Genomic DNA, 128834 nt, shown 5'->3' with positions numbered 1-128834 from the left:
CTTAAATTATGAGAAACAAGTTGTATTTTATGACAACTCTTAAAAGAAGCCCTTTCTTCCCTAAAATGAGGAATGTGGAGCATCATGTGAAGTTATACTTTAGCATCGGTTTGACAATTACAGAAATCTTTTAGCAGCAGCATCAAACTGGGCAGGATGTCAAAGTGGACTCTGGTTGCTGATTGGTGGAGCTGGTTGGACTTAATCTGCTGGTCGGAGATCGAAGCTTTCTTTCTGAAACGGGTTGTTGTATGATGACTTCATTCTGATAATATTAAGACTTTATTTTCATAATAAAAGGGAAACAAACTCTAGCCTGGCCCTAATACTCCGTAATTTTCAGGTGATTGGGGAAAAAAAGGGTTAGAAGGGTTAAAATCTGTCGTTAAAAATGCTTTTCAAATTTCAATTTGCACGATTTAGATTTTAAAAATGAAAAGGCTGGTTTTCTTTTTCAGTGACTCTTCTGGTCCTCCATACTAAGAGTTTTTTTTTTTTATTATTAGTATTTAAAAGATGTTACTTTGAGCTTAGAGGTCATCCAAGTTTCAAAAAAACTAATCTGTGACCGCTATCCCAGCTGCTCCACAGAACCCATTAGCTGTTCCCAGTTGGCTTAACTTGGTTAAAGTTCAGTTCATAGAAATATCTTATCTCAAAGCAAGATAATCTTTGAATTGCTGACAGCTCAGGTTGGAATTGCAACAGTATTTCTAGGCTTGTGAAAATGCGAGGATTGTTGAGACTCGTAGTGAATCTAAAAAGCCTGCATCTTCACAAGGTTTGGTGCTTTGTTCATGAATTTGAGACTGAAAATGATCTTATCTGTGAATTATAGTGTCCTGAATTTACACACCTTTCTATAGTCTGTGTTGATGATAATATTCAAGATAACAGATTTATGGCCTGTCCAGGATCTACGTCATCCATGTCCCTTGCCCAATGACCTTTTGAGATGGGCACCAGCCAACAATGGATGCATAAATTGATAAATTGTACATAGTACTGATTAACAAGAGGGCAAAATTTAAATGCTTTTATTCAATGCCAAGTTTATTTCTAACAACTCTGATTCTCCATAAAACATCAAACAATCTTATTAATTATTATTAATTAAACACAGAATCAAGCTAAAATGATCATGTCTCATATTTTCTAATAACAATACTACTCAATATAAACAGTGTATATACAGTTTATTTATATTACATCAAAAGAGAACAAATATTTCCCCTCCAGGATTCTTAGTTAAGAAAAATGCACCTCATTAGGAATCATTCTGTCATCCAAACTACTATGATTTAACAGTATATCTTCCGAGTTAATCTATTATATTGTCATTAACAAAAGTATATTTCATAACCAAACCTAAAGAAAACACAAAGCACTTAATAGTAAACATAAATTAGATATATGTTGACTTAAGTTCAGAATACAGATAAACTTATATCACACCTCCAGTCATTAGCACTCTCTTGGACTTTGACACAATTCTCAATGTTGGCACAGTCAGTTTTGGATCAGCTCCCCTGTAAAACAGGAGGCTAAGCTAAGCATTTCTCTATGGATTTAATCATAAAAGCTGCAATGGAAGCCAATCCACCAGAAAAGACAGCAGTAACACCTGAAATAACTGGACCAAACAACACCAGGAGCAGCAAACTCCAACCTAAACAACCAAGCAAACTCTATTCCTGGCTACATACATACATATGTAGCTACATAGTACATATTTTATTAACAGATCTTGTAAGCTTTTCATTATGCAGCAGACTATCTTCATTTTAATAATAATAATTGAACTTTATTGATCTCACATTGGAGATATCTACTTCTGCATTCAACCCATCCACTTGGGGAGCAGTGGGCTGCCATCATAGGGCACCCAGGAGTCAGGGGTCTCGCTCAGAAACCCAGAGTGGCAGTCTGTGGGAGTGGGTTTTCAACACAGAACCCCAGGGTTCCAAGCTCTATGCCCTAACCACTAGGCCACCACTTCCTGTACCTCTGAGTTTAACCCATCCACTTGAGGAGCAGTGGGCTGCCATTGTTGGGCGCCCGGGAGCAATCTGGGGTCTCGCTCAGAAACCCAGAGTGGCAGTCTGTGGGAGTGGGTTTTAAACTTACAACCCCTGGATTCCAAGCTTGCATAAGTATTATTGCTGTTGCTAGGAATTGACATGGGCATTATCAGTTTTTGACTGCCATCAACCAAAAACAAAGCCACAGCCATTTTTAACCACGTTGGTTCATCAACACCCTCAACAATCTTGACCAGTACCAAATACCTACCTGAATATCGCTTAGTATTTTATTTACACGCGCGATCTACATCTTAACTCCTTGTTTTGATATGCTTCAGCTTTCAAATGTATAACATGCTTTCTCAGTTTTTCAGCAAATGCTCCATTATGCTTCCACTACATTTCCGTCTAAATCTACGTCCACAAACCACAACTGATAAACAGCAGGTTCCTTCTGCGCACATCCTCAGCCTTGGTTTCTCTCTGCTCTAGCTATTATTGCTAGTCTTTTTGTGTAAGTTTGACAATTAAAACTTTGTCCATGCTTAGTAAGTGAAAAAGGATCTAAACAAATTTCATGATTCAATTTTTTTTCAGGATTCTCTAGCTGCCTAGTGTACAATCAAGAAAGATTAGCCCCATTTCCACTACCCTCTGAAAACCGACCTGTGCCAAGCTTCGATCAGTTAACAGTGCTGATCTCTGTTCCTTAAGACCATTTACACACAGCGCTAACATGGCTCCTCGCCTCCTAGTGGCGGTCTGAGGTACTACTGCTCTCAAGAGTTAAACAAGCAAACCAACATGGCGGCACCCGTAACATTCAGGAAGTTTGCGGAGGGTCAGGCGAAGAAGGCAGCCTTTGTTGAATTTAGTTGACAATGTCAGCGTTTGGTAGTGGATATTAAAAAACGACAGTCCAATTGGGACTTACAGACGCAGGAAACAACAACAGACGTTGAGATTCATCACACTGCTAAGCAGAATCATCACTGGAAATCATGTGGCACAGGAGAAAAGCTAGTATTTTTATGAATGTCTGAAGTTTCATGAATACGGAGGCTAACTGTCAGAAGATGACACGGTCTGCTCATGCACTCTTTGTTATCTGAGAACCGAACCTGAACTGAACTGCGCCGAGTCCTACTGATGAACTAGTACCATGTTAGAGCGGTTCGGTTGTGTCTGGCATGCTCCCGTTCAGTTCTGCATACCATTTACACTCAACAGTTATCTCTGTTTTATCCTCCATATCTTCTGCCTCCATGCTAACTTTTAAATAAATGAAACCCAATTGATATAGGTTTCTTGATCTGTTCCTACGGTGCCTAGCATACTGTTGCAATGGTCATTATGGCCTCAGAGTTAGATGCTCAGAAGAAGTTTATGTTCTTTACCTACCAACTCATAAAATTGACTCTGGTCAAATTATCAAACTTGACCTTCTTCAATTCTTTGATGAGATAAAAGTGATGAAAGTTTGAGTCATCTTAAATACTTGTGGTATTATTTAAAGTGAATTTAGAAATGGAAAAATTTTGAAGAGTTGTTTGCTGGGGTATATTCAGACTCTTTGGAGGAGGCAGGCAACATCGGTAAGCCTGACGCTGGGTCTTTCTTACAATGACTCAGAGCTTCCTTGTAGTTGATCTTATCCTTTGTGATAGGGTCTATGATGTCCTTTTTGTAGCCTTCCTCATTTTGCAGATACTTCATTGTTGTGCCGTCAATCATTTCTGATCCAATGGCATCACAAACGTCAACTCTGCGACCAGTAGCGGGATCTACTAGCCCCCCCGTCAGGTGCTGGGCCTCCATGTATCGAATTGCTGAATCTTTTGGCATCCAGCCCTTCTGAACGGCTTCTCCGACAGACAGACGTTCTTTGGTCATGGGGTCTTCAACTCCAGTGAAAGCTTTCTCTGCATTAAGCAGCCTTTGGACTTGGCTACCCTCAATGAGACCTCTTTGTGCCGCCTTGTGAACCTTATATCTCTCACTATTACTGATGTCGATGATGCCCCCTGTTGCCGCTTGAGCCTCCAACAGCCTTTGGGCAGTGATAGGGTCAATCAACTTTTGCAAAGTGGCGTTGTGGATGGTAAAGCAGGTGTCTGTATATGTGTCCAATATTCCTGCAATCGGCTGCAGTTCAATGGCAGAGGTAATGTCTAAAGATGGAGATTTCACTGATGGATTTGGCTTTTGGGTGTCTGAGTTGAATTTGGATTGCTTGTTCTTATCACCTGCAACAAGAAGGGCAAACTCTGAGATAGGAAGCTTGCCTTGTTTGTATAATTGTAAATCATACTCTGTTAGTCTTCCTTCCTTAATAGCATCTCTGACAGGATACTGCTTTCCACTCTTACGATCCTGTAGGACAGATGTTTCTCCATCAGGGCCCACGGAGGTTACATCTTCCCAATCACATTCTAGCTCCTCCAGTTGAATATACTGCTGGCGATCAACCAGCCCCCCGATGTAGGCATCATAAGGAGACATGTCTTTGCCAGTTTCTGGATCCAAAATTGTGATTTTGGTAGAGACATTGGTTTCTTTGGTCATGGTCTCCCCTTGTTCCTCTTTCTGTAGGTGCATCAGAATCTCATGGATTGTACTGTCCCGTTGATGAATCTTATCTTTCTCTTCCAAGATCTGCCTCTCCAACTGCTGGACATCCGATTCCATCTTCAGACTTCTCTTTTTGCTCATGTGTGTTCTTTCACTCATCAGTCGACTGCGTTGCTGGAAAGAGAGATGTATGTCGTGTTTCTTTGCTTCAAGAGTCCTGAGTTCTCTGGTCAAACTGTTATTTTCCCTTAATAGGGCCTCTTTGTTTAGATTAAGAGTTACCTCATCTCTTGAATTATTAGATTTCTTGCTCATCAAAATGTTGACTTTGTTATTAAGACGTCTAATTTCGTCCTCCTTGTCTTGTCTGGCAAATTTGTTCTGTGACACCTGCTCCCTCAGACGACGTCTCTCAGCTTCAAGAGCTTGATCTTTCTCCACACGAACAACCTCTTTGTACACTGTCTTTTCATTAGACTTCTCTTTCTGCAGAATCTGAAGCTTTAAATTGACATTACGGATTTCCCTCTGTAGGCGCAAAATATTGTGAGTTTCCTTCTCCATATCAAAACGCAAACCATTTGTCATTCTCTCCAGCTTTGGATCTCTTTCAATCTTCAGTACTTCCTCAACTACTACACTCTCCTCAACCGAATGTGGGGTATTTTCCAGTTGTGTGATGCGTAGTCGGATCTCTTTAAGCTTTGATTCAGCTTGAATCCTTTTTTTGCGCTCATCACTCTCCCTTAAAGTACACTCTTTGTCTTCCAACTTGGTCCTTAGTTGCTGTACCTCTAGATCCAACTGACGACGACTCTTTACTTCTTCATCCAGCCTCCTGCTGAGCCTATCATATTCCTCTACTTGCCTTGAGTCCCTCTTAAGGCGTACAACCTCCTGAACAACCAGTTTCTCTTCTGGTTTCTGTCTCTCCAACAGAATGTATTTGTGTTGTAGGTCAAAAACCATCTCCTCAATATTTCGCCTTATTTGTGCTTCCTCTCGCACGGCCCTGCGCAAACGGTCAGCTTCCTTCTCTAGCAGTGGATCTGGCTCATACTTGATTACATCTCTGGAGACAATTTGGGTCTCTATTTTTGACTTTTCCTCCTTCCATTCGTCTCTCTCTTTATGCAGTTGTCTAACTTGGTCCTGGAGGGATGTACACTGGCTGCTCAGGCGGTTCTCCTGATCATTAAGCCTTTGGATCTCTCGCTTGTTTTCAGGGCTTGTTTCCTCTTTCACCACCTCTTGGAGAACTTCTTTGAGCTCTACTCTTGGTTTCTCTGAATAAAGCCTGTTCAAATCAACAGTTACCGCTGCAATCTCATTTTTAAGATCAGCAAATTGTACATCTGAATACTCGATTTTTTTTCGAAGACGAGTAATCTCCATCTCTGTATTAGGGTCGGTTACATAGATCTCGTTTACAACTTCTTTCACCTCGAAACCTGCCGTCCTGTCTTGAACCTCTCTGTAGCGTTTCTGTAGCTCCAATATTTCCTTGGACAAAAAGCTGTTTTCAGACTTCTCTTCCTCCAAGCTTGTTTGGAGCTTGCTGAATTCTGCGAGAAGTTCAGGGTCTTGCTCAACCCTTCTTACCTCCCTAGAAAGGGCTTTTGACTGAATGTTCGGAATAAGCTTTTCAAGTGTGTTTATCTGATTTCTTATCTGAAAGATTTCATCATGGAGAAGCCTGCATTTATTTTTCTCCTCAGAAATGTCAGCCTCAAATGTTCTTAATACATTGAATGTTTGGCCATTCTGTCCTTCACTACCAAATAATCTCTCTTTGATTGGTGATCCATTCTGCTGCAAAGCTGTGACTTCCTTCTTCATTTGGACTTCCTCTCTTTCTTTCATTCGGATTTCATGTCTAGTTTTTGCTATCTCGTGTCGCATCTTGGCGGCCTCTTCCTCCAGCTGAGGATCTACTTCAAGCTCTATTACCTCTCTAGTCACCAGTCTGGGGGACATGTGTTTAAGGGCGTCCTGGAGCTCACTTATTTTCTTGTTTATTGCTTCAATCTCTGACTGGGTTGAGCTCCGCCTCAGGACTTCATTGTTAAGTTTGTTCTTTAAATGAGCCAGATCACCTTCCAGTTTAGGATCACGGTAGTACTGCAGTACTTCTGTCTCCTCAAAGCTCCCCTGACTCTTGATGGACATCATTTTGTTTTTTAAAGTTTTTAGCTCCATGTGGGCACGGACCGTCCTCTCCTTCTCTTCCTCTAGTTCTTTTAGCAAGCCATCTACTTCAAAGCCACTTTTTTGATGGTTTTCAAGCTCCACCTGCTGCTGTGACACCATCTGAACAACTTCTTCATTCTGTAGTAGAAGGAATAAATTTAAAAATCATGTTTTGTTATTTTTCAGTGTGGCTTAACTTTTTAAAATTTACATATTTTAAATGTAATCTTTTACAAAAGCAAGGTTGATGAACTTGTGACCTTTAGCCTTACTTGATAAATGAGATTCCTAGCCAAGCCCATGTGTCTTTGGCGTTGAGTGTTTTCTGCTGTTGCTTCTGCAAAACGGTTCACCAATTTTTTCTCCTGTAATGAACATATCTATAATAAAAATCGTATCTTAAAAAACAAAATAATTTAGAAATATAAAAAGTGTCTGAATGTTACCTCGTTCTCAATGGCATCAACCAGTGTGAGCATTTGAACCCTTTTTGGAAGAGTCATTCCAATATCTTCAAGGGTACCGTTGTATTTATTAGCATTCGCCTCATAATCCTACAAAGATACCTGTGTTAGTTTTACATACTCCATTTGTTTATCTACCTTATGGTATGTGAAGTTTATTTTCCACAGCAGTATAATATTTAAAGAAAACATTTTTTTACTGGTATTGAAATAGATATTAAAATCCTCCTTCTCACATATAAAGCCTTAAATGGCCAAGCTCCATCTTATATCAGAGATCTGATTGTTCCTTATGTTCCTAACAGAGCACTTCGCTCTCAATCTGCAGGTTTACTAGTGGTTCCTAGAATTTCTAAAAGTAGAATGGGAGGCAGATCTTTTAGTTATCAGGCTCCTCTCCTGTGGAACCAACTACCAGTTTTAGTCCGTGAGGCAGACACCCTGTCTACTTTTAAGGCTAGGCTTAAAACTTTCCTTTCTGATAAAGCTTCTAGTTAGGTTGGCTCAGGTTATCCTGAGCTATCTCTATAGTTCTGCTGCTATAGGCTTAGACTGCTGGAGGACATAGGGACCCCTTTTTCATCATTCTGCTTCATTCTATCTCTATTCTCCCACTCTGCAGAATCTGTTAGTTCAATCTCTAACGTTCTGCTCTCTCTGCTTTTTCTCATAGTAGCTTCATCTGGTCTGTTCCTGTTTGGCTGTGACTCCATCCTGGAGAGAAATATCAGCTGTGCTGCTGCCATCAACACCCTTGTTTATAGATGCTGGAGATCGGCCTGTTTTCCAGTGTAGTCCTGTTTCTCTGACTGTGTCTAACTGGATGTTTTCTCTTCATCCTCTGACATGGGAGCTGGCTCAGAGCTCATCTGCCTGGCTGTGTGTTTCCTGGACGGGGCCGCCTTTTACAGCTGCTTTTTGCATCTCTCCTTTTGTCTCCTTGAACCCCAGTGGGCCTCAGCAGATGGCCGCTCACACTGAGCCTGGTTCTGCTGGAGGTTTCTTCCTGTTAAAAGTGAGTTTTTCCTCTCCACTGTCGCTACAAGCATGCTTAGTGTGAGGGATTGTATTTGAGTCAATGAGTCGATGCAATCAACTGGTTTTCCTTAGATAGAAAACTTTGAATCAATTTGACTGGATGATCTGGTTGAACTGTAAAGTGCCTTGAGATGACATGTGTTGTGAATTTGGCGCTATATAAATAAACCGAATTGAATTGAAGTCAAACATGCTTGTTATTTATAGTATTATTGTGCCATAAGCCATGATGTTATTTTTAACATTGGTGGAGGAAGATGTCCTTTTACTCCTCTTCACCACCACCTCATGTAAAAACTCCCAAAAACACATTAAAGAGGCATTAAAACCCAAGCAATGAGTAAAAAATGTACCTGCAAGTTTGCACGCTTTGTATATAACAGCTTTTGTGCGTGTGTAAATTACAGACGTCACAGATTCATCCTTCATCCTCTAACTGCCTCACTCCTCCTACTCTAGCGTGCACTTTCTCAAGCTCACTATTGAGGGCTTTATTTGTGAGTATTTACATGCAGGAGCACTAAAATGGCACTAAAGATGGACTCGCAAAAAGCGCCACTTGAGCTTCTGTCTGCAGGCTGCTACACAGTAAAGTTCTTAAAGCTTAAACTACTACAAGTAAAACATCAGGTTACTGTAGTTGTACAACTATGCACGGGTCAGTTTTTAGAATGAAGAAAGTTTATTTGTGGTTATTCTATGGTATAGGCAATTATCACATCAAATAGACGGTGAATCATTAATAATGTCAAATTTAGGACTTGTGGGTAAGAGATGAATTATTAGGGAAAACAACCCTGTCCTTGATTTTGTGATACAGAAGCAAAATTATTTATATGATATTTAATTCCAGATTCTTATTTAATTTCTTATTTTTGAACCATTGACATTTGTTTTAATGTAATATTTTGTATTATTTTAGGTATAATAAGCCTTTTTAATCACTTTTGTGAAGTCTATACAGAGATTTTAATTGGCATGTCCTGGAGGAACTACAGCAGGGGTGGAAAGTAATGAATTACATTTACTCAATTTACTGTAATTGAGTACTTTTTATGAGTAATTTGTAATTTTCTGAGTAGTTTTTGAAATATGTAATTTTTACTTTTACGCAAGTAAATTTTAACCTAAGTAGTTTTACTTTGCTACATTTAAAACCCCCTCACGTTACTGAGTAAAAAAAATAAAATAAATAAATAAAATACTGATGGTGAAAAGATTAAATGTGGCCCTGCCTTGCATTTACCCTTTGCATTGTCTCATAATCCAGTGCTGCGCTTCGGAAAATGGCAGTTGCTAATCACAACTTAGGGAGTATGGATGAGGAAAGGCCTGAAGAGGAAACATATTCTGGAGACGAAAGCCAGAAAAACCCTCGGCCATATTTGGAAGGATTATTTGTTTTCAAATGCACAAAAGGGAACAATGTGATAATACAGTGCAACATGTGCCTGCCCAGCAAAACGGAGCTTTCGGCTTTTAAAACATCAACAATTTATGAAAAAATGTGCCGGTAAGTTATTTATATGGTGTTTTCTGTTGGACAGTAGGATTGAAAATTGTTTGCACTTTATGGTTCAGGTTGTGACTGTCCTTGTGCTGTGAGGAAGTATGATCTTTTGCAAGTGTGGATTTCCACTGAAATACGCCTGAAATCGATTAAAACACCTTGTGCTCAATTCAATTACTGACTCATCCTTTTTTTTGCATTAAATAACTCAAAGTAACTAAGTAACTTTTACTCAAATTACATTTTAAATGAGGTAATTTTGTACTTTTACTTAAATAAATTTTGAGATGGGTAATTTTACTTTTACTGTGAGTAGAATCTAGGCAAAGTAAAGATACTTTTACTCAATTACAATTTTTTAGTACTCTTTCCACCTCTGAACTACAGTGCCTTAAAAAGTATTCCACCCCCTCAAACTTTTCGACCTTTCGCCAGATTTCAGGCTTCAAACGTAAAGGTATAAAACTGTAATTCCTTGTGAAGGATCCATAAGTGGAACACAATCATGAAGTGGAAGGGCTTTCAATGGAGTTACCATTATTATTTTTCACGTCATCAATACCAAATTCAATCTAATTGGATGGGAATCTACGTTGCATTTGACGCACCACTACAAGATGAATCGACAGATTCGGCGGTATTCATTGGCGGCAAATCATTGCAGCTTGGTGGCGGCGTCGTTAGCATAGTAGCATGGACGACGAGATGATTGAAAATGAACACAACGGAGATCTAGTCCTATTGGCAGACATCCATTTAAAATGTAGGCAACGGGATGAAAAAAGTGGTTTCTACTTTTACTTTTATACTTTAAGTAAATTTACAAGCCTGTACTTTGTTACTTTTACTTGAGTAAAGAAGTTTAATCAGTACTTCCACTTTTACCAGAGTATTTTTTAACACAAGTATCTGTACTTTTACTCAAGTACGGAAAGTGAGTACCTTTGCCATCTCTGCCTGTCATAGCAATACTAGTTTTTAAGGGAACATCAACAGCAAAATCACCAAGTCGGAAAGAAAAGGTTTTCTACAAACAAACATGTCATGATACCGCTCATGATAAAAGTTGATAGATTCTATATTCTAGAGGGAACAAAATGTACAATTCTTTAAAATATGTTACGACACAGTTTTATCTTCTCTGCTCTTACATTGAGTAGATTCTGCAGATCTTGAGAGATGGCGGTAACTCTGTCCACATCCTCCTCCTTTTGTTTCAGGTACTTCATCACTTTCTAAATGCAGAAATATTGGATTAATCTTTGAGATACTAATTAATGTGAATAATCTGTAAACAGATGGATAATTAATTAAAATAAAGAAGTTCTTGACAACCAATCAGATAACTTTCATACCTCTTGGGAGCTCTGCTTTGCCGTCACCTGCGACACTCCATCACTGGTGTTTATATTATTTGTTGGCAGGTTGTCCAGGGAAGAGTGGAGGTATTTGCACAAGCTCTGGAACTCCTGGTACTTTGATGAAGCCTCTTGTAAAATGTTCTCTCTAAGGGGAGTATCACAGGACCGTATTGTGCCGATTTTTCTTTTTGGACTTTTTCCTTTTATGTTATTTCTTCTTAAAATATCAAGTTAGAAAATCCCAGTTTTCCTTTTTCTTAAAGGATATTTTGATAAATATACTCTCAAAGGTTTTAAATAATAGCAACAATATTTATATAATCTGCTTTTTCTAGTCCTTATTTATCAAATTCATGATTGACTCTATGCCATTTAGCAATACACTGGGACTGACCTGAAGTAGCCTCAGTTTGACTCACCTTTCCTTTAGCTGGTTGGTAACATTTGCGTAGCGACTCTGCAGCTGCTTGACGTCCCTCGTCTGGCGTTGGATGTCTGGACAGAACTCCTGGTAGCCTTGCTGCAGAGAGCTGCAAAAGTTCTCAGTGGCCTCCAGATCCTCATCCAGTTTTATCATATCGTCCTGGATCCTTGCAGCAAACCTCTGCTGGCTCTAAGTACAACAACAGAGATTTATAAGCTAGAATGTACCCTACATTGCCGAAAAGTATTCCATCACCTTGCAAATCTCTGAATTTAGTTTTTCTAGCTTATGCTGTAGTCACAGCTGTATAAAATTAAACAGGTCATCCAGAATGCTTCTATAAACAATTGTGAACGATTTAGTCACTCTCAGGAGCTTGGTGAACTCCTGCATTATGCAGTGATAGGATGACAGCTGATCAATAACTCCAGGCCATAGATTCCCTTGCTACCAAATATTTCATGTTCCATCGTTAATGGCCTTATGACAAGGTGGAAGTAACAGCTTACCCAGAGTTTGTTTGTACCATAAACTCTTGGTTTGTTTTTGCTCAGCAGTCCGTTTCATGAGGCAGGTTTAATGAACACTCTACATTGTCTAAACCTGAAAACAGGGAAACTCTGACTTTTCCATTTCACAAAGGGAGTTTCCTCAACCTCTGTTTCAGTAACATTCTCCGCATAGCTAACCTGGTCAGCAAAAGATTTTCTTCAGAGAGTCTCTGCTCTCCTTACAGCCAATAACACTCATTCATTTGCTGATATAGTGAGATTTAAATCAACTTTGCATGATCCCGCAATACATTTGCGAAATTTCGCAAAACGTTTTGCCATGTCAGCGAACTGAAAGTAAAACAAACACACAACAGTGGAGGTGCAAAGTGTACTGCTATGGGAGGATAATACGCCCATGTGTCAGCTACAACCATGGAGGATGATTTGGAAAGGTTCTTAATAGATAGAGAAGTCCCAGAACACGACATTACACGAATGAAGAGAGACAAGGTCAGTATGCAATTCTACGGAGCCCCTAAAGGGACATGGAGGGAAAAAAATAAACTTTTGTGAGAACTATTGCGGGATCTAACAAAAGTTTATTTTTTCCCCTCCATGTCCCTTTAGACAGTGTTGGGAAAGTTCTCTTTCTACGTGAACTAGTTCAAAGTTCAGTTCACACATTTTAAAATGAACTAGTTCAGTTCATAGTTCATAATTCAAAATTTTGAACAAAGTTCACAGTTCCAAAAAATGAACTAGTTCATAATTCTTTTTTTTTTTTTCATGTATTGCTCAATTACACCATAGCCTACTGTAGAACCACAGACAGCAATTATTATATCAGTTGTAACTCTGAAACTGTGCGTCAGATTTCATCTTCATATCCAGTTTTGAATCCTTATCCAAGGATCCAAGGGTCGTGGGAAGACAGAAATCATGATTTGGACACAGGTTTGACTCAGGAAACATAAAGATTGTGACAAAGTCCAAAGGAACGGGTTGGCAGAGGCAAACAGTAACTTGGTTTACTGTTGTGGGGAAAAGCAGGTTATTTTATCTTTACAAAGAGAGAACAGTTCATCCTATGGCCCTTATTGCATGATGATCAGCCCTGTTCTGATCTGGGCAATGTTCGTTCTCCGTTACTTTTGTACTCTCTCTTTTGTAGCTTTAGCGCTGTTTCTCTGTCTTTTAAACACATCCTCCTTTTTTTATTTAATTTTTTTGCATTTCTGCATTAAAATGTCTAGTTCCTGTAGGGTGAAATAGGCACTTCCTGTTGCCTGTTGTCATGGTTACTCGTGGAGTCGGTGCTCCACTGATAATGGCTTTACATACTTGTTGCCAATGCGCTTAACTCTGAGTGGACCTACTTAGAGTTGATGAACAGCAGCCGTTGTGAAACTGAGCACTCAGAGTTCCAGACTTTAGGTCAGATCAGTTTAGAGTTGCGGATATAAATCTGAATTTGTTAAACCTGCTTCATGAAACGGACCCCAGCTGTTTGGTCAACTTTTGTTTGGAAAGGTCTTTGGTTTATAGCTCTGATTTCAAGATGTCAATTTTGTTTTTATTTCGATTTGAAAGACTGTTTGAAATTGGATTTGGTTTTGCTTTTTCAAAAAGTGAACAAAAACACTAAACTGTCAGACCTTTAAAATCTGAGTTTTAATTTTACTTCTCCTTTACCCTGACTGAGCCAGACCGTAAAACAGTGTATGCATTTGTTGTATATTTCCTCACCTGAATGTCCTCCTCGTGGGTTTGAATTGCATTTGCTATGTCTGGAATCAGACCGTCTTCACTGAGTTTTCTTTCAAGTCCAGAAACAAGGCCATCCACCCTTTGAATTTGACTCTCCAGGCTAAGAGACGCATTTGCTCTGAGAGAAACACATAAATACAGAAAGTTACAATAAAAAAGACACCAAAACATTTTAATGCATCAGCTGAATCAAATTATGTATCATTTTTTAAACCCAGCAGAACAGTCAAAACTTTCCCACCACTACCAATACTTCTATTAATAATACACCTGCTACAAAAATAAAGATAAGACAAGCTTACTTTTGATCGTAGAGGTCCGCCAGCGCAGTTAAGCTGTCATACTTGTTGATAGCAGCACTGAGTTGAAGCGACAGTCCAGACAAGGTGTTGTTAGGATCCTCAGACAGCAATGGCTGTAGGTCAGCCTCTGCTGACTGGATCTGCTGTTCCACATCCTTGAGTTCCTCGGCAGCTTGCTGCATAAGAAACAAATTATTTAAAACAGCTCTTAATTGTTCGCTCAATTGCAAACAGAAGTATATGCAGCATTCATATTATAGGTGTATCTTAATCAATCAGAATGTACTGTAATATAATTGATTAAGGTATCGAGGTATTCTGTAATAAAAGGGCAGCAGGTCTTTGAGGACAGCATCCCTGGAAGGGGTTTACCGGATCTGAAATTTCACCCTACTGGATGCTGCTCCAGCCTGGCTGACAAAGAAACTCTCTTGAATCTCTTGATTTTAGTATAGATGCCAGAAACTGACATATGCAGATTAATTCCAACCCCAGTGATGCATTTCCCACATTTTCTATAAATTTATTTATATTAAATAATGGATTACTGCTAAAAATTCTGACTCTTCTGGTATGTTCATGTACTGCTTGTCCTCGGGTCCTTTTGCATTATTGACTGCCTCATTTTGGTGTGACATAGATATCAAAATGTTAAGAAAGCTGTGAGGCAGACAACATGTCTACTCTTAAGGTTAGGCTTGAAACTTTCCTTTTCAATAAAACGTATAGTTACAGTGGCTCTGGTTATCCTGAGATAGATCTATAGTTATGCTGCTATAGGCTTAGACTGCTGGAGGACATAGGGAACCCTTTCATCATTCTATCTCTATTCTCTCACTTTGCATAATTCTTTATCCTCTCTCTGTTTTTTCTCATAGTAGCTTCATCTGGTCTGTTCCTGTTTGGCTGTGACTCCATCCTGGAGAGAAATATCAGCTGTGCTGCTGCCATCAACACCTTTGTTTATAGATGTTGGAGATCGGCCTGTTTTTCAGTGCAGTCCTCTTTCTCTGAATAGAATGAAGCAGAATAATGAAATGGGGGCCCCTATGTCCTCCAGCAGTCTAAGCCTATAGCAGCATAACTATAGAGATAGCTCAGGATAACCTGAGCCACTCTAACTAGAAGCTTTATCAAAAAGGAAAGTTTTAAGCCTAGCCTTAAAAGTAGACAGGGTGTCTTCCTCACGGACTAAAACTGGTAGTTGGTTCCACAGGAGAGGAGCCTGAGAACTAAAAGATGTGCCTCCCATTCTACTTTTAGAAATTCTAGGAACCACTAGTAAACCTGCAGATTGAGAGCGAAGTGCTCTGTTAGGAACATAAGGAACAATCAGATCTCTGATATCAGATGGAGCTTGGCCATTTAAGGCTTTATATGTGAGAAGGAGGATTTTAAATTCTATTCTGGATTTAACAGGAAGCCAATGAAGAGAAGCCAGGATAGGAGAGATATGATCTCTCTTTTTCATTTTCATCAGAACTCTGGCTGCAGCATTTTGGATCAGCTGAAGGCTTTTAACTACAGTTTGTGGACTTCCTGATAGTAAAGAATTACAATAGTCCGGCCTTGAAGTAACAAATGCCTGGACTAGTTTCTCAGCATCACCCCTGGACAGGAGATTTCTAATTTTTGCAATATTCCACAGATGAAAGAAGGAAATTCTAGAAACCTCTTTGATATGGGATTTAAATGACAGGTCCTGATCAAATATATCACCAAGATTTTTTACTTTATTTTCTGAGATCAGTTTAATCCCATCCAAATGAAGTGACTGGCTAATCAGCTTCTTTTTCAAAGACTCTGGTCCAAAGACTATAACTTCTGTTTCGCCTGCATTCAGGAGCGGAAAGTTTACTTTCATCTGAATACAGGACTTAAGACCATCCATCCATTATCTGACACGCTTGTCCCAATTGGTGTCTATCTCCAGCAGTCAACGGGCGAGAGGCAGGGTCCACCCTGGACAGGTTGCCAGTCCATCGCAGGGCAACACGTAGACAAACAGGACAAACAACCATTCCCGCACACACTCACACCTAAGGAGAATCTAGAGAAGCTAATTAACCTAACATTCATGTTTTTGGACTGTGGGAGGAAGCCAGAGTACCTGGAGAGAACCCACACATGCCCGGGGAGAACATGCAAACTCCTGGTTTTTCTGGTTTTGGTGGTTTTTCTCCCTGCACTTATCTAAAATCTAAACAGGGTGCCTTCAGAAAGTGCCTTCCTCAATGAAACCGTCAGCGTTTGAGTCAGCTCACCTCCTGCTCCCTCAGCCTCTGTGCCAGATCTCCAGCCGGATCGTTTCGGCTCAGTGGCGTTCTCAGACGGCTCAGCATGCTCTCCTCTATGCTGGCCAGGTCTGCGTCCAGCTGGTCCAGCTGCTGGCCCAGAGCGGCTAATCTTGGGTCTGGGGAGTCTGAGGAAATCAGAGGGGATTGGGGAAAAGGGGATTGATGCGAGTGTTTGTATCTGTGGAACCTGAGACATTGATGACTGAGTCTAAATCTCAATATGATGGTAAAGAAGTGAAAGACAAATACCTGACTGTTGAGCTCCGGAGAAATTTGATCTGTGGTTATCCAGGGACGCTACCAGAGCTTCTCTCCTTTTCTTGATATCTTCCAGGTCATTGCACAAACTGATAAGACACACAAACGGAGCGGAGGCGTGAGTAGGATACATTTTCAACTATCAAAACTGTTCTTTAAATAAAAATGCAGCCTTGCAGTGCTTACAGGCCAACTTTATCAATGGCATCTGGGTCAGGAGGTAAGATCTGGAAGCAAACTCCTGGGAAAGTTTTAGTTTCTCCATCAGCGGAGATAACATCCCAGTTGAGATCACCAGAGAGGGATTTCAGAGTAAACGTTTCCCCTCTTGATGTTGAAGCCTAAAGACAAAAAAATATAAAGTAAATCAGACTAAAAAGATACAGAAAGAGTCTGATGGATGCAGCCTTCAGCCCAGTGAAATGGAGGATCCACCTGGTCTGTTTCCCAGTCACAAACAGACTCCACTGTTAAGGGTTCCGGGGAGGAGATTCGACGCAGTTTCAGAGGAGAGATGGTTGAACTTCGTATCTTCAGGTCACTCAGCTGTTCTTCACAGTCCTGCACAATTGCTTCCTCTCCCTGGTGGGAAGCAAAACCAGTGAAGTTGGTAAAGATTGGGATTAGCCACTGAAGTTGCTATGGAAATATGAGGAAAGGAGGAGTTTAGCTCTCCATCTCCTCAGCAAACAAAGCATTATGGATTTTCATCATAGGTCTATGGATGACAGTTTTTTTTTTCTAAAGCCTCATAAAGGGTTAATCATTTTTTCATTTGTAGACATTTTCAGAAAATATAAAGATAAGTAATTTGTCAACAGGAAATAAATGGGTGTTTTTAGAGTTCCTTGGTGTATCTGATTACCTGATCCTGACCTGTTCTGCCTCTGAACCACCAAGCCTGCCTGTTCCCATTCTGATCTGTTTGCCTGACCTAGCTTAGGACTCCTGGATGACTGAGCCTGCCTGTTCCCATTCTGATCTGTTTGCCTGACCTGGCTTAGGACTCCTGGATGACTGAGCCTGCCTGTTCCCATTCGGATCTGTTTGCCTGACCTGGCTTAGGACTCCTGGATGACTGAGCCTGCCTGTTCCCATTCTGATCTGTTTGCCTGACCTGGCTTAGGACTCCTGGATGACTGAGCCTGCCTGTTCCCATTCTGATCTGTTTGCCTGACCTGGCTTAGGACTCCTGGATGACTGAGCCTGCCTGTTCCCATTCTGATCTGTTTGCCTGACCTGGCTTAGGACTCCTGGACGACTGAGCCTGCCTGTTCCCATTCTGATCTGTTTGCCTGACCTGGCTTAGGACTCCTGGATGACTGAGCCTGCCTGTTCCTGTTCTGATCTGTTTGCCTGACCTGGCTTAGGACTCCTGGATGACTGAGCCTGCCTGTTCCTGTTCTGATCTGTTTGCCTGACCTGGCTTAGGACTCCTGGATGACTGAGCCTGCCTGTTCCTGTTCTGATCTGTTTGCCTGACCTGGCTTAGGACTCCTGGATGACTGAGCCTGCCTGTTCCCATTCTGATCTGTTTGCCTGACCTGGCTTAGGACTCCTGGATGACTGAGCCTGCCTGTTCCTGTTCTGATCTGTTTGCCTGACCTGGCTTAGGACTCCTGGATGACTGAGCCTGCCTGTTCCCATTCTGATCTGTTTGCCTGACCTGGCTTAGGACTCCTGGATGACTGAGCCTGCCTGTTCCCATTCTGATCTGTTTGCCTGACCTGGCTTGGATACCCTAGCCGCTGCTACTCCAACCTGTTTTTAAATAAACCTTTTTGAGTAATCCCACTGTCTGTCTAGCCTGAATACTGGGTCCTCTATTCTGATATCCTGTCTTACTGTGAGCTTTTATAACTCCTTACACTCCCAGGCTGAACACTAGACCGATGCTTAAATATTTCTTGCTAAGTTACTGGATTTCTTCTAGTACCTTGTTTTTTATCTCACCTCCAGCTGCAGAAGCGTCCTTGACTGACTGTTCTTACTGACCGACTTTGGGTCCAGGGTTCTTCTGAGTTGAGTCAGTGTCTCTGACAGCTGCTCTGTGTCTGTTTTGAACTGAAAAAAGGTTGAGACATGTTCATGTTATTGTTTGAAATCATCTAAGCATGTTTTACTACTAGATCATGCCAGTAGCATCACATCTTCCAGTTGTTTCACTAACTACCTTTTTGAATTCATCGACATTGTCCAGATGGGTTTCCTGACAAATGCAGAGATTAAGGAACTTCTGCCACTCGTTCCTTACAGCCTCAGAATGGGTCTAAAAGTAAAGACACATTATTATTATGATTATTATTATTACCCATTCAGCATTGGGCTGGATGAAATCTGAAGGCTGATTTAAGTACCTGTATTATTTCACTGGCTGGGTGGTTCAGTTCGATGAGTCGGTTACCTTCGTCCTGGAGTCTGATCACTTCACTCTCATGGATCAAAAGACCATCGTTTTTAAAATTCTGATTGCGAGGAAATCAAGCACTCGTTATAATCAAATGTAAATGTAGTTTTCAAACCCACAGCTCCCCATGGTGATGTATAACACACATCCCTTGTCATGTCATAAACATAATCTCCAGCTTGTTTTTTAAGACTTCAGCTATTATCTGATTTCTTATATATCGAAAAGCCACGTAAAACAGAATAAAGTGAGATTAAAATCAATATTGTTGCTCCACATCCCATCAGTTCTGACCTCATACTGCCTACGAAGATGCGGTGGATCCACCATATGGTCGCTCCAGTCCTGCTTTGTGATCTTGTCCTGCTCTTCTTTAAAGAAGTTCAGTTCCTTCATGCAGCCCTGCATGTACTCGTAGAGGCTGTTCAGGTAGTGGCGGCGCCACTTGGAGTTGTCCTTGGAGACAAAGTCAAGATAACAAGAGTGAAAACTAAAATGTGTAAACATTTTCTTTCCTATTTCCCCTTTTAATAATAAAAAATAAATAAAAAAGCAGACCAGAATGTTTAAAGAAAAATGTATCACCTCAACGTAAAATATATAAAAAAAAAGGAAAACAAACTTACAAGCAGGTTGCTATATTGTTTCTTAAAGATGGCATATTTCTCCTGAAAGACAAGGCAGTGACATATCCTGTTGGTTAAATATATTCACACTCTTTGAACTTTTTTCACATTTTTTCCCAATGGAAAGTTATGGAGAAGCTTGAGCTGAGGTTATGCGCAGAGACAAGGTGAGGAGTCTATGGTAACTCTGGAGAAACAGCAGAGATCCACAGTTCAAGTGGGAAATTGTCGTAATGCATGTCACAAATCTGTTGTTAAAGACAATCTTAAGAATTCTATTCTGCAGGTTTTCACACACTATGTAGGGAATATTCCGGTGCTAAATTGGTCCAGTCCAAGACCTAAATCCACTGGAGAAACTGTTGAAAGACTTGACCATTTTCTCTATACTCTCGCTGTAATCTAACTGATTTTAGTTTAACAAAAAATATATTATTCTGAATACTTTAGCCTCTATTTCTATTTCAATAATATCATGATGAGTAGTACGTTGCGTTGGTATCACACAGATTTTGCGGCCTTTATGCTGCAAAATTTGAAAAGATTTCGGAATTGCAGATGTTAAGTTGTGAGTTATGAAGGCTAAGATGCTTAAGTGACTATTTTACAATCTGAAACCAGGGCTGACATATGGGAGTCAGATGTCAGAAGTTAGACGTGTATTCCTCAACAGCCGCTAAATGGATTGCCTGGGAATTTTGTTCAGGATAATCCACAGCAGACTTAGCCCCTAAACCCCAGAGGAACTTAGGAGCAAATTCCGCCTGATATTACATATATGAATTAAAGCAAGTACAGCTCCCAAACTATTAATTGGAAATACAATTGTTTGTATTTTTATAACAGAAAGGCTTTGAGGAATATTTTTCTGGTGGAACCACTATTTTTAATTTCACCATGTCTGATTTATAGGTGATTAAACAAAGAAAAAATGAAAAGTAAATCTAGCCTCACCATTTTTTTCCCCCAAAACAAACACTGCAAAACACCATGAAAGCCCATTTGAAACTCTGGATGAACCTCAGACTTTATAGATCCACATCTTAACTATAACTCAAGCAAAATTGGACTGAATAATTTGAAGCCTGTTTTTTCCACAAATGTTTTAGTGGGCAGTGAGCAAGGCGGAAATGTGATTTTGCACAATGCCAAAAATGCATTTTTCTCACTCATAGAAGGGAATCTGGTCAGACAAATATGCTGATTTACTTTATCGGAGACCTTCTACATGAGGCAAAGCCTTTGCTCCAAACATTTAGCCGTTGTTTCATTGAAATTTACCAAAAATATCACCTAACTGAATAGAAAAGAAGAATAAAAGAGTAAGTTTATGTAACGCATGCCTGACACATCACCTGAAATGGGCGCACAATTACCTCTGACCCCTCCTTGGGCCATTATGGGCTGAAAATTAATACCTGTTGTTGCATTACCTGTTGTTGCATTACTCCCGCAGAGTCACACATGTCAGGTGGAATTTTAAATGACATTTTATTTGTTTACAGAGCAATAAAACAAAAAGTACTTGTGAAAACATAAGTTTGATACACATTTTAAACATTGTAAAGCCTCATTTGAAAGATGTGTGGATGAAACACCATGTGACTGTGTTATGGCCATTTCTATAAATAAATTAATATGATCAGGTGTGAGTTGGGCCCTGTAACGGGCCCGCAGGGTTTAAAGGATTAAAAATCTTGGACCTGTTAAACGGGGCCAAGGAGTTAAAGGGGCGGGACTTAGCTCACTTGATAACAGCAAAATCCATGCATTTCAAAATCTTGCCAAACCTTTTGTTTTGAGTAGAAGGATTTCTGACCTTGCTGCCAGATGAGCTGACACAAAGCTGGGAGCTGTAAGCTTTGATCTCTTTATGAAAGATGTTGTGAGCGCCGATCTGCTTCTCCAGTTCCACCATGGTTGGACCATAGTCCTCCGCATCCAACTGTTTCTGAAAGCAAAGGCAATAGAACACCTCAGCTGCTAAAACTTTGTCCAAACGATCTGTTATCGTGATGCCAGCTTCTTTAAACCATCAAGCTCTGGTGTTTGAGGGGATTCCCTTGTAATCTGCTCAGACTGTGTTTCTGCACTTACTTGCTTCTGATTCAAAATGGGCCCCCAGTTAATTCTGGGCAGCAATGACACATCGTCTATCTGGTCATAGACGTCTCTGTAGAAGGAACAGTCCTTCAACCATCGCTCGTGAAGGTGGATGATGCTGGGAATTTATTGAAACAGGAAACTGTCAATTAGACTATGGAAGTTAACCTTATTTTTGCTATAAATGCTTTGTTATAAGCTTGTAAATCTCTATAACTGCCAGGAAGCAAGAAAAATAAGCAACATATTTCTCATAATTAAATGGTGAGTGACCATGCTTTTTGTGTGTTTTTTCTTTGGCCTCACTCTCTCTTAATCTCTTTGGCCTGCGGGTGTTTGAGCTTCTTGGCCTTATCAACGTCAAGAAAAAGGTCTTTGAGCAGGTTCTCTGCCTGGGACAGTTTGGTCGATATCTGACTTTGATGCTGGAAGGGGAGATCTCTCTTTTCATTTTCAGCATCCTGGTAAAAGAACATAACAGAAAACAAGATGGTTTATATTTGGGCATTTCATTCATAGATCATGGTATCAACAATGGCATGCCTAGAAAAGTTCTCAGATTTTATGATCAAACAGAGGTCATGGGTCAAAATCCCTACATGTTGGGCTTCACTAACATTTATACTGTTCATCAAAGGGTTGGACTGATGCATTTTCTTGGGTGAGGAGTTTAAACTCAGGAGGGTTAAATCAGTTGTATTCTACTTTGTTTCTTGGATTCCATAAAGACAGAAAACACTTTGGACAATGGCCATTAAGGACCACGTCTGGGAACTCTGAGTAAGACCCGTTGGAAGGAGAATTGTGTGTGGTTTTCTGGGAATTGTGCACTTACTTGTTCACTTACAAACGTACTGTAGGCATTAAATGAACAAGTTTGCTGAGCTTTTTCTATATAATAATCATGTTTTCATAAATTCTATTTAATACAGCTCAACAGGCAGAAGTCCAGACCCAATGATAAGTCAGAGTCAAAACCAAACAGAAAATGTAAAACATTTCCAGCAAATGTTGAATCTTTAATGAATATCTGCTCATAGTTTTACAGCCTTTATTGGTAAATCTGCCGGATGACATCATGCATGTCTTTCTGCTGATCTCCAATGATCTCGTGATGGGCTGTGTTAAGTCTAAACATCAGATCTCTAAATATTTCTATTTGAAACAAAGGGAGGGCTAGAAAACAAAATCTTAACATCATAGATGGAGCAACCAGATTGATGATATGCATCGATACAGGGAAATGGATATGTGGTAGTGCATGCTCTTATTCTCACCACAGCCAGCATCTCTTCTGACTTCAGGATGTCCTTCTCTACCTGGTCGGCATTGGTTTGCATCTTGGCGATCAGCAGAGCCAAGTTGCTGGCCTGGGACCTGCAGGGAGGAGGTCACAGGTTCAGATGAAAACTATAATTTAGATGGTTCAGTCTTGGTCCATTTTAAAACTCCAGAATCATCTGTCTGATAAACAGTCCATCAAGTCAAACTAACAAGGTATTCTTAAAAGGCCATGATTGTGGCAAATCATGATTTGCCAAAAATCGTGGCAAATTACAGACTTACATTCATGCAGATGAAAGGAGGTTCATTCAGTATCTTTGAGGCAACAGTAGAGTCGGACTACCCATGCAAGATGCCATGGGTAGTCTTCAAAAACCCTAAAATGGCATCAAGGGACCTAAACTAAGCTCATATCAGACGATGGGTGTTAACCTGCTGCAAAACAAAGCAGAGACAGGACTCCCACAATTTACTTATGTAGGAGTCCTACCAGTGACTCTGCCAAAAACATAACCAAGGTGGAGACATTCACTACCAGGATAGAATTAAGAGTCCATGAATGCAGTCTAGAGAGAAGTAGAATCAATCAAAGACATTACTTCAAAGCTAGGACAAGGTAGTGATTCCGTACAACTAATCCATTCCATGTGACTCTCCTTCCATCAACCATCTTTGAGGTAAAACCCCTGTCTCACCAATTGTTGTTGGTGTCCCAGCCCTTATTTTCAGGGGTAAAGAGTTCGGAAGCCTTGCAGCTGCAATTCAGGACCCTTGAGGCCTGAGGGAGAGGCTCTTGGACTATCTTGATCCCTTAGATGGAGACCTCATGTACTGGAGTACTGGGCAGGTAATTACTGGAAGCTAAGATGTAAGCCAGGAAGCAAGCTTGGGATGTACTGGAGCAGATTCTCACTCACTCTGGTGGAATAGGTGCAAGGCATTGGCTCAGAGGGTGCTTGCATGATATGGTTTTGATTTTAGTAACCTTGACATGGTGGTCAGCTCCGGGGATATGAAGAGGAACTGTTGTGCCTTGGGTGACGTTTCGAAGACGAAACCTCTCCTTGGGTTTAATGCAGCCACAACTTTCTGGACTCTAGCACCACAGCTTGTTCCTATTTACACGGTGTATGTTTTATACCCTCATATTCATCTGCTCATGTTGCCACCGTAAAATGTTAGCAGGTATGGAGACCAGCCAGAAGGCCTCTACTGAGAACCTCTGCAGTGTATTCAGATTGCGTGCTCAAATCAATGAATAACTTCTCCATCTACACACCAGTAGGGGCAAAGATTATGGCTGTCTACCATTGACTCCCCTCTTTGTGTTGAGAGCCAAAAGTTGTCTTCAATTTCATCTGTCCTGAACTCTAAGATGGTAAATGTGGTTGGAAAATTTAAATTTCTCTTATTTAATAAATTGATGCAAAGTGTCTGTAATTTGTTTCTGACTACTTTCCATTATTGTAAGTAAGGAGGAACGAACACCGCCCAGATCAGAACAGGGCTGATTACCGTGCAATAAGGGCCATAGGATGAACTGTTCTCTCTTTGCAAAGAAAAAAATAAAGTGCCGACTGAGTGAAACCCATCAATCTCAATTTATTTAGCTGGAGTGGATAGTTTAATACTTGCTTTTCTCCACAACAGTAAACCAAGTGACTGTTTGCTTCTGCCAACCTGTACCTTTGGACTTTGTCACAATCTTTATGTTTCCTGGGTCAAAACTCTGTCCACATCATGATTTTTGTCTTCCCAAGACTTCATCCACCCATTGATGGGGGCCTTGCCAATAAAGTCAGATGCCTGTATGATTCTAGAAGCTGGGGTCAAGGTTTTCACCTCCTGATTAACTAGGGGGATACAGACCAAGGTAGAGCTCATGCACTAGCTTGGTACATCATGCACAGACCTTTCATCAAGGAGTTTTATTGTTCTCATCTGAAACAACTTGGGGGTCCTTCAGTAGCTTAACAAAAGGAAGGGCACTTTAAATGTGCACTTTTTAAGCATGTAATGGCTGTGATTTAACTAGGATTTCATGTCTCCCTGTTATTCCTGCCACATTTCTTTGCTTCAATCAACCCTATTCAGCTAACCTGTCCTATGTCTTATTGTCTTTCATTATGCAGCACTTTATAAAATCTTTGTCTCTCTGTCTCTCTGTGCCAGTAGAAAACTAGCCTTCCTTCCCTGCTCTTTTTTTTCTCCTAAAGATTGTCTTGATTAAGGCCCGTAGATCAGGTATAACCAAAATCGGTCCTCAAGGGACCGCTGTCCTGCAGGTTTGTGGAACTTTCCCGCTACTCCACCGCCGATTCTTATTGATTGTTGATTAACAGGCCTCGAGGACCGACTTTGGGCATGCCTTCCTTAGATTATTTCCTACTTGCTGAATTTCTCTTGATACCTGGACACCAACACCCACTTGAATTTCTGACAGTAGTTCTCTACCTGATCTCTCTGCTAAGTATATTTAAATTTGTCTCCTTATGAAGACCATTGCCAATTTATTGACAAAGAAATAGAAGTTTGAATTAAGATTTGAATTGTTACAATTTATTTTGACTGTGATGCCTTTGGTGTAACGTTGTATAGACTTAAGAGGATTGCTAAAAGGGTTTGTCTGCTTTGACACCCTCTCTCCAAACCTTCAGGCTGTTTTCCTTTGTTCCTTTCATTATCACTTCTTTGCATTGCTTTTAGACGATACCTCACCTGTACATCCACTAATATTTTCTATGACGTCAAATTAGGGAAACAGGAGTCTATAGCAATTCCCCAGGAGTGCTTTAGTCTTTTATAGTTAATTATATCTACTTGGTTTAATTCCCCTTCTCACTCATAGTGTTGCATTCAGGAAAATATTATGAAAGCATATGAACATTGTTTTCAGGTGGACCTGTAAGTGTTGCATGTAAAGGAAAGCTTTTTTGCATATGGCAAAAGATAAGCATTTAGATTCACGTCTATGACGCTGTGTTGAGCAGAAACATCAAAGGCTAAAGTTAGAGAAAAGAAACACACCCATATTTCTTATTTACTCTCACTTATATCACCACAATTTGCCCCCTGACCCACCCTGTGGGAGGTTTCTTTTGTCGATGTTGCATTATAATGATTGAGTTTATATCCGCTCAGGCTTTTTTATCTTTGTCTAAAACAGTCTGCTCTGCTTTAAATATTTGAATTGTTGGATTAACCAGCAACATAAGAACACTTTCTAAAATGCTTACATTGGTGTTTAATTGTGCGTGAGATTGGCAGAAAGTTATAGGTCTGTGGGTGTGTTCTTGTAGTTGTTATGGAGGGGGCTGCTTTTAAAAATCAAATTTCACCTCAACTCAACAATGTTTTCCAATAAACTACCTGTCCTAGATGGAGTGATATAAGAGCAGCTAAAGGTAATGATCCAGAGACCAGCTCCACCTCGCCTCCTACCTGCTCACCCTTACAGTAATCTTAGCTGAAGTCTTTGTACCAGAACACTTGTTCATCATGTAGGGAGTTTCCTGAGAGCAAAAACAGTATATGCAGTGACTCACACCATGTCCAAATAACATTAGCACACACAACACACAGAACTCCCCTCCACTTGATACGTATGATAATGATACGTAAAATAAGCAGCAAGAAGCACATAACAAGCAATAAAAACACTAACAGTGTTGACAGTTAACGCGATTATATAATGAGTCGTATGATGGAACCTTGGATGAGTCAAGTGATCAGTTACAGACGCTTCATCCCGTATAGAACAGCAGACAGTAGATGCAGGTAAGAGACACAGGGGAAGGAAATCATACAGGTTTTTTTTTTCTTTTTTCAAATCAGACAAGAACAATGTTTTCTTCAAAATAACCCCATCTATTTTGGTATTTAATGCAAACCACAAGCAAAATCATTACAATTTATTGTGGAGACAGTTCAGGCTCTCACTAGCGGACTACAGAGTCAACACACTTTTGCATTTGAGATCTATCTATCTATCTATATATATATATATATATATATATATATATATATATATATATATATATATATATATATATATATATATATATATATATATATATATATATATATATATATATGTTTTTATTGGTTATAGTTTTAGATGTTAAATTATTTCTGCTTTGAAATGACATTAGCAACCCAAAAGACAAAACGCCAAGGGGACCAATTAATAAAATAGGAAATCAAATCTTACTACCCATTAAGATAAATAAAGTCTTTGAGAAGACAGAATTTTAACCCCAACTATCATAGCTGACCAGATACTTTACAATTTTCAATTTCCATTGGTGTTGTTGGGGAGCATTATTCAGAGACTGAAGTTTAAAGATCTCTGCACCATCACCCTAATCTTTTGGTCACTGCACAGATTTTCAATCAGATGTAAGCAGGGACTCCTGCTTTGCTGATCTAAAACATTAATATTATTGTTAAAGGACACAAATTGGACAAAAAAAGCCATTTTAAATTTAAATTCCCCAAAGAAAACCTTGGACTTATAATAAAACATGCTCTCTCTGACTCACTTTAAGGATCTGCAAAGTCAGATAAGAAACATAATGATTTAAAAAATGTTCTACTTATTAATAACATTTTTCGTACCGCTTGATCTCCTAATATATACACACAGGCACTAAAGTAACTTCACACTAAATTCATTGTTGCAGGCTTTTTTAACCTTCTTTATTCAGCTGGAGATGAGGCATGGTTTGAACAGTTTAGAACCAGCTGCACATTCAGGAAACATGAAACACATTCCGATTCTGGAAAAGCAGTCGGAAACCAGGATACATGTATATCAGACATTTCTGCATGGATAAATAATTATTTAGAAGAAAAACTCACTTGCTGATCTTGCTTGAGCTCTTTGGGGAGCCGTCTTTGGTCTCCTTCAGCTTTGACATTGTGGAAATCCCACATTAACGTCTCCCTCTCAGTTGCAAACTTCCTTTGTCTCCGTCTTTTTCACTGAGTCCTTCTTTATCGCTCCTCTCTCTGTGGTCCTTCTTAAACAGACACAAACACTCTGACATATGAGCCAGTATGGCTCCAAACACTGCTGACTCCTCCCAGACAGGGTAACAGGTGTGTTAACACCCAGATATCCTCCTTGTGGAGGAAGACCAGACTGACCTGTTCTCCGCACTGTCCTTCTGTTTCTCCTGCTCTTTGTTTACCCTTCATAGGGGTCCATGCTAACCGTAGACTACTTACCAACCTTTACCTTTTTAGGAAACAAAGAAATGAATTAAGTCAAATTCTTTGACACTTCTCTACTGTAAGCCTTACTTACTGTGCAGCTCTGGAACTACAGATAGGTTGTTAATATTACTAGCAATACTACAACACATCTCAGTAGAAGCAGTCACTTTATAAAAAGGCTATCCCTGATCTGAGGGGCGGCCTAATTCTGATAAAAATAAATAAAAATGTTTCTATTGTTTTAAATTCAATTCAGTTCATTTATATAGCGCCAATTGAATGCAAATGAAGGCACTTTACGTTTCACACTTAGCATGCTTGTGGCGACGGTGGAGAGAAAAAAAACTCTTTTAACAGGAAGAAACCTCCAGCAGAATCAGGCTGAGTGTGAGCGGCCATCTGCTGAGGCCCACTGGGGTTCAAGGAGACAGAAGCAGAGATACAGAAATAAGCAGAGATACAAAAGGCAACTATAAACCAGTTCCAAAGGCAGCCAGTCAGATGACCTCTGAGCCAGCTCCCATGTCAGAGGATGAAGAGACCACATCTAGCCTGTCAGTCACAGAAACAGGACTACACTGGAAAACAAGGGGAGCTTGAACATCTATAAACAAAGTTGGTGGCAGCAGCACAGCTGATATTTCTCTCCAGGATGGAGTCACAGCCAAACAGGAACAGACCAGATGAAGCTACTATGAGAAAAAGCAGAGAGAGCAGAACGTTAGAGATTGAACTAACAGATTCTGCAGAGTGGGAGAATAGAGATAGAATGAAGCAGAATGATGAAAAAGGGGTCCCTATGTCCTCCAGCAGTCTAAGCCTATAGCAGCAGAACTATAGAGATAGCTCTGGATAACCTGAGCAATTTTTTTGATAAACTGTAAGCTTTATCAAAAAATAGATAGGATGGACCAATTTTGTTGTTTCAAGAGATAGGCTTCTCCTTTGCTTCCCAAAGCACATAAGTGATTATCGCTTATATGCTTTGGGTTTTGTGCAACTTAGAGCTTTTCCATTGCCTCTCAAAATCCTGGGAATATGAAGTCAGTATTCTGCCAAAGGGGCACAAGCCAACAAATACTCATTTGATCTCAGAAGATCTCCTCGGAACCCTGTTCACCCTCCTCCCTAATGCCAATCCACTTTACCCTTCCTCCTCTTTACCAAACCTGGATCGGTCTGTGACTCCTGAGGCACAGACCAGATATTTCCCCCCTGGCGGTTCACCTCAGCCGCACCAGTAAGTAAACCAACAATAACTCCTGCACCACCTTCAGGGCACCAGCACTAACCTGTTCTGTCTTTTGCATACAGTGGATGTCAAACCCCAGTTTCCAGTTCCTGTTTACCTGTTAATATTTTATATTAAACCTTTAAAACTTTATCTGCCTCCTGTGAATGTTCTGCATGTGGGTTATAGTAATCCTTAGAAACAAGACTGTTTTCATACTTTAATTTGTCACAGAAAAAAGTTTTAAGATTGTTGCAGTTATCAGTTCATGAATAATAAGCCTACTTTTTAATCTGTCTCTGAACTTCCAGAGCGGTAGATTTGCGTGCTGTCGCGCTGCTCATTCAGCCATGTTCTGGAGTGAGATCGGTCCTCTGAACGCTGCAGTAATGTTGAACAGTCAGTCCATCAATTCCTGATGATTACTTTGTCACTAAAAGTATTTTTAAGTTTTCTTTCAGCAACAAAGTACACCTTTGTGCTTTACAGGGCAACAAAGCTGAGCTCCTCCAACTGGTGTTTGCTCAACTTTAGGTGAGACAAAAGTGTGAAAAAAGTAAACAACATTAAAGTAAAGAGAGATATTTGAACAACTGAATCATTGATTGTCTTTAGTGGACCATTTTCAATCATTTCTTTTTTCTTAAGGCGACTTCGGGTTCATAAAATGTAGGTTGTTGCTTAAGAAGAACTGAAATACACAATTTATGGATACAATTTCTGCAGAAAGGAGAGACAGTTGAACCCCAGACTGAACAGAACATGACACATGGTTACAAGCAGAGTATTGTTCTGACAGAACAATTGATCAGTTCATGAAGACAGAATGCTCCATCAGAATGACGAGGCAGGATGATCTCCTGACTGAATCATGGCACAGGAGTGGAGCATCCCCTCGCACAAATGTTTCATAAACACACATTAATTTTATAATCACATAAAATAAACCTAACAGCAACGTAGATACCAGTGAATGCTAGCACAATTTGTTTTTTGTTTCACTGTCATCTCTGAAGAACATCTAGAAGTTTCTCTCTTACAGCATCCCCAACTACCCCCCCATCCCCCACTCCCACTCCGCCGATGTTTCCTTTTTAGGCTGGTATGGTGATACGAGCCCGTATGTTTAACTGTGTTTATAATGTATACATTGTGCATTTGCAGTTAGCAATCAGTCACCTATGAAACAGGGCGTCACGTAATCTGAACAACAATCAAGGTCTTCAAGCATTATGTTCCTGTCGTTAACGTGCAAGGGCAATGCTTCTTTATTCTTGTGGTATTTGGATACTACTTGGTCAACCTCAGCTTTATTCTAATACCAGGCTGCCTAGATGTCCCACACCTCTAATATTTTGAGTTTTTGATACTTTTCACTAGGTACGCTGTTATGTAATAAGATCAATGTCAGTTACTTCGCATTGCTCTCACTGCTGTGTGTGTAAGGATAGCTGATAAAGATTGTTCCACAGTGGAAAAAAAGTGGGTGTGACTGTGGAAAAAAAATAAGTAGACAGAAAACAGAAGACACACATGACACTAAACAATATGTAAAGAACAGGTGATCTAAGGAAATGGAAGCATAGATGGTATTTAATCATAAATATATTTAAACAATATACATCTTGTCTGACCCTTCAACATGTTCCCATTCACCAAGTTTCTTCAAAATAACAGAAATGTGTTTGTAGACGGTTGAGGTCACTCAGATCATTTACTTCTAGGAACACTCTCGCTTAGATCCGGGGTATCCCGCAGTATTTTCAGCTAATGTGGTCTATTTAATTTAATTCTATTCTATTTTTATTGCGCCAATTCTCAACAAATGTCATCTCAGGGAACTTTAAGGTTTACCACATAATCCAGTCAGATTGATTCAGTTTTCTATCTAAGGAAAACCAATTGATTGCATCGACTCATTGACTCGAAGGCAATCCCTCACACTAAGCATACATGTAGTGACAGTGGAGAGGAAAAACTCCCTTTGAACAGGAAGAAACCTCCAGCAGAACCAGGCTCAGTGTGAGCGGCCATCTGCTGAGGCCGTCTGGGGTTCAAGAAGACAGAATCAGACATAGAAAAAGCAGCTGTAAAAGGCGACCCCGTCCAGGAAACACACTGACAGGCTGACGAGCTCCGAGCCAGCTCCCATGTCAGAGGATGAAGAGAGCACATCCAGTTAGTCACAGTCAGAGAAACAGGACTACACTGGAAAACAGGCCAATGTCGAACATGTATAAACAAAGTCTATATAAAATACTCTCAGAAATGTAGGTGTATTTAGCTTTTAGAATAACAACAGCACCTAAAATGCAGACTAACCTTTGCAGGTGAACTTATTTTGACCTTCTTCAAACCTTGAAATGCATGTTTTGAATGCAACTGGATGAGTCTAAACTTTCGGCTTCTGAATGCACCCAAAACAGAAGTTATAGTCTTTTGAACCGGAGTAACGGATTAGTCAGTCAATGCATCTGAAGACTGTTCTATCTGCCCAGAGAATTTATCATGGTTAGCATCACTGCTGTTTATATCCTTCTCAGTGCTAATACAAAGAGGCCAAGAAGATTCTTTACCAGGTTATCTCTGAGCTTCAGTCTGCTCACACAGAGGGCATTTTCATTATTGCTGGGGATTTTAATCAGGCTAATTTAAAGCCATGAAATCTCATTGAGATGATGTTTTGTGAATTGTAGCTATTTAACAAACTGAATTAAATTTAAATTTTCTGAAACACTTATCTATTCATCAATGCGTTCTATATTATTTGGTTAAACCCTGTAAATAGGTGAAGGAATTATGTATCTCTAATTACAAAGGAGCTTCTTAGATTATTCTCACTTATACATCCTTCTGTTCTCCCCAATGATACATACTAACTAGCTCTAAAAAGAGCGGGAATTTTGTATTTTCCATCTTAAATCTTAGTTTATTGTAATGAATCATATATGGTTCATATATTAATAACTAAAATGTTACTTTAGGACATTCCACTTTAGAGTATGACTGCTGCCACCTTCTGGTTTAGATGGGAACTGCTTCCCATGGGAAAAGCCAATCACCTGGTAGGGGTGGCCACAGCTCTTCCCCTGCTGTTAAGTGTGTATAGTCAATATAAAACTGCTCTATCAATTGTGCTGTGAAAAAAAAAACAATATCTCCTGAATAATGTTATTAATTCAGTTCACTGAACCACTGCAGAACCAAAGCAGCTTTGTTGGATTTGCATGGACGACAATGCAAATGCAAAAACTCTTGGACGGGTTGACTATGAATGATTGTAGTTGAATATTAATCAAAGTTCCATCAGTCTCACTAGCTACAGTAGGTACTATCTATATCAAGTTTATCAAGAATCAGCCTGAAATTACACTTAGAATGACATTTACAGTCTTCATTTCTGTTTATTGTAATGATATTCTGCTAAAAGCCACATTGATTTATAGTTATTAATAGAAAAGTTGGTTTCTTTCTCCAACCCCAGCTTGTCCGAATTCTTCCTTCTCAGATTTGTTTTGATGTCTCTAGTGGCAGACATGGATTTCTTAAACACACTGATAAAGTTACTTATTTTTGTAGGTTGAAGGAGATTTAGTAGTAAATGGTACAATGTGAACACATCATATTTGATTTTGTACTAAGGATTCCATATGCAGACTTCTCAGAATACAATAAGCACAGGAGCTTGTGGACAAGTGCCAGTTCCTAATCTACCACCAGCTCCTTGGTTGCTGATTTTCACAGATGCAGACTCACTTCACAGACGCCTTAAAAAAATCTATGAACTGATGCTGAGATCTTGGTCTTTTACTAAGAAATAACCTCGACTGGAGTCACAACTATATGCTCTTTACATGAAGGGGGTCAAGAGACTCTACCTTTTGAGGAGACTGAGATTTTTTTCCTTTATGGTTAAAATGTCAGACAAGAGACGTATTAATTCCTGATACTCAAGTGGTTAACTAAACTTGTTCATATTTATAGCCATTAAGTAGTCTATTCTAAAAAATAAACTGAAATGAATTCGGTTTCCTTGAACCCCAGTCGGCCTCAGCAGATGGCCACTCACACCGAGCCTCGTTCTGCTGGAGGTTTCTTCCTGTTAATATGGAGTTTTTCCTCTCCACTGTCACTACAAGCATGCTTAGTGTGAGGGATTGCTGAAGAGTCAATGAGTCGATGCAATCAGCTGGTCTTCCTTAGATAGAAAACTTTGAATCAACATTCATCTTTACCAAACTGAGCTTATTTACTCAGTAAGGAAGTTGAAATGTTAAAATATATGGTACAGAAAATAAAGTCGTTGTGCTCCTGAACCATCATAACTTAATTTTATTGTTGTTTAATTCATCACAAAGTATCAAACAGTCAAAAATGGTTCAAAGTCAGCAATGAGTTACATAAATTCGTTGTATCTTAGCAGATGGTATTGCACCATTTCCCAAAATCCCAAGCAAATGCAATATCAAAAAAGCTAAAATTTATGTTTTTCAATTAAATCATACAGAAGTAACCAAAAACAAATATACCCACACAATACATTTAGTAAACAAAGGTAACTCAGCAGCAATTATTTTGGTATGGCAAAATATGCGGACTGTAAAATTCATCCTGTTGTAAAAATAGATGAATTCCCTGAGCCCTTGTGATATTTCACAGAAAAAAACTTTTGTGCAGCATGTCACGTAGCATAAACTTCAAAGAGAAAAGCTCTCTAGAAACGTGCATATTTGGAAGAGTTGTATTCAGACACTTTGGAGGAGGCAGGAAGCATAGGTAAACCTGTTGCAGGGTCATTCTTACAGCGATCCAAAGCTTGTTTGTAGTTGATCTTCTCCTTTGTGATAGGGTCTACAATATCTTTGACATAGGCCGACTCGTTTTGGAGATCCCTTGCGATTGCATTGTCAATCATTCCTGATCCAATGGCATCCATAAGGCTCACTCTACCTCCAGTGGCGGGATCCACGAGTCCCCCGGTAAGGTGCTGGGCCTCCAAGTGTCGAATTGCCGTATCTTTTGGCGTCCAGCCCCTCTGAACGGCATTTCCCACAGACAAACACTCTTTGGTCAGGGGGTCTTGGACCCCAGTGAAAGCTTTCTCTGCATTAAGAAGCCTTTGGACTTGGCTGTCCTCAATGAGACCTCTTTGTAAGGCTTTGTTAACTTTGTATCTCTCACCGTTGCTAATGTCAGTGATGCCGCCTGTTGCTGCTTGAGCCTCCAGGAGCCTCTGGGCACTCATGGGTTCAATCAGTTTGCGCCAGGTGGCATTACGGATTGTACAGCAGGTATTTGTTTGCGTATCCATTATTCCAGCAATCGGTTGTGTTTCGTTAGCGGAGTTAATATCTAAGGGTAGTGATTTGACGGATGAATTTGGCTTTTTGGAGACTGAATTTGATTTGGATTGCTTGTTCTTATCACCTGCAACAAGAAGGGCAAACTCTGAGATAGGAAGCTCCCCTTTTCTGTATTGTTGTAAATCATATTCTGTTAGTCTTCCTTCCTTAATAGCATCTTTGATAGGGTACTGCTTTCCACTCGTACGATCCTGTAGGACAGATGTTTCTCCATCAGGACCAGTGGAAGTTACTTCTTCCCAATCACATTCTAGCTCCTGTAAGTGAATGTACTGCTGGCGATCAATCATGCCCCCAAGGTAGGCATCATAAGGAGAAATTTCTTTGCCAGTGTCTGGATCCAAAACAGTGACTTTTGTAGAGACATTGGTTTCTTTGGTCCTTGTCTCTGTGTCATCCTCTCTCTGTATGTACATCAACAAATCACGGATTATACTGTCTCGTTGATGAATGTTATCTTTCTCTTCCAAGATCTCCCTCTCAAACCGCTGGACGTCTGATTCCATCTTAACGCTTCTCTGCCTACTCTTCTGTGTTTTTTCACTCATCAGTCGGCTCTGTTGCTGGAAAGACATGCTGGTGTCGCGTTTCTTTGCTTCAAGAGTTCTGAATTCCCTGGTGAGGTCATCGTTGTCTCTTAATAGAGCCTCTTTTTTCATACGCATGCTTGTCTCATCTCTTGAAACGTTAGATTGGGAGCTCATCAAAGCATTAATTTTGTCATTGAGACGTCTGATTTCATCTTCCATGTCTTGTCGGGCAAACTTGTTCTGAGACACCTGCTCCCTAAGATGATCCCTTTCAGCTTCAACAGCCTGATCTTTCTCCACACGAACCACCTCTTTGTACACTGTCTTTTCACCTGACTTCTCTTTCTGCAGGATTTCTAGCTTCATTGTGATTTTCCGGATTTCCCTCTGGAGACGCAGGATCTCTCTGCTTTCCTGGTCCATGTCGGACCGTACACCACCCGTCATTCTCTCCAGTTTTGGATCTCTTTCAACCTTCAATACTTCCTCAACTACTATACTTTCTTCAACTGGGGGTGGGGCATTTTCCAGTTGAGTGATGCGTAGTCGGATCTCTTTTAGTTCAGATTCAGCTTGAATCCTTTTTTGGTGCTCATCACTCTCCCTTAAAATGCGCTCTTTGTCTTCCAACCTTGTTCTCAGTTGCTGTAACTCCAGATCCAGCTGACGTCGACTCATTACTTCATCATCCAGGTTTCTACTAAGCCTGTCATGCTCCATTGCAAGCTTTGGGTCCTTCTGGAGGCGCACAACCTCTTGCACCACAACCTTCTCTTCTGGTTTCTGTCTCTCCAACATTAGGTATTTGTTTTGAAGGTCAAAAACCATCTCCTCTGTGTCTCTCCTCAACTGTGCTTCTTCCCTCAGTTTTTTTCTCAAACGCTCCGCTTCCTTCTCCTGCAGTGGATCGGGCTCATATTTGATCACCTCTTTGTTCACCAGCTGGGTCTCTATCTTTGACTTTTCGGCCTTCCATTCATCTCTCTCTCGCCGCAGTTGTCTGACTTGATCTTCAAGGGAGGTACACTGGCTGTCTAGGCGGTTCACCTGATCATTAAGCCTTGCGATCTCTCGCTCGTTTTCAGGGCTTCTTTCTTCCTTCACCACCTCTTGGAGAACTTCTTTGACCTCTACTTTAGGTTTCTCTGAATAAAGTGCATTTAGATCAGTGTTGACTTGTCTGGTCTCTTTTTCTATATCTGCACGTTGTTTATTTGTATCCTGTATTTCTTTGCGAAGGCGCATAATCTCTACCTCTGTGTTTGGGTCGATCCGGTAAAGCTCATTTATGATTTCTTTGATCTCAACTCTTGGCTTCAAGGCTTGAACTTCTCTGTAGCGTCTTTGCAGGTCCATCACTTCCTGAGACAAAGAACTGTTTTCTATTCTTTCTTCCTCTAAGGTTGTTCGCAGCTTGGTTGATTCTGTAATGAGGTCGGGGTCTTGTTCAATCTTTTTCACTTCTTTTGTGATGACTTTAGGCTGAATGTTGGGGATCATTCTTTCAAGAGCATTAATTTGACTTCTTGTCTGAAAGATTTCATCGTTGAGTAGTGTGCACTTCTTGCTCTCATCGGAAATTTCAGTCTCATAAATTCTTAATGATTTCACCATTTGTGGATCTTGTTCTACTTTCACCACCTCCTTCTTAACCACTCTCTCCTTGATGGGCGGCCTCTTCTGCTGGAGAATTGAAACCTCTGTCTTCATTTGAATCTGCTCTCCATCTCTAACTCGGATTTCATCTCTCATTTTAGCTATTTCATCCCTTATCTTGGCAGCCTCGACATCCAATTGTGGATCTTTTTCAAACTCAGTCACCTCTCTAGTCAGGAGCTTCGGGGGGTTATTCTTGATGGTGTCTTCCAGAGATACAATTCTCTCATTTATTATCTCAACCTCTGTTTGGGTGGAGCTACGCTTCATGGCTTCTTTATCCAGTATGTCTCTCAACTCAGCCAGATCAGCTTCCAATTTAGGGTCCCGGTAGTACTGCAGGACTTCTTTCTCCTCAACACGTTCCACTCCTCTGCGGCTCTTAAGTGACATCATTCTGCTTTTGAAGGTTTTTAGCTCTGTCTGAGCATGGGTTGTCCTCTCCTTCTCTTCCTCTAGTTCTTTAACCAGGCTGTCCAATTCAAAGGCACTTTTTTGCTGGTTTTCCTGCTGAACCTGTTGCTGTGCCACCATCTGAACCTTTTCTTCATTCTGCAGCAGAAAAAACACAAAACAATTTTAGGCATTTCTGTACTTTATTGGGTTATTTTCTGTTTAGCTTTGACAATAGGTTAAGCCGGGCATACACTATAATTTTTTATAATTTTTTTCCCGTTTTGGGCCGATTTTCCAGTCATGCAAGAATTTTTTCAATTGGACCGACTTTCAGCCTCATCGTGCATCCAGCGTCGTGTAGTATACAGGGGGTAACGAGGGGCGATCAGCCTCTCACGACCACCTCCCGATAAGGAATCGTAAGGTCAGAAGAAAATCACACATTTTTGAAATTCAGACGGCCGTTGTAAGGTGGTCGTGGACAAATCCTGCTACTGAAGCAGAGCTATGAGCCAGTTTACCAGAACCTAGAGCACTCTGCATGCGCAAACAAGGAAGTTCCTCTTCTTCGTCTTCCAGATTGACGTGTCCGACCAGCGCCATCTGTTAGGTTTATTCAATGATGATTATAAAATTAATATGTGTTTATGAAACATTTGTACAAGGGGATGCTCCACTCCTGTGTCATGATTCAGTCAGGAGACCATCCTGCCTTGTCATTCTGATGGAGCATTCTGTCTTCATGAACTGATCAATTGTTCTGTCAGAACAATACTCTGTTTGTAACCATGCGTCATGTTCTGTTAATAAACGCTCTGCAGAGGAGGTCCAGTGGGAGACAGGGTGTTTGAGTCTGGGGTTCAACTGTCTCTCCTTTCTGCAGAAATTTTATCCATAATTGTGTATTTCAGTTCTTCCTTTTTCAAAAAACCTACATTTTATGAACCCGACACCATCTCTTGGCACTGAGTCTTAAGGGTGGTTTTTAGACGTGCAATGTGAGCAGATAGATCGCATTAGAGCATCGGGTCGCACAGTGTAAGAAGATACATCGGGAGCTGTAAACTTTTAAACCCTGCGATTTCATCGTACAGTGTGAGCTGTAGCTGCGTGCAAAAAATGAAAACATCGCACAGTGTATGCCCGGCTTAACAGTTTCAGGAGTAAAAATTATTTTTAATGGATTTCTTACTTGTAAATGGAAAGTCTGAGCCAGGTCCATCTGTTTTTGCCGTTGAATGTTTTCCGATTTTGCTTCGGCATAGCGCATTGCCAGATTTTTTTCCTGTAAGAAAAAACAGATACCATTAAATACATAGGAATCTTAAAAAACTCCAGTTAATAAATACATCATGGTAAAAACATGTATGATACCTCTTTGTCAATGGAATCACTGAGTGTCAGCATTTGAGGCTTCTTCGGAACAGGTGTACCGGCAGCTTCAAGTGTACCATTGAATTTGTCGACATCAGCTTCGTAGTCCTACAAAGCAAAAGTGACCAGTGTTATAGAATTTGGCATATACAGTAGCTCAGATGTTTTATATGAAATGTATGCGTAATACTCTGTATTTTCTATGTTGTTCTTACATTGAGCAGATTCTGTAGGTCATGAGAAAGGCCAGCCACTCTGTCTATGTCCTCTTCTCTCCGCTTTAGGTCGTCCACCACTCTCTATAGCATGAATCACAAGTCAGAGGTTTGAAAAATTTTTGTCCCTCACAGATTTGTTCTGTTTATCCATATCTTTTTACACTTCCATATTTCAGATTATCAAACGGCATGAAATTATATTAGAATATTTATTAATAGAAAATGCTATCGAAACCATTCTGGATCTTACGACGGAGTATTAGGGCCATGCTAGAGATTTTTTATCTTCTATTTCGAGAATAAAGTCGTAGAATTACGCGAATAATGTCGTAACATTACAAGAATAAAGTCGTAAAATTACAAGAATAAAGTCGTAACATTACCAGAATAAAGTCGTATCATTACCAGAATAAAGTCGTAGAATTAAGAGAACAAAGTCGTAACATTACCAGAATAAAGTCATAACATTACAAGAATAAAGTCGTAAAATTACAAGAATAAAGTTGTAACATTACCGGAATAAAGTCGTAACATTACCAGAATAAAGTCGTAGAATTACGAGAATAAAGTCGTAACATTACCAGAATAAAGTCGTAAAATTACAAGAATAAAGTCGTAACATTACCAGAATAAAGTCGTAAAATTACAAGAATAAAGTCGTAACATTACCAGAATAAAGTTGTAACATTACCAGAATAAAGTCGTAGAATTACGAGAATAAAGTCGTAAGATTACCAGAATAAAGTCGTAACATTACGAGAATAAACTCGTAACATTACAAAAATAAAGTCGTAACATTACCAGAATAAAGTCGTAAAATTACGAGAATAAAGTCGTAACATTACCAGAATAAACTCGTAAAATTACAAGAATAAAGTCGTAACATTACTGGAATAAAGTCGTAGAATTATGAGAATAAAGTCGTAAGATTACCAGAATAAAGTTGTAACATTACGAGAATAAACTCGTAACATTACAAAAATAAAGTCGTAAAATTACGAGAATAAAGTTGTATTTTATGACAACTCCTACAAGAAGCGCTTTCTTCCCTAAAATGAGGAATGTGGAGCATCATGTGACATTATACTTTAGCATCGGTTTGACAAATAAGGAAATCTTTTAGCAGCAGCATCAAACTGGGCAGGTTGTCAAAGTGGACTCTGGCTGCTGATTGGTGGAGCTGATCTGTTGTCATCTGCTGGGCGGAGCTCCAAGCTTTCTTTCTGAAACGGGTTGTTATACGATGACTTCCTTCTAGTAATATTAAAACTTTATTCTCATAATTTTACGACTTTATTCTCTAAATAGAAGAAAAAAAATCTCTAGCCTGGCCCTAATACTCCGTCGTAGGATCTAAACCTTTATGTTTGACAAAGAAAAGGAAAGAGAAGAAATCTTTTCATCATCAGATTGATAAAAGGCTCCGACATGCAAACTGTGAAAGAGCTGTAAAATCTCACGCTATTACTCTTGCATTGTCCAGTTTATATCTCACCTTTTGGGAGTTCTGCTTTGCAGAGACCTCGGACAGATCATCGCTGGGCTTTATTTGATTTTTAGGCAGGTTGTCTAGGAAGGAGTTCATGGACTGGCATGTATTCTGGAAGTCCTGGTGCTTAGCTGAAGCTTCTTGTAACACGTTTTCCCTAAAGGAGTTATCAGAGTTGTAAGCTGTGTTAACTTTGGGGGATTCTTTTAGAAATGTAAGGTTACATGTTTAAACTAAAGTAGTCACAGTTTTACTCACCTTTCCTTCAGCTGGTTGGCAACATTTGCATAGCGACTCTGCAGCTGCTTGACGTCCTTCCTCTGGCATTGGATGTCGGGGCAGTACTCCTGGTAATCCTGCTGCAGGGTGCTGCACAGCTTCTCAGTCGTCTGCAGATCCTGCTCCAGTTTCATCATGTCCTTCTGGGCCGCTGCCACAGACCTCTGCTGACTCTAAATACAACAAAGAAGGCACTCAGGTGTAAATATGGATCTAGTTTAAAACTTCATACCAGTCTACATGTATGTTGTTTGTATACTCTTCCCCACCTGAATGTCTTGGGTTCGGGCCTGAATTGCATTTGGTAGGTCTGGAATTGGACCATCTACACTCAGGTTCCTCTCAAATCCAGAGACAAGACCATCCACCTTCTTGATTTGATTCTCCAGGCTGAGAGATGCATTTGCTCTGAATAAAAAAAAAGGAGATGTAACAGATGTAGGGAGTCTAAGATAGAAAATCAAATTCAGTGATTCATTAGAATTTTGTGAGGCAAAATTTTCTATAAATCAAAACTTAAACAATACAGGTCAGGACATGGCCACAGGAAGTGAGGGGGGCTGGGGGTGTTGCAGCACCCCCTAGTGGCTAAAGGGAGATAAAAATTCTATTAAAAATACTTTCCACAATTTATAAATTTGTGCAAAGTATTTGCCTTTTAATTTTTTTTTTTTTACTGTTAAGTGTATTTGTATTTTAATTGAATAATTTGGAGGCCTATTCAACCCAAGTTCACCCTAGTGATCTTGTGTTCTTTGTGTAATGAATGTGGAGAACTGTTCAATTATGTTTAAATAGTATAATAATGTTTTTATTTTTATTTTTTCTGACACTGTTTTTATGCTTTTGTATGGTGACCTTGAGTTTCCAGAAAGGCGCCTTTTTAAATAAAATGTATTATTATTATTATTATTATTATTGTTATTGTTATTATTATTATTATTATTATATAATTATTTCCTTGTGGTTTGCATTAAAGGATTTTGGAGTTAATAGAGTCACGTGTGACATAGACACAGTGACTCAGATTCATGCCAACTGACCAAATCTACGTTGTTATAGTGTTATTTTGTAGTTTAATTAATGACGCATAAAATCACCTGAGAACTGATGATGTCTGTGTTATACAGTCCCTGGTTGCGTGCACTGGAGTTTACATGAAAATAAAATAGTGAGTCTTAATTTATTTATTTTTATTTATTGTATTTCAAATAGGCTTATAAGCTCATGGGTCATTTGTCCAAAGAAATATGTATATATTTTCACAGCACCCCCTGTTCTAAATTACTTCCTATGGCCCTGGGACAGGATTCTGTTTTAACCTAGCTTTAGTCTTCCCATCTACTTGAAGCTACGTTCCTCTAACCTCAGACATTTTTGCGTTTTTTTATGAGTCATGGTGTCTTTTGTTTCATCAATCGCTAATGTTGTCAAAATAAACTTCTTCCAGCTTTGGTTACTGGCTAAAGTTAAGCTTAATCTGAGCAGCTAGGACCTAGAAAAGGTAATTCATTCTTTATTGGTTCAAGGTTGGACTATGGAAATGCTCTTCATGTTGGACTGGTCGACTGTATCAATTCAGGCTGGCTTTTAATACCTAGCAGTGGTGTGACAATTTCAGTCTTTTGTTCATTTAGAACCTTTTTGATTTTAATCTTTTCTATGTTCATTCTTTCTACTGTATGTTGTGACTCTACCTATTTTGTTAAGCATGTGGAAACCTGCCTGTGGTTGCAGAGTGCTACATGAATAATTTTTGATTAATTTAATCTTATTTTTCTAAGTGACCCAGTTAAATTAAATCAATTTGTTCCCCATTTTCTGAATATGCATCACATCTGTATGTTTTATAAAGTCTTTTGCTCTCAAATGCCTTCATTATCGGCCTCAGCAGATGGCCGCTCACACTGAGACTGGTTCTGCTGGAGGTTTCTTCCTGATAAAAGGGAGTTTTTCCTCTCCACTGTCGCTACAAGCATGCTTAGTGTGAGGGATTGCTGAAGAGTCAATGAGTCGATGCAATCAGCTGGTTTTCCTTAGATAGAAAACTTTGGATCAGTTTCACTGTATGATCTGGTTGAACTGTAAAGTGCCTTGAGATAACATGTGTTGTGAATTTGGCGCTATATAAATAAACTGAATTGAATTGAATCCTCTTGTGAAAGAGATATTTTATTTATTTACTTTGTGTGACTAAAATATCATATTAAGAGTTTTACAAAAAACATACTTTTTGTTGTAGAGGTCTGCCAGAGCAGCAATGTTGTTGTACTTGTTGGGGTCACTGTTTTTAAGTGCAGAGGAGCCGCTGGGGTTTTTGGAAAGCAGGTCTGCCTGTGTCGCCTGCCTCTGCTGTTCCAGAGCCTTCAGCCTCTTAGCAGCTTCCTGTATGAAGCAGTACGAGAATTAATGAGCGACCAGATAGGAGATCAATGTTGAGTCCTTGTAATAAAACTGTAAACTGTACATATGTATTTTTTTATTTGTTAAAAACAAGCAATCATAATAGGTTGATTTATCATTTATGTTCTGCATGCATTTAGCTTAAACCGGAAAAAGTTTTTACCAGGATCTTGTTTCCTCCCTTCTTATAAAACCATCAGTGTTTGTGTCGTCTCACCTCCTGCTCCTTCAGCTTCTTGGCCAGATCTCCAGTCGGATCGCTGCGGTTCACCGGCGCTCGCAGGCTGCTCAGCATGCTCTGCTCCGTATTGGCCAGGTCGGCATCCAGCTGCTCCAGCTGCTGAGCCAGAGCTGCTGCTTTGGGGTCTGCTGGAGCTGAAGAAACTGGAGCTGAGTGAAAAAAACAAAACAACAAAATTATCCTCTGATTGATCTGATTTCATGCATATCTGGAACCTGGAACAGACTTAGACTTAACATCTAAATCTGATGGTGAAAAAGTGAGAGACAAACACCTGACTGTTGAACTCTTTGGACGTCTGATCGGTTATTCTTCAAGGACGCTGCCAGAGCTGCTCTTTTTTTCTTGATTTCTGCCAGCTCTTTCCCCAGACTGATACGAAAGTCACAAACAGATAGGAGTAGGTGGGTATGGCATTTTTTTCTTTTTTGGTTCCTTAGATTTAGTGCAGTTTTCCATTACTTACAGGTCAACTTTATCAATGGCATCTGGGTCAGGAGGTGGGATGTGGAAGCAAGCTCCTGGGAAGGTTTTAGTTGCTCCATTAGGTGACATAACCTCCCAATTCTCATTGTCAGAGATGGATTTCAGGGTAAATTTTTCCCCTCTTGATATAGTGTCCTACACAACAATAGAAAGGAGGAATAGAATCAACTGTTTGAAAGAAATTGAAGTAATATTTGACATCTAAGGTAATCAGAGCTCATGTTCCTACCTTGTCTGTTTCCCAGTCACATAAGGCCTCCACTGTGATTGGTCTGCTGGGGTTAACGCGGCGCAGCCTGAGAGGAGGGATGTTTGTGCTCCTTCTTCTTAGGTCGGCTAACAGCTGCTCGGAGTTTTGGACAGTATTTTCCTCCCCCTGCAGAGAAACAAAGCCACATTTTAAAGACTTTAACTCAGTATCCTGCACTCTAGACACTTGATTACAGAATATTGAAAAATTGTCATATTAAAAAAATATTTTTCAAGGTATGCCACATATTATTAAAGCGCACACTACAAAAAAAATTGTCAAATTTTTCTTATAATAAGTACATTTTTCTTGAATTGAGGAGGTAAGTGAGACACTTTGCTGATAGAACAAGACATTTTACATTTAAAATACAAAAAAACAATTGCCTTGTGTTATTCCAAGTGCATATTATCTAATTATCTTATTTTAAGAGAAAAAATACTCATTCCATTGGAAAATCATCTTATTTATCTACTCAATTTAATGATAAATACACTTAGATTTGCCTGTTTTTCAGTGTAGTCCTGTTTCTCTGACTGTGACTAACTGGATGTGCTCTCTTCATCCGAGCTGCCTCGGAGCTTGTCTGCCTGGCTGTGTTTCCTGGACTTTTACAGCTGCTTTTCTATGTCTGCTTCTGTCTCATTGAACCCCAGTCGGCCTCAGCAGATGGCCGCTCACACTGAGCCTGGTTCTGCTGGAGGTTTCTTCCTGTTAAAAGGGAGTTTTTCCTCTCCACTGTCGCTAGATAGAAATCTTTGAATCAATCTGACTGGATGATCTGGTGAACTGGAAAGTGCCTTGAGATGACATGTGTTGTGAATGGTGTTATAGAAATAAACTGAATTTCTCACATTTCTCTACAATAGTGATGTTTGGCTAACAGGACAGTCCGTTTATATTCAGAATTTAAACTCCTGAAAGCACTTTGAATATAAAATTATTACAAACTGTTCAATGAATGATAAGTGTTACATAATTTATATTTTCCCATTTCCTATTATTTTAAATCTGTTGATGTTTTAATTGCCTTACCTGCAGCTGCATCAGAGTCTCTGCGTTACTTTTCTTAGAGACAGACTTTGGGTCAACGGAGCTGTTGAGTTGGCTCAGTGTCTCTGACAGCTGATCACAGTCCATTTGATACTGGAAAGAGCGAAAAAGTGTCTTTATAAAATTGCTTCAGGAAAGATGCTTTACCACTAAAACGTGCGTCCATGAATACCATGTTCTGCCGTTATATGATCTTCGCCTACCTTTGTGTATTCCTCCATATTGTCCAGATGTGTTTCTTTGCAAATGCAGAGATTCAGGAATTTCTGCCACTCATTTCTTACAGCATCTCTTTGGGCCTTAAAGTGAAGAGTTAATCAAGAGTTAGCAAACATCTAAACAGTACATTTTGCACTGTTAAAGTAACACTTTAAGAGTGCATTTGGTCCCACTCGGCATTAGTGTTAAAGTAGAACTCTACGTACTATATGTCTTACTCCAGTTGTTCTTTTAATAACTCTAAAAGAGCCAATGTACTTTGACGCTACATATTTCACCTTGTGTAACTTCAAAGGTCTGACTAAGGTTAAAAAGTGTTTAAAGTACCTCTATTGTGTTGCTGGCTGGATGTTTCAGTTCCAGGAGCCTCTCACAGTCGTCCTGCAGATCATTCACTTTGCTCTCATGGGCCAAAAGGCTGTTGTTCTTGAAATGCTGATTGAGAAAAAAGGAGTTTTCTCACCACGCTATGCCATATATTGAATGGGTTTAAAACTGCATGCCAATCTAGGCAGCCATTATATAATCTAGATCAGCAGCAGAGAAAATATCATAAACTTCAGCAGCAGACAGTGGGATTTCTGGGATGTCTGCACTAACCACTGCAGAAATAGAAAAACAGATTGTGACATTCGTACAGACCTCATACTGCCTGCGGACGTCAGGCGGATCCACCATGTGGTCGCTCCAGTCCTGCTTCTTGATCTTGTCCTGCTCTTCACTCAGGAATTGCAGCTCTTTGTCGCAGCCTTGCGTGTAATCGTAGAGACTGTTCAGGTGTTGGCGGCGTAATTTGGATTTTTCCTGAAGGAAAGAGTCAGTAAAAAAAAATGCATTTTATGGGGGGGTGGTGGATTTACCATTAGGAAACGCTGAATATTGAATAGGGAATGGCCTTTTTAGATATGATAAATAGATTTTAGCAGTCTGCGAGGTCCCCTGATTAAGACACATCCTCAAAATTAGACATATTTAGAGAACTTTGGCAATTTGGAATCAACATTAGTGCTAAATCCAGATGTGGGGAAGCTGATATACTATCAATGAGGACTTAATGCTAAAAATGTATAAAAATATGGTTCATTAAAAAGTTAGCTTAAGAGCAGCAAAATTCGGTGCTTGGTTATTGTCGGGTTTTTGGTGCCACGGTTTTATTAAGTCATGCTTAAACATTAAGCCTTAAAAAGGAATCAAAACTTGCATTTTAAAACTGAAACAATGCAAAATATTTTCTGCTTTGTATGTAATCTACTCACCAGCATGCTGTTATACTGCTTCTTGAATTCTGAATGTTTTTCCTAAAAGACAAAGCAGTGACATGGAGGGTGAACCGTCTCTCCCAAATGTTCATTTAAGCTGAAGGCTTCATGTAGCGTGTTCTACTGCACACCTTGCTTCCAGCAGACGCCACACAGAGTTGAGAGTTGTAAGCTTCCAGCTCTTTTTCCAGGATGTTTTGTGCAGCAATCTGCTTCTCCAGGTCCGCCGTGGTGGTGCCGTATACATCTTTGCTTAACGCTTTCTAACAACACATGCAGCAAGAGAGCTTTGTTAATATATAACTCTGTTAGAGGTTGGAGAAAAGTTTAACATTAGACACTTTAAGTGGACCCAACATTATTTCATGTCAATCTTTAAGGACACTTTATTTGCTGCTGGTTAAAGTGGTGCGATTGGACCTCAGAATCAGGCTCGGACTGGGAACGATTTTCGGCCCTGGCATTTTTTCATCTACACAGGCACAGTTGCAGGAAGAACACCCACTCACACATACTAGCCTGAATGTTGTAAAAACACCAACATAAAACAATACAATATGGAGGCAGACAGGCAGTTCTTCAAGAATGAATCCATTAAGCTCAGCGGTGTGTCACTGCCAGTCTAGGCGGCATGTGGAAAATGAAATGGAATAACGTAAACAGATGAAAAACCCCATCATTCACCGCAACATATTTTTGCAAAAATATTTAAACATAAATTCGCCAAATATAAAAGGAACATTGTAGTTTGGTTTAAAGAAGGCATTTTGGCTTAATTATAATTTAGTATGTTGCAAGGATTTTACAGTTTTGTTAGGTTTATACTTTATACATCATGTGCATTGTTACTTTATTAGCCAGATTAGAGAGAGTAGATGGCCTTCCTTCACATTGTGGATGTCACTGTGTGTACGGAGGTCATCTAATCAGGACAGCCTTCGTGTCTTTAAAAATACACAGGATATGGGCACATCTTGGAGCCGGACTGATAGAGGAGAGCTATCTGTAATCCTTGGGCATGGATGGTGTGTCAGTTTCTGATACGGACAGCTAAGCATCCACCTGGTGCAACACATAGACTCATGAGCTATAAGAAGGAGAAGATGACCTTGTTCGGGGCTCAATCTTTGCCGGACGCTCGCGGACGTTATTTTTGAGCCCACATCTGTGCAAGCTCCAAGCATTTTCTCTGTCCTGTAACGACCTGATCTGGAATAAACTCTGTTACTTTTTTACTCCTGTTTTTATAGTCCTTTTTTATATGGTTTTTACCCAGTTTGAGTTAAGAGTAGTAAGTAACTTGCTCCCAGGAAAAGAACCGTGAGGAAGCCCCCGAGGCGCAACGGCTTTTTTAGGGGACATAACTTCCTCATTTGACAGTTTGAAGAAATGGAAAATTAGACCATATGCCAACCGTCACAAGGATGAGCATGACAAGGAAGGGATATATTTACTGCATGCTTCATTTAGTTAACATTGGATTACTTCTGGAGCTCCTTGAGTTATTTACTGTCACAGGTAGGAGCTTCGGCCGGAGAGGAAGTGTAGGGGCCGGTATGATTAAAGGAGGGTCGGTCCTAATTTCAGTGTGTGAGGGCAAATGCCCGCTATCACAGATTACCAGTCCGAGCCGGATCAGCACTTACTTGCTTCTGGTTAAAAACAGGTGCCCAATCAATTCTTGGCATCCGTTGCACGTCATCAATTTGCTCATAGAGATTCACATAAACAGATGTGTCGTCTGACCATCGGGTATGAAGAGCAATGATGCTGGAAGAAAAAACAGAAGAACCAAGAAATGTGAATATAGAAGACCAATAGAATAGAATAGAATCAGGTAAAAAAGTCTGTGAAACCCATTTAATCTTGTTGCCATTTAACAGAAACTTATATTTGTCATATTTCTCTCACTCTTTCTCAATATCTGCAGCTTGTGGGTGCTTGAGCTTCTTGAGTTTGTCAATGTCGAGGAAGAGGTCCCTAAGAAGGCCTTCTGCGTCACCCAGTTTAGCATTGATCTGATCCTGATACTGAAATTCGCGATCATGCTTGTCATTTTCTTGGTCCTGAAGTGTAAAAAAAAAAAAAAAAAGAGTCTTTAAGAGATCAAAAATGAGAAGTTCTTTGACTTCTCCTAAAAGACATTTCTCTTTTCTCACCACTTTCAGCCTTTCTTCAGCCCAGAGGACGTCTTTCTCCACCTGGTCAGCATCCGCCTGCATCTTAGCGAGCAGGATGGTCATACTGCTGGCCTGGGCCCTACACAGAGAGACAGCTGCCAGTTAAACTACAAAAATACAACAAATATAATTCTCCATATTTTATGCCCTTTTAGATCATTTTATAGGGTTTATACTTTTACAGCAGTACATTTTGTACTTTGTTAACAAAGTACATTTAAAGGAACAGTATTTAAGTTTCAGCCAACTCAATTAAGTAAATGTGAATAGCTGAGGATAAGAATGTATTTGGCAAAAATATTAAGGTAAAAAATCTGACTTCTAAAGGATTTTGGTAAATATTTAAAAGTAAGGCAGGGTAATTAAAATACTTTGCATGGAAAATCAAATTCTTTAATATTTCTCTATTTTTATTTATTTTAGACTTTAGATCAAGATGAAAATATTTTGATTTTATATAGCCTTAGATTCTAATATGATAAACATTTAGGTCGATAGAACTTCAAACCAGTGTTAAGGATGGAAATATAAAGTTTTGCAATACTGATACACTGGTGGGAGATCGAGCAACTGATATAAAGAAGTCGTTTAAATATCCTAACTTTTAAATAACTCACAAAAATATACAGAAAGGTGCATTGCCAACATGGACATACTAGAAATGCAAAAATAAAAGTAATCTTGATTTGTACTAACAGTTAATTGCCAATTTGGAACTTAGAAAATCGGATCTTTTCACAAATCATTGAACTCTTCATTGATTTGGGTACCAGGGAATCCAAACAACAGTCCTGTTCAGTAAGGATTTTAAAGACTGCTGTAGGTATCAATAGGAAGTCAAAGCAAACAGGAAGGTGAAAGAATCACTTTAAAGGAGGCTTTATTTCCAAACAGAGATGGAGACGTGCAAACAGCTTGTTCAGGGTGAGAGAGAGCAACACTTACAGCAGAAAACAGGATGGCTCAGTAAAACAGGGTAAAAACTTTGCTCTGGTTGTTTTTTAGCGTTCAACCTGTTTCTGTTCTAGACTTATCTTGTTAAGGTACAGATCTACATTTAGAGAAAATTTAAACACAGCCTGTTGTAAAATCTGTAATCACTTCTTTTTTTTACCTTAACAACCTTAGTTCTGCTGGAAGTTTCTTCCTGTTCAAAGGGAGTTTTTCCTCTCCACTGTCGCTACAAGCATGCTTAGTGTGAGGGATTCCCTACGATTCAATAAGTCGATGCAATCAACTGGTTTTCCTTAGATAGAAAACTTTGAATCAATTTAACTGAATAATCTAGTGAACTGTAATGTGCCTTGAGATGACATGTGTTGTTAATTGGCGCTATAGAAATAAAGGGAATTGAACTGAATTAGTTAAACCATTTCTTATAGTGACACATATGGTACCACTGACCATGGCAGGATGCCCACAATAAGTCCCATATTATCCTCACAAAGCAGTTTTTTGAAGAGAAATCAGAATTGGACAATATGTTTGTTGGCAAGTCGGAGTAAATTAAAGTTCACGACTGGGAGGTGATTCCTCTGATAAAGATCCACAAATTTTGAAGAACATCTTTTTACATTTGGGGACAAGAGCTATGAGAGGGCTTGCAGCTAAAAATGCTACTAAAGAAGAAAAGTGAAAGGGGAAGGATGAGTTTAGATATATTTTTTAGATGAGTCATTGTCCGATATACAGGTGCTGGTCATAAAATTAGAATATCATGAAAAAGTAGATTGATTTCAGTAATTCCATTTAAAAAGTGAAACTTGTATATTATATTCATACATTACATACAAACTCATATATTTCAGATGTTTATTTTGTTTAATTTTGATGATTACAAATGACAACAAATGAAAATCTCAAATTCATCATATCAGAAAATTAGAATATTACTGAAGACCAATAAAAACAAAGGATTTATAGAAATGTTGGCCAACTGAAAAGTATGAACATGAAAAGTATGAGCATGTACAGCACTCAGTATTTAGTTGGGCCTCCTTTGGCCTGTATTACTGCAGCAATGCGGCGTGGCATGGAGTCGATCAGTCTGTGGCACTGCTCAGGTGTTATGATAGCCCAGGTTGCTCTAATAGTGGCTTTTAGCTCTTCTGAATTGTTGGGTCTGGTGTATTGCATCTTCTTCTTCACAATACCCCATAGATTTTCTATGGGGTTAAGGTCAGGAGAGTTTGCTGGCCAATTAAGAACAGGGATACCATGGTCCTTCAACCAGGTACTGGTAGCTTTGGCACTGTGTGCAGGTGCCAAGTCCTGTTGGAAAATGAAATCTGCATCTCCAAAAAGTTGGTCAGCTGCAGGAAGCATGAAGTGCTCTAAAACTTCCTGGTATGTGGCTGCGTTGACCCTGGACCTCAGAAAACACAATGGACCAACACCAGCAGATGACATGGCACCCCAAACCATCACTGACTGTGGAAACTTTACACTGGACTTCAAGCAACGTGGATGAAGTGCCTCTCTTCTTTTCCTCCAGACTCTGGGACCTTGATTTCCAAAGGAAATGCAAAATTTACTTTCATCAGAGAACATGACTTTGGACCACTCACCAGCAGTCCAGTCCTGTTTCTCTTTAGCCCAGGCAAGACGCTTCTGACGCTGTCTGTGGTTCAAGAGTGGCTTGACACAAGGAATGCGACAGCAGAAACCCATGTCTTTCATACGTCTGTGTGTGGTGGTTCTTGAAGCACTCACTCCAGCTGCAGTCCACTCTTTGTGAATCTCCCCCACATTTTTGAATGGGTTTTGTTTCACAATCCTCTCCAGGGTGCGGTTATCTCTCTTGCTTGTACACTTTTTTCGACCACATCTTTTCCTTCCCTTCGCCTCTCTATTAATGTGCTTGGACACTGAGCTCTGTGAACAGCCAGCCTCTTTAGCGATGACCTTTTGTGTCTTGCCCTCCTTGTGCAAGGTGTCGATGGTCGTCTTTTGGACAACTGTCAAGTCAGCAGTCTTCCCCATGATTGTGTAGCCTATAGAACTAGACTGAAAGACCATTTAAAGGCTTTTGCAGGTGGTTTGAGTTAATTAGCTGATTAGAGTGTGGCACCAGGGGCCATCAATTTTGAACCTTTTCACAATATTCTAATTTTCTGATATGATGAATTTGAGATTTTCATTTGTTGTCATTTGTAATCATCAAAATTAAACAAAATAAACATCTGAAATATATGAGTTTGTATGTAATGTATGAATATAATATACAAGTTTCACTTTTTAAATGGAATTACTGAAATCAATCTACTTTTTCATGATATTCTAATTTTATGACCAGCACCTGTATTTTATTCACCTTAAACCTGTAAGAGTTAAGATCTGACCCTAAGTTTGCATGTTGTTGTAATTCCCTTTGTGAAATATTAAAATAAAAATAAAAAGATGCCGTTAAAAAAATCTGATCTACTGAAAACACCCCCCAGCATTGCCATGTTAGCAGAAACACAGCCATAAAAAAGACTGGTTGTTTTTACAGTTCTTCAAGCTGTACGCTGAGGCGCTGCTGCCCTTCTGTTCTTTCCTCCTTAGTCAAAAGGAGCCGGTTTGATCTGCTCACTCAGCTGGAAAAACAGGTAAACGCTCCACACACAAGCATCTTCATGGCAGCACCTACATTTTTCCCAACCTGAGCAACGGCTGATAGTTAAAGAGCTAAATCCTGGGCTAAATATCTAAATAAGTCATTTTTTCTTACAATATGTGCATTTTGACCTGAACTGAGGAGGTAAGTGAGACACTTTTTGTTATTTCAAGTGCATATTTTCAAATTATCTTATTTTAAGAGTAAAAATACTCATTCCATTGGAAAATCATCTTATTTACCTACTCAAATTAATGGTAAATACACTTAATTTAAGCCTTTTTTCTCATTTCTAGATCACTTTTGCAGTGTTGGAGGGTTCGGGGGAAATGCTGGATCAAGAATTAAGGACAAAACATGACAATCAGATATTTGATTGGGACTTTAATACTTTCACTGCTGTGCATCTCTGCTTGCTTTGCATTTGATTTCTTATCCTTAAAGGCACACTATGCAACATTTTTCAGTTAATTAATGTGTTCCATAACGTTATGGATGATTAAATGAGTCATTTCAGGTTGAACAAAGGTATTCTCGGCCGCCCTGGTGGTCTGTGGGGGAAATACCGCACTTGCAATTGCAGGAGCACCGACCCGCACCCACAGGCTCAGAAGTCTCGTGAGAGTCAGTCTTGCTTTACGGCGAGAACTGCTACACGCCCCCAGTTAAAAGCATTCTCGTTGCTAGCACAGTGGCGATCTATGTGCAGTTATGCTACGTTCACGCAGCAAAAGCAGCAAAATCGCGTCTGCTGCTTCCTTTTTGCTGCTTGTACCAGTTAGTTCTGACTCGTGGCTGAAGCAGCTTTGCTGCTCTGGCTGCGCCGTGCAAAAGTGTGTCTGAGGCGCGTTGGGCGGAGCTTCACTATCCTTTCTCTGCCTTGCAGCTATATTTGCTGTGATCAGTGGGAATAAAGTAGTTTTAATATGTGTTTAAGTGAGAAAATACACCTGAAAACGTAATCAGTGCAGTCAGTTGATCCAGATTATTATCTGCCTTCAATATTTTTTCTGTCGGAGCCGCTCAGACCCCCACATACCAGGTTATGCGCCGACAATATGGATCCCTTTATCAGCAGCGGTTCACCGCGGCAGCTGGTAGGTGTTTTTCATCTAAATAATCCAAACTGCATATTCTGCCGGCAGATTTCTGCATTTTAAGTTAATTTAGGCATCAATAAACTGTTTAAGAGGAGTGATCATCAGCGCTGTGTCTCTCTCCCTGCGTGAAACGCACCCGACGCGCTGCTTCAGCTGCTCAGACGTGCTGCGCCTGCTGCTCAAAACGCGCCGTGGGACCTTTTGCTGCGCCTTGAGGCGCGTCAACCATTGACTTTGCATGTAAACTCGCTTCTTCTGTCGCGCCAGCTACGTCCAGTGTGAACGCAACATTATTCGCTGCTAAGCTCAAAACAACCGCGCCTGGCTTGACGGAGAAACCAGGAGAACAGCTGAGCATATTTACGACAGTGCACTTTTACTTTCGCCCTCTGGGGGGAGCCTCGCTGGAAAATCAACACCGGTTGCATAGTGTACCTTTAATATATATAATTTTTAGAACAGACAAAATTTAGATACAAAGCCTGAATCTAAGTCTAAGTCTGGAAATGACGGATGCAGAAGTAAAAATCCCACATTAATGGAAATGTATAATAGAGCATCTGTAAGGTGGAGTAGATGTTTGACCTGTTTACCTGGGCGCTATGTGGACATGTGAGGTCCTTAGCAACAGCTCACACCCTCAGACATGTTTGGTTTCCAAGGCTTCTTCCTGTCTTTGCATCATTTTCTCATGTGTGTTACTCTCAAACATGGGTGGACTTTTAATGAAATGACTTTTTCGGTTTAATTGGCATGTTTTCTAAGGCTTTTGTTTGGGCCACTCTATAAGCCTGGAACTCAAACGTTACTCCAAATATTTTGAATTGAGAAAGTAACCACAGAATTTAAGCGTGTTATTTTGATCTTGTGTTCTTTGTGTAATGTAGAACTGTTCAATAACGTTTAAACAGTATAATCTAATTATTTCCTTGTGGTTTGCATAAAGGATTTTGGAGATGTTAGCCCTATTTGGAGCTAATAGAGCTAGCATCTTCAAACCTGAAAAACAAAGTCCTATGACCTGGATGACTGAGAATCTTCAGCAGTAAATTTAATGTTCTTTAGGAATCCTTTGCAGGGTCTCCAGTACCTTCAGTGCAAAGATTTAAACTTTTGTCAAATTGCTGAGATGTGTGGTTAAATTGCTCACACACCGTTTTCAATGTTTATTTCACATAGTTTTGTTTTGCCTTTGGTTAATTTCTCTATCTTTTCTCACGTTTTGTCAATTTAACCACATTTTTCTGCTTTGTAAAAACGATGTACAAGTGGATCGGGATTCTTGACAGTTTACATGTATTGGAATCAAATAAATAATAATCATAAAATAAAAGAATTTTGCTTTATTGTTCTCACAATGGAGAAATGAACTCTCTGCATTTAACCCATTTCCTTTTGGGAGCAGTGGGCTGCCATTGTGCAGCGCCTGGGGAGCAATCGGGGGTAAGAGCCAGAGTGGTAGTCTGTGGGAGTGGGTTTAGAACTCACAACCTCAGGATTCCAAGCTCTGTGCCCTAACCACAAGGCTGCCACTTCCCTTATAAAGATTTATACCTCCCTGAGGCAAAAATGTGTGTAATAGTTTATTTTATGGATAGCACCTTGATATATTAAATTGAATAGTGTTATACTTTTACACTATTTCTTAAATATTTAAAGTAAACAGCTCATCTTGAAATTACATATTAAAACTGTATAAATGCCCCAAATTAGTCAGATAAATAGAGCAAAATTAATCATAAAATGGACCATGTCATTTATTTTACTTTAAAGCATTAATCATATTAATGCATTTTAAGTCCCAGAAATATAATTTTTGGGTCACTGCTGTTTTTTCCAACAGCATAATATCTTCCATTGTGTGACGCAGCTTGTAGATAGAAATATGAGTTACTATGACTTTAAAAATATAACATTCTGTTCTATCATTCATGAATGAATGAGGTTGAGTGGTTAAAGTAACGCAGGACTGGATGAGCCACATTACTGAGAAGGGTTGGTCTGCATTTCTTTCACTGGAGTAGTTGTGAGATCAGAAAAGCTGGTTGGACAAACACTCCCTGACTCTCTGGGTTTGGCTCTAATTTTCTCCGCCTAGTGCAAAACTGACATTCTTTAATAAAATTTGGAGTAAAAATTCCCTTCAGAATTTTAAAATTTGGAGATTCAATACATGCAATCTCAAAAATGCATGATGTTTTTTACTGGACAGATTTGATAAATATTTGTTTTTGCTAAATAAAGTTTGCAGTAGTGAATGTGTTGGAATAAAGGCCACAGGCAGATATGTTACAGCCCACAGAAAGATCTAAACCAGAACATTTTTAGTAGTTCTATACGTGTGAAAGCAAATTTACTGATTATATTTACCATTATAACGTTAATCATTGAGGTATAAACAAACAAAAAATACCATTAAGACAAAAGTATTGCTTTTACTGCTTCTTAATTACTTTGACAAAATGCTCAACAGTTTTGGTTTGACATCTCAGCTGTGAAGCCATCAAAGCAGCAATAATAATGACTTTATTATCACTAAATCACTAAAAAACCTTCAGCTTAGTGGTTGCAGATTGATCATTAATAAAACATCTTTTTTAACCCAAGAAATTAATCGATTTTAAAACTCATTATGTAAGAAATTATGAGAGACGGTTGGAGAACCAACACCCATTAAGGAGAAAGGAAACCAGCTGATGAGAACAGGCAGCCCAGCCCTTTCACATCCCAGCAGGTAAAAACCTTTGGTATATAGAGTGTTAAAGAAGTAAAGTGTTTTTGCAGCATCTTTTCAATATTCCTCATAAACATTGTCCACTAAAAGCATCGATGCTCAGCCTTCCCTATCCCAGACGGTCGGTCATCCCAGAAAACCCAGAGCAGCAGACATTCATTAAGTGTCCTTAACCCTTTATAGGGTAACTTCATGTTTTTGATCACCTGCATCCCCCTTACAAATGGAGTCCCCTCCGTCCCTCAGTGAGGTCTAGAAGCACAAGATCTATATCAGCCATTCAGATGCTACATGGCTGTGCATCTTATTTTGGCATTTGACCAATTAGATGAGCCCTTGAATGATAGATTACCTACTTAAGTTGGAAAATAAAGTTAACAAGTCAAGAAAAAAAAGGTAAAAAGCTATTATAAAACATTAAATGTAAAGTTTAAAAGTTAACAATTATATTTAGGTTTATAAACTAAAAAAATGTAAGAGCCAATATCAGCATTAATGCCTCTAAGGTTATTTTGTACCAAAAACAAAATGTGTTTCTTTCTCTCTCAGAGTGTCTTTCTTTAATTTCTTATAGAAGCACTTTTGTTATTTTTCTTAATATATTCGTGCAAGTTGGTGTTTTTTGTTATTACATTAAAACAGATTTTTGTCATCAAAATATACATATTTTATTGAATGTTACAAAGGTAATAAGGTCCTGGATTCCAATAACACTTGTGGCTTGAAATATTTCAGTATTTCTCTGAACGCCCTGCAACGAGTTAATGTGTCTCTGATCCAGAGTTAAAAGGATGCAAATATCACATTGAGGATAAACGGGACGAAAACATTCTACCCAACATTTCTTCATTTGTTCATTAATATCCAAAGAGAAAAAAACAATAACTCACTTGCTCATCCTGCTGGACCCCTTGGTGTCCTTTGACTTTAATAATTTAGACATCTTGGTGGTGGAAAGTCCACAGACACTTCACCCACTCTGTCGTACTCCTTCTTGGCTTCTGTCCTCCTCACACTGCGCCTCTACTCTGTCTGTGCTCCGTCCTCAAACAGAGAAGAAACCCTCTGATACAGCAGGCTCCTCCCACCATGGCGACAGGTGTGCCAACGCCCAGGTTTTAGCTCCATGCAGGAAGACCAGACTGACCTGTTCTTCACCCATCCTGTCTCCTTCTTCAGCTTCTCCTTTTCACTAGGGATTCATGATTCATTCAAATCTTAGATAGAGAGCCAGTAGTTATGCACTTAGGGAGACTGGATGTCTGTAATGGTCAAGTAAATAAAACAGTTCTACTTGCAGTCCTCCGACTCTGCAGAATCTGTCAGTTCAATCTCTAACGTTCTGCTCTCTCTGCTTTTTCTCATAGTAGCTTCATCTGGTCTGTTCCTGTTTGGCTGTGACTCCATTCTGGAGAGAAATATCAGCTGTGCTGCTGCCATCAACACCTTTGTTTCTAGATGTTGGCCTGTTTTCCAGTGTAGTCCTGTTTCTCTGACTGTGACTAACTGGATGTGCTCTCTTCATCCTCTGACATGGGAGCTGGCTTGGAGCTCATCTGCCTGGCTGCGTGTTTCCTGGACGGGGTCACATTTTACAGTTGCTTTTTGTATCTATGCTTCTTTTTCTATGTCTGCCTCTGTCTCCTTTAACCCCAGTCGGCCTCAGCAGATGGCCGCTCACACTGAGCCTGGTTCTGCTGGAGGTTTCTTCCTGTTCAAAGGGAGTTTTTCCTCTCCACTGTCGCTACAAGCATGCTTAGTGTGAGGGATTGCTGAAGAGTCAATGAGTCGATCCAATCAGCTGGTTTTCCTTAGATAGAAAACTTTGAATCAATCTGACTGGATGATCTGGTGAACTGGAAAGTGCCTTGAGATGATGTGTTGTCAATTGGCGCTTTAGAAATAAACTGAATCGACTTGAATGAACATAAAAGATGAAGGTCAATGTAACAATGAGCCATTGTTATTTGTATATTGGCCAAAGTAGCAGCTAAACACAGGATCTGGTTTTCTACATTGGTTTATTTTTGTTGTTTTGGGTGAAGTGGATTTGTTTGGGTTGTGGTTCTTTGGTTGGCCACATCTTGTTTTCATTTTTGTAAAAAGGTAAATTGATTTCACTTTACAATATTTTGTTTTGTTTAACTATTCATAAAAGGGAAATTCATGGATTAAGGAGTTAAAATATAGTGAAATACTCACCTCTGCTGTTTCACTCTCCCAAGCAGGTGTGCACAGGACTGCACCATTAGACAATTGAAGAGTTTGGGTCCCAACTCCAAGACTGCTTGGCCTCCTGACAAGCATGCGACAGTCAAATTCAGTGATTCTCAGTTTAGATTCATGAATGGGCGACTTGCAGTACACGAGTCTTGGATTAATATTCCCAACCCTTAAAGCTTTTTATAATTTGTCACATTATAAACACAGACCTTTATTATATATTTGCAAAACAAAGTAGGGTATGATTGTGAAATAAAAGTAAGACATATTATTGCGGTAAAAATCACCAAAGTGGTAGTTAAAGTCATTTTGTTTGATTAAATCTCAGTAAAGCCTCGAGTTTTTTTTAGAAAAGGCCATGAAACACAGCAGACAGGTCAGGGAGAAGATGAAAACATTGTACGGTGTTCTGTCAGATGAGCATACCGCATCAGACCAGCATACGCAAAGTCAATACGCATGGCCAAGACGTCAGATTTGCATTTATCTCTTTAGGTTTGTACGAAATATAGACTTTAAACTACCTTAACGGGTGTGTATCCCTTTAGCCATGTACAAAAAAACAACTTAAGGTCAGATCACCATATACTTCAAAAAACACAGAAAAGTAAGTAATTAAATAGTTTTTTTGAGTAACACTAAATTCATTAAATCACCGCAAACATATTAGTTTTAGGTGTAAATGATGCTCCATTAATCATTCCTTGCTGACCAGACTTTTCCCTAAATAGAGATTAAGTTTGTAAATCTAGTTGAAAATGTCTTGGATTACTTTGTTGTTTACTTTGCTCTCCGTTCAGTTTGCTTTGAGAGGAGGAATGAATTTTTACCAGAAAGCAGCTGGTTGATGGAAACCCCAACAGGTATACTGCTTTAATTTTAGTGAAAGTTGGTTAGTCAAAGCGTTGACTCAAGGATGGGGGAGAGTGGGACCTGAATATAAATGCACGCCGCACTTTGAAGATTTTTAGTTGTAAACATTTTGTAACCCATACATCATTTTGTTTTCTTTATAATACATTACTTTTGTGTTGGTTAAGGCCATAAAAGCGTAATGAAATACGCTAAACCTAAATAATAGGTTATAATTTGACCTGGTGAAATTATGTTAAAATGTCTAGGTGCATAGAAACGTTTACGAGAGATTATTTATATTATAAAGCTATCTTCAATGCCCTAATTCCTTTTCTCATAAATTATTTCCCCCTGTTGGTATCTTGCAGAGATGGGAAGTAACGAAGTACAAATACTTCGTTCCTGTACTCAAGTAGATTTTTCTGATATTTTTACTTTACTTTACTACTTATTTTTATGGCGACTTTTTACTTCTACTCCTTACATTTTTAAACAAATATCTGTACTTTCTACTCCTTACATTTTAAAAAATTGGCTCGTTACTTTAGTTTTGAATCATTTCAATGGAGTTACCGTTATTATTTTTCACGTCATCAATACCAAATTCAATCTAATTGGATGGGAATCTACGTTGCATTTGACGCACCACTACAAGATGAATCGACAGATTCGGCGGTATTCATTGGCGGCAAATCATTGCAGCTTGGTGGCGGTGGCGTTAGCATAGTAGCATGGACGACGAGATGATTGAAAATGAACACAACGGAGATCTAGTCCTATTGGCAGACATCCATTTAAAATGTAGGCAACGGCATGAAAAAAGTGGTTTCTACTTTTACTTTTATACTTTAAGTAAATTTACAAGCCTGTACTTTGTTACTTTTACTTGAGTAAAGAAGTTTAATCAGTACTTCCACTTTTACCAGAGTATTTTTTAACACAAGTATCTGTACTTTTACTCAAGTACGGAAAGTGAGTACTTTTGCCATCTCTGGTATCTTGTTGCACACTGACCAGGTTCCCTGAATGCTTCAAAGCTCTGACACCCACTGTGTCCAATCAACAGTGGAACATCCAGAGGGTAAAAGTGAGCTGATCCGTTCACAAAGCTTCCCCTCACAGCGTATGGCTCCCAGTGTTGCACCTACAGCACAGACGGGTAAGGCATCCAGGGCGTCTCTCTGCAGCTTTTTTCATTCACCGGGAGGAATGCAGCTGGATCGCTTTCTACACAGCAGAGTGGAGCGAGCACATATTTCTGATTGGTCAGGTCATAAACCTGCTCTCTGGGTGTGTTTACCTGTCTGGAAAAAACAGATACTTTTTATGTTGCCTAGAAACTTATTTTAATACTATGTTTACTACCAAATACAGTGTTTACAGTTTATAAAGGAAGAGGTGAGCTGAGGTGTCATGGAAACCAGAACAAACTGAAAAACGTTGAGCACCAATATTATGTTTTCTACATTAGGGGCTGAAATCCTGAGTGTTTTGTCTTATTTAAACATTTACAGATTCATGTCATTGGGACATCTTAGTGATGGACGATGCAGACAGGACTGGTCGCCAGTCTGTGCTGCCCTGCTTCAGACTGGTGACCAGTCTGGGGTGGACCCCACCTTTCACCCACAGACAGCCATAGATAAGCCCTGCAGGAATAAACAGGATAACATGGATGGATGGATGAATGGATATATTAACAATGGATGGATGGATGGATGGATGGATGGATGGATGGATGGATGGATGGATGGATGGATGGATGGATGGATGGATGAACGGACAGACGGACGGATGGATGGATGGATGGATGGACAGACGGATGGATGGATGAACGGACAGACGGATGGATGGATGGATGGATGGATGGATGGATGGATGGATGGATGAACGGACAGACGGACGGATGGATGGATGGATGGATGGACAGACGGATGGATGGATGAACGGACAGACGGACGGATGGATGGATGGACAGACGGATGGATGGATGAACGGACAGACGGACGGATGGATGGATGAACGGACAGACGGACGGATGGATGGATGAATGGATGGACAGACGGACGGATGGATGGATGAACGGACAGACGGACGGATGGATGGATGGATGGACAGATGGATGGATGAACGGACAGACGGACGGATGGATGGATGGACAGACGGACGGATGGATTAACGGACAGACGGACGGATGGATGGATGGACAGACGGACGGATGGATGGATGAACGGACAGACGGACGGATGGATGGATGGACAGACGGACGGATGGATTAACGGACAGACGGACGGATGGATGGATGGATGGACAGATGATGGATGGATGGATGGATGGATGGATGGTCAGACGGATGGATGGATGAACGGACAGACGGACGGATGGATGGATGAACGGACAGACGGACGGATGGATGGATGGACAGACGGACGGATGGATTAACGGACAGACGGACGGATGGATGGATGGATGGACAGACGGATGGATGGATGAACGGACAGACGGACGGATGGATGGATGAACGGACAGACGGACGGATGGATGGATGGACAGACGGACGGATGGATTAACGGACAGACGGATGGATGGATGGATGGATGGACAGACGGATGGATGGATGAACGGACAGACGGACGGATGGATGGATGAACGGACAGACGGACGGATGGATGGATGGACAGACGGACGGATGGATTAACGGACAGACGGACGGATGGATGGATGGATGGACAGATGATGGATGGATGGATGGATGGATGGTCAAAGGGAGAATTGTCATTTCCTATGATCAGTCATTTCCTGTCTTTCCTATTTGCCCATTTAAATATTTATTCTGTTGTTTGTCAAACTGAAATGTTTCAGATGAGCTGGAAAAAACTCTAAGATTTCACACATTGTTAGAAAATTTATCCAAATCAACTCAGTTCTACGAGGAGAATATTTGTCACCAATTACCGCTATGAATGTCTAATTTTACTTTTAAATAGCAAATATGTGACAATCTAATGACATTTTTCAACAGAAAAAGGTCACTGAGTTTTATCTGTAGGAAAAGGGATTTCAGAGATGCCTCTAAAGTGAGACCATAACCTAAAGGTCAATATGGTGAATGGCGAATGGCATGTACTTATATAGCGCCTTTATTCAAGTTGGGAGACGTGACCAAAGCGCTTTACGCTACATTCATTCACCCATTCACGCACACACTGATGGTGGCAAGCTACATTGTAGCCACAGCTGCCCTGGGGCTCACTGACAGAGGCGGGGCTGCCGTACACTGGCACCACCGGGCCCTCTGACCAATATATAGCGCACCTCACTCCTGCTTATTTGATTTTATTCAGAAATGCTCCAGAAGGGTTTCAGGCCAATGATTCGACCATGTGAGCAGATCTTGAGGTTGGTATGCATGCTTAATTAAAACCACTTTTAATTAAAGTCTGTCAAAAAGATGAGACAGTGTTAAAAATGTACCCGTATACATATATGGATGGAACAAATAAACATGGACAATAGTCATCTACCCGTCTCTGATCAAGAGTTCTTTCTCACAGAGTCTGGCCTTAATAGAAGAAAGCCCTCAGGCAGACACAGATGGAGTTTCAATGCACATAGCATCCAAGATACAAGTATTACTGACTAATGGGCTTTCACTTTGGACCATTTCACTTTGATATGCAAGGATCCACGCTGCAGAAGAAAAAAAAAGGACATCAATGCAGCATACAAAGACGAACAAAACATGTTAAAATTATCTCACAAAATGCAATTCTTAAGGGTTACGCTTGCAAGTCTTACATCTATTCCAGAAATGGTGGGATAGACCCTAAAATAACCCAAACTGCAATAACTGTAAGTTCTAACACAGGGTTTCATGGAATTAAAGATTATAAATAAAAATGTGGCTGAAAGATGTAGCTTCTGTCATTCAATCTATATTCTATACAGTTTGTTTTTGGGATGAAATGTGCTATCAGAAACACACTAATGCTACGTTCAGACTGAAGCAGCTAGTTTACATGCAAAATCTATGGTTGACGTGCAACAAGGTGCAGCAATAGAATAGAATAGAATAGAATAGAAAATCCCTTTATTGTCCCACAATGGGGAAATTCTGTTAGTTACAGCAGAAAACAAATTATATAAAAAATGGTCACACAAACGTGGCCCTTAGAAAAATGTATAAGAATAAAATACTAGTGAAGATTTAGAAGATAAACAATGAAATACTGTACAGTAAAGTGTTTTAACAATATAACAGCAAAATGTCCTGCAGTTGGAAAAATTGAACTTTTGCTGCCCGACGCGCCGCATCAACCAATCAACCAATCAACCAATCAGAGAAGCTGATCTGGGAGCTGGACTAGTTGTACACAGAGATGGGAAGTAACGAAGTACAAATACTTCGTTACTGTACTCAAGTAGATTTTTCTGATATTTTTACTTTACTTTACTACTTATTTTTATGGCAACTTTTTACTTCTACTCCTCACATTTTTACACAAATATCTGTACTTTCTACTCCTTACATTTTTACACAAATATCTGTACTTTCTACTCCTTACATTTTTAAAAATTGGCTCGTTACTTTAGTTTTGAATCATTTCAATGGAGTTACCGTTATTATTTTTCACGTCATCAATACCAAATTCAATCTAATTGGATGGGAATCTACGTTGCATTCTTCCTTTAACTGAGCATTTCTTCCTATCAGAGGTCTGTTAGTCTAACAGCTCCTGTGCTCTTCCTCCCCTGTCATCATCAGTTCTGCTGGTGGTTTAACCTTCAGTGTTTGAACAGGTTGTCATGTTGCATTAACTTCTCCCCGTTTCTCACAAACATCATGTTTTTTTCTCTGTGTGGAGATAGAATAACTCCCCATAGACTTTAATGATTGATCTGCAGCTGTTTGAGCAGTGGATCATGCCATGCTTGGTGTTACGTACTGATGCGTACTACACACTCACCAGCTGGAAGTAAAAGTAGTTCCCGTCCAACACATGCTTAGGCAATCCTCTTGTAAACATGCATTAACTAAAATGACTGTAGTATGGAAAGTATAGAACTCTGAATTTATAAATCGATTTTAGTGCTAAGTTTTTTTCCTTCGAGTTCTCTGCAATTGAGACTGTCACAATAAAAGACGTGTAACAGCAATTTGAACAGTAGTTTTATCCAAATAATTCAGTGAAAATATTTTCTATCTGTGCAGTTATTTCTTGTGAAATGCATTCGTATTTATTTATTTTCACTGTGAATCAATGTGAGTTTTATATTTTTTCAGAGTAAAATTCTATATTTTCCCAGTCGTTTAATTAACGGTTATTTAAATTATTTAATGACATAAAGGACCAGTTTTTTACTGTTGCTGTTTGATGGCATTTTTAGATTTCAGGTCACAAGTTACCTAGAACTTGATGCCAAACTTGTTAAGTTGGAACCAGCAGCGAGTCTTTTTGGGGATAACTTGCTCGTCAATTGTGATCTGTCTGCCTGGGTCGTTAGCAATAAGTATTGACCTGCTAATCTGCCAGGTAATTACTACATTTACAAATGAGTGGAGGCTAACTGTTGACTATTGCTTTGCTAATTTTAAACCATGCAACCTTTAGACTGTGTTTGCTAGTCAACTAAAGCAGCTTTCCAGATGAAATTAGCAGGCTGATGTGGGTTATCTAAACCCGGCAGGCAGTGTGACCTCTGTTCCCCACCGATGCGTGTCTGATGGCACCATCACACTGGGCTAGCAGTGGTGATCTCATTGGTGCGACAGAAATCAGGAAAGTAAACAATGAAGAGCAACATGGAAGGAAGCCAGCGCGTAGTCAGTGGGCTTTATTGTTTTGCTCTTTTGTCCGTCAGAATCCTTCTAACCAGTGCTGCGCCATGTTTATTGAATGCAATCTGAGTTTTTTTGGCTTGTTATATCAGACGCGACTGGTGCCATGTTGCGACATACGTAGTCATTTGACGCGATTCCCACTGCTACTAAAACGCGTTTGTTCGCAGGTTTAAACAGTTTTTTTTGGCCAGTGGGGTATTAGTTAAATGAACTATATTAATTCTGATAATAAATCGAGGTGTGGATTTTAAATTCTGACCCTGTAGGAGTTAGAAAAAACTCTAAACAAACGTAAACTATGCACCTGCTATTTTAACTACATTTGGTCAGTTACGTTTTAATAATACATTTAAGGGGCATTATAAATTCCATCTCAGTCTAAATCAAGCAGAATAAGCTTTAAAGTCATAGCATTAAAGGATACCGGTCAGTTTTCTATTTGATTAGTTCCTGTTTGGTCGATATCGCTGTAAATTGTGTCTAACTCAGTCGGATTCTATTGAGCTATAAAGACCAGATGAAGAATATTAATGCAGAAATCCTAAAGATGCTGAAGATTAAACCTTCATCTTTATGGAACAGTGTCCAAAAGTATCCAAATTCTTAACATTGATTGGGTCGGGAAGCAAAAGACAGAAACAAAATGAGGGTGTGTCACAAAAAAAATGCCCTACATGGCTGAAAGTTTCCCAGAGCTTATCTGATGTCAGGAGGAATTTACACCATTTTTATTTACGTTTCCACTCATCAGTTGTTCATTAAAAACTAAATGCTAATAGAGGAGAAACTTTTAAGTAACAGTTTCTTTATTTGTTTTCTAGATAACAAAGCTGTAATGTTAAAGAATCATAATGTGTGACAAGTTTTAAACTGTGATTGATGAGCAATGGCATTAAAGCAAAGATATTTCCATTCAGGTTTCACACCTCAGTGTTTTGGTTTCACAATAATGTCTCGATATCACAAAAAACATGCAGAGATGGAACCTGTTGGGGGGTGGGGGGGGTCAGCTGGTTGAACAACTTTGGTTTTAATAAATATGTTTTAGAGCCTTAGGGTTAAAGGCAACATAGTTCTGTATTTAATTTAAAAAACATTCATGTAAAAAATGTAAACGACGACACTCTCACACCCTGCTCAGGTATCTGCCGATAGGCACACCCCCCCCACGTCCCAACAGAGGTTCACAGAGTGACACGCCTACCTTCACAAATAGAGTACTTATGAATCAAACCATCTGATCACCAAAGGCACTGAGTCATCCCTGAATTCTTTAGATGCTGTTTTGATGATACAGACTTTTTTTTTTTTTTTTATCAATTAAAGTTGCTTTAAAAACATTTGCTACAGGTTTGCAAACTGTTTGATGTGGTGTTTTCCTTTTGGGTATAAAAAAAATTCCTACCAGTAACATGATATTCAATGCCAGGTGGTGAACTTGGACACAATTCTACTGTAACTCAGGGGCGGATTTAGGAAATTTGGGGCCCTAGGCAAAGGCATGGAGGGGGCCCTCTGAATAGAGAAGACAACACATACAGGTGCTGGTCATAAAATTAGAATATCATGAAAAAGTAGATTGATTTCAGTAATTCCATTTAAAAAGTGAAACTTGTATATTATATTCATACATTACATACAAACTCATATATTTCAGATGTTTATTTTGTTTAATTTTGATGATTACAAATGACAACAAATGAAAATCTCAAATTCATCATATCAGAAAATTAGAATATTGTGAAAAGGTTCAAAATTGATGGCCCCTGGTGCCACACTCTAATCAGCTAATTAACTCAAACCACCTGCAAAAGCCTTTAAATGGTCTTTCAGTCTAGTTCTATAGGCTACACAATCATGGGGAAGACTGCTGACTTGACAGTTGTCCAAAAGACGACCATCGACACCTTGCACAAGGAGGGCAAGACACAAAAGGTCATCGCTAAAGAGGCTGGCTGTTCACAGAGCTCAGTGTCCAAGCACATTAATAGAGAGGCGAAGGGAAGGAAAAGATGTGGTCGAAAAAAGTGTACAAGCAAGAGAGATAACCGCACCCTGGAGAGGATTGTGAAACAAAACCCATTCAAAAATGTGGGGGAGATTCACAAAGAGTGGACTGCAGCTGGAGTGAGTGCTTCAAGATCCACCACACACAGACGTATGAAAGACATGGGTTTCTGCTGTCGCATTCCTTGTGTCAAGCCACTCTTGAACCACAGACAGCGTCAGAAGCGTCTTGCCTGGGCTAAAGAGAAACAGGACTGGACTGCTGGTGAGTGGTCCAAAGTCATGTTCTCTGATGAAAGTAAATTTTGCATTTCCTTTGGAAATCAAGGTCCCAGAGTCTGGAGGAAAAGAAGAGAGGCACTTCATCCACGTTGCTTGAAGTCCAGTGTAAAGTTTCCACAGTCAGTGATGGTTTGGGGTGCCATGTCATCTGCTGGTGTTGGTCCATTGTGTTTTCTGAGGTCCAGGGTCAACGCAGCCACATACCAGGAAGTTTTAGAGCACTTCATGCTTCCTGCAGCTGACCAACTTTTTGGAGATGCAGATTTCATTTTCCAACAGGACTTGGCACCTGCACACAGTGCCAAAGCTACCAGTACCTGGTTGAAGGACCATGGTATCCCTGTTCTTAATTGGCCAGCAAACTCTCCTGACCTTAACCCCATAGAAAATCTATGGGGTATTGTGAAGAAGAAGATGCAATACACCAGACCCAACAATTCAGAAGAGCTAAAAGCCACTATTAGAGCAACCTGGGCTATCATAACACCTGAGCAGTGCCACAGACTGATCGACTCCATGCCACGCCGCATTGCTGCAGTAATACAGGCCAAAGGAGGCCCAACTAAATACTGAGTGCTGTACATGCTCATACTTTTCATGTTCATACTTTTCAGTTGGCCAACATTTCTATAAATCCTTTGTTTTTATTGGTCTTCAGTAATATTCTAATTTTCTGATATGATGAATTTGAGATTTTCATTTGTTGTCATTTGTAATCATCAAAATTAAACAAAATAAACATCTGAAATATATGAGTTTGTATGTAATGTATGAATATAATATACAAGTTTCACTTTTTAAATGGAATTACTGAAATCAATCTACTTTTTCATGATATTCTAATTTTATGACCAGCACCTGTAATTTAATCGAACAGACATCGTTTTGTCCCTCTCTTCTTGTCAACACCCTTGTTTATAGATGTTGGAGATTGACCTGTTTTCCAGTGTAGTCCTGTTTCTCTGACTGTGACTAACTGGATGTTCTCTCTTCATCCTCTGACATGGGAGCTTCCTCGGAGCTCGTCTGCCTGGCTGTGTGTCTCCTGGATAGGGCTGCCTTTTGTATCTCTGCTTCTGTCTCCTTGAACCCCAGTCGGCCTCAGCAGATGGCCGTTCACACAGTCCGGTTCTGCTGGAGGTTTCTTCCTGTTCAATTTGAGTGTTTCCTCTCTACTGTCGCTACAAGCATGCTTAGTGTGAGGGATTGCTGAAGAGTCAATGCAATCAGCTGGTTTTCCTTAGACAGAAAACTTTGAATGAATCTGACTGGATGATCTGGTGAACTGCAAAGTGCCTTGAGACGACGTGTTGTGAATTGGCGCTATAGAAATAAACTGAATTGAACGATTAGTGATTGTTCTGATTCTTATAACAAGCTTTTATATTGTGCTTAATTTTAAAAAGCCAACAAAACATGAACTTCAACAGGTTTGCAGACTTTTATACCAATTGCATCTCAAAAATGGCGGAATGATGTGAAAGAAGAGCATCAGGAAACAGATTTTCTGTGCCAATACATTTTAATCATGGGACTGAGGAGTTGAAAACAGTTTCCATTATCTTCATGGATGTTTCCAACAATCATCGATACCGAGACTCTTCCAAGCTGAGTCCATCTTAATTCTTAAATACAAACCATAAAAGAAAAAAACATCAGTTTGTGCGACATTTAAAAATTCCTCTAAAACATCAGAGGGAAACCAGGTCCAGGTGAGATTAGCTGGTTCTATCCATGCTTCCAAAACAACCTGTAGCCGTTTGGAACATTGCTGAACTTCCAGACATGTTATTCATGTTGTAAAAACATTAAACCCAGGAGGTGTGGCTGTGTGATGAAGGACAGGCTGATAAAACCTTCCTCAATGGCTTAACGTTGTTCCTACAGTTCCTGTAGATAAAAAAAAATACTACAGCAGGAGCGTCGGCCCTGATAATTACGGTCGGGATCCTCAGACTGACGCCAGGAACCAAATAACCAGTTTATTTCATAAAGTGAACTAAAGGGCTGTAAATTTAAATGTTCAACATAATCAGCTGATTAATACGACTCTAGATTAGATCCATCTACGTCTGGGCTTAACTGAATGGACAGAAGGGAATCAGGAGCAAAGCGGCAGAAGTTACTAAACAGAAAAAAAGAAATCTTTCATATTTAAACTCATACATTTTGTTGGATAAAATATTTGTTTAATTAGAGGTCTACAATAAAGAGCATATGAAGAATATCTGCCTGGTTCTGAGTCATAATTGTGTCCAAGGAAACAGAGAAGCTCAGAGTGGATGTTCAAGTTTTATAGCTTGGACCGTTTCAGACCTTCAATGCTATGATTGAGCAACAACTCCGTTAAAAGTCGCAGAAACCGTCTTTGATGGTAAGAAATCAAACTGCAAACTGCCTAAGAAAATGAAGTTCATTTTCAATTATCTGTTGAATCTGAATATTTTGAGTCTTAAGCCTTTTAATCTAGAAGCTTCTAACTAGATTACTGGCTCTGATGGGATTACAGGCTCCAGGTGGAGATGGGTCATATTGCTACTTGATGCAGATTTGATTCTCTCCCAACGACTGCAGACGCCACCGATTTTCAGAAATAGGCACGTTTTTGATCAGCTTGGAGGGGGCGGGGCCTTTGTTGGCTTCTTGTTCGGGGCTTTAGCTTAGCTGCCAAAGCCGAAGATGCCCTTGATGTAGCCGGTCAGGCCGCCTTTGCCCTTTTGCTCCACCTTGTCATCCAGCGGTGGGAAGGCCACGTGGTTGAGGGCAAGGTCGAAGAACAGAGGCTTGCAGGGGATGGGCTGGAACTCGGGGGGGAACTGGACCAGACTGGGGTGTTTTCCAACCAGAGTCTTGTCCAGGTGGAAGTTGTCCAGGTGCTCACACAGAGGCTGAGGAGAAGCACACACAGTTTATTACAGACTGCCAGATAACTAGGTTCCACTAAACCAGGGGTCGGCAACCCGCGGCTCTTTCCTCCTTATACTGCGGCTCTGAGTGGCTTGTAAAAATAAATTACAAAAAAAAACTAGTATTTAATATAAGTGTATTTTATTTGTGTTAGTTCTTTAATATTTTATTCCTAAATTGGAGGATTATTGTGATCCATGAACTACATTAAGAACAAACACCGCTAACGCCTCACAGAGGACAGCTTACAGTCCTGCGTAAAGATGAGAGTGACTTCGTACAGCCCCGATTTGCAGACGCTGTGCGCAGAGGTTCAGGAGCAGAAGTCCCATTAACCAGGTTAAATAAATATTTATGCAGATATTTATTTTTCATTGTTTAGTGACAGTTCTTTTTTCCCCCCAATTTATTTTTGAAATTCAGGTCAAGGCTCCACAACATTAACCTGACGCCACCAGATGGATTTGCTCCGCATATCCATCTGGAAACCTTCCGTTGAAGTAATTTTGGGAAGGGGCGAAAATACTGGTTAGCTGATTGGCCTAAGTTGGTGATAGACGGGCCAAATAAACCAATCAGATCAACGAAGCATATGACGTACTAACAGAGCGACAACGAAGAGGAGCCAATTGATAGATCAAACTCTTGCCGAAACCAGTCGGGAGAAGAAATACTCTGTAATTCCGATAAAACTTGCTCGATAGCCACGCTAATGCTAGTTTAATCGGCTGAAGCCGCCATGTTCTTTAGACTGAACTGTCGCGCTTCTCTTTGCGTCACACCTCAACCCGCCTCAAAGCCAACGCTGATTGGACGTTCGTTTGGTGAACGGCTCCAAATTTTCTTTAACGGAGAGTCTCCAGACTGATCTGCGAGTGAAACCTTGAAAGCTCGCGAGATCAGGATGGTCTCACGAGGCTACCACAACATGCTCTGAAAGCCCAAAGGCGATATAAGGACGACAGCTCACGGCATTTTTTTTGCTTTTGTTTGCTACATGGATAATTTAAGTTCAGCTTTTTAATTTATTTGAAAGAGACATTCAGACATTGTATTATTTTTTTCAAGAATTCAAAATGTTCAAAATGTGTTCATTAGATAAAATTTTATTTTCTCTGTAGCACTTCGTGGATTTCTACGGAAGAGGATTAGGGCCATTGAAAAAAAAATAAAGTTAACTGATTTTTAAATTTCATTTCCGTTTAACATGGGAAAAAAGTCAGAATTCTGACTTTTTTTATTGTCAGAATTCAGTCAGAATTCTGAGAAAAAAGTCAGAATTCTTTTCCCCCCATACTAAACTGAAATAAAATTTAAAAATCAGTTAACTTTATTTTTTTTTTTACACTGGCCCTAATCCTCTTCCGTAGATTTCATAAGCAACACACTTCAGTTGTTTATATAAAGTGTAAAGGTAAGAAAAATCTATATAAGCCACCCTAGCTTATAGTTAGAGTGGCTCAGGTTATCCTGAGCTATCTCTATAGTTATGCTGCTATAGGCTTAGACTTTTGGAGGACATAGGGACCCCCATTTCATCATTCTGCTTCATTCTCTCTCTGTTCTCCTATTCTGCAGAATCTGTTAGTTCAATCTCTAACCTTCTGCTCTCTCTGCTTTTCCTCAGAGTAGCTTTGCCTCGTCTGTTCCTGTTTGGCTGTGACGTCATCCTGGAAAAAAACATCAGCTGTGCTGCTTCTATCAACACCCTTGTTAATAGATGTTGGAGATCGGCCTGTTTTCCAGTGTGGTCCTGTTTCTCTGACCGTGACTGAGTGGATGTGCTCTCTTCGTCCTCTGGCATGGGAGCTGCCTTGGAGCTCGTCTGCCTGGCTGTGTGTTTCCTGGACGGGGCCGCCTTTTACAGCTGCTTTTTCTATCTCTGCTTCTGTCTCCTTGAACCCCAGTCGGCCTCGGCAGATGGCCGCTCACACTGAGCCTGGTTCTGCTGGAGGTTTCTTCCTGTTAAAAGGGAGTTTTTCCTCTCCACTGTCGCTACAATCATGCTTAGTGTGGGGGATTGTATTTGAGTCAATGAGTCAATGCAATCAACTGGTTTTCCTTAGATAGAAAACTTTGTATCAATTTGACTGTATGATCTGGTTGAACTGTAAAGTGCCTTGAGATGACATGTGTTGTGAATTTGGCGCTATATAAATAAACTGAATTGAATTGAAATTGAATTGAATATAAACAGTGTTATCTTCATTTTAGATTAGATGATAGCCCATCTTCAAAAGGTTAGTCTAAGCACTAATAAGTGTTCTGTACGGCTGGGGTGAACCCCTTAGCATTAAAGGGAAGTTGTTGTTTTTTTTTTTATATTTTTTCTTTCCATTTAATAAATGCGTTCATAAATAAATACATTTTAGATGTCAAAAAGTATTTGCGGCTCCCAGTGTTTTTTTCCCCGTGGAAACCGGATCAAATGGCTCTTTTGGTGTTAAAGGTTGCCGACCCCTGACCTAAACATTTTAATGGGCCGCACCAACTGCTGCTCACAACAACAAATATTAGCCACTACTTCTGGACACAGCCAGGCTCCGAAATAAGATCAAGCATAAGTTGCTTGATGAAAAAAGCAAAAACGTCCAAGTTGCAACAATAACTTCTAACTCTGCGACTTCAACTTGTTTAAAAGTGAATTACATCCGCCTCCCTCTAGCGGCTTAAATACATTTTATTCTATAACGTCTGTAACAAACTAAATCTACTCTCACTTTCCTGCGCTTCCTTCATGCACTACTTTAACTCCTCATTGAAGCCTTCGCTATTCTGCTGGTGGAAATGTGAGGAATGTGATCCGCAGAGAGGAGAACATGTTCTGGAGACACTCTGCCTTTATAACATTTCATTCAAATATGTTCATTTTTAAAAAGGGTCATTGTTGGATTAATCTGTTGAGCAACAGCAGCTGTTTGTTCATTTACAGATGAGCAACGTGTTAGCATCTCAAAGATGGTTAAAGGTAGCTCTGTCCCGTCATGTTTTAACCCGTTTTCTTCATCAATGTGTGGTTATAATGAGCACTGGGCGTTCCCACAGCAGCGTATGCAAATATTTGCTGGTATGCATTTTTCTACATAACACTGTTACATCGGTGCAGAAGCCGAGAGCGATCATACTAAACTTTTTTTTCCTTTGCCTTCTGGATATAATGACATAACTTTCTCGCTATCGGAGTTAAACCATTAATTGTTTTCTCGGGATAAAACTTATTGATTTCTAGAGATAGAGATGATTAAGCTGTCTGAGTAATGAATGAGGCTGACCAACAGTGCTGGAGTCCCAGTCCATCCATTCCTGCTGGGAACATAGTTTTGTAGTCGCAGTACCGCATGTGTGCAAATAATCCGTTTTTTTTTTGTTTCCTTTTTCTTTTCGCTCATTGTCAGGTCGCGGTGGTTTTCCATTGGAATGCATGGAATTCAGTAGAAAGACATTAGACTGTTTTATTGAAAATCTTTAATCTTGACTAATTTTTGGGGGTTAATGCATCTTATATCTGTTCCAGGCGTAACACTGTTGTTCTGTCAGACCAGCATACACATATATACCCGTCAATACCCTTTTATCCCTTTAGTTTACTACCTCAATGGGCGAGTATCCCTTTAGACATGTAGAAAAGCAACAGTTATTTTTGGTGTTTTTTGAAGCATATGGCGATCTAAATTGTATTTTTTTTGTATATGACTAAGGGGATACATGCCCGCTGAGGTAGTTTAAAGTCTGTTTTTCATACAAAACTAAAAGAATAAATGCAAACCCGACGTATTGCACATAAATATTGACTATGGGTATGCTGGTCTGACGAGGTATTCTCAAGCAACAGAACACCGAGGATGTTCAGAAAACACGCGGCACTAAATGCTTATAAAACAGGAGTGGAAGAAAATCATCCAACCAACAACGTCGCCTCTTTGCCTAAAAGTTAAACACTGGATTATTTACAGAATGACACATAGGCTGCCATGATTTATAAATCGTCTCCCGCTGATTTAGTATTGAAGGATGGAATTAGTTTTAACACCCGCCAATCATCTCGTTATGATGAGAACACAGCTTTGGATATCTTTAGATAATGAGAAAATTAACACCGTTTTCTTGTAAAAAACCACGGTGAAAAAGTATCGGAGGGACACGACTGCTCTCGGATTCTGTACATCGGTACCGCTGTGTTCTGATCTCATTTTAACAGAAATCTGACATTTAAAGGAAAAGTCGCTCATATTCAGAATTCAAACTTCTGAAAGCTCTTTAAATCTGAAATTATTCCATCCTGTTCAATAAATGATCAGTGTTTTTAATTCAGAGTAATTTTCATGTGAATGTGCTTTACTGGAGGCATCCATGTTTGTCAAAGAACACTACTGCCACCTACTGGTTAGTGACATTGTCACGGTGCGGTATCGGCTGTTGATCAAGTCCCAGTGCTGTATCTGGTGTTTGTCACAACGCGCTATTATCCAAGTCATCTTGAAAACATTTTTCTTCCAAATGTTGGCTACATATTACGGGTTTTTTCTCTGGCCAGAAGTTCGATGGCAAATCCTCCCTCTTCAAGTTGGCAATCCGTGATCGCAATAAAAATTATTATTTTTATTTGTTTACCGATTAACGCTAAATTCATGAAATCACCGCAAACGTATTAGTTTTAGGTATAAATAATGACCCATTAATCATTCCTTGCTGATCGGACTTTTCCCTAAATGGAGATAAAGTTTGTAAATCTACCGTAATTTTCGGACAATAAGCTGCAGGTTTTTTATGTTTAATTACCATATGGTTCGTGCACAGAGAGGCAACAGTTTGGGGACGCTCCGATTTATTATCATTTCAACACAATTTGCATATTTGCAATTGCATATTACGTTTGTTTTCCATAATGAGGGTGTCACACAAACTGTCTTGTGCTCGCAATGTCCGTCTTTCTCGCCGTCGTTCTGTCTAGTACCACTCGCGGTAGAAGTCTGCTTCTGGAGGATCGTCCTTGTGTGTGGAAGCAAATGTGACGTCAACATGGTGGATGGTAAAATCCATAGATTTAGGTATTACCCTAGTGGCCAATAGCTGTAAAACTCCATAGATAAGCCGCATTGTTATATAAGCCTCAAGTTCGAAAAATGGGGAAAAAGTCACGGATTATAGTCCGAAAATTACGGTAGTTGAAAATGTCTTGCATTACTTTGTTTGCTTTGCTCTCCATTCAGTTTGCTTTGAGAGGAGGAATGAATTTTTACCAGGAAGCAGCTGGTTGAGGGAAACCTTAACAGATCTGCTGCTTTAATTTTAGTGAAAGTTGATTAGTCAAAGTGTTGACTCAAGGATGGGAGAGAGTGGGACCTGAATATAAATGCATGCGGCACTTTGAAGATTTTTTGTTGTAAACATTTTGTAACCCATAGATCATTTTCTTTTTTGTATAATACATTACTTTATGTTGGTTAAGGCCATAAAAGCGTAATGAAATACACTAAACCTGAAAATAATAGGTTATGTAACATGTGCTGGTGAAATGACGTTAAAATGTCTAGGTGCATAGAAACGTTTACGAGACACGAACGTATTAGTTTTAGCTATAGACAATGATCCATTGATTAGTCCTTGCTGACCGGACTTTTTTTAAGACTTTTAAACAAATATGTAGCTGCAGAGGGGAAGAGCAGGCCGAGCTTTCTCTGCTTCTTTGGAGATGTTAACCTCTGTCTCCACAGCCATAGGCTAGCTAAACTGGATTATAGGCTAGCTTATTTTTGGCCTTTTTAACATGTGACTATGCTCTGATCTAAACTGTTGGGTTACATTTTTGGCTGAAAGTTTAGCGTTGTCCAGCAGTTTCAAATCTAATAGGATCAGCCTCCACCTGAGACCAATTTCCTCCAAACAGTGTGAAATTCACAGCTGTCTTCTTACCCTGTTGTCTTTCACCTGCTGCTGAGAGCTAACTTCAGGCGTTTCATCAGTGTCTGAAACAGAACAACATCTATCAGGATCAAAGACACCCAGACAACATGAATCAGTGTGTTAAATCCCCCCTAAACGCACCCAGAATAGCGGCGGCCTGAAGCGAGTACTTCTCAGCGTTGACCTCAGCGATGAGCTCCTGGACATCAGGGAGATCCTGCACACATCGGGACGGTTATAAACGGATGCAGAAAGCAAACATTTGATCATGAAGGAACGCGCCGACACAAACCTTCAGGCTATTGTTCAGATTCTTGGCTTTGGACTGGACCTCCTTGGCATATTTCAGCACCCTCTCATACAGAACCAGCGCCTCGCTCCACTTCTTCACCAGAACATAAGACTGGGCTATGAAGAAACACCTGGAAGAAGAAGATGATGGAGTAGAAACAAACTGAAAATATTTCAGGATTTAACAAGCTCTCTAAAAACTGACACTACTACAGATCAAAAACATGACCTGAAGACCAAAAATAATTACAAATTTAGTTTTTAAGAAAATACATTTTTCTTTTGTTTATTTTAATATGGTGTGCAGGTCGTCAAACAAACATGCATTATGTTTTCTAATGCTGTACACGTTTGTATAATACATAGATTTATTAAATGTAAACATTTCTTTCAACAAAAATCGGGTCAAATTCCACGGCACCATTTGGCAGCTCGCTTAACGATTCTCTTATCGATTCCAGGCAGCACTAGAGCCTAGCGCTGGGCAGCACAACTTACTTCAAGTTTTTTACGCAAGTTACGCGAACGGCGTTCAGTAAGCAAGAACGACGTGACCAGGCGTAAGTCTAGAAAAGCAAAACAAAAACGGTCAAAGCGACTTAAAGTTTGGCTTCATTTTAAGGAAGAGAAAGATGGCAACAAGGCGCTTTGCAATCATTGTAAAGTCGCAATAACATCTGCAGGAGGAAATACATCCAACACGCAGAAACACCTGCGCACACAACATGGCATACATTTTAACGAATGTCGCGGTTTTGATGCTTCTGGACAGAAGCTAAAATTACGACCAGCATGGAAGGCAACTCTGGTGGTTAGTAGCTAGTTTTATATCACTGTAGTAGGATGCTTTTATTGTTTCTAGAATATCAATGCAACAAAACCTAAACCGCGCGTTGAAGCGGCGTGCGATGAATTCCACTATGTGACATTTAATCATGAACGCTTATATATTTCAGGCCAGATAGTCCTTTGTTAAAGTGGACTGCTCCTTTGTCTCATAGAAAAAGATCCTGTGTTGCCATATGAGTTTTATAGAACACTAACATTTTTGCATCTGTAGACATTTTTTTGGTCCAATATGGCTCTTTGAGCAATTTCGGTTGCCAACCCCTGCTGTAGACGATCATTTTAGAGTCTCTATTTGAGTAAAAAACACAACAAAAAAAACAGACCTGTAGGCCTTGTAGACCAACGTCTTGAGGGACACCTCCTTCTGGAAGGTGTGGTCATCCTCGAGTCCCTGCAGGGTGGAGAGCTCAGCCAGACTCTGCCAGATAAACAGCAGGAACACATCAGATTATCAAAGCGAGGGACACCCACAGCTGAAGGACAGTTCCCGACACCCACCTGCAGGATGATGTCGTAAAGCCGGATCAGATCTTGTGGGCGGGGCCCCCTCTTGTTCTCGTCAGCCCCGGTCTCCTTCAGTTTAGCCTGCAGGGTGTGAGCCATGCTCTCGTTTCTCTTCACCAACGTGCACAGCTTGATGTAGGTCAGATAACTGGGAAGGAAGAGCGACAGGAATCAGAGAATGGAAACCAGACCAAACCAACAGATCTAACTGATCAACAAACGTTTTCATGAACATGAACCACAGCATCAGGAAATCTGTGGACAGTCTATGAGCGAAGCACCAGCTGACAGCCTAGTCCTATTCTTACCTGTGCAGGAACTGAAGGTTGCTTATTTTCCCGCTTTCGTTATCAGAGCTCCTATCACGTTGTTTCTGCAAACATAGAAACATTTTTATTACTTTTTAACCCACATTTCTTAATTTTTATTGTTTAGACTAATTCACAGTGTTGCATTCTCTGGAAGTTCACTAAAAGAAGCTTCAGCAGCAGGTTGCAGCCATAAGATGTCGAATTGTTTTTAATAATGCCCAATTGATTTTAAACCAGAAAATGTGTTATTTTAAGATCAACTTAAGACAAGAAATCCTGCGAAGTGAAACTCTTAATGTCAGAATAGTTGGCAGCTTGGTCTCACCGCCTCGCTCTTCAGCTCCTCTCTCACAGCCTGGATGGTGTCTCTGCACTCGGCCAGCAGGGTCTCATACAGATGTTCTTTGGTCTCCTCATTGACGGCCTGGACAGAAAAAAAAAAAAAAAGCTTATTGATGACCGACTCTGAAGCAGAACAGAAGGAAGATCCTCATACTAAAATCAACATGGACCCAGAAACCTGATAATTCAAGCTGAATGCTCCAAAAACGGATCTAAAAATAAGAATATTTCTAATGGGAAATGTATTTGCCTTACAGTAGCAGCCAAAATCAAACACCAGCCGAATGGCAGCCAACTTCCAACCCCTGGATTGACTCCCTCCACGTCAACAACTCCCTTTTACGACCCCCCTTTCAGAGACAGACAGGTATGGGGCATTGCAGGCTAACAAAGAAGCCAAACGACCCCCATTCCAAAGGGGTGGACCCGTTCATCCATTTCCATTTTCATGTTTTCTGAATGAAAACAAGGCTTTGTTTTTTTTCCCACTCTATAAAACCTCAAACTCAACTTTATTTCTGACATTTTGAATTAAATAAGCTTCCTGGATGGGAAGCAAAATGTCTTCAAACTTGGAAGCAAAGTACAGTGGATTCAGGTAAATAAAAATATTCGCATACGACATAAAAACCTGCAGCAACAGATGTTGGATATGTGGAAATATGTTTAAATTAGGTTTTTAAACAAAATAGAAGTCCATATGAAACAAAATTGATATGATTTATATTTAAGTTGTAGGTTTGGTTTCATTTACTGGTTGAAAATAGTTAAAATTTAAATTAATGTCTGTAAAAAGTCACATTATTTCATTCATGCAGAACTCTGGTAAGGCTGCTAACTTAAAATGTCTGAACTTTTATGATCCTTTTTTAAATAATCAACAAGAACCAGAATTGAAATGAAGATTTAAACCCAAACTAGCACTGAACATTAAAGTATATCTATGATACAACATAGATTTTCAATATAAACAACCTCTCTGGAAAACAGGACATTTTTTCCCCCTAATAATTCTCTCAAACACATTTTTGTAAGTGAAAGAACCTGTAGTTTTACAATCTAAATATTTCAACAGAGAGGAGTAAAAGCCAGACTTTGACAGGTGTGTAACTTTAGGTATGTTGCAGGGCGGGCTCTCCGTGCATTCCTGCACATCGCTGCTGCGGAGTTTCAGGCTTCAATCTCAACATTTGTTCTCCTGTTCAGCCGCTTCTCACTGACAGTCAGAAAAAAAGGCTTAGATGTAGAGCGGAAATGTTTAACGCTTGAATAGTTACTATCAGAGCATAAAAAAACAAACAAACCTCAAACTGCTTTTTTCCTAAACCAGAAGATGAATTCAAGCAGAGTAGAAACCAGGAGTATAAATGAATTCATTGCAGTCATCCTCCAGGTTTTAGGCCTTATTGTCCTCTTCTAAGAGTCATATAATCCCTGTGATCCTGGTGGCAATAAGGCAACATTCACACAGCAGCCCCAAGTGACCCAGCCCCGATTCTTTTTGCCCATATGGGACCTGGATCTGATCTTTTCATGGCACTGAACGACACAGACTTGGTTTTTCCCCCAATGTGACCCAGGCCACCTGGCTCTGGGGTCCTGAATCCGATGCGTATCTGATCATTTCGAATGCATTCATCCAACCTGTACGCCATCAATACCAGACAAAAGTCACTGTTCTGCGCCTTGCTATGCAGAAGTGGGAAGAAAAAAAAACAACCATGGCAAAGCAAAAAAAAAACTGATTTCACAAAAAAGAATCGGAATTGAGCATCAACGCCTGCAGTGTGACCGTAGCATAAAGGCCTGGTTATCCTCCCGCAGCAGTGCGTCACAGTTAGCTTGTCGGAGGTATGAAGCAGATAATTTTGATTTATGCCCAATTTTTAAGCGTGGTCTGTGCTATTTTATTCCACGCCACCACGCAACACAAGAGGGACAATCAGAAGGTATCTGTGGGTCTAGATGCGGCCGAGGCAGTGAGGAAGTGAAGGCAAGTTTGAATGATAACAGAAGGACATGACAGCTAAAACAAGTGGGAACCCAGGCGGAAAAAGTGTCCCAGCGTTCCCGCCCACCTCGATCTTCTAGCTGGTCCATCTTCGCAAGTCATTTTTTATAATCGTGGTCATACAAACAGAACAAGCCGGTAAGGTACCAAACAGGAAATACTAGGGGTGGAACGGTTCAAGGTTTCGTGGACACGCTTTTCGGTTCGGTACATGTTGATTGTTAGCCTGACATGTTGGTCATGTTGCTGTTAGCATAAACAAAACGTGTTGCACAATGCTTGCACACTGTTGCACTTTTATCCACAACTTTCTTTCCGCCGTCATCGTAGGTCACTCTAAATGCAAAGTGGTCCCATACAGCAGACCTATAAAGTGCTGCTGGCGCGTCTTCCAACTCCCGTTCTTTCCCACTCGCCATACCCACACAATTCTCCACAACAACTGATTTTTTTCTGCTACACCCGGCTAAGCTGCTTCGCTTCTTCTTCTCCTTGTTTACTACTGGTGGTTGGCTTTGGTCGCAGTACCGCCACCTTCTGCTCTGGAGTGTAAAAGCTTTGCCTATGAGAAAAAGGAGCAGCGCATGAACCGAACGCAACACACGCGAACCGAACCGAGACAGTCGAACCGAACGGTTCGGACGGTTTTCATAAACCGTTCCATCCCCAGGAAATACGTATCGTGTAGAGTGGATGTAGAATTGACCAATCAGAGGCCTCCTGTCTGCAGACACCTACAATTTGGGAGAGGTGCAGCAGAGTGTCTGCGGAAGGGGGGAGGGGCATATCTGCGTTCACTACAATACACGCAGACACCTGGTTTCTTTTTTTCTTTTTTCTTTTTAACAGTGTCCTGTCTGGCAATGTTGCAATAAGAATAATTGTCTTGATGCCAAAAAGAGCCCAACAGATTTTACTTTCACAAGTGGAGCAGTTTCGCAATTGCCATATTGCTCTACTTGTTTCATGCATATAAATTGCTTTATTATAATTATGCAGGGAGTTTTACAGTTTATATGGACACTGCAATGTAAACAGAGCAAAAAAACGGAAGAAAAGGGAAAAAAAGAGAAAAGATGAAAGAAAGAGGAGATAGAAAGGAGACGATGACAAAACATCTGGTTTCTAAGAATAAACCAGGCTTAATAATTTAACCTGGTTCTGCTTTTATTTGACTAAATAATGACTGGATACGGTGTTAGAGGTTTACCTGCCGAGGACCACACCCCCTTTAATAAACGTAAATTTTGATGAACGACCGAATCTGAGCTTTTGAAACCATTAAAAACAACAAAACATATAAAATAAACACGTTTCATTTCTATGTTTCAAAGGCCAGACCGTCCAGAGGAAGCAGGTTTCATGAGACCTTTCAAGTGAAGCGAAGTACCAACAGATGAGTCAAAAGTAGCTTTAATCCACCCAGGACCGTGACGTTACATACTTTCACCAACACCCTGTCGAAGCCCTGCATGACCTGCTGAACCGGTTGGGCATCCTTTGCTGTTCAGTCAGGGCTGGACACCTAATCTGATCAGAGATGGGAGAGGTTCTTCAGCGCAGACAGCTGTCTGACCCGATGTCCTCTGACCTCACCAAGTGTTGATGAGGTGCTAATGATCCTGCTGGGTGATATAAAGCCATTGGTGCATGCACAACAGAAAAGGACACCCAACTGCTGTGGCTAAACTTCAGATCAATATTCAGCTGTATAGTAATGGCCACTGTGGAGTATACTAACGTAACATCAGGCCCCCAAAGAGTCCCAAGAAGCAGAAAGGCGTTGAGTTTGTAACGCTGCTGCTGTTAGGTGGGGTCTGCTGAAATTCACAGAATGCAGGCGTGGGATGAGAGACGCTACATGCCTGAGAGCTGAGTGGACGAGGGTGTGACAGGTGTGCCTACAGGGAGGCTGCACGATGAAAGCAAGGAATGCTGGAAATGCTGATAAAAACCGCTGATTCATAGCAGAGGACAGCGCCACCCACTGATGGTTTCAGGAAGTGCATGGAAGCAGCTTGTATCTATTTTAGCTTTTAGCTGCACATTGATACTTGTTAAGGAATCACAGCTTTTTTACCGCATTTTGTTACCTAATTGTTTTTGAAAGTCCAATAAATAACCCAAGTGGGGATGGATTAAAAGTTGGACCGCGTTCTCACTAAATGGACACAGTCTGGCTCTCTGGAGCCTTAAAGGTCTGGCAGCAGCTCGCCTGAGAGTAGAGCAGGTTTCTACACACTGACTATTAATCAGGAGCCCTTCAGGGCTCTGTGGGAGAACAGACATGTTTTATGTTCACTAGAGGAAGATAATATTTATTATTTAATATTTAATCTGTTTGTGGTAATGGCTGATTTTTATTGTTATCGTGATAATGAAAACAGAGTTTGTACTCTGATATATCAGAACAACAAAATAAAACTTTCAAAGTCAGAATTACAATGAAACAACAAATAATTTCTCGAAAGAGAAGATTTAAAAACAGAGAGTGAATCTGTCTGCATGAATTTATTCCATGATTTCAGTGACAGAGGAAACTCTCTGCACTCTACAGACCCGCCTTACCTTCAGTGGTAGATTGGTAATGAACTGAAAGAGGAGTCAATATATAATTATCAGGGTTCCTGCCAGCAGATTTCAGCTTTCCAAGCTGCTAAAATCGAATCGTTCCCCCACTACGCTCATTTTTAATGAGCGTATCTGTTTTTTGACATCTGGACTTGGAATAATACACTGACTTAAAATGAAGCCAAAGCCCAAATAGATGGTTTTTAATAAAATGACCTCCTTATTTGCACTTATATGTATAAAAAGCACTGTAAAAATGTGAACCACGCCCCCTACAGCCTCTGTCATCAATGCAGATTGCTTGTAAGCAGGTGAACACAGAACTGCAGCCCTCTGCTCATTCTTATAGTTCACTCTCATACTTGACATACTTTTTTAAATATTTTCTCACCTTACGTGGGCTTGCTATGGCTGTCCGAGTTAAGCAGGATGCAGAGTATACACAAAATCCATTTAGAATCGATAAAAAAAAAATGCTTCGATTGTTTGCGAGGTCAGACCCGTTTAACACGGACGTGCTTGAAGTCACATCTGCTGAACTTCTGACCTGAAGTAAATTCAGGAAACTAGGCTGAAAAATGCATCGCTGCTGAACTACTGAGGCGTCAGTCTGCTCATCAAACAATGTTTCAGTCATTAAGAGTCTAATAAAAAGGCTATTGCAAAGATATTTGTCATTAAAACTTAATATCTCTTTAAGTAGTACAATTAAATGTCAGCAGAATTCCCACAATTAACTCAGAAAAATCAATAATCGATTGCTGAAAGTAAAAGAACAAAAATATATCAAGCTGGAAATATATATATATACAGGTGCTGGTCATAAAATTAGAATATCATGAAAAAGTAGATTGATTTCAGTAATTCCATTTAAAAAGTGAAACTTGTATATTATATTCATACATTACATACAAACTCATATATTTCAGATGTTTATTTTGTTTAATTTTGATGATTACAAATGACAACAAATGAAAATCTCAAATTCATCATATCAGAAAATTAGAATATTGTGAAAAGGTTCAAAATTGATGGCCCCTGGTGCCACACTCTAATCAGCTAATTAACTCAAACCACCTGCAAAAGCCTTTAAATGGTCTTTCAGTCTAGTTCTATAGGCTACACAATCATGGGGAAGACTGCTGACTTGACAGTTGTCCAAAAGACGACCATCGACACCTTGCACAAGGAGGGCAAGACACAAAAGGTCATCGCTAAAGAGGCTGGCTGTTCACAGAGCTCAGTGTCCAAGCACATTAATAGAGAGGCGAAGGGAAGGAAAAGATGTGGTCGAAAAAAGTGTACAAGCAAGAGAGATAACCGCACCCTGGAGAGGATTGTGAAACAAAACCCATTCAAAAATGTGGGGGAGATTCACAAAGAGTGGACTGCAGCTGGAGTGAGTGCTTCAAGAACCACCACACACAGACGTATGAAAGACATGGGTTTCTGCTGTCGCATTCCTTGTGTCAAGCCACTCTTGAACCACAGACAGCGTCAGAAGCGTCTTGCCTGGGCTAAAGAGAAACAGGACTGGACTGCTGGTGAGTGGTCCAAAGTCATGTTCTCTGATGAAAGTAAATTTTGCATTTCCTTTGGAAATCAAGGTCCCAGAGTCTGGAGGAAAAGAAGAGAGGCACTTCATCCACGTTGCTTGAAGTCCAGTGTAAAGTTTCCACAGTCAGTGATGGTTTGGGGTGCCATGTCATCTGCTGGTGTTGGTCCATTGTGTTTTCTGAGGTCCAGGGTCAACGCAGCCACATACCAGGAAGTTTTAGAGCACTTCATGCTTCCTGCAGCTGACCAACTTTTTGGAGATGCAGATTTCATTTTCCAACAGGACTTGGCACCTGCACACAGTGCCAAAGCTACCAGTACCTGGTTGAAGGACCATGGTATCCCTGTTCTTAATTGGCCAGCAAACTCTCCTGACCTTAACCCCATAGAAAATCTATGGGGTATTGTGAAGAAGATGCAATACACCAGACCCAACAATTCAGAAGAGCTAAAAGCCACTATTAGAGCAACCTGGGCTATCATAACACCTGAGCAGTGCCACAGACTGATCGACTCCATGCCACGCCGCATTGCTGCAGTAATACAGGCCAAAGGAGGCCCAACTAAATACTGAGTGCTGTACATGCTCATACTTTTCATGTTCATACTTTTCAGTTGGCCAACATTTCTATAAATCCTTTGTTTTTATTGGTCTTCAGTAATATTCTAATTTTCTGATATGATGAATTTGAGATTTTCATTTGTTGTCATTTGTAATCATCAAAATTAAACAAAATAAACATCTGAAATATTCTACAGGTGCTGGTCATAAAATTAGAATATCATGAAAAAGTATTTTGATTTCAGTAATTCCATTTAAAAAGTGAAACTTGTATATTATATTCATACATTACATACAAACTCATATATTTCAGATGTTTATTTTGTTTAATTTTGATGATTACAAATGACAACAAATGAAAATCTCAAATTCATCATATATATATATATAGTTTTGAAGTTCAAATTTTTTTGATTGAATAATTTTGACACAAACGTTCCACAGTGGGCGTGTGCTTCTCTTCTGTGCTTCTAAATCCTAAACTTATTAAACGCATAAATTTTAAACATTTAGCTTTAGTTTCCGTCATTATGTTTAAAATGATTAATCTTCTGATAAAATAGCTTCTGATGCAATATGAACTAATTACTTAATTGTGGGGATTTTCTTCAGGACTTGAAAAACCAGAGGCAGAGTTTAGATTTCTGTTTGTTTTAAAGGAGGCGTCTGCAAATGAAATAATAAGTTTAGCCTCGAAGGCAGAAGGTGGTTTCAGAAGTGATGAAATGTTGGGTTTAAACATCCTGACCTGAGCAATGGCGGCCTCGTTGTCTGCCAGACCCAGGAGGAATATCCGCGCCTTGTCGATCTTCACAGGAACGGTCCGGCCTCGCCACTCCACCTCGCTCATCGTGGCTGCCTGCTTGGTCCTTGCTTGAGTGATCAGGGCCTGAGCAGACGAGGGGGGGAGGATATACACCCATATAATTAAATTCTAGTCAGTTTATTTGTATAGCGCCAATTTTTAACACGTCATCTCAAGGCGCTTTCCAGTTCACCAGATCATCCAGTCAGATTGATACAAAGTTTTCTATCTGAAGAAAACTTCAGCAATCCCTCACACTAAGCATGCTTGTAGCGACAGTGGAGAGGAAAAACTCCCATTAAACAGGAGGAAACCTCCAGCAGAACCAGGCTCAGTGTGAGCGGCCATCTGCTGAGGCCGACTGGTTCAAGGAGACAGAAGCAGACATAGAAAAAGAAGCATAGATACAGAAGGAGCAGAGAGGTGTATGGGAATAACTATCTTGTACTGATGAAGGTCGACAATAAAAAAGATGAAACTCACCTTTCTTCTTCCAACTTTCTATTAATTTCTATTGTAGATATAAGTAGATATTAAATAACAGGTTTAAGGTTTAACTTTAAACATATTTCTCCAGTTGTTTTGTCGGCCATATCCCCAACCTGCAGATTTGTCTTGACACCCATTTTCCTAAATCACAGCCTGCTTTCCGAACCATCCACCTTATCAAAGGGATTCAACTAATCAGGGCACTTTGTTTCATTCTTCATCCTTTCTGATGTCTCTAGCAGCCATCTTTTATGATGGTTCCTCTCTGTCTGGGACATTGCTCAGACAGCTGCTGTTAATGGGAGAAGAGCTGAGCAAACAGTAGCTGAGAAGCTACTGTAACTCTAAGATATTTAAAGTTGCAGTATGTTAACTTTACCTCTATCTAGTGGTGTACTAGATGAATTACAAATAACCAAAAGGCGTGTTAAAGGAGAAGTCCGGTCACATTCAGAATTACCTACTTCTGTAGGTGAAATTATTCCATCCTGTTCAATAAATGATCAGTGTTTTTAATTCAGAGTAATTTTCATGTGAATGTGCTTTACTGGAGGCATCCATGTTTGTCAAAGAACACTACTGCCACCTACTGGTTAGTGACGTCACGGTGCGGTATCGGCTGTTGATCAAGTCCCAGTGCTGTATCTGGTGTTTGTCACAACGCGCTATTATCCAAGTAAACATTCTTCTTCCAAATCTCGGCTACATATTACGGGTTTTTTCTCTGGCCAGAAGTTCGATGGCAAATCCTCCCTCTTCAAGTTGGCGATCCAACGACCAACCCGTCCGTGGAGGATCAGGAATCGGAAACATCCAGCTGCCATGCACGTGGGCATTGTCAGTTTCACTATAGCTCTGGTGAATTTCAATGGTGAAGTCCTCTGGAAATCTTCAATAATTGTTGTTGATTGCAGATGTGTCTAGTAGTTCCCATTGATTTAGCTTGTAAAGCGGGGAGAATGGCGCTAGGCTTACCGCACCGTGACGTCACTGCTGGAAGATGGCAGGAGGGAGGGGCTACTATGTTTGGGCAAAAATGGCCGCTCCCACACTCAGTGACTCTCTGATCACGAAGAAAATTGTAATTTTTTTTAACTGATTAATGCTAAATTCATTAAATCATCGTGAATGTATTAGTTTTAGGTATAAATAATGACCCATTGATTATTCCTTGCTGATTAGACTCTTCCTTTAAGGTGCCCCCCCCATAAAGCATGTCAGAACTACTGAAGCTGTGGCGTGACACTATTCTTTTCGAATGGAGCTGAAACATTAACCTCCATAACAATTAGCTAAAATAAACAAAACACTTCTCTGAAAACGGGACAGAAAGAAGCCTAAAGTTGCCACCGAGTTTATATCTTGTGCAATAATCCCGACTGAAACACCTGTAACATTAAATGATCTACCGTATTTTCACGACTATAAGGCGCACTTAAACGTCTTTTTTTTCCCTCAAAATGTGCGGTGCGCCCTTTGGTGCGGTGCGCCTTATGTGTGTTGTAACTGCGACTTTTGAGACCACCTCATTGAGGAGATGATGAAAGAGTGGCTGAATGTAAGGAGACCAGGTGTTTTTTTTTTCCACTCATCACCATCGCTGTTAATATGTAACTCCATGCGTGCCCATCTCACAGCTGACGTGAAAAACATGGGGAAACAAATTAACGCTGTGCTCGCTGTTCAACCGCTCGACATCGGTGTGAACCGGACCCAGCAGGTGCAGCAGAAGCAGCAAGTTTACATGCAAAGTCAATGGTTGACGCGCGTATAGGTGCAGCAAAAGGTCCTGCAGGGCGTTTTGAGCTGCAGGAGCGTTTAAGCATCTGACGCACCGCCAACGCGCTGCTGCTGCTCGAGATGGAAAAATTGAAGTTTTGCTGCTGGACGCGCCGCATCAACCAATCAGAGAAGCTGATCTGGGAGCTGACAGCGAGACAGACACAGTGCTCTGATGACATATAATATTAAATGAAAAAGGCTGGATGGATGAGAAGATGATGAAAGGCAGGTGTATGTGAGGAGACCAGGTGCTTTTTTTCCACGCATCACCATCGCTGCGTGCCCATCTCACAGCCGATGTGAAAAAAAAAAGGTGAATCAAATGAACGCTGTGCTCGCCGTTATCCCGGGGGTCTGACAAAGGAGCTTCAAACGCTTGACATCGGTGTGAAGCGGCCGTTCAAAGTAAGGCTGCGAGCGGCGTGGGAGCGATGGATGACAGACGGAGACCACAGTTTCACGATAAGTGGAAGGCAGCGCCGGGCAAGTTACGCCACCGTTTGCGGATGGATTGTAGATGCTTGGACTAACGTGTCTGCTGACTCTGTTGTTCAAGCTTTCGCAAAAGCCGGCATTATTTCTGAGGAGCCGCGCTGCACGGAAAGTGACTCTGACAGCGAAGAAGGGGCATGTCTGATGTCTGATTTAGCGCAGCTGTTTAATTCAGAAACAGAGGATGATGACTTTGATGGGTTTGATTAATACTTTGTAATAAATACATGAATAAAGCACAATCATACTCAGTTTTGCTCCCGCTCTATTTTTCTACCTGAAAACTTAATTCAACAGCAGCCTCTGGGCGGGTCTCCTCCTCTTCACCGCGGCGGCTGGCAGGTGTTTTTTCATCTAAATAATCTAAATCTTGCAGCTATATTTGCTGTGATCAGTGGGAATAAAGTAGTTTTAATATGTTTTTAAGTGAGAAAGTCCACCTGAAAACTTCATAATTGCAGTCAGTTCATCCAGATTATCTATTTCTGTCGGAGGCGCTCAGACCCCCACATACCAGCGGTGCACCGACAGTAGAAATCGCTTCAACAGCAGCCTCTAGGCTGGGCAGCCTCCGGGTTCACGCGGTGGCTGGCAGGTGTTTTTCATCTAAATAATTTAAACTGCAGGCACCAGGATACCGGCAATAAAAGCGAACATATTCCGTCGGCAGGTTTCAGGATTTTAAGTTAATTTAGGAGTGATCACAGCGCTGTGTCATCTGCGATGTGTCTGTCTCACGGCCAGCTGCCAGGTTTGATTAATACTTTGTAATAAATACATGAATAAAGCACAGTCATACTCAGTTTTGCCCCCGCTGTATTTTTAAATACGCAGTAGAGGTATTTAAATGTAGTAGAGGACATGTACCGATATATAAAACCCGCGCCCTATAATCCGGTGCGCCTTATGTGTGTGTTAAATACAGAAATGGCACACATAACTGAGAGTGCGCCTTTTAGTACGGTGCGCCTTATGGTCGTGAAAATACGGTAGATGTACTCAGTGATCACCTCTAGCTTTTCAGCCATCATGCCTCCTCCTCCTCCAGTCAGCCTCATCTGCATCAAGTCATTGATGGCATTCTGGTCACCTGTGGTTTCATAATGAAGAGCAAACTTTATCAGACTCTGGTAAATAAACAACGATCCCATCTAAACCTGTGGATCTGTGTGAGCTAATCACCTATGTTGTAAGCACAGTAGCGGATGTTGGGCGATATCTCGTCCACACGCTGTCGATACAGGACCGCCAGCTCCTCGGTGAAGGCGCTGGCCAGTTTCTCATAGATGGTCCTGTGAAGAACAAGGGGAAGTTCTTTTATTCTTGTTCACGGTCTGGAAATCAGTCTGGAAAATGAGAATCCACCACTTTAGTAATTAGATTTGGGCTAAAACTTACTTGCACTTGTTGAAGGCCTCCATGGCAAGCTTCCACTCCTGCAGCTCAAAGTGAACCATCCCATTCAGGTACGCAGTGTAGGCCTGGAATACCAGAACAGAAACCAGCAATGACTAAAAACCATTTCATTCTTTACTACCGACGAGCTAAAAAAAGAAAAGTTCAGCAAAATGGGAACTAATTTTACCAGCGACTCGCTTTCATCTCCCTCTAAAGCATCTTCGTACCTGTGCTTCTAGCTTGGTCTTGGCGTCGACGCGCGGGCTCTCGCAGAGCTTCTCCAGCTTCTCGCTGTGCTTGGCAGCCTTGCGTAATCGGGCGAGCAGGTGGAATTTCTTCCTCGGTTCTGTGTTGGCCTCCTGCTTCAGCTGCATGGCGTAGCTCCAAGCTCGCTCTGCCTCCATCAGAACCAGTAACAGATACCTGCGGGTAGAAGGCGGCTTAACGGCTGCAGTCCAATGACATTTTAACACTTTAAATCTGGAGCAGTTTATTGGTTAAACTGTTGCGACCTTTAGGACCTATCAATACGACCCTTTGGATGATAAAAGGTTGAGAAAAAAAAAAAAAAAGGATAAAATCAAGCTTTATCAACAGTTCATTTCCCCTTCTTTTACTATTACTTCTAAACTAGAGACCTGACCAGAACGTAACTGTTCATTTGATGTTTTATCGAGAACTAATCCAGGGTTAAATTTAAGACTAAGACTTTTTAATGCCACTTGAAATAAAAATTTAAGACCAAATTCACAAGAAACACAAGAAAAACCTGCTTGCGACAACTTAACCCAAAGGTTTATTTTAACATAAACCACTGCACTAATGTTTCAAATGTTGAAAAGCTTCCCATACAGGAAAAAAGCTAAAAACAAACAAATGACAGATATATTTTAACAATTATTTAACTGAATTCACAAACTTTGTTTTAGCAGGGAACAAAACAAATCCGTTTTAAAGCCCCAACATAACCAGTGCTAAGTCTTTTTTGCAGCTATTTTTCTTTGTATGGTTTTCTTAGTATGTTTGATTTGGTGATAAGTGGAGGCGTTGCAGAGACAAGGGTGGAACAAAACTGAGAAATACCGGCTGTTTCTCTGTAACTCCATTTTGACGCTTTGTGCTTCGTGCTTCGCATGTGTGACTCCACTGCCTTAATTCCCATCGTTCCGAGCTTGAATGACTTCTTGCACAAATCCACTGAGCCTCATGTATGTTCCCTGGTTTTAGCCATGGAGAAAACTCTTGGCTGGAGACAATTTTGGTTACATTTACACTTGCTCATATTTTCCAGATAAAAAGTTAATGGTGCATCTCCCAAATGTCCCGGCCGCAACAACGCTTTATTGATTCCGCTATCGGGACGGAACCAATAATGGAGAGCCATCATTTTTGTCAAATTGTCAGTATTAATGTTTTATTTAGATTACAAAAATAAATCGTAAAAAAAATAATCCTATTTATGATGTTTTAAAAATTAAGACCTACGAAAGACTAATTTAAGACATTTTAATACCAATTAAGGCCTTAGTTTTATTTTGAAGAATTCAATGCCTTTTAAGACTTTTTAAGGACCCGCAGGAACCCTGTATCAACACGACCCTCCTGGTTGATAAAAGGTTGGAAAAAAATTAAAAATAAGTATAAAAACAAGCTTTTATCAACAGTTACTTTTTCACTTCCCCTTCTTTTACTGTTACTTCTAAACTAGAGACCTGACCAGAGTCTAACTCTTCATTTGATGTTTTATCGAGAATTAAACTGTTTCCTAATATGTATGATTTTCTCTGTTAGTCTGCAGTTTTGCTCCAACTGCAGGATTTGTGATTATGCAACTGGCTTGTTGCAACCTTAGACGCATTTTCTTCATTTGCTTTGGGACACTATAAGCTCTAGGTTTAAGATTCCCTGTTGCTAGCGTAAAAGAAATATGAACGGTATACATAAAGAAAAAAAAAACAAAAACAAAGTGAATTTAGGGAAACTAGCTTCTCTTTTCACTGAAATATTTTTATTTTATATGATTAACTGTGTATACAGATATTTTGCAAAATGCTCTTATTTATCTGCATAAATGCATAATTAAATTAACTTTTATTACTGGAATCAGCCGAGCTGCATCTTCAGTTGGTTAAATATTTTTCTTCACTATTGATAATGATTTTTTCTTCCTTTACCTTTATTCCTAACAGAAAACAACAACTATGAGTATTTTAAAACCAAACCATGAATAAAAATACCCCAATACCAACCTGCTATCAGAGAGGATTTCCACGGTGACTTTCTTTCCAACAAACTTGTGTCTGTTGCCCATTTTGAAGCCAAGAGTCTTTCGAAGCCGCCGCAGCCTTCGAGAGCAGTAGCCCCTGAAAGGAACAACAGCATTATTTTATATAAAATATTATTATATGCATTCACTCTTTTTAACCAAAGAATACTGTAAAGGTAATTTATCTGCTTGCCTTATTTTCCCCGACTACCAAAAGCAACAAGGAGAAACTGAGTTGTGTAAAATAGGAGCTTCTTTCCTAAAGATAATGTACTAACTTATGACATTTAATCATATCTAGACTCTTAAGGTGGAGTCACATCGGTTGCATACGGCCCTTTAAACAATGATCCAATTTTTTCCCCCATGTAGCACTGCGTGCATATAGAGAGGCTCTGACTATGCAGGGTAAGCAGATCCCGATATACACATTTTTTTTCCACTTCTGTGCCCTACGGATTGAAACCCATGACTAAGAAAGATTATAAAAATTTAAAAAACAGCACGGCTACAAGGTAAACCTCACTTCATGACCCGACTGCTGCGCAGCATCTCACCAGAACAGATTTTGGATTTTATTAGACTTATATCAGAAACATAATGGGAACTACGTTTGAAAGTAAAGAAAAAGCAGCAATAAAGTCGCTGGGACGGTTTATATGGGTACTGGGTGAGACCGAGGTGATTATCAGAGATCTGTGAAGTTGTGTTAAGTTTTTTCCACTTTTTTTTTCATAAAGAAGAAAGAGTGATGGCTGGAATTTCTACAGTCCCTCTTTGTTATTGTGAGGCTCAAATAGGATCACTGCTTATTCCCTTTTCTGTCCTTCTGAACGTCCATCATGGGTAATGTGTTGTTTTATTTTGTAAGAACAAGTCTACCTTGCTTGTTATACATGCGCGGTGTGACTCCAAAACCTGATTTGTTCCCGCGTGATTAACAGATTTTATTTTGTATTTTCCCCTCAAAGTGGAAGCGTTTCACTTTATAAACGCATCTCCCTTCATGTCAGACCCCCAATATCTGCAGTACTGCTGCGTAATCTGACCAAAACAGCCCTGGGGTCTATCTCAGTCAGAGCTACAGAAGCCCCCTTCAGAAGTCCATGTCTGGTGTGCATCCCCATCCACTTTTAATGAGCACTAAACGCCATGACCTCATCTGACTTGACTTTCTGCCGGATCAGACGCAAAATTTGATTTGTGTGTTAAAGGAATAGTACACCCAAAACATGATTAGCCTTCATTTTCTACTCACCTCCATGCTGAACAACACTCTGGAGTACTTTTTTGATATCTCAAATGCATCTGGAGATCTGGGAGGCTTCTTGCTGTCTGCTGACATTCAAATAATGGAGGTCCATGGCGCCCGAGACAGAAAGGTCCATAAAAGTCCACAAAAACATGTCAATATTCCTCCATACTGCTCGTCCAATGTAATCCAAGTGTCCTGAGTGGGTAGCATCCAGAATTTACTCGAAACGAAGTCATTTAGAATGTTTTTAGAGCATAAACAGTAGTGTATAGGATTTCCTAATAGCGCCCCCATGCGCGCTCGCGATTCTACGGAAGCCGGCAGACCAAACCAGCGCATTCAGCTCGGCAAAGAACTCATGCTCTTCCTCAACACTGAAGTCCTCAGACATTTTTCTTTCGTTGTTTCTTTCTTTGCACAGGTAAACAGCACATTTCTTCTTCTACGCTTGCATTATCGGCAGACCAGACGCTGAATGCGCACTTTCTTCCGGTTTGGTCTGCCGGCTTCCGTAGAATCGTGAGCGCGCATGGGGGCGCTATTAGGAAATCCTATACACTACTGTTTATGCTCTAAAAACATTCTAAATGACTTCGTTTCGAGTAAATTCTGGATGCTACCCACTCAGGACACTTGGATTACATTGGACGAGCAGTATGGAGGAATATTGACACGTTTTTGTGGACTTTTATGGACCTTTCTGTCTCGGGCGCCATGGACCTCCATTATTTGAATGTCAGCAGACAGCAAGAAGCCTCCCAGATCTCCAGATGCATTTGAGATATCAAAAAAGTACTCCAGGGTGTTGTTCAGCATGGGGGTGAGTAGAAAATGAAGGCTAATCATGTTTTGGGTGTACTATTCCTTTAAGGGATTAAAGGCTGATGTTTGCTGGGAGACCAACCCACTAAAGAGTCAAATAGAACAAAAGCGTACAAGTTAAATATGCAGATTTTGCTTTTAATACAAGACACAAGTTTTGGTCTGTTAATATTCTCCATCTAAGGCTCTTAAAGTGGCACGGTGTTAGCTAAAAATCAGGTAAAAAAAAACTCATATGAAACACCCTTTGTTACCCGATTATTAGTTATTCAAAGAGAAATAAACGGTCAACAGTTATAGAGCTTAGAGCCCCTGTCACACCTTGACGATTAAGCTAGCGTATGCCAGCGTTCTAGGAGATTCTGGGACAGCAGGCATACGCTGGATAAATCATCAAGGGGTGACAGGACCCAAAGCAGCTTCTGTTTACCATTTATTTCTAATTAAATAACTAATAATTAACTTTCTATGTATTTTTTCCAACTCCGGGTGTATACATAACATATTCATAATGAGTCCAGAACTTATGTCCAACAACATCCTAAATTCTGCACAACGCACCGCAGCGTAATGCCCATGAAATGATGCACAAGCCAGTGTCCTGAGGGGGCAGCAATGATCCAGCCTGCATAAAAAAGATTTATTTGATCATGGTATTAACTTAGCTGTGGTTTACGCCCCCCCCCAAAAAAGGAAAAAGGAAGAAAGAAGGTTTTAGGTGTCAGCAGATTGAGCGCCATGTCTGCTTGGAAGTGTGTTGGTGGTGGGCGTGAACGCAGGGAGGATCCATCAACTTCACCTTCTGGCTCACCCTATGATGGGGATGAAGTCTGGAGGAGAACTGACGGTTTCCTCCTGTGAACCCCCTTTATACCAAAACGCTGCCAATACGCCATTAAACAGAAGCTGGAAGTCAGAAACACCTTCAGCGCTCGTCTGGAAAACATCAGATACTTTTGTAGAGAAGTTCTTGATTAGTAAAGCACAAGTTACTCAGAGGTTTTGGATAAGCTAGACGCCATGACTGATGAGTAACTTGCACTTAACCGTACGTGAACCACCAGATAACTGACCTGTAACTTATGGTCTCAACATACTTGCCATATGTTGACATGTGTCAGCGTGTTTCAGCGCACTCATAACACACAAAAAGTACCCATAACTTATCAAATGTATGCCAGCGTTTTTGCCACATTTTTTCATGCATCAGTCATAAGCTGGTCTAACTTGTGAAGGTTTAACAGGGGCTTTAGTAAAATCATTGTTACAGCTCTCATTTCGTTTTTTTTTTGTTTTTTACACATTTCTTTTTTTTTATCATGTATAATATATTTAAAATGTGCACGGTTTGATTTTAAGTTGTCAAGTTATGTCAAATCAATAAGATTATCTCTGCTAGTTTTATTACTTAAATAATTGACAGCTAAAATCTCAGACATCTTAAGTGTTTCTAGATGGTTTCTATATTTAAACAGACAGAACAGGAACATAGACATAAAGTGACAGACCCTGAACACCCATATGTCTCTCTGGAAGTGTGAAAGCTCACCTGTATCTTTGGTAGTCTCCATGTCTGAGGCCATGCTGCTGCTGGGACTCCTTGATGATTTGCAAAACTGTGATTCACTGTTAAGGGTTAGCTTTTTTCCCCCTCCATCAGTACACATTTATGAACCCATGAAAAGGCTGATCCAAGTCTGAATACATGTGCAACGTTGGCACTAAATCAGGGGTCTCAAAATCTAGTGGAGGGTCGATTTCCTGCTACTTTTAGCACAATAATTACATCATTAGCAGACCTGGCTGAACGCTGAGGAGTTAATTCAACCATTTGATTCAAGCTTGAGGAACATCTAAAAGTTGCAGGACATCGGCCCATCATGACAGTTGTTTTACACCCTGCTTTAGATGAATGAACCAAGAAAGTCAGCCTGGAAACGTTACTCTTTAAATTAATGTTAGTTTTCAGTCTACGTTTCGCTTTAAACGTAAATTGCATGTCTGTCGCTAATTAAATTAAGGTTCAGCGATGTCAAAGCAATGTTTAAACAAAACGAGATTCAATGCCTATGACGGACAGACAAATGACACGTAGCCTAACCAGGCTAACCATTTCTAGTACGTTACCTAGCAGCTAATGCTAGCAGCTAATGTTAGCTGCGGAGCCACGGCTCCGCTAAGTGAGAAATAACTCCCCTTAGAGCAACGTCGTCACGTGAAGGATACTTTCGAGGCCCAGACCTCCTTCATGTAGATTTTCTTTATTTTCTTCTGTGAGAGAAGGTTTAGCTTCGCTCTGCTTGTCCGCGGCCATCTCTGCGAAGCTACCAGCTAACCTCAATCAAACACACACGCTCAGAATGCAGCAAATCAGACCGGAGGGAGGCTGGAATGGGTTAACATCGCGAGATATGACGAGATACACGTTCTTGTTTGTGAGATTGACTGACGTTTGGTCTACATCTTGAAGGTGCATTAGCGCCACCTATTGGTATGGATTGTAGAACAAAATGGCTTTATTCTAGCTATTTACCTGCTATACTTTTAGATACCAAATATTATAAGCAAATTAAATTATATTTATCTAATATGAATTTTATTCCACAAACAATGCCCTAACATTTAAGTTTTATTCTTGAATAAATAAAGCACACCCACCTACCATCCCTTATTATCCATCATTCCTAGTTTATTTTCTAATCTAAAAATATATCAAATATACAATATTTGAATAGTTATCCAAGTCTAAACTACGGCATTTAGTTTTGTCACCAATAGACTGCATTAAAGCCAGACTTCTAAATATATTTTAATCGGTAGAAATATGAAACATTTTTATCCGACCCTACAGTGATCCTTTGCTTGGTGTTGGACCAGACCAAAAAATACAGATTAAATACACTAAGGTTTGAAGTTTATATTGAAACATGTGGAATTGTTAAAGGGGGGTGGGAATACTTTAGCAGAGCAATAAACTTCATAAACTGTAAAAATAGTTTGACAGTCATTTTTATTAAATGATCAATAAAATTAGCCAGGTAATAAATTATCATGCTTAAAAACCCATTTAAAAAAAGGAAAATAAGATGATAATTTAGTGAACTGAAGGTTTTATTGCTATAAAACATTAACCACCATAGCTTTAATGAATCAATGGGTAAAAGCCATATTCTTTCATATGACCTTGTTAATGTAACTTAATTTTCTCCCAAGGGAATTAAATGTTCATTGTGTTTTTTGTGTTTAGTCATCTGTTCAATAAAATTCTACAGGTGCTGGTCATAAAATTAGAATATCATGAAAAAGTAGATTGATTTCAGTAATTCCATTTAAAGAGTGAAACTTGTATATTATATTCATACATTACATACAAACTCATATATTTCAGATGTTTATTTTGTTTAATTTTGATGATTACAAATGACAACAAATGAAAATCTCAAATTCATCATATCAGAAAATTAGAATATTACTGAAGACCAATAAAAACAAAGGATTTATAGAAATGTTGGCCAACTGAAAAGTATGAACATGAAAAGTATGAGCATGTACAGCACTCAGTATTTAGTTGGGCCTCCTTTGGCCTGTATTACTGCAGCAATGCGGCGTGGCATGGAGTCGATCAGTCTGTGGCACTGCTCAGGTGTTATGATAGCCCAGGTTGCTCTAATAGTGGCTTTTAGCTCTTCTGAATTGTTGGGTCTGGTGTATTGCATCTTCTTCTTCACAATACCCCATAGATTTTCTATGGGGTTAAGGTCAGGAGAGTTTGCTGGCCAATTAAGAACAGGGATACCATGGTCCTTCAACCAGGTACTGGTAGCTTTGGCACTGTGTGCAGGTGCCAAGTCCTGTTGGAAAATGAAATCTGCATCTCCAAAAAGTTGGTCAGCTGCAGGAAGCATGAAGTGCTCTAAAACTTCCTGGTATGTGGCTGCGTTGACCCTGGACCTCAGAAAACACAATGGACCAACACCAGCAGATGACATGGCACCCCAAACCATCACTGACTGTGGAAACTTTACACTGGACTTCAAGCAACGTGGATGAAGTGCCTCTCTTCTTTTCCTCCAGACTCTGGGACCTTGATTTCCAAAGGAAATGCAAAATTTACTTTCATCAGAGAACATGACTTTGGACCACTCACCAGCAGTCCAGTCCTGTTTCTCTTTAGCCCAGGCAAGACGCTTCTGACGCTGTCTGTGGTTCAAGAGTGGCTTGACACAAGGAATGCGACAGCAGAAACCCATGTCTTTCATACGTCTGTGTGTGGTGGTTCTTGAAGCACTCACTCCAGCTGCAGTCCACTCTTTGTGAATCTCCCCCACATTTTTGAATGGGTTTTGTTTCACAATCCTCTCCAGGGTGCGGTTATCTCTCTTGCTTGTACACTTTTTTCGACCACATCTTTTCCTTCCCTTCGCCTCTCTATTAATGTGCTTGGACACTGAGCTCTGTGAACAGCCAGCCTCTTTAGCGATGACCTTTTGTGTCTTGCCCTCCTTGTGCAAGGTGTCGATGGTCGTCTTTTGGACAACTGTCAAGTCAGCAGTCTTCCCCATGATTGTGTAGCCTATAGAACTAGACTGAAAGACCATTTAAAGGCTTTTGCAGGTGGTTTGAGTTAATTAGCTGATTAGAGTGTGGCACCAGGGGCCATCAATTTTGAACCTTTTCACAATATTCTAATTTTCTGATATGATGAATTTGAGATTTTCATTTGTTGTCATTTGTAATCATCAAAATTAAACAAAATAAACATCTGAAATATATGAGTTTGTATGTAATGTATGAATATAATATACAAGTTTCACTTTTTAAATGGAATTACTGAAATCAATCTACTTTTTCATGATATTCTAATTTTATGACCAGCACCTGTAGTAGTCACAGGTCAACCATCATGAAAAGTTGGCATATTTTTCAGTCATCTTACTGGTAAACTCTGTTCTGTAATAAGTCCCTGTTAAGGTTGGATTGTGTTGATTTAAAAAAAGGATAAATTGTCTCGATTTTTAATCAAATAAACCTAAATTAAAGGTTTTCTGCCCCAAACTAGACCCCACACAGGAAAAAAATGTGTAATATATTAAAAGCTAAGCTCAGGCTGTCAACACACTTTCCTACCTTTACTAGTGAATCCAAAACGGTGAAACATAAATTCCCAAACTCCCAACATCTCCTTATTGGGTTACAGAAGGTTTATTTGTGTGACTCAATGCTGTAGGGAGAGAAAAGTCCTTTATGATCCAGATATTTTTTTTTCTTTTCAGAGTTTGTCTGCAGCAGTAATATATTTGGAGAGAAAGTGTCTGATTTCTGAAATGTGCATCGTCTCTCTGATGGTTGTGTCTCTGCTGCGGACCTGCAGGAGGCCGCTCTCCAGGGTGTTTTCATTGATTACCACAGAGAAGAGAACTCCCATCTCGTCATATCTGGAATGCAAAGACAGGGGAAAAAAAGGTTACGGAGAATCAACAATTAACAACAATTAAATCTGATGAAACTGTTAAGAAATAACTGCTATGGTGCGTTCAAACGAAAACGCGCTTTGAGCGTCATGACGTCTGGTTTAATATATGTAAAGTCTGCAGGAGACGGTGTTGAGGAGCTGCGAGAGCTCTTCTGACATAAGTGATCCTTGCAATGTTTCCAGCATTAAGAGAAATGCATTTTGAGCATTCAAGTATCCATTTAGTGGCAGACACCAGAGGTAAGACATCTGAACAGTGGCAGCTGGACGCTGAGCTTCTACCAATCAGAGGCCTGGGAGACAGACCAGGAATGCAAGCTGTGATCTCTTCTTCTGCAGAAAACTATGAAAGGTAAATATATGTATATGTTGGAATAAATGTATATAATGTTATCTCATATTTACTCCTTTTCTAACACCTATTTGTTTCCCCAACAGCCTGATATTTCTGTGTGGAGTTGTGTTGCAGAACGTGAGATGGAGGGATTGTGGATAACACTTGTATGCTAGAATATATGAAATATAGATGCTTAATGTATCCCTTTAATGTCCAAAATGGGGAAATTCACTCTCTGCCATTGTGCGGCGCCCGGGTAGCAGTGTGGGGTTAAGGGTCTTGCTCAGAGACCCAGAGTGCTGGCTGTGGGGATTGAACAGGGTACCTGCAACTTTCTCAGAGCACAAGCGCACTAACCTGACTCCGCCAGATGGATTTGCTCCGCATATCCATCTGGAAACCTTCCGTTGAAGTAATTTTGGGAAGGGGCGAAAATACTGGTTAGCTGATTGGCCTATGTTGGTGATAGACGGGCCAAATAAACCAATCAGATCAACAAAGCATATGACGTACTAACAGAGCGACGACGAAGAGGAGCCAATTGATAGATCAAACTCTTGCTGAAACCAGTCGGGAGAAGAGCAAAAACATCTTTTCCTCTGAGAAAAGCCTCCAGAGCAGTGTTTTGCTCTTCTTTCAGTGAAGAAATACTCTGTAATTCCGATAAAACTTGCTTGATAGCGCTAACGCTAGTTTCATCGGCTGAAGCCGCCATGTTCTTTAGACTGAACTGTGGCGCTTCTCGTTGCGTCACACCTCAACCCGCCTCAAAGCCAACGCTGATTGGACGTTCGTTTGGTGAACGGCTCCAAATTTTCTTTAACGGAGAGTCTCCAGACTGATTAGCGAGTGAAACCTTGAAAGCTCGCGAGGCTACAAGCGCACTGCTCTGCCCCCTAGGCCAACACTCCCCCACTTCCCTCCCCTTTAAAGAAGCACAAGTCCTGTAATTGCCATCTCTTGGCCAGGTCTCCCTGGAAAAAGAGATTTTATCTCAAGGGACTTCCTGGTAAAATAAAGGTTAAATAAAAATAAATAAAATTAGGGACCTCCTTTAATTGAAATAAAAAGAGAGTTTACTAAACACATCTCTCTCTGTTCTCATCGTGAGTAACGGAATCTTATGCTACGTTCAGAACGCAAGTGCTGGAGGCAGCAAAAAAGCTTTTGCTTCTTCCTTATCGATGCTTGTTCACCTTAAAGCCGGGCGTACACTGTATGATTCTTTTTTGCCCTTTTCGGGCCGATTCTCCAGCCGCGCAAGAATTTTTCGATCAGGCCGACTGCGTGGTGTAGTATACAGGGGGTAACGAGGGGCGATCAGCCTCTAACGATCCCCTCCCCATCAGGAATCGTAAAGTCGCGAGAAAATCAAACATGTCTGGAATTCAGTCGGCCGTCATAAGGTGGTCGAGGGCAAATCGATCTGTGCTCAAACAAGGATTCTTCTTCTTCTTCCTCTTAGATGAAAACACAGAATCATGGCGGGGGTGCAATGAGTTAAATGAGTTATTTCCGTAAAATTGACAGACCGTAGTAGCCACGTTAGCTCAGCCAGGTCTTTGTCCAAATATGCCGTCTCTTTTTCTTTTTAGGGCTTTCAGCACAAAATCGCACAAATATTCAAGGCAGCGCGTTTCACTCTAGTGAGCTTCTTATTCCTCTTCCACTCGTTTGGTTTCCAGATAGACGAGTCCGAGTATCGCCATCTCACTGCGGGACCTGGTTTTTAAACGTACAGTTTGAGAAGGTGGGTCGCACAGTGTCAGAACAAACAGTGTGAGCCGTGAACTCAAGAGCAGTTTTGACGTTCCTGAAGCGCTTCCAGTAAAGTGTGACCAGATGCGTCTGATGCTTCTGCTGCTCCTGTGTTCAATAGCAGAGAGCGGCGTTGCTATGTTAGCTGTGATCAGTGGGTAAAAAAAAGTTTTCATATGTTTTGAAGTGAGAAAGTCCTCCTGAAAACTTCATCAGTGCAGTCAGTTCATCCAGATTACCATCCTGCCTTCCAATATTTTTTCTCTGTCGGAGCCGCTCAGACCCCCACACGGCGATGCGCTGTCACTAAGAATCCCCTTCAACAGCAGCCTATGGCCCGGTTCGTGGCGGCTGGAAGGCGTTTTTCATGTACGTAATCCAAACTGCAGGCATCAGAATAATAAAATTGAACATATTTTCCCGGCAGGTTTCTACATTTTAAGTGAATTTAGGCGTTAATAAACTGTTTCAGAGGAGTGATCATAGAGCTCTGCATCAGCAGTGCTGTGTCTGACTCCCTGCCAGCTCCCAGATCAGCTTCTCTCATTGGTTGATGTGGCACGTCAAGCAGTAAAAGTTCAATTTTTCCAACTCCAGCAGCTGCTGCTGCGTGCATCAGATGCTCAGAAGCCACTGAGGCGCTTCCTGCTGCTCAGAACGCGCTGCGGGACCTTTTGCTGCGCCTTGATGCGCGTCCACCATTCACTTTGCATTTATAAAAGCTGCTTCAGCTGTGTGCGATCTGAACGTAGCCTAATGCTCTCGTCTTTCTTTCATTGTATGTTGATAAATATTTTAGGTGCTTGAAGCTGACAGTACATAAATAAAGGGGTTAAACTTAACTTGCTTTCCAAAAAAAGCAAGGATCTTTGATCATTATTACATTATATTGTCTTACTGAACTCTGTTAAACAGTTTATAAGGCCTACATTGGCTGAAAATGTCAAATCTTGCCAAAGAATAATTGAGAATTCGCTTCCAGCTTCTACGAGCGGCAGCAGGAAATGCCCGACACCTTGTTCCGCTTTGGAAAGCTTTCACCTTGGAGTCCCAGTGTGGCTCGCCGCTATGTGAGGGGGGGTCTGCTGCTCCAAACATGTACAGAATATTTCAGCAGAATCACTTAAAAATGTTAAAACTACTTTTTTTTTAACTCAAAGAGAAAAAATGAAACCTCCTAATTGCATGGAGCAGAGCAGCTCAACGCCAAAGGAGCGTAGAGGATCCTGACTTCAAACGCACAAAACAACCAATCTGAGAGTTTGGACGCCTTGTTGATGCTCCAAACGCGCCTGTTTTGAACGCACCATAAGACTTAAGACTCTCACTTTGCATTCAGATGCTCTAATGATGATGGCAGAGTTTCAAGATACCCAGGCCAAGCAGAGATCTTAGCTTCCAGGAACTCCTGCAGGAGGCCCTCACAGACCTGCAATCAGACCTTCAATCAACACAAGCTCTTCTTTTTTAGCTCGTTTCTGAGTCGGCGATTAAGTTCAGAGATGAAACCCTCACTGACTGTAACCTGCAGTAGATCCTGACCTGTCTAAGTTCCACCGTGGCTCCCTTCCCAATGTCTAAAGCCACCTTGACAGGAGCCAACACTGGATGCAGCTTCAGAACCTTAAACAGGAAACCAGAAGGCAGTCAGTCACTGAAAACAGAGGCTGCAGGAATGAGACGAGAGGCTGAGCAGCTTCACCTTCCTCTGCTGCAGCCTCTTTTTGCCGTCCTCTCTTCTGAGCTGCTGGAGGGAGTTAGACAGGAAGGCCAAGACGCCGCGGTCCATGTTGCCGCTCACAGACACGACGTGGGGGACGGACTTCCGGCCATCTCGACTCTGGAGCACAGGTAGTTAGGAAGGAAACCAGATGATGTTACGTTTGAATAAACAGGAGAAGAAGAAAAAAGTTAAAGAACTTTTAATCCAAAGGATTCTTTATTTATTTTGTTCAACTCTTTTTCTTCTGAGTGAACTTGGGCTCTAAATTAAAAAATTAAAACATTCAAAAGTTATTCACTTTAACTCAATTAAGTTTATTTATTTGCAGGAATTAAGTTGATTCCTTCCCGCTATGATTGGAGCTCCAACCCCTTTACAGGGGAACAGATACTTCGCCTATTCAGCCAGGCCAATACCCTTAACGACCCCCCTTTCAGAGACATGGACAGGTATGGGGCATTGCAGACTAACAAGGAAGCCAAACGACCCCCATTCCAAAGGGGGGGGGCCCGTTCATCCGTTTCTATTTGCATGTTTTCTAAACTAAAACCAGGCTTTGTTGGGCTACTGGATAAAACCTGGAACTCGACGCTATTTCTGACATTTTGAATTGAAAAAGCTTCCTGGATGGGAAGAGAAACATCTTGATACTTCGAAACAAAGTCCAGTGGATTGTTTTTTAACTTTTTTGGAAAAACTTAAGAGCAGTTTTACATCATTTTACTTTTTTTGTTTACTTTAGTAAAAGTATGATAAAGTATCACCAATCTTCTTGAGTAAAAGGTCTGGCTGCTCCAACCAGTGTGAAACTTCTTTTTGGTGCTGAAGGCTTATTGGTGCTGTAAATTACGAGTCATTCTGTTATGCCAAACACAATGCAGACTTTAATTAGAAGTAAACTGGACTTTCCCCGAGCTTTTCAGAGAAGTAGTTCGATCTTAAAGTCGTAGGGAAGTGGCTGTTCCAGCCGTTTCATTTCTGAATTCTCCCGAGTGAATAAAATGAATGTTATTGGTCGTTTATCAAGAGGGCGGGATTACTGTGGCGGAAGGTTCGCAAGCACATTTGATTGTGGCCGACATGCTAACCAGTTAGCAACTTAGTGCTAGCAGGTTCCCAATGGGAAATTCCATTGGGACCAAGTAGCACTAAATTGGTGACTTAGAAACGACGCTGTCAAGGAACGCTATGGACAGCGGAAACATGCAAGAGGAGGAGAGTTTAGTGTCGGAGGTCGTGGATGAGTCTCCTCTGTCATCCATTTTTTATTTAGAGGAGGAAAGCGGGGACGAAGATGTTGTGGAAGAGGACGCCAGGGCGGCAGAAGCTTGGTTTGGTGTAGAAGGCTTCCAGCCGTACATGTTTGAGCCCTTGCCTCGCAACGCTGCCAGTTCTGTTAGCTCTACGCCTGCCGAAGACACAGACGTCCATCCCCGTGAACACTGGGACGGAACTCAACGGTACGTCGTATGTCGCAGCTAATATACGCAACAGTTGAAATAAGAATCATTTACTTTACCATTTAGTTACCAAACAGAAAACATAAATAGTCTAGAGCAGAATTGACCAATCAGAGACCTCCTCTCTGCAGTCACCTACAATTTTGAGGAGGTGCACAAGTGTTTCTGCAGAAGGTGGGGTGGACATATCTGCGTTGACTGCGACACACATGCAGACGACCTGTTTTCTGAGCATAAACCCAGCTGAGAAGAATGAGTGTAACAGAATGAGGCGGACCTGTAGTTTGCTGCGGACCCCCTTGTACGTCTGCAGAAGTTCTGCGTCTCCTCGACACCATAGTGTCTCCAGGGATTCGGGACCCCATGGGAAATTGAACAAGATCTTCATCCCCCGAGACGCCGTCTCTTGAAGCTCGTTCTCAGGCACCTCAACGCTGCTGAAGTCAGAGGGGGACAGGGCAAACTGGATGGGTAGGAAGAAAAGGACACGACAATGGAGGCGCTGAAACCAACGGCTAAACGTGTGGATAAATAATCTGGTCGTTATCATTCCGGTTCCTCACCTTCCTCCACCACTTCAGCCTCTGCCGTGCCCAGTGGTCCAGCCACTGGGAAGATGTGCGGGGAGAGCAAAACCACACCAGAGACGTCTGGTTGACCTCAGCGAAGCTGGCAGCAAAGAGAAACAGGTTCTCAGTCGAACTGCAGACAAACAAACTCCCCCCGTCCTTCATGCAATGCTGGAATATCTTGTTCCACATCAAGCAGATCCACCGTTTTCAACTGAAGAGTCGCTATTGTTGCTGTAGCAACACAATCAGCCCACTGATGGTCCAGTTTAAGACCTACGTGAAGACCGTCTTAGCATGCAAACTAGATGCTTTATTCAGTCCAAGTTGCTGGAACTGGGTTGGACCAAAGTTTGCCTACAGAGTTCCTCGTATATGAATTAAGTCAGGATCAGCAAGACTCAGATCAGCCTGTGTGGCACATTGATGATGCTAATCATATCGTGTGTTTACTGCTGAGTAAAGACATCGCTAAGTTCTTGAAGCAAACAGTGAAACAGCGAGTAAGAAGGCCAACAGTAAGGAGTACATTTTAGGACCCATCTTCTCCCTTGGACAAGCAGCCGAAGAAGATTTTTTAAGCTCTAATGGCCTTTTTTTTTATTACCACCCCTAGAGGAGTAAATGCAGGAATCCTGCAGAAAATATTTGATGGCAATAAAATAATTTGCTAAAATAATCAGGGCTGCGTCCTGAGCCTCCTGCTGTTCACCCTGATGAAAAACGACTACGCCCCCAGGTTCACCATCAATCACATGGTGAAGTTTGTAGACGACACCACGGTGGTGGGCCTCATCAGAGACGACAACGACCTGGACTACAGAGAGGAGGTGGAGCAGCTGGTGGTGCAGAGATAACAGCCTGATCCTGAACGTGGAGAAGACCAAGGAGATCATGGTGGACTTCAGGAAGAACCGGTGTCCTGTCAGATGAGCATACCTCATCAGACCAGCATACCCATAGTCAGTACGCATGTGCAAGATGATGGCTTTACATTTATCCCTTTATTTTTGTACAAAAAATAGACTTTAAACTACCTCAACGGGCGTGTATCCCTTTCGTCATGTAGAAAAAACACAATTTAAGGTAACATCGCCATATGCTTCAAAAAGCACCAAAAAGTGAGTAATTTAAATGTTTTTTTTTTGTACATGACTAAAGGGAAACACGCCCGTTGAAGTAGTTTAAAGTCCATTTCTCCTACAAAACTAAAGGGATAAACGGGTATTGGCTATAGTTATGTTCATCTGACAGAACACCGGCCTAACCACGCTCCACTGCTCATCAACAGCTCAGCTGTAGAGGTGGTCAGCAGCACCACATTCATCACAGACACCCTCACCTGGACTGGAAACACCACCTCACTGGTCTAAAGGGCCCAGCAGTGCTTGGACTTCCTGTGGAGGATGAGGAGAGCCCACCTGAGTACCTGGAGCCAAGCACCTGTAATTGCTTGTGAGGGTGAACTTGTGCATGTAAAGTTTATCCATAGAAAAAATGCTCAATAGTGGTTGTGGAGAGCTGGAGAGGCACACCCCCCCCACCCCCACCCCCACCCCGCACTGAGTCCAGCGCCGGGAGACCCAAAGCCCCAGGCGCCCAAAGGGACCCCAAGAGCGAAGGCACCAAGGAGGGGCCAGCCCCGGAAATCGGACCCCCACCAAGGGAGGAGGAGAGACAGCCTCCAAGAAGCCCCCCAGCCACCGCCATACTGGCGCCCCGGGGAGCCGCGGAGGCGATGTCCATGGGCTCCGCCGGCAGCCAGCCACCCTGAAGTAGGGCTGGGCACCGAACACCGCCCCCCCCCACGGCACCGACCGAAACGCCCCAGCCGCACAGAGCGCCGAAACACGCCACTGCCCCGCCCCCCGGCACCAAGCCCCGGCGACCGGCGGCAACACCCAACGTGACCGCACCACCCACGAAAAACACACAGGCGGCCGCCCCCACAGCCGGGGCCCACGCGCATCCGCCGCGAAGCGGCCGCGAGCGCCGCAGAACCCCCCCAAAACGCCCCTGAACGTCTTCTGATCACTTTAAAGGAAAAGTCCGGTCATATTCAGAATTCAAACTTCTGAAAGTCCTTTAGATATAAAATGATTCCATCCTGTTCAATAAATGATCAGTGTTTTTAATTCAGAGTAATTTTCATGTGAATGTGCTTTACTGGAGGCATCCATGTTTGTCAAAGAACACTACTGCCACCTACTGGATAGTGACGTCACGGTGCGGTATCGGCTGTTGATCAAGTCCCAGTGCTGTATCTGGTGTTTGTCACAACGCGCTATTATCCAAGTCATCTTGAAAACATTCTTCTTCCAAATGTTGGCTACATATTACGGGTTTTTTCTCTGGCCAGAAGTTCGATGGCAAATCCTCCCTCTTCAAGTTGGCGATCCAACGACCAACCCGTCCGTGGAGGATCAGGAATCAGAAAGCTGGAATAACTCTTTTTTTCACGTTTACCCGATGTATTCCAGCATCCAGCTGCCATGCACGTGGGCATTGTCAGTTTCACTATAGCTCTGGTGAATTTCAATGGTGAAGTCCTCTGGAATTCTTCAATAATTGTTGTTGATTGCAGATGTGTCTAGTAGTTCCCATTGATTTAGCTTGTAAAGCGGGGAGAATGGCGCTAGGCTTACCGCACCGTGACGTCACTGCTGGAAGATGGCAGGAGGGAGGGGCTACTATATTTGGGCAAAAATGGCCGCTCCCAGACTTAATTTTTTTTACTGATTAACGCTAAATTCATTAAATCACCGCGAACGTATTAGTTTTAGGTATAAATAATGATCCATTGATCATTCCTTGCTGACCGGACTTTTGGAAATGTTCCATTGTTCATTTCACTGCTATAAGCTGCTCATTCACTCTTGAAAAGCTGTTGGAATCGAAATTTAATTTTGTATACGCCCTCTAAATACAAAATGACAATAAAGATGTCTAAGTCTTATATCACTGTAGTTTCTCACAATTGAGAGAAATGTAAGGATGTTAAACTCGAGAAATCAGTATGTTGCACTGTAAATATCTTCACTTGTATCTTTGGATATTGACTGAATGAACCCAGTCCATTGCTGATTAGTTTCAAAGAAAAGCTGAAACCTCACCAACCAGAGCCATCTGAAGGCTGGAAACACGGACCCATCTCAGCCAGGCCAAATGGGAGTTTTCTGTTCACCATTTCCAGCGAAGACACAAAGTTCTCCAAGGCACCTGTAAACAAAACCAGGAGTCCGTCACTAAAGCCTGGAAGTAAAAATCAATCTATGTCAAAAGCAGTAGCGGATTTAAGGGCTACAGCCCCGGATGTTTCCCCTAGAGCCCCGGATCTCGCTTCTGAGCTGATATGAGTCAAATGTTCAGTACTGGAATTCTCCAGAGAGTGGCAGCATGTGCAGGAACGCAGCCAGGCATCAAAATCCACAGGATTTGTTGTTGATGAAGAGAGGAATAAACACAGAAAGACTTGCAGGTATATTTATTTCTTCCCATGTTATGGAGGGGGAGCTGATTATTTCAGGCAGCTAAAATATCCATTCTCTCTTTCCGCCGGGCTTTGTTTCCAAGTTTGAAGAGGTTTAGCTTCCCATCCAGGAAGCTTTTTCAATTCAAAATGCCAGAAATAACGTTGAGTTTGAGGCTTTATACCAGAGGTCACAGATTAGCGGTCCAGATCTGGACCCAACCTGATTTAAAACATTTATAAATTAACACATGTTGTGTGACGGCAGTGTCTTACTTCACTTGATGAAATGAGCCAATGAGCTGCTGTCAGTCTGGGTTGCTGCAGCTGCTACTTTTAGACACAGCAGGCAAACCGGTGCAATGGCGTAAATATCGGTAAGCAGAGACAGCAGTTGCTTAGGGGCCCCCGACCTCAGTGGGAGCCCCGTCACTGACACCTAGTCGGCCCCCCACGCAATTGTGCACTACAACGTCTCTGTGCAGATGTAGTGGTGTAAAAAATTCCTCTTAAACCCACCTGTTCCTGAAGTGACTGACCGCACCGGACCGTATTTATACCGCAACACATTTCACCATGATGGTGAGCCGTTTAAACACAACACCAATAGCAAAGCAGACAGTGGGACTTTTAATTACTGTGTTAATAACCGTGTATAGTTCATTACACGGTTAGAAAAATAAACTCATATGTTTCAAACCGCAATAGAGATCATAAATGTAGATGTATTTGAGTATTTTATATTTTTACAATATGACTTGGAATTATGGGTAATCCAGAGCGTAGTTTAAAACCATAACTGTTATGCAGAATGTGTTAGCGACGATGGATACCAAAAAGAGGTACTTAAGCTGATTCCAGAAAAGAAAACGGGAAGAAGAGACGCTGAAAGAACGGAAAAACATTCCCAAAATAAACACTTTCTTTCAAAGAACTGAAGAGGGAGACGAGGACGTTGCTGCTACAGTGAGTAAAGATGGAGACCAGGAGATGAGCGTGGACCTGTGGCAAGCCGGGCGATGGGAAAGAAGGAGAAGACGATGAGAAAAAGAGAGCAGAGAAAGTGTGGACTGCTGGAAGCACCATGAACAGAATCAAAAAATAAATCTGGATCATGGCTTCATGTCAAGCTGCTGCCTGCCTTTGTGAAGCAGGAAAAAGACTAATGCAAAGCGAATCCAGTAGAACTTTTTATTGCCTACCTGGAATGGGGGACAATAGTTGAATACCATTTTAGTGCTGGATTGGGGCTCCGCCCGATACTGGTATTGGGGCAACACTACTCAAAATTAGCATCTTGATATGTGCTGTTTAAAGTAATAGTAAAGATCCGGAGACATTTTTAATTATAATCTGGTTGTTGATTTTCTTTATTGGTTACCCCTGCTTAAAGGAATAGTACACCCAAAACATGATTAGCCTTAATTTTCTACTCACCCCCATGCTGAACAACACTCTGGAGTGCTTTTTTGATATCTCAAATGCATCTGGAGATCTGGGAGGCTTCTTGCTGTCTGCTGACATTCAAATAATGGAGGTCTATGGCGCCCGAGGCAGAAAGGTCCATAAAAGTCCACAAAAAACGTGTCAATATTCCCCCATACTGCTCGTCCAATGTATTCCAAGTGTCCTGAGTGGGTAGCGTCCATAATTTACTCGAAACAAAGTCATTTAGAATGTTTTTAGAGCATAAACAGTAGTGTATAGGATTTCCTGAAAGCGCGTTCACGACGCTACGGAAGCCGGCAGACCAAACCAGATGAAAGTGCGCATTCAGCATCTGCTCTGCCAATAATGCAAGCGTAGAAGAAGAAATGTGCTATTTACCTGTGCAAAGAAAGAAACAACGAAAGAAAAATGTCTGAGGACTTCAGTGTTGAGGAAGAGCATGAGTTCTTTGCCGAGCTGAATGCGCTGGTTTGGTCTGCCCGCTTCCGTTGCACCGTGAACGCGCTTTCAGGAAATCCTATACACTACTGTTTATGCTCTAAAAACATTCTAAATGACTTTGTTTCGAGTAAATTCTGGATGCTACCCACTCAGGACACTTGGAATACATTGGACGAGCAGTATGGAGGAATATTGACACGTTTTTTGTGGACTTTTATGGACCTTTCTGCCTCGGGCGCCATAGACCTCCATTATTTGAATGTCAGCAGACAGCAAGAAGCCTCCCAGATCTCCAGATGCATTTGAGATATCAAAAAAGTACTCCAGAGTGTTGTTCAGCATGGGGGTGAGTAGAAAATTAAGGCTAATCATGTTTTGGGTGTACTATTCCTTTAATACAGCAGCCCATCAAAGCCTTGTTTTTGTTTAGAAAAGAAGCAAATTGAAACGGACAAACTGGTCCGCCCCTTTGAAATGGGGGTCATTTGGCTTCTTGTTAGCCTGCAATGCCCCATACCTGTCTATGTCTCTGATAGGGGGGTCGTTAGAGGGAATTGTTGGCCTGACTAAAATAGGAGGTCTTCTACACTGTGATGATTGCATGTTTTCTAAACAAAAACCAGGCTTTGTTGGGCTGCTATATAAAACCTCAAACTCAACGCTATTTTAGACATTTTGAATTGAAAAATCTTCCTGGATGGAAGAGAAACATCTTCAAATTTGGAAACAAAGTCCAGTGGATTGTTTTTTTTTTTTTTTTTTTTTTTTGGAATGACAGTGACCTGGACGACAGAATTTTCACCAGCATATCCATTTTCTCCTCCTCCCAAATCTTTGGAAAATAAAAGATCAAAAACTGTTATATGTGATAGCACGTCATATACTAGAAATGTCCTTAATGCAGTAATCTGTCATATTTTACGTTACAAGGGTGTTTAGCAGAAAGTCTACACTCCAGGCTCAGACTGGTAATCTGTGATAGCGGGCATTTGCCCGGTGGGCCGGTCCTAATTCCAGAAATCAGAATTCCTCCTGAAATCATAGCAGCTCCAACACTCACTCTCCAGCCGAAGCTCCTACCTGTGACAGTAAATAACTCAAGGAGCTCCAGAAGTAATCCAATGTTAACTCCTTAAATGATGCATGCAGCATATATAGCCCTTCATTGTGACAGTTGGCATGTGGTGTCATTTTCTATTTCTTCAAACTGTAAAATCCTTGCAACAAACTAAATTTAAACCAAACTACGATGTTCCTCTTATATTTGGCAAATTAATGTTCGAATATTTTGCAAAAATATGTTGTGGTGAATTATTGGGTTTTGCATCTAAAGGGGGAGTGGCGGCCAAGTGGTTAGGGGATAGGGCTGAGCAACACCCTTAACCCCACACTGCTCCCCGGGCAGCGCACAATGGCAGCCCACTGCTCCCCATGGGGATGGGTTAAATGCAGAGAATTCATTTCATTGCTCTGTACTTGTGACAGAGCACTGTCATTCCATGTCAGTGGAATGACAATAAAGGTGAATTCTATTCATTGCATTGTTGCCAGGTTGGGCTGATGTAGTTGGAAAAATATCCATGGCCGAAAATTGTTCCAAGTCAGAGCATTCTACATTCCCCCTCAGGGCTAAGCCCCCTGATCTCCTAGAATCCTAGATCCGCCCCTGGCAGAAGGGACAATAATGAGTGGGAACTGATCAGAAGGGCGGAGGCACCGTTTCTACCTTGAAGTAAACTTCTCCTCACAGATGGAGAGCTCAGCAGCAGCCCCCTCAGCTCCTGGATCAGCTGATCTCTGTTTAAATCGGACCGATCCAGTATCTGCTGGACGTGTTCGGCTTCAACCAGCCGGGCTCCAGCCGCTCTTTGCTCCGCGCTGAAGCTCGGTGTGCTCAATCCGAACACCCGCTCCTTAGACCCGGTCACTGAGTGCCACCACTGCCGCAGCAGGTTCCCCCGCAGCTCCACGCCCAGCGGACCGTAGCTGCAGCTCCAGCCTCTCCGGAAAAGCTCCGCGTTGCTTTCCCCGGGAGAGATGTAGAATCTGTCCGCGCAGAGCTGCAGTAGGACACGGAGCCGGTCCGACCCATCAGCCGCTGGGCTGCAGACTCCTCTGGTGCCTCCCGAACATGAATGTGACCGGATGCAGCGTCTGATGCTCTGGATCCACATGTTCAACTTCAGGTCCAAACATAAACTTAAGTCAGGGATTACGTCATCTATCTGAACCTTTTGGGCCACATAAGATTACAGCTATGTGTTTACATGTGCGAATGAGATGCTATAAAAAACAACTCTGCAAGAAGCTAAGCTAAGTGGCTAATCCCGCTGCATTTACGGCAAAAATGTCCGCTGTTTTCCAGTCACTGCATAAATAATAAATATGCTGCAAAATCATCTGAAAAACATTTCTAGTTTACAAAAACTACGGCTGGGAAAAAGTTTCTATGAAGAAACACGCAGCGTGATTCCCAGACCCGGAAGTTAACCGATAACTTCCGGGTTAAGAAGAGACCGACTCTGGTTACTAGGCAACGAGCAATGCAGTCATCATAGGTAGACGCATAGATATCCTTTATTATGGATATCTATGGGTAGACGCCACATTGGACGCTGTCGGCAGCGAGGCCGACGTAACTAGAGGTCGGCCATCTTGGATCAGACCACAGTTCAGCTCAGATGAGAGATATTACAATAATCTCTTACATGTCACAACCCTTGAAAGACCAAAACAAATATTAAAATTACAGATTTGAATTAGATTAAAAACTATTTAAACTGAAGTCAAACTGGATGAGATATATGCAGTTATATATTTTGCAATTGATATATAAATAAATGATAAAAAACAAACTGTTATATGTTAAAGATTGTTTTACAAATAATTTATATTCATATATATTTAGAATTTTAAGAAAATACTTTTTAAATTAATTTTATGTAAATTTCTTAAATTTGTTATTGTCAAATAGTGAATGGCAAGTTGTGTCTATAAATGCTGTTTGTCCTTATAAGTTTGTCTAACCTTCCAAAACTCTTTTCCAAACTGTTTTTTTTTTTAAATCATTTTATATATAAGAATTTGTTTTGGTCTTTTAAGTGGTTGTGACATGTATGAGATTGTAATATTATCTCTGACTTGTCATTTATGTGATTAGAGGTTTGTGCAAATCCCTCCCACTCAGAAATTCAGATCCATTCAGAAACTTTTAGCCTATTTTCAGTCAAATCTTTGGGACGAATAAATCACACTGACAATTAAAATGCATTAGTTTGGTTTAATCTTAAGAATCAGGTTTATTGATATATGCTGTTCTAAAAACAAAAAAACTTTGAACTTTACCACGAGTTTGAAGGTTTTGAGGAAAGAAAAAAAAAGGGCATATTTACACACATCACACTTAAACCACCACTTTTTATTTTCTCCTCTTTATTTAAAACGGGGCCACCGGCACCCTTTGATACAACTTCCATTACATCACTTTAAACTGAAAGTGAACACAGGATTACCTAGTAAAAATAAATTACCGAGGAATGTAACAAAAGAAAAAAAAAAAAAAATGAAAAAAATACAGTCCAGGAAAAAGTGCAGCAAACTTGTTTACACGACGGGAGGCTATGATCCCATTTACTCTTCTGGGTTTACTGAATAATTCCAACCATGCTGTAAGCAAAACAACATTAAACAAAGAATAACAAGATTCGTACGGTAAGACTGCTTTTCAAATGTGTTTATATACAATATTTACTGAGGGAATGGTGGCGGCATGGGGTAGGGCACCATGGGCGGTGGGGGCGGGGCCTGTTGGTTCTGTGGTGGAGGCTGAGAGTTGAAGGGGAAAGGCGCGTGGTTCACGCCGTTCTGAGCGGGCCTTTGCATGCCGCCAAACTGAGGCGGGCCTTGGAAGTTCTGGTTGCCAAAGCCACCTTGGTTTGGTGGAGCGCTGAAATTACCCTGTCCGTTAGTGTTGTTGTAATTGTTGCCATAGTTACCACTGGGATTGCTATTGCCGCCTCCGTAATTCCCGCTATTTTGGGCTTTGCTCCCCCCGAAGGCAGTTTTGGACCCGTTGCCGAACCCTCTATCGTTGTCCCTGTAGCCGCCACCGCCAAAATTACTTCTGCCGCCCCCTGAATACCTATCGCGACGATCATCCCTGTAACCACCTCTTCCCCCCCTTCCACGACCTGCAGAGGAAAAGAAAAGCAAGGGAACAACAATGAATATATAGCAATGCGAGAGAAAACTAAAATTCAAACATTAACTCTCAAGGATTTTGATACTGATTAAAGAACAGATGTAGATGTTGGTGAAGATTCTCAGTCATTCCAAAAAAAGTTAAATAATCCACTGGACTTTGTTTCACAGACATTTTGCTTCCTACACGCCCCTCTCAAACCACCCGTTTTCTTTTTTCTTAAAAATAAGTGGTTTGAGAGTGGAGTGAAGGAAGCCATCTATGTTCATCTGTTTCTATTTGCATGTTTTCTAAACAAAAACCAGGCTTTGTTGGGCTGCTGGATAAAACCTGGAACTCAACGCTTTTTCTGACATTTTGAATTAAAAAAGCTTCCTGGAAGAGAAACGTCTTCAAACTTGGAAACAAAGTCCAGTGGATTGGTATTTTACTTTTTAGGAACAGATGTAGATTGTGGCTCAAAGCTAAAAACATTTCACTTCTGAGAAGTTATACCAAAACTACCTTCTAAAATAAAAATCTTCACAAGGACCATAAGCTTTAAAAAGATGATTGCTAAAGAAACGTCTCACACTATATTGTATTTATGCATAATAATGGGAAGTTAAGTGGAAAGAAAATATGTTGAGGGAGAAAAAAAACAAACACTCTTTTTAATGTTTCACAATTATCACTACTGGTTACTCTTGTTAAGGGTGAGCATTTACTGTATTGTTTATCTTTATTGTGAGAAGTTTCCAGTCAGAGAATTTTGATCTAAACAATAGATTAGAATAAACATCGAATAAGAACTGGATGAATCGTCATTTCCTTTATTCTTTTTCTTTGGGGAATAAACAGGATTACATTTTGTTACTACAAGATGTTTAGTATTATAAACAATACTTTAACTGTTTTGGAAAAGCCCACTTTAAAGGTGATTATTCTTCAATAGTATAATCATTATTGTGGGGCAGATACCAAAGATGGAGAAAAAATAATTTTGTCACTTTTATTATGAGATTTCTGATGCAGTCACAGTAATACAGCAGCAGCCATTTAAAATGGCCCTTCCCAGTCAAACGGCAGCTGAATGGTAGCCCACTTCCCTGAAACTCCCAGCAAAATCCCCTCAAACTTCCATCCACTGCAGCAACCTCCTCATTCATATTTTTTTTACCCCGACTCTACCTTTTCACTGAATTACAGGGTCTGACCAGGAGATGGCGATTCTCCTTAGATGTTAATGTCCACATATCATGACAGAAAGAATATTTCAGTACAAAGATGGTGTTTAAAAAGGAATTGTAGGGGACCAGCCAAGCGCCCATCAAGGAAAGTTGTGAAACTTTGAATGGCTACTACTGTATATTTTGTTTAAAAGGTCTGCAAAATTTTTTTTGCATTACTTTTATAATTATTAAGAATAGAACCAAAAGTTCTGATAAAACCTGACCTTAGCCTTACTTTTTAGCTTTCTAAAGTTATACATTTCTGTAAAACCTAAAATAAAACTACTTTTAAAGTTTTTATTAACTGCAAGCCACAATCAAACCACGAATGTCTGAATTATCAGTGGAAAATGGAGATCGAGTCATTCTAACTTCTTGGTGCCACATTTTGAACGTTTAAATGACCTTTTCTAATAAATGAATAATCTCTACCTCCTCTGTCTTCTGCCATCTGGATCAGCTTGGGATTGATGGCCTGGTTGGCCTCACGCAGCACAGAGATCAGGTCACTGGCCTGTTTCATGTTGTTGGGGGTGAAGAAGGTGTAGGCGGTGCCCGTTTTTTGACTGCGGGCCGTGCGGCCAATGCGGTGGATATAGTCCTCGGAGGAGTTAGGGTAGTCATAATTGATGACAAATTTCACATCCTCCACATCTGTGAAAGTGTTGCAGTGTGGCAAAACAATACAAAGGAGGCCACCGGATTTTGCACACCACAACAGCCAGATCAAAAGGGGAAAGTTAGCAGCTGTAAAAAATGCTGGAGGGGAGAAAAGCGGTTATTTTTGGCTGTGGAAGGAAAGACAGCGGTGTTAAAAAATAAAAGGAGTGTGTACACATCTAATCCATGGGAATACTACTGTGGGAAGAGAGAAACGATGCACACTCCCATTGCTTACCCTGATCAAGAGATTCAAGGACATTCTCCCTTTACTACAAAGGGAGATGAGATTAAGGTCTTACCATTAAAGGAGTATGCATTCACTAGTCCTTTCCCAATGCAGCCAAATCCCCCACATATTATCAAGTGACATCCAGGAGCTTCTACGCAGTTAGGCCAACCATATGCACTGGGACCTCCTCATGTGCCAATATAGGACCATTGAGTGGTACATTTTTTTTCAGGTTCAATGTTTTCCCAGTACATTCTCATAGCAACCTTGATATTAAGGCCGCACTGCACGTCTTGCCAAGACAAACTAGACCATGTACCAATTCAAACCACAACCAAAAAGAGCCCCAGCATTGAACCTTGTGGGACTCCGATGCAAGGCATACAGTAATGCCCCGCCTCCCCCTTTATCAGGTTCATCAAGGCAAGATCTTCCAAGAAGCCAGTGTTCACTTGAGAAAATGTCTCTCGTTGGCAGGTCTCGACATGACTATAAAACACAGGCGAGGGAGGAACTTTGGTTTCAGCTTTCTCATTCTCCTTTCTTAAGATGTTCCCCACTAGCCCCTGAACACATGTGCCAGGTCTCAATTTTAAGAGCCAGAAAAAAAAGTTTTCAAACTGCTCTCTCCATTTTTAACGGACTCCAGCGCGTGAAAACAAACCAGCCGTCGAATTTCGACGAGCTGACACCCATTTCTACGTGAACCGAGCGGCTAAAAGCGTTAACGTTATGTTCCAAATCTCAAACAAGTGACTTGCGTAACTGCAACCTCTCACAAAACATGCAAGGCCAATGTCACAGCGTCAAAAAAATGTGGGGTTTTTTTCCGGATGTTTGAGTTGGAACCAGCTGGATGGGTACTTGTTGGGTGAAATCCATGGACAGAGAACAGATGTGCGAGTATTTCAACATCATATCAGAGACAAAGGCTTAGCCACGCAGCCTTTTTGAAGATCACTGGCACACAAGAGCTTTCACCTCTCTAGGCCCACTGGGTGGCAAGCCAGTTGAGCAATTCCAATATGTCCTCCTTCTCCCTCTCGAGGCCTGGGACTGTCATGCCTAGCGCCTGCCACAAAGACTCCACCTTAAGGTGAGGAAAAACTCAGAAAATGCATAGAGAAGTTAAAGAAAGCAAAAAACTTTCTTTAAAATAAGGAAACACTGGTAAGTGGTGCGACTGAAAGGCATACTGACCTAACCCACGGGAGGCCACGTCTGTAGCGATAAGAATCGGAGCTTTGCCGAATCTGAACTCTGAACACAAAAAAATAAATAAACAGATTCAATTATCAGACAGAACCTTCTGGTCCCAGTGTGTTTTTCAGTGACTTGGGAGCGTCATACCATTAAGGACCCAGTCCCTCTCCTGCTGGCTCTTGTCACCGTGGATTCCCATTGCTGGCCACCTATAATCAGACACGCACAAAAAAAAATAAATGAATAAAATAAAAACTACTTTTTTAAAGGAAAAGTCTGGTCTTATTCAGAATTCAAACTTCTGAAAGTTCTTTAAATATGAAATTATTCCATCCTGTTCAATAAATGATCAGTGTTTTTAATTCAGAGTAATTTTCATCTGAAGGTGCTTTACTGGAGGCATCCATGTTTGTCAAAGAACACTACTGCCACCTACTGGTCTGTCACGGTACCTACGAAGGTTACGTTTCAAAACTGTGCATTGTAGATGTGAATTTGAAGTTTTAGAGAGAGTTATAGTCTAAGTTTTGTATTTGTAGAATAATAAAAATTCAAAATTTTTATTTTTAAAGCTGTTCTACTTTCATGTAGTAGTTGCAGTGCTTTATTATAATTTATTATTTTTACCGGTGTGACACAGTGTGTCAAAATATAAAATGAAGGCATAACTTGTTAAGTTTAATTTGTAACTAACAGCAGCAGATTCGTGCAGTTGTATTTGTTTATTTGTATTACCGTATTTTCACGACCATAAGGCGCACCGTACTAAAAGGCGCAGTCTCAGTTATGTGTGCCATTTCTGTATTTAACACACACATAAGGCGCACCGGACTATAGGGCGCATTTTTTTATATACACAGGTACATGTCCTCTACTACCTTTAAATAGCTCTACTGCGTATTTTAAAAATACAGCGGGCCTAAAACTGAGTATGACTGTGCTTTATTCATGTATTTATTACAAAGTATTAATCAAACCCGCGAGCTGGCCGTGAGAGAGACACATCGCAGATGACACAGCGCTGTGATTACTCCTAAATTAACTTAAAATCCTGAAACCTGCCGACGGAATATGTTCGCTTTTATTGCCGGTATCCTGGTGCCTGCAGTATAAATTATTTAGATGAAAAACACCTGCCAGCCGCCGCGGTGAGGCTGCTGTTGAAGGGATTTCTGCTGTCGGTGCACCGCTGGTATGTGGGGGTCTGAGCGCCTCCGACAGAAATAGATAATCTGGATGAACTGACTGCAATTATTAAGTTTTCAGGTGGCCTTTCTCACTTAAAAACATATTTATACTTATTTATTCCCACTGATCACAGCAAATATAGCTGCAAGATTTAGATTATTTAGATGAAAAAACACCTGCCAGCCACCGCGCTGAAGAGGAGACCCGCCCAGAGGCTGCTGTTGAATTAAGTTTTCAGGTAGAAAAATAGAGCGGGAGCAAAACTAAGTATGATTGTGCTTTATTCATGTATTTATTACAAAGTATTAATCAAACCCATCAAAGTCATCATCCTCTGTTTCTGAATTAAACAGCTGCGCTAAATCAGACATGCCAATTTCCCCTTCTTCGCTGTCAGAGTCACTTTCCGTGCAGCGCGGCTCCTCAGAAATAATGCCGGCTTTTGCGAAAGCTTGTACAACAGAGTCAGCAGACACGTTAGTCCAAGCATCTACAATCCATCCGCAAACTGTGGCGTAACTTGCCCGGCGCTGCCTTCCACTTATCCTGAAACTGTGGTCTCCGTCTGTCATCCATCGCTCCCACGCCGCTCGCAGCCTTACTTTGAACGGCCGCTTCACACCGATGTTGAGCGGTTGAAATTCCATTGTCAGACCCCCGGGATAACGGCGAGCACAGCGTTCATTTGATTCACCTTTTTTTTTCACATCGGCTGTGAGATGGGCACGCAGCGATGGTGATGCGTGGAAAAAAGCACCTGGTCTCCTCACATACACCTGCCTTTCATCATCTCCTCATCCATCCAGCCTTTTTCATTTAATATCATATGTCATCAGAGCACTGTGTCTGTCTCGCTGTCAGCTCCCAGATCAGCTTCTCTGATTGGTTGATGCGGCGAGTCCAGCAGCAAAACTTCAATTTTTCCATCTCGAGCAGCAGCAGCGCGTTGGCGGTGCGTCAGATGCTTAAACGCTCCTGCAGCTCAAAACGCCCTGCAGGACCTTTTGCTGCACCTATATGCGCGTCAACCATTGACTTTGCATGTAAACTCGCTGCTTCTGCTGCACCTGCTGGGTCCGGTTCACACCGATGTCGAGCGGTTGAACAGCGAGCACAGCGTTAATTTGTTTCTCCATGTTTTTCACATCAGCTGTGAGATGGGCACGCATGGAGTTACATATTAACAGCGATGGTGATGAGTGGAAAAAAAAACACCTGGTCTCCTTACATTCAGCCACTCTTTCATCATCTCCTCAATGAGGTGGTCTCAAAAGTCGCAGTTATAACACACATAGGGCGCACCGCACCATAGGGCGCACCGCACCATAGGGCGCACCGCACATTTTGAGGGAAAAAAAAGACGTTTAAGTGCGCCTTATAGTCGTGAAAATACGGTAAGGAGAAAAAAAAATAGTACTTTTTTAAAAGATTTTAATACACGTTTGCATTTGTTTTGCACTATTTTAGATCAACTGTAGCAAAACTGAATGGAAGAAATCATTGATGTGCAACTCACAAAACAATTTGTGTACTAGTACTCAAGAATTAGAAGAGTTGTAATTTTTTTTGTAATTGTGACAGATTAAAAAAATCTAAAATTACAAAACACCAAAGTTAAAATGCACAAATAGTTTAGCAACAATAGTTCTGCAACATTTGAAGAAAAACAGAATGTAAGACACTTTTGATGTGCAACTTATAGAACAGAATTTTTGTACTTGTATCTGGTGTTTTTCACAACGCGCTATTATCCAAGTCATCTTAAAAGCATTCTTCTTCCAAATTTTGGCTACATATTACATGGTGTTCAATTTTTTTCCCACTTTTACCCGATGTATTCCAGCATCCAGCTGCCATGCTGTGGGCATTGTCAGTTTCACTATAGCTGTGGTGAATTTCAATGGTGAAGTCCTCTGGAAATCTTCAATAATTGTTGTTGATTGCAGATGTGTCTAGTAGTTCCCATTGATTTAGCTTGGAAAGCGGGGAGAATGGCGCTAGGCTTACCGCACCGTGACGTCACTGCCGGAAGATGGCAGGAGGGAGGGGTTACTATATTTGGGCAAAAATGGACGCTCCCAGACTAAATGATAGTGACGAAAATAATTTTAATTTTTTTTTACTGATCAACTCCAAATTCATTAAGTCACTGTGAATGTATTAGTTTTAGGTATAAATAATGATCCATTGATCATTCCTTGCTGACTTGACTTTTCCTTTAACATCTGCTTCCCAGGTTTAAATGAAATTAAAAATGTAAATCAGTGAGTCTTTACCCATCTCTTCTCATTCTCCTGGTGAGCTCATCGCAGCGCCTTTTGGTTTCCACAAAGATAATGGTCTTGTTCTCCTTTTCGCTCATGATCTCCTCCAGCAAACGGAGCAGCCTTAAAACAGCACAAAATATTTCATTTTTTATTTTATGCCTACTGGAGAAGTGACGTATGAGATGCTAGTGGCGGATTGCTTTAGAACCATTTGCTCTTAAAGCATGTTTCTATAAATAATTAATCCAACTTGGAGTTTCTGTGGTGGAAAAGCTCCAAGAATCGCCTACTTACTTGTCCTCCTTCTCCAGGTCATTGCAGACATCAACTATCTGCAGGATGTTATGATTGGCACTGAGCTGCAAAGCCCCGATGTTGATCTGAACGTAATCCTTCAGGAAGTCCTCAGCCAGCTGACGAACCTCTTTAGGCCAGGTGGCGCTCCACATCAAGGTCTGACGATCAGGCTGATAAAGATAGTAAATTAAATTCAGTTTATTTCTATAGCGCCAATTCACAACACATTTAATCTCAAGGCACTTTACAGTTCACCAGATCATCCAGTCAGATTGATTCAAAGTTTTCTATCTAAGGAAAAACAGCTGATTGCATCAACTCATTGACTCTTCAGCAATCCCTCACACTAAGCATGCTTGTAGCGACAGTGGAGAGGAAAAACTCCCTTTTAACAGGAAGAAACCTCCAATAGAACCAGGCTCAGTGTGAGCGGCCATCTGTTGAGGCCCACTGGGGTTCAAGGAGACAGAAGAAGAGATACAAAAAGCAGCTGTAAAATGTGGCTCCGTCCAGGAAACACACAGCCAGGCAGACGAGCTCCGAGCCAGCTCCCATGTCAGAGGATGAAAAGAGCACATCCAGTTAGTCACAGTCAGAGAAACAGGACTACACTGGAAAACAAGCTGATCTCCAACAGCTATAAACAAAGGTGTTGATGGCAGCAGCACAGCTGATATTTCTCTCCAGGATGGAGTCACAGCCAAACAGGAACAGATAAGATGAAGCTACGTATTAAAAGAATTGCATTCAGTAGTCTATCAAATCCAAAGGAGCAACTAACCCGAATTTGATCCACTATTTTGCGGATCTGAGGTTCAAAGCCCATGTCCAGCATGCGGTCTGCTTCATCAAGCACAAGGTAGGTGCAACGACGCAAGTTCGTTTTTCCACACTCCAGGAAGTCGATGAGACGGCCAGGGGTAGCGATGCAAATCTCCACTCCTTCAACAAAAACACAGTAATCAATATGAAGGCCATCAGGACATGTGTCTCTGCATCCAGACGTTAGAAGCAGACATACCCCTTTCAAGGTCCCTTATTTGTGGTCCTTTTGGTGCTCCACCGTAGATGCAAGTAGTCTTGAGACGAGAAGCCCTGCCGTATTCAGCAGCAACTTGTTGCACCTGCTGAGCCAGCTCACGGGTCGGTGCCAGCACCAAGCACTAAGGAGATCAGGTTCAATTTGAACAACTTTACTCATCACTAGTCACAGTTGTTTACATGACAGCACAAAAGCACACTTACAATAGGTCCATCCCCATGCTCCAAAAATGGCTGATGTTGGATGTGAACAATTGCTGGCAGAAGGTACTGAAGGAAGTAAAAAAAAAAAGGTTTAATAAAAGTGACTTTTATTCTGGTGTCTGTTATTAAAACCTCAAACAAGTAGATATCACATACTGCGATGGTTTTCCCAGAGCCAGTTTGAGCAATGCCAACCATGTCTTTACCGCTCAAAGCAACAGGCCATCCCTGGGACTGGATTGGAGTCGGTTCAGTGAAGTTCTGCTTAACAATAACATCCATGACGTAGTCTGTTGGAAAACAGGATATTCAGGTTAAACCGCTGATAACAGGGCAGAAGGTTCGCTATATGACAGAGGGTACATCATGCAGGATGCCATTCCAAAAAAAAAAACAAATCCACTGGAATGTCTTTTCAAGGTTGAAGATGTTTCTCTTCCCATCCAGGAAACTTTTTAAATTAAAAAACTTTAGCGTCGAGTTCAAGGTTTTATACAGTGGCCCATCAAAGCCTTATTTTTGTTCATGCAAATTGAAGGGCTACTATATAAAACCTCAAACTCAACGCTATTCCTGACATTCTGAATTGAAAAAGCTTCCTGGACGGGAAAAGAAACGTCTTCAAACTTGGAAACTTTTTTTGGAATGATTATAACCTGGATGACTGAGAATCTTCACCAGCATCATGCAGAATGTTTGGGGCTTACTTGGAAACGCAGCTTCGTGGAATTTAATAATTGGTTTGGGGCAATCTCTGCCTTTGACCGTAACTTCTTTGCTTCTACGATACTGTTCGACCTCTTGCTGCAATAGCAAAACAAACAAAAGTGACTTTTAACAGCAACCAGATTAAATTTGAGCTTCACTCTGTATATCAAAGCTTAAATATTTCTAATCAAGCAGAATGCAAGAGTTCCACATGTTATTTGAAAAAAGGTTCTCACCAGAGGTCTGTGTGTGACATCTGGATGCTCCTGGTAGAAGTTCTTTTGAAACTTTGGAAGCTCATCCAGGTTCCAGTGTCTCTTCCTCAGCCGTTCTCCAGGGTTTCCAAACTTCCCCTGAGGAGGTCCTCCCCTGTTGCCTCCGCCGCCACCAAAACGAGGAGGTCCACCACCATACCTAGAAGGGAGGGAAAAATCATTTCGTACAAAAAACAAAAACTAATGTTTACATGAATGCCTAAATACAAAGATTAAACTGCCAGCTTTAATAAAGCTGCATCTGAAACGGTCTTCAGGTGTGGGCATTTAGGTCTGTTAGTCCATCCAACTGGCTAAACAAGGTATTGATATGTAGAATCTAAACACACGCTACCTGTCCTATAATATCCTCTCAAAAAAGTACTTCTAAATAATCCTTTGCAATTCTGCTACTGCAAACACAGATGGTGCTTTGGTGAGCTGGTCCTGCTTATGATGTAATATGGGGTCTTTCACATAAACAGCTAGAAACGCACCGGCTCGATACCTGGACTGGATATCAGCTCCTATATTGACCCATTAGCTTCTTTATTTCTACTCTTTATGTGTTATTAAATTAAGTACATTTATATCTCTTAGGCGGTGTCCCAATACGGCTTTCACATCTGATGCAACGTTGATATTACATCTTTAAGAATCGGCTGATACCGATATTGACCTGATAAGATATTAGCACCAATCTCACTAGCTTATATTACTTATTTTATACTGTAGAATGTTAAAGGAGGCTTGTACAAGTAACATTCATAACACAGAAAACAATAGTGGACAAAAGAAGGTAAAAAACAACTGACCCATGTAAAATTAACAGATAAGTTAGAGAAACTTTTAACAGAAGCAGAAAGTACCCGATTTTAGATGCCAGACAATAAAATCTGATATTTGATTTTGGCTAATATTGGACCTATTTCCAATATCACACCCCTAATATCTGTGTTCTTTTTTTAAACCATGTTTATGCCAAGGCTAAAAAATTTACTCACACAGCAAGCTATATGGTTCTTTTATTTTACAGTTTAATCAGGTAATTATCGATTTCGGCTAAAATTCCCGGGTATCGTATTGGAAGAAAAAAAAAATCTAAATGGTGCATCTCTATTGAAAGCTAGCATATTATCTAGATCGCCAAGTTCAATTTTCCATGTTTACTAAGCCTAAACAAGGCTTTGTTTAGGTCTATAAAGCCTTTAAACTCAAGGCCATCTCTGACATTTTTAATTGAAAAAGCTTCCTAGATGGGAAGTGAAACATTTTCAAACTTGGAAACAAAGTCCAGTGAATTTTTTGAATAGATAATTCCAAACTTTTTTGGAATCATCTAGATGCCAGCCCAAATAAACTATGTTTGATTCAAACCTGATCCCTAGTGTTTGTAAACTCTCTGCAACTGTATAGGGCAGAATCTGTGGTCCAAAAGTTGATCTATCGCTATTTAAGGTCACTGTTCCTGTTTTTTTGGCTGGAAACGAGAAAAGTTCTAAGGGCACCAACTTAAAAAATAAAATAAAAAAGTGCGCTCAATTAGTAGTAATAGTGCTCAATTATGCTTTTTTTTAATTTATTTTATTGGCAGAAACAAGAGGCTTTTTTCTTAATTCAGGGAGCCAAAGATGAATGCATGAAGTAAAAGCTTATTCTCATTAGCTTTTGCATAAGAAACTTATTCTACTGTCCAACCTCTTCAGGAACAGCAGTCATGTTTTACTTTGAGTAGACCACTTCCAGACTTTATTTTAGACTCTAAAGCAGGGTTGGGTAATTCCAGTTCCTGGGGGGCCGGTATCCTGCAACTTTTAGATCCATCCTTGGTTCAACACCCCTGAATCAAATGGCTGTGTTTCCTTCTCAGCATGCAGTCAATTCCTCCAGCATCCTCTCAATCATCTAATTATTTGATTCAGGTGTGCTGAACCAAAGGCACATCTAAAAGTTGCGGGATACCGGCCCTCAGGAACTGGAATTGCCGCCCCTGCTTTAAAACTTTAATGTAAATCCCCTGCTTTAACAGCTGCTCATTCTCCTGGTGAGCTCATCGCAGCGCCTTTTGGTTTCCACAAAGATAATGGTCTTGTTCTCCTTTTCGCTCATGATGTCCTCCAGCAAACGGAGCAGCCTTTTGGTGTCGACACCAACATTTTGGTGTCGATCATTCGATTTCATCCTGGACACTACAGAAAATGGGCTAAAAGTGTTAAAAACCGGAATTTTCCTTTAATCTAATTATGACAGTTCCTGTCTGGATATATAGTTACAATCTTCATTCTGTACATAGCAAATATTGGGAAATGGAATGAGAGCTGCGTCCTTCATCTAAGAACAAATTATAATATTTTGATAAGGCTGGAGCCATGGATGTCTAATAACCTGCTAACATGTATGATTTAAAAGAAGATGATGTGGCAGACTGGAGATGTATAAAATGCCTTTTCAACTGTTAATCAGGACCACTTCCTGAGAGGTGAGCAGCTGCCTTCTATAACTAAGCAATTTCTCTGATCTGAGTAAGATTACAATTTCTATCAGAATCTGTTATGTCTAAAGGTTATTTAATACATATAAGTTATAAAAACTTATTTAAAGAGTTTGTCCCCACCGATCGGAGAGATAAAGCTTCCAGATGCGGACACAGAACAGAAGTTTTAGAGATTGAACAAACCATATAATAAGATGTTGCATGTTTTCCTCTGATAAACAACCTACTATGGCAAAGATATTTTTTATACCTACAAGTATTTTTACCAAAAAAATCTTTATATAACATAAATACGATTTCATAAAAGTATCGTTATAAAAGCAGTCAGGAAAGTGTAATCAGGTCAGGGTCTGTGTTCCTGTTAGCTTAGCTGCTAGTTGAACACTGACCAGGAAACAACCCTGTGACCTACTTACACACTGTTTAACAACACGGCCCCGTTTAGCCTCCAGTAAAACATTTAACGGTAGCAAAACATTACCTATCAAATAAGCCTATTTGACACAAATCTGGGGCAATTCAAAATTTAGAGCCGACTGCGTCACAAGGTGGGAGTGAAAGCGCGCAGGCTGCCGCTGAGCCGCAGACACAAGGCCGCCGATTGCTGCCATTTTAGCTCAGACGTCCGGGAGCAAAACTGGGAGCGTTAAACAAACCCTCCGGAGCCCCCAGCACTAACCGGCTGGCTGATACTGACGACTTAACACAGGAATCTCATAAAAACGTCGAGTACTAACAGCGAAAGCAGATTCTTATTTTGTTTTATTTTAGAAAAAACGGCCGCGAAAAAGACGCCATCAGTGGTTAAACACTAAGAAAAAAAAAAAAAAGACACGACCAACGAAGTATTGATACATACCCTCTATCTCTGCCCCGGTCTCTGTCTGAAAAGCCAGGCATTGTTTAGCAGATTGTCGTGGAAAAAGTTGTAAGAATGATAACAGCTCCTGTAAGCACTGAGAGCTGGTACTGGAACTAGGTGAAAAGAAAATGCCGGCCGGTTCACGAAGCCAGAGCTGCGAGGCGGAAATGATGTCAGAGAAGGCGCATAACACATGTATTCATGCGCGTGTGGTCCTATTTTATGTCCGAAATTGACCTAATTTTACCCACGCCTCTCTAAATGCGTTATGGACCATGCTACTGCGCACGTGGACTTAATTTGGTGTTCTTCGCTGTTTGGCAAAGATAATTATGAAGGAGAAATAAAAATCGAATTAAATTAAATCTAAAGAAGTTGACAACTGTGCAGGGGCAGATTTAGGAAATTTGGGGCCCTAGGCAAAGACAGGCAGGGGGCCCTCTGAATTGCGAAGCTACCACATAAAACATACCCATCATACAGACACAGAAATGTTTTTATCCCTTTTCTTGTTGTTTTCCTCTCCACGTTTTCATTTGTCCCTTTTTCAGACATCCCAAGTCTCCCGGAAGTTCAGCGAGTCTCCCTGATATAGATAGGTGTTTACGGA

At 40.7% G+C, this 128834-nt stretch overlaps 5 protein-coding genes across 5 annotated transcripts; all 5 read right to left on the bottom strand.

The window, feature by feature from the left end:
• Nucleotides 1-1725: 1725 nt before the first annotated feature.
• Nucleotides 1726-28140, bottom strand: LOC119778687 (envoplakin-like). The gene is made up of 22 exons (XM_038278037.1): nucleotides 27981-28140; nucleotides 23114-23213; nucleotides 22143-22297; nucleotides 21831-21954; nucleotides 21553-21684; nucleotides 19734-19775; nucleotides 19402-19563; nucleotides 19058-19165; nucleotides 18874-18969; nucleotides 18654-18764; nucleotides 17136-17282; nucleotides 16887-17041; nucleotides 16692-16789; nucleotides 16410-16567; nucleotides 14146-14321; nucleotides 13823-13961; nucleotides 11578-11771; nucleotides 11153-11303; nucleotides 10949-11032; nucleotides 7232-7339; nucleotides 7058-7150; nucleotides 1726-6923 (listed from the first exon to the last, which is right to left on the bottom strand). The coding sequence occupies exons 1-22, from the start codon at nucleotides 28037-28039 to the stop codon at nucleotides 3546-3548; spliced, it is 5970 nt and encodes a 1989-aa protein (XP_038133965.1). The 5' UTR covers nucleotides 28040-28140; the 3' UTR covers nucleotides 1726-3545.
• Nucleotides 28141-33874: 5734 nt separating this feature from the next.
• evpla (envoplakin a) lies at nucleotides 33875-57444 on the bottom strand. The gene is made up of 22 exons (XM_038278038.1): nucleotides 57287-57444; nucleotides 48944-49043; nucleotides 48696-48850; nucleotides 48431-48554; nucleotides 46916-47047; nucleotides 46782-46823; nucleotides 46168-46329; nucleotides 45853-45960; nucleotides 45510-45605; nucleotides 45289-45399; nucleotides 44233-44379; nucleotides 43984-44138; nucleotides 43792-43889; nucleotides 43494-43666; nucleotides 43104-43258; nucleotides 41143-41281; nucleotides 40853-41046; nucleotides 40601-40751; nucleotides 39103-39186; nucleotides 38888-38995; nucleotides 38706-38798; nucleotides 33875-37669 (listed from the first exon to the last, which is right to left on the bottom strand). The coding sequence occupies exons 1-22, from the start codon at nucleotides 57337-57339 to the stop codon at nucleotides 34283-34285; spliced, it is 5967 nt and encodes a 1988-aa protein (XP_038133966.1). The 5' UTR covers nucleotides 57340-57444; the 3' UTR covers nucleotides 33875-34282.
• An 11664-nt stretch (nucleotides 57445-69108) lies between these two features.
• srp68 (signal recognition particle 68) lies at nucleotides 69109-97117 on the bottom strand. The gene is made up of 16 exons (XM_038278036.1): nucleotides 96950-97117; nucleotides 96273-96339; nucleotides 92630-92743; nucleotides 90608-90803; nucleotides 90381-90463; nucleotides 90165-90274; nucleotides 89993-90072; nucleotides 86163-86303; nucleotides 78697-78795; nucleotides 78369-78433; nucleotides 78055-78208; nucleotides 77880-77974; nucleotides 76709-76838; nucleotides 76558-76633; nucleotides 76426-76478; nucleotides 69109-70493 (listed from the first exon to the last, which is right to left on the bottom strand). Exons 1-16 carry the CDS (start codon nucleotides 97035-97037, stop codon nucleotides 70266-70268), a joined length of 1779 nt encoding a protein of 592 aa, XP_038133964.1. The 5' UTR covers nucleotides 97038-97117; the 3' UTR covers nucleotides 69109-70265.
• A 2789-nt stretch (nucleotides 97118-99906) lies between these two features.
• On the bottom strand, nucleotides 99907-113907 carry polg2 (polymerase (DNA directed), gamma 2, accessory subunit). Its single transcript, XM_038278034.1, has 8 exons — nucleotides 113129-113907; nucleotides 109157-109262; nucleotides 106038-106143; nucleotides 105752-105937; nucleotides 103994-104131; nucleotides 103834-103914; nucleotides 103620-103720; nucleotides 99907-100158 (listed from the first exon to the last, which is right to left on the bottom strand). Exons 1-8 carry the CDS (start codon nucleotides 113574-113576, stop codon nucleotides 99993-99995), a joined length of 1332 nt encoding a protein of 443 aa, XP_038133962.1. The 5' UTR covers nucleotides 113577-113907; the 3' UTR covers nucleotides 99907-99992.
• Nucleotides 113908-114799: 892 nt separating this feature from the next.
• On the bottom strand, nucleotides 114800-128389 carry LOC119778684 (probable ATP-dependent RNA helicase DDX5). The gene is made up of 13 exons (XM_038278033.1): nucleotides 128222-128389; nucleotides 124851-125028; nucleotides 124614-124710; nucleotides 124063-124196; nucleotides 123907-123972; nucleotides 123683-123824; nucleotides 123443-123603; nucleotides 122659-122831; nucleotides 122374-122484; nucleotides 119057-119118; nucleotides 118907-118966; nucleotides 117247-117468; nucleotides 114800-115592 (listed from the first exon to the last, which is right to left on the bottom strand). The coding sequence occupies exons 1-13, from the start codon at nucleotides 128260-128262 to the stop codon at nucleotides 115150-115152; spliced, it is 1890 nt and encodes a 629-aa protein (XP_038133961.1). The 5' UTR covers nucleotides 128263-128389; the 3' UTR covers nucleotides 114800-115149.
• Nucleotides 128390-128834: the final 445 nt, after the last annotated feature.

The sequence above is a fragment of the Cyprinodon tularosa genome, unplaced genomic scaffold (genome assembly GCF_016077235.1).
Source record: "Cyprinodon tularosa strain WSP-4 unplaced genomic scaffold, ASM1607723v1 ctg137, whole genome shotgun sequence".
Taxonomy (NCBI): Eukaryota; Metazoa; Chordata; class Actinopteri; order Cyprinodontiformes; family Cyprinodontidae; genus Cyprinodon; species Cyprinodon tularosa.
Note: the sequence above shows the minus strand (reverse complement) of the source record. Positions and strands in the feature narration are given on the sequence as shown.

What these genes read in the sequence shown, in the direction of transcription:
- LOC119778687 (XM_038278037.1), bottom strand. Translation starts at nt 28,039, where the DNA reads ATGTCAAAGCTGAAGGAGACCAAAGACGGCTCCCCAAAGAGCTCAAGC. An exon ending in GCCAAAGAGATTAAGAGAGA is followed by an intron (nt 21,955 to 22,142) that starts GTGAGGCCAAAG and finishes ATAAATTCCCAG; the next exon opens with CATCATCCACCTTCACGAGC. An exon ending in ACCAACCAGCTAAAGGAAAG is followed by an intron (nt 11,304 to 11,577) that starts GTGAGTCAAACT and finishes TACTCCCCTTAG; the next exon opens with AGAGAACATTTTACAAGAGG.
- evpla (XM_038278038.1), bottom strand. Translation starts at nt 57,339, where the DNA reads ATGTCTAAATTATTAAAGTCAAAGGACACCAAGGGGTCCAGCAGGATG. An exon ending in GTGACTGGGAAACAGACAAG is followed by an intron (nt 44,139 to 44,232) that starts GTAGGAACATGA and finishes ATTGTTGTGTAG; the next exon opens with GACACTATATCAAGAGGGGA. An exon ending in CCAAAGAGTTCAACAGTCAG is followed by an intron (nt 43,667 to 43,791) that starts GTGTTTGTCTCT and finishes TTTTTCACTCAG; the next exon opens with CTCCAGTTTCTTCAGCTCCA.
- srp68 (XM_038278036.1), bottom strand. Translation starts at nt 97,037, where the DNA reads ATGGCCGCGGACAAGCAGAGCGAAGCTAAACCTTCTCTCACAGAAGAA. An exon ending in GGAGACTACCAAAGATACAG is followed by an intron (nt 92,744 to 96,272) that starts GTGAGCTTTCAC and finishes TGTTCCTTTCAG; the next exon opens with GGGCTACTGCTCTCGAAGGC. An exon ending in AGACCAAGCTAGAAGCACAG is followed by an intron (nt 90,464 to 90,607) that starts GTACGAAGATGC and finishes CTGGTATTCCAG; the next exon opens with GCCTACACTGCGTACCTGAA.
- polg2 (XM_038278034.1), bottom strand. Translation starts at nt 113,576, where the DNA reads ATGTGGATCCAGAGCATCAGACGCTGCATCCGGTCACATTCATGTTCG. An exon ending in GAGGAGAAGTTTACTTCAAG is followed by an intron (nt 109,263 to 113,128) that starts GTAGAAACGGTG and finishes TTTTGTTTACAG; the next exon opens with GTGCCTTGGAGAACTTTGTG. An exon ending in CCTTCAGATGGCTCTGGTTG is followed by an intron (nt 106,144 to 109,156) that starts GTGAGGTTTCAG and finishes CTTTGCTGCCAG; the next exon opens with CTTCGCTGAGGTCAACCAGA.
- LOC119778684 (XM_038278033.1), bottom strand. Translation starts at nt 128,262, where the DNA reads ATGCCTGGCTTTTCAGACAGAGACCGGGGCAGAGATAGAGG. An exon ending in ATGTCACACACAGACCTCTG is followed by an intron (nt 124,711 to 124,850) that starts GTGAGAACCTTT and finishes TTGCTATTGCAG; the next exon opens with CAAGAGGTCGAACAGTATCG. An exon ending in AGGAGAATGAGAAGAGATGG is followed by an intron (nt 119,119 to 122,373) that starts GTAAAGACTCAC and finishes GTCTGATTATAG; the next exon opens with GTGGCCAGCAATGGGAATCC.